At 43.5% G+C, this 134044-nt stretch overlaps 7 protein-coding genes and 2 long non-coding RNA genes across 15 annotated transcripts; 2 read left to right on the top strand and 7 right to left on the bottom strand.

Annotated features, from left to right (window-relative positions):
• Nucleotides 1-15912: 15912 nt before the first annotated feature.
• Nucleotides 15913-51050, bottom strand: GLP2R (glucagon like peptide 2 receptor). 4 transcript variants are annotated; one of them, XR_003573016.1, is made up of 14 exons: nucleotides 50888-51050; nucleotides 43800-43908; nucleotides 40220-40324; nucleotides 38664-38785; nucleotides 36848-36954; nucleotides 36079-36235; nucleotides 34808-34967; nucleotides 30493-30553; nucleotides 29258-29327; nucleotides 27763-27851; nucleotides 24768-24907; nucleotides 22476-22633; nucleotides 19350-19391; nucleotides 16733-16808 (listed from the first exon to the last, which is right to left on the bottom strand). XR_003573016.1 is itself a non-coding variant. In XM_027899713.1 (13 exons), exons 1-13 carry the CDS (start codon nucleotides 50990-50992, stop codon nucleotides 16470-16472), a joined length of 1605 nt encoding a protein of 534 aa, XP_027755514.1. In that variant the 5' UTR covers nucleotides 50993-51050; the 3' UTR covers nucleotides 15913-16469. The 4 variants fall into 4 exon arrangements, 2 of the variants coding, with proteins under 2 accessions (XP_027755514.1, XP_027755515.1); XR_003573017.1 differs by having other exon boundaries at nucleotides 16747-16808; nucleotides 22353-22633; XM_027899713.1 differs by lacking the exon at nucleotides 22476-22633 and having other exon boundaries at nucleotides 15913-16808; nucleotides 24769-24907.
• A 1919-nt stretch (nucleotides 51051-52969) lies between these two features.
• Nucleotides 52970-66855, top strand: GSG1L2 (GSG1 like 2). Its single transcript, XM_027899697.1, has 6 exons — nucleotides 52970-52974; nucleotides 54561-54907; nucleotides 56493-56540; nucleotides 59505-59657; nucleotides 61720-61831; nucleotides 66600-66855. The coding sequence occupies exons 1-6, from the start codon at nucleotides 52970-52972 to the stop codon at nucleotides 66853-66855; spliced, it is 921 nt and encodes a 306-aa protein (XP_027755498.1).
• Nucleotides 66856-76248: 9393 nt separating this feature from the next.
• DHRS7C (dehydrogenase/reductase 7C) lies at nucleotides 76249-87593 on the bottom strand. 2 transcript variants are annotated; one of them, XM_027899711.1, is made up of 7 exons: nucleotides 87473-87593; nucleotides 85057-85212; nucleotides 80645-80757; nucleotides 79563-79773; nucleotides 79374-79466; nucleotides 77372-77527; nucleotides 76249-76868 (listed from the first exon to the last, which is right to left on the bottom strand). In XM_027899711.1, exons 1-7 carry the CDS (start codon nucleotides 87495-87497, stop codon nucleotides 76660-76662), a joined length of 963 nt encoding a protein of 320 aa, XP_027755512.1. In that variant the 5' UTR covers nucleotides 87498-87593; the 3' UTR covers nucleotides 76249-76659. The 2 variants fall into 2 exon arrangements, with proteins under 2 accessions (XP_027755512.1, XP_027755513.1); XM_027899712.1 differs by lacking the exon at nucleotides 87473-87593 and adding an exon at nucleotides 85634-85846.
• A 2078-nt stretch (nucleotides 87594-89671) lies between these two features.
• LOC114065650 lies at nucleotides 89672-90966 on the bottom strand. The gene is made up of 2 exons (XR_003573014.1): nucleotides 90750-90966; nucleotides 89672-89789 (listed from the first exon to the last, which is right to left on the bottom strand). It is a non-coding gene; the product is annotated as an uncharacterized LOC114065650 (long non-coding RNA).
• Nucleotides 90967-94545: 3579 nt separating this feature from the next.
• On the top strand, nucleotides 94546-95817 carry BLOC1S3 (biogenesis of lysosomal organelles complex 1 subunit 3). The gene is made up of 2 exons (XM_027899709.1): nucleotides 94546-94663; nucleotides 94876-95817. The coding sequence occupies exon 2, from the start codon at nucleotides 94879-94881 to the stop codon at nucleotides 95368-95370; it is 492 nt and encodes a 163-aa protein (XP_027755510.1). The 5' UTR covers nucleotides 94546-94663; nucleotides 94876-94878; the 3' UTR covers nucleotides 95371-95817.
• Nucleotides 95818-96254: 437 nt separating this feature from the next.
• On the bottom strand, nucleotides 96255-99423 carry CCDC61 (coiled-coil domain containing 61). 2 transcript variants are annotated; one of them, XM_027899705.1, is made up of 14 exons: nucleotides 99371-99423; nucleotides 98543-98703; nucleotides 98382-98464; nucleotides 98128-98285; nucleotides 97926-98054; nucleotides 97762-97837; nucleotides 97581-97663; nucleotides 97390-97502; nucleotides 97214-97292; nucleotides 97052-97116; nucleotides 96880-96958; nucleotides 96745-96808; nucleotides 96558-96624; nucleotides 96255-96464 (listed from the first exon to the last, which is right to left on the bottom strand). In XM_027899705.1, exons 1-14 carry the CDS (start codon nucleotides 99415-99417, stop codon nucleotides 96367-96369), a joined length of 1302 nt encoding a protein of 433 aa, XP_027755506.1. In that variant the 5' UTR covers nucleotides 99418-99423; the 3' UTR covers nucleotides 96255-96366. The 2 variants fall into 2 exon arrangements, with proteins under 2 accessions (XP_027755506.1, XP_027755507.1); XM_027899706.1 differs by lacking the exon at nucleotides 99371-99423 and adding an exon at nucleotides 99098-99356.
• Nucleotides 99424-101852: 2429 nt separating this feature from the next.
• LOC114065648 (protein ADP-ribosylarginine hydrolase-like) lies at nucleotides 101853-105427 on the bottom strand. Of its 2 annotated transcripts, none has more exons than XM_027899707.1 (7): nucleotides 105311-105427; nucleotides 105020-105243; nucleotides 104103-104201; nucleotides 103927-104032; nucleotides 103360-103439; nucleotides 103105-103288; nucleotides 101853-102549 (listed from the first exon to the last, which is right to left on the bottom strand). In XM_027899707.1, exons 1-7 carry the CDS (start codon nucleotides 105319-105321, stop codon nucleotides 102180-102182), a joined length of 1074 nt encoding a protein of 357 aa, XP_027755508.1. In that variant the 5' UTR covers nucleotides 105322-105427; the 3' UTR covers nucleotides 101853-102179. The 2 variants fall into 2 exon arrangements, with proteins under 2 accessions (XP_027755508.1, XP_027755509.1); XM_027899708.1 differs by having other exon boundaries at nucleotides 103105-103267.
• A 3669-nt stretch (nucleotides 105428-109096) lies between these two features.
• On the bottom strand, nucleotides 109097-119746 carry LOC114065652. The gene is made up of 3 exons (XR_003573015.1): nucleotides 119579-119746; nucleotides 109382-109393; nucleotides 109097-109107 (listed from the first exon to the last, which is right to left on the bottom strand). It is a non-coding gene; the product is annotated as an uncharacterized LOC114065652 (long non-coding RNA).
• Nucleotides 110640-118949, bottom strand: LOC114065651 (ubiquitin carboxyl-terminal hydrolase 42-like). The gene is made up of 11 exons (XM_027899710.1): nucleotides 118767-118949; nucleotides 118089-118289; nucleotides 114978-115088; nucleotides 114795-114897; nucleotides 114579-114646; nucleotides 114364-114434; nucleotides 113488-113570; nucleotides 113136-113247; nucleotides 112758-112898; nucleotides 112456-112556; nucleotides 110640-111697 (listed from the first exon to the last, which is right to left on the bottom strand). The coding sequence occupies exons 1-11, from the start codon at nucleotides 118930-118932 to the stop codon at nucleotides 111193-111195; spliced, it is 1662 nt and encodes a 553-aa protein (XP_027755511.1). The 5' UTR covers nucleotides 118933-118949; the 3' UTR covers nucleotides 110640-111192.
• Nucleotides 119747-134044: the final 14298 nt, after the last annotated feature.

The raw sequence follows: 134044 nt of genomic DNA, 5'->3' as shown, positions 1-134044 counted from the left end.
GTACCTTCAGCTGCCATACAGAATGAGAACTTTCTATTCATCATCCATACCAGCCTACCTGCATCTTCAAAGCCATCTTCTGGCACAGTTGGAATTCTTTCTCGATGGTATTTTTTCAGCTTATTTCCTACCAGAATTCATTCTGGTCCCAGTGCTGTTGTCTGATTCATGTAGGAGTTAATGAGCTGAAAGCAGTGAGTCCTTTACCATGTGGACCAAATGCACCCTTCTTCCTTCAGCAGCAAGATTCCAGCTGCTTTCATGGAGCAACATCCAAAAAGACCTAATGCTGAGATTTCCAGTGTGCTCCAGATTCAGTCATGTCTGTCACTCACATTTGCTCATCACTTCTGTGTTTTGAAATCTTTTGAACATCTTTTGAAAGACTTTGGTTGTTCCCTCATAGGATTATTATTTCCTTATTGGATGCTGGAATCTTCAGAGATAGCTTTAATTTTTTTTTTTTTTTAATGTTAAAGTACCATGACAGTGGTGAAAATCATATGGAAATTCCTGTTATGTTTTTAGACTCCCTTTCCCCCTCTGCAGGCTTGTCTGAGCTGCTGGGGGGCAACTGTGCTCCCTCTTGTGTTGCACAGGGACAATAAGCACTGGAAGCATTTTTTCTAGAGTGTCTTAACAGGCAGCATGCAAACTTGTGCTCTTCTTCTCTTTACCCTTTATGCAGCCTTTTTTTTTTTTTTTTCAATTGGGCTGGGTTGTTTTTTTTTCCTAACAGGAATTTTTTGTTCAGGAAACTTTCACATGCTCAGTAGCAGTCGTAGTTTCTCAAGCTTTGTCAGAACCACCTTAAATTTTTCCCTCTTTTTAACATCATTATTTAACTATTCACTGCAAGTTAGGCTTGTTATATAGAAACGTGCACTCTTCACCTCTTCTTTGGAACTGCTTAACAGTCAGAGATTTCTTGGAATATAACAGGGAGCTGTTAGGTGGTAAGAGTCTTTGAAAATCAGGCTAACAAACAGAAATGGACAAGCCTCTTTTTTCCTTAGTTGTACTCAATACATGGATAAAGTAAACATTAGGAAACGCGAACCTCAAGTACTTTATGGATGAGACATTGCTGCTCTCTCTGCAGCTCACAGCAGCTCTAGGAGTGTCCCTGTGTTGGGCTGTGGTCAGAGCACAGCCCACAGGTCACCCGCTGATGCAGCTGTAAAAACCCAAATCCAAAATTCAATGACAAAGTAGCTCTGCCCATCTATTTCTTCAGTCACACAGAGGGAGAGAAAAGGCATTGCTTACCCAGGTGGGTCCTTCACTACGAAGCACCTTAAGAAATCCAGACCAGCACCTTGAAGGTCCCCCTGGAATGAGTAATTACTTCTTGGTGTGATTATTTGAGTGTTTCCTTCTGAGCTGAAAACAGATTTGCTGTTTCATAGTATCTCATATGTTCTTGTGCACTGGTGTGGCTGGCTGTGTCGGTTCCTGGAGGTAGCAGGCACAGTATGGGGTCCTGGGGGCAATCCTGGTCACCCTGACATTTCTCATTTGGCAAGAACTATGCCTTCAAAAGACAATGTCAAAAAGGCAGTTTTCAAAATAATGAGCTTTTCTGATCACAGACCTTTTCAGAAAGCCTGAAAAGGCTTTTTGCTCCCCAGTGTTTGTTGAAGTAGGGGAGTGAGGTCCAAGAGATGGCTGAAGCATGGTTCTGAGGGGTTCTTGGTGTGTGAACATTCCTCCCGTCCTTGCACAAGGATGGGGAACAGCCAGTGGGCATCCTTTGTGCAGCATGTCATCAGAGCAGCCTACTGATCACATTTACCTTAACCAGGTGGGCAATAGCAACGGGATTAATTCAGATTAAAAACAGACACATAGGGCAGGAAGATATTTAGCTTTCCTGGTGGTATCTCTCTCAGACCTCGATGGGTCTAGTAAGAGGCTCATCGCTCTCCCAGTTTTGCTTAGCACATGAAAATCAGTGATGAAATATTCCCTTGTATCTGTAGCTTCATACAGAGCTTTCCAGCTTGCACCATGTTGTGCCAGTGGGAGACCAGTACTTACCAGTGCCCCCCTGGGAGCCGCATGGCGGGTGTGTCGTTCAGCAGTGATGTCCTGCGCCCTCACACTGCTCTGCCCACACACCAGGCTCAAGTGTGCCGAGCCTGCTGTGCTCCAGGAGCTTGGAGCACACAGCCTTGCTGTGGCACAACGGTGGGGAAGTCTTTCCTTGCAGTAAATCCTTGTCTTTTCCTCAGAAGCACTACTGTGTAAACAATATCCATTACTTTGTCTTACAGTAGCTTTTATTCATATGAGTGGTGCATCTTTCAACTCTTATTTTTCCCATTGTTACTGTAGCAAGCCCTTCATCACCTTTCAGAACCTTTTTTTTAATTTTGACTTTTCATAGAACATATCTGTTGTTTCATCATGCTGACCAAACTTCATGCTTTCAGGTATTTTCTGGGAGTTGTAAGTGCTTTTTGGAGAGGTTGTTTTGTCTTTTAATTTGGATTTTTCCTATCAGCCACCAGGTTTGGAAGCGTAATGACTCCTTTTTGTGCTAGCCACAGTTTCTTTTTTATCCCTGGACACTTTTTTCTGAAGGGACCAACACATAGCACAATTCGATTTAAATTTCTAATCCCAAGCATTCCTCAAGGCAGAAACCTTTTGTGCCTAATGATGCATCTGAATCTAAGAACTTTACGTGGATAAAATCTCTCATAGACCATTAAAAAAATAAGTCTTAGGTTAACCACATAACAATAATTACAGAAAAAAATATGTAGAAATTTGAAATATTCAAATTTAACTCCCTCAACTTACATTAAGTTGAATTATTTCAGGTGTGTCATAAGAAACAAACTCAGTGGATATTCAGAACAAAAGTTTTCCAGCTGCTGTATTCAGGTTCAGTGACTGGATAGGACTCTAGTTTTGAGTATACACAGTCTTTTAGGGCTACTGGTGTAACAAGTAGCTGACTAATGGCTTGTATCACAAATTAAAATTCTGCTAGTAGATCCCCTTGAAGTGCCTCTTTAAGTAGTATCTGCTACATGCATGTAAAATCCACAGATTCACACTACAAATTTCCAAATCTCAGGAGCAGCCAGTGTGTACAAATCTGTGCAGGATTCTCAGCCCCCCTTCCTTGCTCTGAGTTGTTCACTCTTTTAGGACATCCACATCTCCAGGACACCTGCTTTTGTCTCCCTGATAACGTACTGTCCAGCACAGGCATCCTGAATTCTCAATGCTGAAAATGGAATAGGAAAATTTAGACTTGAAAGTAACTGCACTGAAGCTAATCTTTAAACCCTTCCTTCAGTGTAGGGATCTCAGTAGAGTAAGCAGGGAATTCTGCATAAAAATAGGATGCAGTGATAATTCTGAATAAAAGAGTTACACTTTATTGTTTTAAATAAATAAATAAAAATAATAATAATAATTAAAAAAAAACCCACAATTTTTTTTTTTACAGTTGTTGCTGAGAAGAAATGTTCTGATCCTGGAACTCTAAAGCTGAATAGTGATTTCAGGGATCTCACATCTGCTGACTTGATAATCTTAGTCATGTGAATTTGGGAATGCTTGACCTGAAATCCCTTGTTCCTTTGGAGTTTTTTGATTGAATGGCTAAGATTATCACAATAGCCTAAGGAATTTGGATGTCCATTTATCACTCTGGCAGGTCAAAAACATTCTTCAGGGACAGCAGCCTCTATCTGTTATGAAAACGGCAGGTACTATTATTGGACAAATATTTTATCCTCCTTAGATGATTTCCATGTTTTCTGCAGCCCAAGGCAGTGAGAATTCCACTGAGCAGTTGTGCAGACACTGTAACAGCAGGGATTCACAGGCAGGCCAGATCGCCAGTCATACACTAAATCAGTTTTCTGCTAAAATAAAGTTGCTTATTTGGTCCTTTTTCTGTAAGTTTTCCTAAATACTTCTAAATTTCTAGAAAAGTTGTCTTTTGCCAGTACTAATGACTTATTTTTAAAGAAGCTTAACCAAAATTTTATAATTTCCCATAAATTTTGGCTGAATAGACCCCTTAGTTTATTTTATCATGCAGCCTCATACTAGTCTGAGTAACTAGTAAATCTTGGATCATTGTGGAAATTATAGGATGGCTTTTGTTCCCTAAGGATACATGAAGGAATCACTTACTGAATTTAAGTTGAATGAAGAAAAGATTTAAGGGGCAGATCTTCAGCTCGGGTAAACTGCCAGAGTTCAGTGGAAGCTATTTGATGTCAGCTGTGGATCTTGTCCTTCAGCGTTGAAGGCATTTCCTATATGTAATTTTTCTGTCTTACTGTAAAACAATTTCATATGGTTAAACTGTATTTTCCTATATTGTTCTGCAAGTTTGTATACATCATAGTGCTCATCTCATCTCCTGTAAAATAAACTGTACAGAGACACATTGAGCATGGAATTGTCTTTACCTAGTTGCTTTTTCTCCTACCACAGCACCACACCTCGTGAGTACAGTTTGATCAAAGACACTGTGGGGTGCCACGTGTACACGGACAGCTCTGTTGATACCAGTTTAGTGCAGCTTCACTTTGCAATGACATGACTACTTGTACTTATCCTTTCAGATCTTTGCATGATAGATGCATTTGGTCCCTGCTGTCCCTACAATTTCAGAAACTACCTTCAGTTAAATGGTTCTTAAATGAGCAAGGCAAGCTGACCATGAGCAGCCTGATAGCAGCTGGAATGGGCATGCTTTCATGCTTTAAGTGGTCTGCAAGTCTTCTTCAACCAGCCATTCCTTTACCTGTAAGTTTCACATGTAGCTTGAAGCTTAGTTGAAAACACTGATATAAAATGTTGTAACTAAAAATTGTTCTCCTTTGAATATTTGAATTAACATGAATGCTGACAGGTTTTCTGACACAGGCAAAATTGGCCCTGCCAAAATCCAATCTAATCCAACAACTGCCTGTGCAGTAACCAGCATGAGCAGCCTGCTGTGCTGCAGAAACAGAACTCAGAGCATGGAGGAGTTGCAGTTCTGCAGAACACAAGCCCACCTTCCAGCAAGGTGTGACTCGGGCACCTTGGAGGTAGCCCATCTACACAGCTCCTAAACCTCAGTGGAGATTCCTTCTAAGAATGTTTCCAGTTCTGAACTCATGTAAAAATTTTGTTTCTGCAACCCCCTGCAGAAGAGCATCCCACAGCACTCAGTGTGCTTGTGCACAGAGGTGGGATGAGCGGCAGAGGTATTGCACACTCTTCTTAGAAAGAGGAAGACACTGAAGGCAAGATGATGTAAAAGTTTCAGGTGGAAGCCCAGAGTAGCCTAGATCTGTTGAAAAAATCTCAGAATGCTGTTTCAGATTCTGGTGCATGGTATAGACCAGATTGGTCAGTACCCTCCACATGCTGTGGTACATTTAACTGCAACTTCCCAGCACTTTCTGTTGTAGAGGTCTTTGATATGACTTCGAAATGCAAGTTGGGGAGTTACTGAGCAAGCCATTTGCTGTGCTGGTGTAGTGCCAGTGCTCAGAAAAACATCATGGCAAGAGGACAGGATGCACCCTTCTCAGAAGGGAAAAAAGAGTTCTACCACAGGAGTTATCAGGGCTTTTTTATAGAGCTTTAAACTAACTTGGAAGGGGGAAAGGGGCAAAAGCAGGTTCGCCAGTGATGAGCGATGAGATCTTGTGTCAAAACTTGAGAAAACGAGCACTAATCAGTGTCTCATGAGGTGTTGGCTACAATGTACCACACCTGAAATGTGTCTACGCCAATGCAGGCAGCATGAGGAACAAACAAGAGGAGCTCCAAGCTGCGGCCCAGTCCCAGAGATTGGACATCACTGGCGTAAGTGAGCCCTGGTGGGATGAGTCCCATGACTGAAGTGCCCTGTTGGGTGGTTAAAGGCTCTTCAGGAAGGATAGGCAGGGCAGAAGAGGTGAAGGGGTGGCTCTGCGTATAACAAAGGGGTTAGAATGTCTGGAGCTCACAGCTGGCCGTAGCACAGTTGGGAGCCTCTTGTGAAAATCAAGAGGCAAACAAATAATGCAGATGTCACCGTGAGAGTTTGGTATAAACATCTCAGCCAGGATGATGATGCCGACGAATTATTCTTTGAGGAACTAAGGGACACTTCCAAGTCAATTGCCCTTGTCCTTATGAGGGACTTCAACTTGCCAGAAATTAACTGGGAGCATCACGCAGCTGGTACAACCTGAGCCAGAAGAGTCCTAAAAAACCTGGATGACAACTTTATGAAACAGGTCCTAAGGGAAGTGGCTCAGAAAGATGCTCCCCTTGATCTACTACTTGTCCACAGGTTGGAAAAAAGGGCAAGAAGGAGGACCCTGGAACATGCAGGCCTGTCAGTCTCTCTTCAGTGCCTGGTAAAGTTATGGGGAAGGTTATCCTTGGAGGTATTGAAAAACATATAAAAGACAATTCATCAATCACAGCCAGCATAGCTCCTTGAGAGGAAAGTCCTGCTTATCCCCTTGTATGACAAGGTAGCCCGCCTGGCTGAAGGGAAGCCAGTTGATGTGATCTTTTTGGATGTCAGTAAAGCTTTCAATACTCTCTCTCTCAGGATCCTTCTGGACAAACTGTCCAGCCCTTGGCTGGATAAACACATCATGTGGTAGGTGAGCAATTGGCTCATGGGTTGGGCACAGAGAGTGACAGGGACTGGGGGGACATCAGACTGGTGACCTGTCACTAGTGGGGATCCACAGAGCTCCATTTTGGGCCCTGTGCTCTACAACATCTTCATCAGTGACTTGGACTCAGCACTGGAAGGGGCACTGAGCAAGTCTGCAGATGACCCCAAACTGGGAGGAGCTGTTGAGTCCCTTGAGGGCAGGGAGGCCCTGCAGAGAGACCTCAACAGATCAGAGGATTGGGAATCACCAACCATAGGAAGTTCAACAAGGGGAAGTGCTGAATTCTACCCCTGGGATGAATGGACAGACTGGGGAATGAGATGCTGCAAAGCAGTGCCAGGAAAGGGCCCAGGGGGTCCTGATGGGTGCCAGTTGTCCCTGGCAGCCAGGAGGGGCATTCCTGTCCTGGGGGCATCAGGCCCAGCATCACTGGCCAGGCCAGGGAGGGGACTGTCCCACTCTGCTCTGCCCTGGGGCGGCCTCACCTGCAACACTGGGACAGTTCTGAGCACTGAATATAAGTAAGGTATGAAGCTCTTAGGGAGTGTTCAAAGGAGGGCAACAAAGATGGGGAAGGGCCTCGAGGAGCAGCTGAGGGCACTTGGAGGAGACTGAGGGGAGACCTCCCTGCAGTTCCAACTGCCTGGGCAGGGGCAGAGGAGGGGCAGGACTGAGCTCTGCTCTGGGGGGAGCAGGGACAGCCCGTGGGGAATGGCTGGAGCTGTGTCAGGGCAGGCTCAGGGTGGATCTCAGCAAAAGGTTCTTCCCCCACAGGCTGGTTGGGCACTGAACAGGCTCCCCAGGGCAGTGGGCACAGCCCCAAGGCTGCCAGAGCTGCAGGAGGCTTTGGATGATCCTCTGGTGTCAGGGGTGGACTAGAAGAGGCCTACAGAGATTGGAGAGAGATGCAAAAGAGCTGCAAGGAAGGCTCAGAAGAAAGGATCTATTTAGAAGACTTCTAGCAACTGCAGCTGCACAGAACTGCTTGGGACCCAGCTACAAGGCCGCAGCCTTGCAGCCTCAGCAGATTCCCCTGTCTGTGCACCCAGGACACTCCTTCCATTATCCCCTAGCTCTTCCTGCCCCTTGAGTGACCAGACATGTTCCCTGCAGCCTATCTCCCCAAGTCCCCTTATCACTGAACCTCAGGATTTGATGTTTCCTAGCAGAAACCCTCTATTCCCGAAACTTCTGTATTCCCCTGTATATAAACTGTCTTCTTGTTTTAATAAATGCCATTTTGTGGGTCACACTCGTGTGTCCTATCTCCCATGCAAAATGTGCCACTGGGTCTTGTCGCGGGACTGACCCCCACCCGCGATTCTCTGGGGCACAAGGTGGGACTCTTGGGGATGGGCCTGTGCAGGGCTGAGGGTTGAACTGGATGATCCTTGTGGGTCCCTTCCAACTCAGCCGATTCTGTCATTCTGTGATTCTGTGTTGTTATGTCACGCATAGCTTATTAATGAATTCTTTTTTAAGTAACTTGCTCCCTGAGAAGAAACACTGGGATTATGTGTCCACTGTCCTTTCACTCCCCTACACTTCAAAGCCTCACAGTGCAGTTTTTGGAGTGCAAGTGACAAACTTCCACAGCAGATGTCAGTGTGCCTCCCTCTTTGCCTTAAGAGGGCTCCAGATTAGGATGTTGTTAGAGAACTGCAGCTGTGGCAGTTGAAAATAGAGAGGTGTACTACCAGGACTGGTGATGGAGCCAACAGCAGAGAGATCATCCCCTCCGCCACAAAAGTGAAAGCTGTCTGCTTTTTCAAATCTGGCTTTGTTGCCACAATTGACTCAATCATTGTCAGTCTACAGTGCCTTAATGTGGCCCCATTCAGACAGGGCCAGGAAAGAGGAGGTGACAGGCCATGTCCTATGATGTGCCATGTGACATATTTCTAACTGCATCATTTTCTTTGGATATGACCTGGATGTATGGTCATCAGAGGGCAATACCACACTTGCAGCCACATTACTTACCTTACTTCAATCATTACTTATTAACCTTAATCTGAAACTTTTGATGGGATTTCAGGGAAAAGCCTTGCACTTACAGCATTTTTCTAGGGCAAAGCAGAAGTTAGACAGCACATGAGACCTTGCTTAAAGAGCAGGGAATAACCTGAATTTAGAAAGAAGTAATGCTGAAGTTTTTTGCTATGAGAGACTGCAGTTTTGGAAGCACCAAGTCAACCAGCATGTCTGCCAGATGGATGACAGGATGACAAGTTTGGAAAGGGGCTACCTAATCCTATGCTAGACAATTCTCTAATGGAACCCAGTGAAGTTCCTTCTCACATCTTCTGTTCCATTTGTATAACTATTGCAGATTTTCATGTTTCCTGATGAAAAATGTTCTCAGCAATGGTGTCAGGAAGCAGCAAGAGTTAGGGTTGCTCTGTGAAGCTGGAACAAACTAGGAGCTCAGTGACACAGCACAGGCAGAGCCCTACTGATCAGACACACAAGTCTGAAAAGTGTGGAAGAAACAGGGTGCTGTTAGCTGGGTTCATCAGCACCCCAAGACAAGGGATTCATCCATGGAATTTTTTCAGGGGGAGCCAAACACAGGACTGAGAAACGAGACTACAAGCGAGGCTGAGGTCCATTCAAGAGGAAAAGCTGCAGATAACTGCACCTACGACATACCTGAGACACCTACAACATGGCTCAGGTTGAAGTTAAGCAGTGCTCCTGGAATTGTTGGCAGAGAGTATGGGTGGCAGCCGTAGGGCAGGTAAGTCCTGTTGTGCACTTTGGGGCCTAACAATGATCTGTTGGGTCTGTCTTCACCTGTGTTGGCCACTGTGCAAACACAAGAAGAGACAACTGCCTTGCAGGGCTTAGGACGGACAGAGAACCAGGCTATAGAAGGTCACAGATGCTTATGATGATTTGCAGTTCTCATGGAAAGAATCACACAAGGTCATGGAATAGGAGGAGTCATAGCTACTGCTGTGAGTCAGTTGAAGAAGTTAAATTTCTTCTACAAGCTGAATGGGCTGAAAGTGGCTTTGAACCCTCAGAGATCAATGTGACCTGCATGAGACCCTTAAAAAGTAAAGCTGTGTGCAAAGTTAAAGCAATTGGTTTAACTCAACTCTTGTAACCTTTCCTGGTTTGTTACACAGGTTCCAACCACAATTTCTGTCATATGGTTTCATTAAGTATGGCAATTTCTGAACTGATAGTTGAGAGAAAATGGCCCAAGGAATGCTGTTTGCACATCTTATATTGAACTAACCTCACACACAAGAGAGGTTTCAGCAGTCAGAATCTTCTAGCTTGACTCAAACCACAGAAATGCTCATGTCACATTTCTTACTCAATCTCACTTCTGGGAATTTCTGTCTCTGTCCTTATACAAATGAAAAAAAATTACAAACATACTCTAGTGAAGTATTTATTGTAGGCACAAACAGTCCAGCCTCACTGGTCTGTGCTCCACACTGTTTGCACTGGTTTGTTCGCAAGTCCCTGAAAGCAGAGGATGAAAACATCCAGCTCTGATTTGATTTTGACTTCCTGTTTTCTAAAGTAGAAAACCAAATACCCAAGTGCCTGTGAGCTACAGCAGAAGTTACAGTCTTTTTATTTACAGAGATAAGAGATATATACTTTTTTCTTTTTTTTTTTGGTAGACTTAGCAAATTCTTTAAGACTGTATCATTTGTCTCTGCTTGTTTGTTCAGAGAGTCTGGGGCTCTTTTTTGTATCAGCCTTTGGATGTCTTTCTTTAAGCTGAGTTCTACAGTAACAATCATGGCTCTGCTCACAAGTACAGGCTTCAGGGGCTCTTCCCACTGACCTTTCAATTTCTCCAAGTCTCTGTAAAAGGAAGCAAGGCAGCTGGATGACACTGGAATGAAATGTGAAAATGTGGGAGTTTAGTCAGGATGCTGTCTTAGCACTGCTCACAGTTCTCAGGGATCCTTCCTGTTGGCTCACATTATCATGAAAATACCTGCAAATGTGTGCAGCTGTGTGCTTAAGGGCATAGTGAGCAGTTTGGTTGCTGTGGCGCTTACATATATTACAGGCAGATGTGTGCTCAATGCCTTTTTGCTCTTTGTTGCTTTATGCTTTTCCTCAGTCTTCTCTATTGTTGAAGCAAACTCATTTCTTACCTCCCAAGTCTGTGAAAAGTAAAACTCTGGGTTGGAACAAAGGTCCATATAGTCCAGTGTCCTGGCATGCCAGTGACCAGTACACACCAGTTTCTTAGAGAAGAGTGGGAGAAGAAAGCTTTGTAATGAACACATGAAATATATTGTGATTCATCCCTAGATTACAGCTGGACCCTCTGCTTGGGTACTCCCTTCGCCAGCAGTGCCAGTGTTGTAGTTAAACAGCACTTGACAGATTATTTTGTCTCTCATGAGTTTTTGGAACTCATATAATCTTCCTATAGCATTAACTCTATGACATGATACAGGAGAGAAGGCCTAGAGAAGCAGCTTGGGCACAGGCATAGTTTACAAATGAGGTGGTTACAACAGTGAAAATACTAAGTCCTGTCTACAATCCATGTATGGAACTATCAGTAATCACCCAAGCATTGACTCTAGGCAATGGCTCCAGCACAATGGTGGTCTTGTCAGTTTAAATGGTTTTCTTGCATAAATACTGCCTTTGCTGCTTTTGACCTATGCTTTTTTTAACCATCACACGTACCTGTTGCTCACCCAGCAAAGACAGTATCTCCCCCTTCCCCTTGGCCACAGGCACTTCCTGCAGATCCCTCAGTTCCTGCCTTGACCATACACACTCCTCTATCTCATTGCCTCATTTCTAAGTCAAACCCTTAACTTCCCACTGTGCCTCCAGTAAATGATTCTCCTTTTGACCTCCCCATTGTTTCCTGCTTTCTCTCATCACAAATTACATCATCCAAGGACATCTTCTCATCCAGGCACTTCTCCAGCCAGCTCTTCTCCCACCCAGTTTGCTGATGCAGTCCATGATGGTTATTCCCTGAGTTCCTACAGTTGCTGTCTCCCTCTCCACACTGCACCCTTTCCATCTAAATTATATGTCTGCTTTGTTATCCTGCAACACCCATTCTTGTTCCTGGGAGTGTTCAGTTTCATAAGTCCTGTCCACTCTCTTCATTTCCACCAGACTTAATCACCCTTATCTACCACTGCTGCTGTTTCTGCGCTGACTTTCACTACCCCTCATAGGACTGTCCCTCTGTGTGCAGAGCTGCAGCAGCACCCAGGTAGAACACTGGTCTTTCCTGGACACCTCAGGGGTTTCCACATTTAATGTGCTGTAGGCAGCATAATGTTCTGACTATACTCGAGTTACCAGATAAACAGAAAGATAGATAGATAGATAGATAGATAGACAGACAGACAGACAGACAGACCGTTCAGTCAGTGATTGATCAATTGATCTTCTATGATACTTTTTTCAAATAAAGTTCAATAAATCCGCCTGTTTCCTTCTCTGAGAGACAAAGGAGAAAGGAAAAAGCTAAAGAATTCCCATAGTGATTTTTGTTGTTGTTGTTGCTTTCCTTAGGTTTTTCCAGGTGGTGTTTTACCCTCTCTTTGCTAAGCCTTGCTGTCTGCCTGAGGAGGGGACTGCAGCAGGGCACACTGCAACGCCAGAGCAGGACACAGAGCCAGACCTAAGCACCACCACTTACAGGAGGAGAGGAAGGCAGGAACATTCAGTCATCACTGCTGTGGATGTGGCCTATGTGGTGTCTGTGGTTTGGGGTATATCATCACATGGAGTCAGGTTTCCACATGGCAGCAAGCCATACTCCCTCCAAATCCAACCATTTTCTGGAAATCATATCGTCCTCCAGGCAGGGAAACTAGGACCCTAAGAGGAAAGGGCCCATGTGGAACAGGGTAAAATCATCAGGAATGGCATCTGGGACAAGGATGGCATGCTGGGTGGACAGGACTATCAGTGAGGGACTTGGATGCACACAGGGAAGAGGCCAGGCTCTAGGAGTGGGTGAGCAGCCCAGGGCTCTGCTGGGCACTGTCTGCAGGGGGAATGCTGGGCTTAAAATCACATCTGACTCCAGAGAAGGCAAAGAATCAAGCTGAACAGCAAACAAGGGAAGTATTTAGCTGTGATGGGAGAAAATAATTATTACAATGTGATGAACATGATACACGAGGGCCTTCGAGACTTTGAGGACTGGTTATGTGGCAGCTGAACTTTAATTTCCTGGAGCTAATTGCAATGACATAATTCACAAGCAGCTGCTTCTCACTGTAGTTCTGTGAGGCTCCAGGAATGACTGCAGAGTTACCTAAACACAAGATGACATTTTAGCACAGCAAAGAGTTTGTGAGATTTTGAAGGGCAGATTGAAAAGCAATAGTTAAAAATCTAGAACTGGGTTGCTATGGAAGCTAAAAAAAATTATGTCAGTAAAATATACTTGATATAAGAAAAAAAAAAAGTTACTAATATCAGGAAAAATTTTACAGATCACAGGATTTTCTTTACTGAGAGCTGAGACTCATGGGAAAAAGTGAGAAAATTCCAGAACCAAATGAAAAGAAGCAGCTGTGTCCTGAAAGGAAGTACCAGTATTATCGATTCTGAGGCATAACTGACAGAGCTCTCCAGACTGGAATGTTTGTGCTTTACTTTTGAACCTTTGAAGCACAGACTCTGTCATGTAGAAGCAATATATTTAACAAAGAATGTAAGTACACATGAATAATTTGGCTGTAGAAGGAGCCATTGTGTAGTAATACATAAAGTTTATAGCATGTCTCATAGCAGATTACTTGAGACTGAAAAAATCTTATTTGTGCATATTGGATCATTATCACACTACATCTAATGGGAAAGCTCTGCTGAACCTCATAAGCTATTGTGGACTTGAAATTCAATTTTTTTTTTTTTTTTGGTCATAGAATCAGCTGGGTTGGAAAGGACCTCTGAGATCATCAAGTCCAACCCTTGATCCACTACCACTGCAGTTACTAGACATGGCACAAAGTCATAGTCACACAAGTTTTGATGGAAAGCAAAATCCTTGGCAAAGACAACTCCAAAGCTGTGGGAATCAGGTTTTGGCATGGGTTGTCTCTGATGACCTAAGCATTAAAATGTCACCTTGTCTTAATCAGTGGACTGACTCTGCAGAACCCAAAGTTGACAGGACTGTGGGAGGATGGGCTCTGTCACCAAGAGGGAAGAACACAGATTCTCACCAGGCTTTCTCATAGGACAGTGAAAATCTGAGGAGCAATAAATTGATAAAGAGAAAAGACCCTTTACTGGGTCTACACAAGCATGAACCCCTGGGGGAATGTTAAAGTTTCTGTTGTCTGATAATTACTCTATGTGCAAATTGGATAAGTAATTTACATAAAATGTTACTTGCACACAAATACCACTTTAGGTCAGTCTGTCTCCTCCACCTCTTTTTTGGTCCAAGCAAGATCATATTTCTTGTTCTTTCTTCCAACTGTTTTTGTCTGTCCAGTTTGTGTGCTTGTAGGATTGCTGGAGAGTCATCTGGCTTCTGTCACAGCCCAGGGACCTAGTGCAGCTGGTTTTATCAGCTCCTTGGGCTGCACTATCCCTCCTGGGGCTCCACAAAGAATGGAAGGAAGATCCCAGGAGGATACCTGGCTACAGACCTTCAGCTCCCCAGGAGGACAGGTCAGCATTCCTACACACTTTTCACAGATGTTCCATTGACTATACTAAACATATTTGAATTGTGGAGTTCGCTGCTGCCTTCCAGAAATAGTTTATTTAGAACTGAGGAGCTTGTAATAATTCTCTAAAAAGACTCGTGTGTGGCCATCCAGATTTAACAACTTCTGTACTTTAATGATATAATAAATAATGCCATAATCTTATGATGAAACTTGCTGATTTATCTACTTAAAAACATGCTTTCTGAAGGAATCCATGTGATGATTATTTTTTATCAGACCTCAGGCCTCCAGAGCCTGCTTATATAATAACAGTTGATTTCAATAAACTGAAAGAGGTAAAAAGACCAAACACATAATAGAGAGGAAAAATCCAGCTATAGGGACTGCTTTTAAGAGTACAGAAAAGTGGTTTCTTGATCATCTGAAACACTTTACAATGCAATTAAAAAGCAAACTATTTCACTGAGGTAAAGTAAATCTTACATTTTTCACACATTTTTAAAACCCAGGTAAAACCCATTCTAAACCAGTTCAAGCTCTTTAATATCTTAAACAACAATTCTAGAGGAAATTAGTCTATTTTAAGTTGGAAAAGACACTGGTGTTTCCAGTGGGTGCTGAAGAAATCCATTGCAGTAAAATGCTATATAAACAGAATGCACATTTAAATAAAAAGCATTTTAAAACTGCAGATATATTTTTAAGTTAATCAAATATTTACATTTTATTAATACATTACTGAAATATACAACTTTGTATTTATTAAACAGATTGTTAAAGACAGATAAAACAGTAAAAGAAATACTTTTTGAAGTGCCAGAAATGTGATGGCTCAAATCTGTTCTTGACCTAGTGCTAGTCAATTAATTGATCTGTTCTTTGCAACACAACAGTAACTGCTAAAGTTTACATGGCTAAATCTCTGTAGTCTGATAAGTAATTTTAAAAGCATTGTTAAGTTATATAAGCTGCATACAATCATACTGCTCAAACAACACATTGAAGATATAAGCCACCTGTCCTAAAAAAGTGTCCTTTGGGGTTGCAAAGCTGGCAGCAGGGGCAGAGGACAAAGCCACCCCGTGGAGAGGTGCAGGAGCAGGGAAAGCTGGAAGGACAGGCACAACATGGGCACCTGGTGGGGACCAGCTGTGTGAATAGAGCCCACAAGCAGCCCTTGAAACCAGTTATTTGACATATGGTGTTCTCACTTAAACATGCTCTGGTTGAGGTGCGAAGGATCCTCTAGAGGTCACGTGGTCAAACCTGGAGCCAGTTGCCAAGGTTATGGGTTTTTTATGTTTGCAGACATCTGTGTTAAAATAGAATGCTTACCAGTGAAGTACAGGGAAAATGAATAACTGTGCTGTGTAACTGGTTGCAGGCTAGAGAATGAACACGTGTGAGCTAGGGCAGGCATTTATACTGTAGATAAATAGTACCTGCTAACCTTTCTGCTGCCTTTTTCTCTTTTTCCTTTCAGTATGCCAGTTGGCTCATGTTCACCACTTTGGAAACTGGAACTTAACAAACTTGATTGAATTTCATAGGATGAGTTGTAAGTGAGAATTAAAATGCAAGCAGCAGTTTGGTTCTACCCAAGCTTGGTTTTGGGGATTTAATGTATATAAGTATATATATACATATATATATCCTGTTATTTTGCTTAAACAAAATGCGTCTGGTTTGGTCTGAAACTGGGGTGGTTTTTTGAGATGGGGGATGATTTCAGTCTGTGAAGAAGGGAGTCTTCCACACAGATATCTTTATTCATGAAACACTCATATGAAAAAGAAAAATTAACGACTTCTTTATTATGTGAGTCAAACAGCAGTCATGTATGGATGAAGCTGCTGGGACACAGTGTGCATTCAGAGTCTACTTGTTTCTAGAGTACATTCTGCTTTCCTGTGCACATCACTCTCAGCATCAGTTTCCTTCCAGACTAGTCAGCTCAAAGTATTTTTTGATTCAGACCTCTTCTACCCAGTCACACAGGTAGCAACATCCAGATATGATTTTTCTCACATTACGAAAACTGGAACATCTGGGATATTAACTCCCTCCTCCTTGCATTATTGCACATCCCAGAACTCTGAACAGTCTGGAGGTGAGAGAAGGTCTTTCACAACACTGGGCTGTCGGAGGTGCTGTCCCAGTGGACAGCTTTCTAAATCTCACTTTCCTCGAAGACTTCCTCAGTTGTTTCTCCAGTGGTGAACTCTCCCTCGCTGCTGTCTGACATGCTTGTCCGTGGGTGGGATGGGAGAACGGAGCCTGGCTCCAGGCTGAAGTCTGTTCTCTGCCTAACCAGCACCTGCTGCAGCTGCATGCCCCAGGGTGTGCTCACCTCTAGGCACGAGCGGTGTTTGCTCCTGAGGTGCTGTTTTTTTCGTTTCTGTGAACATTTTCGGAGGTATTTTATGTTTTCCCCAAGAAAGCAGAGTTTGCAGCCAAAGGGATCTGCCAGCAGGAAACGGGACCACTGCTTCTGGAGCTCTGCTTTCACCTGGGGGGAGGAGAAAACAGTCTGATCATAGTGATGGCTTGTGACCATCCCCTAGTTCATGAACTCAAAGACTAGATGTAAAATGAGAGGAACTGTGAAGTGCTGAGCTTCCTGTCTCTTTGGGCAAGTTCACCTTGCACCTGGTGGGGTTCTTGTAAGGTAGGAATAGACTTGTTGGTTAAGTCAACCTGAACAGTCCAACCTCTTCACTCTAAGGGAAGTTTTTCCTCTGCAAATCTGATGCACGTGTGTGGGAGAGCTCATGTGTTTACAGCCTGGTGGAATGAAGAGGAGAGAAGCCCAGGTGCTGCGGAAATGAAGACCATGCAGTTTTGCTGGAGTGTATGTTTGTGTAGCTGATTTTTTTTGTTAAAGCTGTTTATCTGGCAGCCTGACTGAGATCCTCGGCACTGGGTGTCCCACTGCCTGCACCCCTTGAGCCCGTGCTGCAGCTGGAGGGCAGGCTCCAGCCCCATGTGGAGGACTGGGACTTCCCCTGGCTCTAACTAGCGGGACTTTGGCCTGAGAACTCAGCTGGACCTAATGATAGAAGGCCAAAAGAGCAACTTTCAACTGCTGATGAGAGCTGATAGCGGTTCTGTGCCCTTCACAAGAGTCAGACAAGCACTCCTCTATTGCAGACAAGTGCCAGCTCTCTTCTTCATTTAAGTAGTTTCAAAATCACTGCATATTTCCTTGATAGATATTAGGAACATCTGGTCTACCTTCTGTATAAAGTCCATCCATTTGTTTCACTGGTGTCTTTAGGAAGGTGTCCAAATTCCTGTAGCCCTGTTTGTGTAGTGTGTCCCATGCCAATGTTCTGATGCTGGCTATGTGTCTGTTTATTCCAAGTAGTGGTGGTCTGTACCCAGGCCAAATACAAGGGAAGTACAGACAGCAAGATTCAACTTAGAAAACATTTAATATTAAGTGAGATTAATTCCACAGCCTACGCAGCATCATTTTCCAAGGTAGCTTGTGGCAAGTTAGGCTGAGAAAGCTGGGCTGTTCAGCCTGGAGAAGAGAAGGCTCTGGGGAGACATCAGAGCCCCTTCCAGTGCCTAAATAGGACATAGAAAAAGAGGGAGAACCACTTTTCACACGTGCAGATAATGATAGGACAAGGGAGGAACAGTTTTAAACTACAAGAGGAGACATTTAGATTAGATGTGGGTGGAATGAGATGAGCTTTAAAGTCCATTCCAACCCAAACCAGTCTGTGATTCTGTAATTCCATGCAGTTAGAGTGAAAAGGCAGAGGCAGTGTGCAGCTGTCACTGGACTGTGTGGACAGGAGCAGAGCCAGTAATTCAAGAGAAGCAGTTGTTCTCCCTTACTCAGATCACCTTTGAATACTGTGACTAACTTTGGACCCCCAGTACAGGAACTGTGTTGATAACCTTGAACTTATTAGCAGAGATCAGCACTGGGGCACTTGCCCTATGAGGAGATATATTTATACTTCAAAGCCCAGATATTGTCTATAAGGAGATCATGGAGGAGATGGAGTCAGGCACTCTGCAGAGGTGTTTGATAAGGAGAGATACTGATCGTAAATTGAAATAAATAGAAGGGTCTGGAGCAGCAGGAGGGGCTGAGGGAGCTGGGGGGGCTCAGCCTGGAGAAAAGGAGGCTCAGGGGGGACCTTCTGGCTCTGCAATCCCTGACAGGACGGGGGAGCCGGGGGGGGGTTCAGGCTCTGCTCCCAGGGAACAAGGGAAAGAAGGAGAGAAAATGGCCTCGAGTTGCACCAGGAGAGGTTTATATTAGACATTAGCAAAATATTCTATATCAAACAGGCTGCCCAAGGGAGTGATTGAGTCACCATCCCTGGAGAGATTTATGTAGATGTGACACTTGAGGACATGGTCTAGTGGCAGACTTGCAGTGCTGGGTTAAGAGGTGAACTCAATCTTTTTAAGGTGTTTTCCAACTTAAAACAATTCCATGATTCTGTGACAATATATGGAAAAGAAATTCCCTCCTGAGTAGAGAGAAGCACTGGAACAGAGGACCAGAGAGGTGACGGAACCTCTGTCCTTGGGCTGGGAGGTTTAAAGTTTAGCTGGACAAACCCCTTGTAATAGTTAATAAAAACAAAGGTGAATAATTTGCTAATCAAATTAAATTTGTAATGTTAGTGATTAGCTTGAATTACAGGTGTCAAGCCACAATGTTGTATTACTATGGCAAGCTATATCTTCTTGTGTTGAACAAGTTCTGAATGTAAGTTTGGGTGCGCCTGTAAAATGTGGGTGGGGGAAAGTCGTCCAGAGGAACGGGGGGAGAGAAGCCTGCCTCCTTCCCGCCCTCATCCGGGACCTGCCGCTGCCATCTGACCGCCACCTACAGGGGAGGGGATAATGGCACACATAAAACACCAAGGCTCGTTTTTTGGCGGGCAGACCGTCGGTGGAACAGGAGTTTCCCCGGATCTCCTAGCGCGCTGTTATATCTGGTCATTTGACTATAACACCCTGAATGTCATTACTACACTTTACTACAAACTAAAAACTTTTCTCATAAACAGTGTCTTACCTCTCCATTAGCAAAGCAATACAGAACTGCTACCAAAAAACCCTGTAAGAGAAACAAAGTGAGAGGAAAAAGTCAGTGTGCAGGAAATACCTGAAGCTTTAGTTTAAGGATGACATTATTGTTAAAACCATAAATATAAAAAATGCTGCTTAACTTTCAAAAAGGAAACTAGTTGCCTGCATTTAGTTATTATTGAAGTGACCAGTCACTTGTTCTTGTGCAGTGTCTTGGCAAGTGCAGGGCACATTTTGTGCAGATAACTGATAAGAAGAGACTATACAACCCAGTTTGATCTTAATTTTCCTAGCACATCACAATACTTTTTTTCCCCAAACCACTGCTGTTATAACTGCTGCTATTTCTAAGTACGGTAAGACAAAAAAATGCAGCTTGATTTGTCTTATTAGCTATGTTTGGTGTGGTTTGCATATGAGACTACTGAGACAGATCTCATTTGGGTGCTTTTCACAAATTAGTTCTATATTAAGTGATTAGTGTTAGTTCAAAGTACAGCTGTATTGAGTGTTACAGCTATTTTGAATTACTATTGTTCCTTCAAACTTGATATAAATAAACACCTTAAAAAATCCTAGAGATAGAACTTGTTTTAAACCAATGCCAAAACTATTCTTTCCATTTGCCTCCCTTTGTCTGTGTTTGATCTCAGATCAAAGCAGCTTACAGGCTGCATCTCCGCACCACAGGGTGGTACAGACATGCAGATTTATTCCCAGTTCTTCCGGAAATGCAATTATTTTGGTGTGTCTCAAGGTATCTGTGACACAAGTTCTGATTGAGAGAAAAATAATCTCATTCTCAAGGCAATGTTTATATCACAACTACAAAGGTGCTGTAACTATACACAATGTAGCGGACAGCATTCAATTGGTTTCACACTCTTACTTTTCCAGAAAGCTTAAAAAGAAATTCACATACCCAGAATATTCAGTATTTTTCATTATACCTAGCATTAAACGGTATCATTTTGAGGGTAATGTTAATTGTCTAGCAATCCTGAAAGGTTTGGAGTCATTAATTCCTTAAGCATATATGCAGTAAGTATGAAAACAGTTTATCTGCCACACCAGTGGAAACAGGGACAGGAGAAATAGCAGTCAGAATTGCTTTTTCCATGTATTTTATTTATATAATTGTCATGGTTTTGCTCTGGGTTAATTTACTTTCACACCCCCCACACAATTACTATTAGCTGAGAGAAGGTTTATGCAGACAAAAGAGGCACGATTTGGGGAAAATAGTAAACATTCATTACTAGCAAAATAAAAACTACTAAAGAACTATATCTACAATAATTCTACTTAGGTAAAAGTGCTATGTATTTACAGAAATACTTCCTCCCCCTTTATACCAATCCAAGGAGGAGAAGCAGTTTCATTCTTCATTCTCGGGAGTTCCATCTCTCTTTCCAGTAACTGCAGTATTCTCGTCGCAGCTGGAACTTTTCATCTCTCTCTCTTGCTCTGTGTTGGCTTCCAGGGCTGGGCTTACCCCCCTCCTGGGCTAAGACTGAAGGCTGGGTGTTACCCAGGTCCTGAAGGGTCTTCCTTCCATAGGCTTGCAAGGGGACACTTGCTTACTATGGATCTTCTTCCACAGGGTTACAGGGGATAATGGTTTAAGAGTTCACCCCTGTTTCCCTATGGAGGTCCCTCCCCATGGGAGAACAGTCCTTGATAGACTTCTCGGCATGGGTCTAGCACGAATCCACACACACACAGATCCCAACATCTCACCTGGGCTGTCTCACTCCAGCATAAGTCTTCTCAGGGTCACAAATTTTCAGCAGCAGTATGGATCCACACATACACGGATCCCAAGCTTACCCAAGCCATCCAGCTCCAGTGTAAGCCTCATTTCCCTCAGGGTCATATTCAGAGTTACAAATCTTCGACAGGTCTCTGCCTTATCTCAGTCTTTCTCATGAAGTCTCGATTCTCTTCGGTACATCCACAAGCTCTTCTGTGAGCTGCATGGGGGGTCTCCTCATCCCAACAAACTTTTACAGGTGGCAGGGATTACTTTTCAGTCTTTTCCCTGCTAAACAGAGAGAGCGAGAAGAAGGGGGAAGAAGCAAGCCGCCCCCTTCGCACTTTACTTCTCTTGCTGCAGCTTCAGCTGCCAGCTTGACCTTGGAGGCTTCGTTATCTCTCGGCTGGAATTCTTCCACAGCGGTTTCTCATCCAAGTAGTCAGTCTTTTAAACTTTTTTTCTTCACTCTCTTACCAGAGAGAAAGGGGGGCTTCAGTGCTACACCTGCCCCCCCGGCCCAAGCCGGGGCAGCAGGGGCCCTTGGCCCTCTTGGGCCCACTGCTCTTCTACATGGCTACCTCTCCTAATTTTAACTGTGCAACAAGTCTTCCGTTTTCTTAAAAATGTAATTAGCAAAGGCATCACTGAAGTTTCGATTGGCTTTTTTGTCCGGAAATCACCTGGACAAAACCATCCTCAGCCCTAGGGGCTGACCGACTGGGCAAAACCACGACAATAATTTTTCATGCTTCACCTGGGATATGGTAGCAAGATATAGTTAATTTTGGCATGTCATTTATGAACGTTACTTTTAAATAATCTTTTGTGTCTGAATTATTTCATGGAAATATGCAAAAAAAATCAAAAAATACTGTGGTCGAGCTATTAATAGATTATATTAAATACAAATTGTAATTCATTATAATAATTATATCTTATAACTATTAAAATTACAATATATTATCATATATGATATTAAATACAGACTTAATAGCTTAAAAAGCAGCTTTTTTTATGCAGAACTGCTCCTGCACCTGGAGATAGTTCTCTTTTTTTTAGGTAGAAACTTCATGAAGATGTCTCTACTGGGTGGGTGGTTTGGGTTTTCTTATTTTATTTATGAGCTCTAAATTTAGCCTCACAGGCACTGCCAGCATTTTAATTACATGGTGCTGTTGAGTCCTGTGACTGCTAAGCCTGGTGATAGCCCCTGCCAGAAATGCAGAGACTCACCAGATTAGGAGCTGCCTGTGTGAACACGAGTGACATCTCTGTGCTGATTTCAGTTTGTGAATCTAGTTTGCTGCTGCAGGACCAGAGCATGCAGTGACAAGCGGAAGCACTGTGAAATCATACCAGAAGGTGGAAAATTCTCCTGATTATTCATGTTTGATGTTTATTTTATATCCTGATTTCTTTAATGCTTACTCATTTTTTTCCCAATAAATTGAATTTCACACTTAGAAATCTTTCCAATATGCTGTGACTTTTCAAACACACAATTTCAGAATTATGCAAGTGTGAGTGAAAAAGAAGAATCAGATATTCAGAAGAAATGTTTATTAGCGTAACACCAGTAGAAAAGGATAGATGCACACGTAAGCCTCACAACTGTTTTTCAGTTCCATTGACAATGACAACATGATAAATTACTCTTTAAATATGTGGTCTCTCCACTAGAAACTAGTAGTTTTTCCTGTGGCTAGCAGTTTGCATGCACAAGGGAGCCAAGATATTTTGATTGCTCCACAGCAAAGTAGCATCATACCTACAGCAGAACTCCTATTTAGAATTTAATTTTGTGCTCCTTGAAAACGTTTGAGTCAAACCTCCGGATAAGATCCCAGGGGTAATGTTTTCTTTAACAAAACAGTTTAACTGTCTTTTAAACTATTGAGAAGATTTAAAGACTAAACAAATGTAACTGTGTACAGTTGATGTACTTTTTGGCTAATTCCTCCACAAATAATGCCATAGCTAAAAGACAGAATCTGAAATAAACATTAGCTAAGATCTTTGGGTATTTTGTAAAGATGTTTTGATTCTAAAGCATGACATGCAGCCAAGCACATGAATGTTTCTCTAAAAGGAATGAAGTTTGTGTTCTCTAGTAAGGATGAATAAGCTGGTTTATATATCAGATTTCTCTGTACAATCCAGTAAATGAAATTTCCACTTAAAATTATTCTATGTTTTTAAAATAACATCTAGTCACTGCAACGTCCCCAAGTAAGGATATGTCTAATGAGGAATGCATTCTCCAAAACTAAGGTCTCTTCCAACCCAAACCATTCTGTGATTCAGTGAACACCATGTCAGAGGGCTCCTGAGGGTTGTGACTCTGCAGGAACTCTCTGATGCTGACTGGGACATTTTTCCCCTGAAGCTGTAGTGGAAATTTTTAATTGGAGCCTCAAAAACAATGTCAAAACACTGATGCATACATACACCTTAGTGTGGGTGCATACATAAAGTTTAAAACCAAGGATTGTCATAAATCGTGGAAAAGTGCAGCAATGCTGTGATGACTTCATGCCTCTGCATGTGTCAGAGCAGTGAGTTAGTGAGGAGCAAGGACTTGTAGCCAGAAAGAATGCTGGGTTCCTCAGTAAAGAGAGGAGACCTGGAAATTGCTGTCCTGTTGCCCTAAGAAGGTCAAGGCAGGAAGATAAAGGGAAAGGACAACTTTTCTTAGCAGGTTCATTAGTACTACCTGGAAAAGTCATTACTCAGCAGCTCTGCAGAACTCTGAAGCAGATAGCAGTGTTTTGTGCCAGTGTCGAGTTCTTTGGCTTTGCAAACTGGAAAGCAAATAGTTAGAGGGAAGCCCACCGATACCTGTGCATAGTGGCCATCTGAGAGTTCCAGTGACAGCTCACTCTATGATTAGGACTACTTAGGATTGGCTATTTAACGGGAGTATGAGTCCTTCACCCCCTCAGGCTTGCCACAGGGCTGCTACAATCAAACTCTCTTCCTCTCCTACCTCAAGTTTCTTCCTACTTTCACAAGACTAAGGCGCGGTGATTAAAGAGGTGTGTCAACATCTGTAAAACACTGCTGACTGCATAGGTAAGAAACTTCTGTTCCATCTGCAGACACTGGTCCATCTATCTGTTCCATCAATGTAAGGGCTCTGACAATTTTTCTCCTAGCTCTAAAAATTTATGAGTGCAGTACTTTTGTGAGTGTACGTCTAAGTGCCCATAGTGTCACTTTGCATATGTGATGTGCAGGTGGTGATGCAGATGTGCAGGTGAATGAACAGATCCTTTAGGAAAATGGAGCCTAAACCTTGAATGAGAACAGACATTCTCATAGTTATGATTTTGGCAGGGATTATTTTAAATAGACCACTTGAATCCTGTTTTCAGGGATCTGTGATGAACTGTCACCTATTATAAAAGAACACAGGACACACTGTTTCTGAAGATGTCTGAACTGCTTTTTTGGTGTTTGGGACTACAATATTTTGAATATGCAGTTTGTGAATGTTTTGTCTTGTCACTGCAATAGTGTATTAAGAGACATTTTAGGTTGGAGAATAATATTAAATAAGAATTCTCTATATCTGTGGTATGTATAGGTGAGCAGCATATGCTCATAGATCTGTGACCCCTAAAAACAGTACTTACAAAACAGTACTTACATGAAATGAGCTCATTGTCAGCTGAATGAAAAGTCGTATATGCCTTGGAAGTCCTTCCACCTGTTCATCAGTGATGAAGGTAAATACAAATTCGTGGATCCCCAGCAATGGAATCAACACAAGCGTAGATCTTGCCAATCTTAGAAAGAAAATGTTTGATTATTGTATTTTTAAGTATCCTTGGTACAAGTGTAAAAAAAAAATTAATCTACAAAGAAATTATTCCAGAAAAATTCCCTCAATATTCTGACTCTGGAATGGTATTAGCAGTTTTGTGATTTTGGGAATAAATCCTCAAATATGAGTTTTGAAACACCCTATCAGAAAGGTATGTACAGGAAGGAATCTTGGCTTTGAGTTTAAAGTGAAAAGTTAGGGACAAGAAATAGAACAGGAAGGCCACTATCATCAAACTTATGCTGTTAGGTAACAGAAAAATATTTACATAGCTAAATATGAGTGGTTTAGTAACAGATCCTTAGACCTTCCTATCACTGCTGAAAGCTCACTGAGAACGTCGTGCGGTACTGTCGGCAGGCATCTATTTCCCAAAAAATGCAACTAGAATAATTTGCTGGAAGAGAATCTTCTTTAACGAGTCTGGGGAGATATTTATATGGATGAAAGAAGAGCTCTCAAAAGAAAGTGAGTTCTGAGGATGATTTGCATTATGAAGAATAGCTTGAATCTTTAAAAGTTTAGCAAAATTATAAGGAGTAGAAAGTGGAATATAATACAAAACATTAGGCAATGTTAAATACAGGCATTCCTGTCTGTACATCACAACCACCTTCTTGTATCAATCTGCAGAATATAGCTGAGATCCCCTGGACATTGACCGCTGAAGGAAAACGGAAATATTCTTTTGTTAGGGATATAATACTGGATTAAAGAGGAAGTTAATAGCAAAATTTCCATCCCCCCCTCCCCTGGCCTCGTCCTTTTTGACAATAAAGTAATTCATGTTAGTAAGGCAGGACTGTTGTAGCAACCAGGGGTTCACAAATGCCATGGTTTTGCTCTGGGTCCATTTGCTCTCACCCCCTACACAATTACTATTAGTTGAGAGAAGGTTTATGGACACAAAAGAAACTTGATTGGGGAAAAAATAATATTAACGTTTATTCCTAGCAAGATAAAAACTATTAAAGAACTATATCTACAACAACTCTAATAAAGTAAAAAGTACAATGTATTTACAGAAGTACCTCTCCCCCCTTTTTATCAGTCCAAGGAGGAGAAGCAGTCTCTTTTTCCATTCTCGGAGCTCCAGGTCTTTTCAATAACTCTGCAGTACTTTAAAGCTCTTCTCCTGTTATCTCAGGACAAGAACTCCTTTTCGTTGCAGCTGGAACTCTATCTCTCTTTCTTCTGTGTCAGCCTCAGGCGGGGCTGGGCCTACCCCCCTCCTGGGCTAAGACTGGAGGTTGGGGGGTTACTCAGGCCCTGAAGGTCTTCCATCGGTTTGCAAGGGGACACTTGCATAGATCTTCACCACAGGCTCACAGGGGATAATGGCTTTTGAGTCCACTCCTGTTCCCTGTGAGGTCCCTCCCCACGGGAGAACAGTCCTTGATAGACCTCTCCGGCATGGGTCTAGCATGGATCCCTTACTTGGATCCCAACATCGCTACCTGAGCCATTCTTGCTCCAGAGTAGGTTCTCTCAGGGTCACAAATCTCCAGCACCAGCAGCATGGATCTCTGACTGAGATCCCAAGCTTACCCGAGCCGTTCTCACTCCGGCGTAAGCCTCGTCCCCCTCAGGGTCATAAATCTTCAACAGGACTCTGCCTCATTTCAGTCCCTCTCATGAAGTCTCAGCTTCTTTGTATACCCACAAGCTCCTCTGTGAGCCACATGGGAGTCTCCTCACCCCAACAATCTCCCAAAGGTAGCAGGGATTTATTTTTCAGTCTTTTCCCTGCTGAAGAGAGAGAGTGAAAGGGGGGAGGAACAGCCCCCCTCTTCGAAGTTCTCCTCTCTCTGCTCCAGCTGCCAGCTTCGACATTGGACACTTCGTTATCTCTCTGCTGGAATTTCTTCTGCAGCAGTTTTTCGTCCAATCAGTCAGTCCTTTAAAGTTTTTTTTCCTTTACCCTCTTACATGAGAGAAAGTGAGCTTCAGTGCCACACCTGCCCCTCGCCCAGGGCCGGGGGAGGAGGGGTCCTGGCCCCCACCTGGGGCCTGCTGCCGCTCCTACATGGCTCCCAATTTCAACTGTGCCATAACCTTCTCTTCTGTTTTCTAAATATGTAATTAGCAAAGGCATTACTGAGAGTTTTGATTGGCTTTTTGTCCGGAAATCCACCTGGATGAAACCATCCTCAGCCCCAGGGCTGGCTGGTGTGCAAAACCATGACAACAATGATACTAAAAGACACTAAGAACAGGAAAGGACTGGGATATGGAAAGCAGTTAAATCCTCTTGTTTCTGTTGTTTCCAGCTTTTCACTGCAGCCTTAGCTCCTTGCAGAGCAGTCTGCCGTTGTAGTTCCCACAAAGTGACATGTTTGTGACACTGTCAACTCCAAGACTTTAACATGATTGTACCATTGAGCCTCCTCCAAAAAAGCCCACACTAAGGCCTACAAGAGAGCAGGCTAAGGTAGATCAGAAACACTAAGAGACACTTCAATGTCTCACAAATCTTCTACACCCTTTTCTTTTGGGGACCTTTTGCTACATTCAAGGGAAAAATACATCACAGCAGCAGAGGCCACAGGTGTGAGTGAAGATACCTGAGAGCAGAGATCTCCTCGCATTGCAAAACCTTGGTGAAAATGCCCACCCAATTCAGCACTCTGCCTCTACCTCTCAGATAGGAAAGTGCCTGTGGAGCCTGTTTTCCCAGGTGGCTCTCCTATATCATACTTTGAGTATGTGTTACACCTGGTGGTGGCAGGTAAATCTTAAAGGGCAAACAGGCAACCTTCTGATGTTGTGAGAAAATAAAAAGAAAGGGCCTAGATTTCTGTGTTGTTTATTACATACCTGTATTTGTAGTCATGAAAGCTCATTTGCTGAGCTTTTAGTTTGGAAATCAGCATCCTGAGAATTTTTAAGAAGATGCCAAAGTTAACCTTGAAGGAAAATACATATGGGTTACTTAAAATAGATGTTATGACACTAATCATATAATTATAAATAAATGTAAAACTGATATTAAACACTTGCAAAACCTGTCACCAAATAACTGGAATGCAGTTGTGATGAGGCTGGAATACAAGCAGGTTATTGGCACATCTGCAGCACAAAGCAGGGAGTAGCAGTGTGTGATGGTTTGGACCTGGCTCCCTGCCAAATGCCCAAACCCCCAGTTGCAGTTCTTCCCCCCCCCCCCCCCCACTTCCCCCGGGGTAAAGAACTATGCAAATTGAAGAACCCGAAGTCAAGCTAGTTATATAACAATATATATTTTATGTTATGTTAAGTTATATACAGTTAAGATGCTATGTGCACAGCAAAAGGGAATCCAAACATCCCCCGAAGGAAAAGGGAAAGGGGAAAAGGAACAAAAGGAGACAAAAAAGGGACACTGAGCAGATATACACAATCAAACCCGAGAATTAGTAAAATAACTAGTAAAACAAATCTCACCACGTCCCTTAGAAAAGCAGGATTGGCAGACACTGCCAGCACTCTCCAAACCTCCACATGGCAAGTCAGTGGATGCTGCAGGCCTCAGCCTTAGATAAGCGAGACCAACGCAAGGACCCACTGTTCCTGAACCTCACCGGAAGAGAAGAAGAACAAAGGCCTCTCCTCCCTTCTTATTTATACCACAATTTACCTAAAAATCATATGGAATACTGGGAACACTGCCCCTTCCTTGGTTACAAACTGATCACCAAGGAAGGCCTAGATTAAAACCACCACACAGTGACAGACTCTGCTGGTATCAGCTCTCTCCAAACAAAGCAGTTAACAGTTTATTTACCTTTAGGTCATGCAATTCTTTACTAAACCATGACAGGTAAGCAGGATGTGGTAAAAATCCACAATGCACTTCTTCAGATAAAGAGGCTCTAGGCAGCCCAAAAAGCCCTGAGTGTTCTTTTTACAACTGATTCCCTCCTCTGCTAATTAAATTTGCCTGACTTGACCCAGAAAAATTTGCAAATAATTCTTTCTAATGAGACCTGCAAATGCCTATGAGTCATGACCTATTTATCAAACCAAAAGCCCTATGCAAAAAAGTTACTAAAGTTGCAACATTGAGGAATTTTGCATTGCCTTATTCAGCCTGACTGGTATATAATTTATGATATGTGATCTTCCAGTACAAAATTATATTTTAATTTTTTAACACAGAACTCTGCTTCCTCATAATTTGAACAAAAGTTTATCCCTTCTGTCACTTTATATCTCTCTTGATATTTCTGTAGTACGAAGCTGTATCTTATTTGTTCCAAAATATTGAAGGACAAAACAGGCGCTAATTAAAAAGACCAAGGAGGAGAAAAAATACAGGTTATATAATTCTTACTGTAATGGAAAATAGCATTGGTCCTCGGATGATCCACCAGATTCCCATGTGTTCATTTGTTCCCCAGCATCTGGAGAACAATTTGAAGTATAATTACTCTATTTTCATAGAAAAAAAAATTAGAAAGCTTACCTAACCTGTGTATATATTTCAAAAGGAAGTTGACACAGTACAAATTTTTCAGGTGTCCCTCAGAAAAAACAAAGTAAAACTAAGAAGAGTCTCAGCAACAACTCTAATTGTATTTATTCTGAAGATCTTTCCACATAAATGTTGAGAGATATTTCCCTTCAGAACTATCTGGCAAACTCAGTCTTTGAATCCACAAAATAACTGTATATGACATCAAACTTTCATGATGAAATTCATCCTACTTAAATTATCTATTGGAAACTATAAATGAGTAAACTAAGAACTGTGTACTAAACAGGAATTGCTTCCTGTCCTGCTAAAAAATATGCATACTGTTTCCTTGAATTTGTGTCCTTTTATCCTGCTCTAGCCTTTATTTTGTCCTCTGCACATGTTTCCTCTTGCTAATTAGCCTGAGGTTCTCTACTATCTTGGCTTGTCACTTATGATTTATGTAACATCTAACTCTATGAGACTGTAATTATTGTTTGGTTGCTGCTTATTATCTATATTGGCATTCCAAATGAAATTCTCTAGAAGCCATGAATAATAAAAGACCAGAAGACTGGAAAACTGATGCTTCCTAGTGCACATTACTGTCACTAATTCCTCCACCAAATACAAACACATTCATTACTGTCAGCTTTCAGTGACTATCAGGTTTTGCCATTAGCCTCTGTAATAATTTTTTTTTTACAAAATGGCAAGGAATAGTTAGTAATTGAACTCAAAATGTAGATGGTCTCCAAGGAAAGCACTGATTCCTTTTTCTTACTGACAGGATGCTCTCCATAAAGATATTGGTGCTGACAACTTGCTTCATATAAGTAGATGAACATTGAATGTGATAACTTTCATCTCAGGAACGGGTGAAGGTTCATTCTACTTCTTAAGTGATGCATAAGTAAATGTGAGAATTCCTAGAAGTAGTTTAATGTAGAAGTACTAAAGGGAACCTTGAAAATGTAACAAGTATCAATCGGTGCTTTATGTATTTTATAATCTAGTAATCAGTACTTGTGCCAAGTACTGTCAAGGGCTTTCAGAAAAGTCAAGTAAATAGAAAGACAGTATGCTAAGGTTCATTTTATTTAGTAACCTACCCAGTGTTCTCCAGTTTGGATCTGCTTATTCCCCAAGGACCCACAAACAGGATTGGAACAACTGAAAGGAAAAGATATCAATTACAGCCAAGCTTGCAGAAGTGGGTGGTGCAGACATATCTGCTTTTCAGTCTTCTATATAGAAGTGTACAAAAATCAACCTGATCCTGGCTTTCCCCATTTGTAGTTCAAATGCAAAATGAAACTTCATTGTGTAATTGAATCTTGCATTTTCAGACTGATATATACATACACACACACACACACAAACACACGCTGCTAACCTTTTGACATTTTCTAAATTTCTGGCCCTGAGAATTTGAAGTAATTGGCACATAAGGCCTCAAAGACTACCTTAGGCAACAGTTGTTGAACCTTAAAAGACTTATCAGTGAAGGCCTGAAACTCTGTCTAGTTAATCAAAAGAGCTGATAAAGGATTGTTGTCCTGGACCTCTTCAAGAGAATCTGGGGTCCCCAGTCCCCCATTGCTGCCCTAACCCCTTCCTGGAAATCATAGACTGCAGCTGGACAAAAAAAACCTAAATCCTGAAATAAAGGATTAGTGCACTATTGCAGTGGTCTACATATGTGCAGGCACAAGTCTCAACCAGAAGCAGAAGGCATGTGAGCTACAACAATAAGTGTGAAAGTGAAGGAAAGTATTTTATGTCTGATGAGGAAGAAGTAAAAGAGGAAAAGAAGAGATGCCAAAAATGGGGTAGCACATTCAAAACTACAAGCCTGAAAAATAGTTGTCACAGCAGCATAGTGGATGAATACAGGGAAGGACAGAGAAAAAAAATGCTGTAGGAAATTCCACTGTGCTTAATAGTGAGATGCATAAAAGATTAAGGTAACATCCCACTTCACTGAAACATTAAAAGGATTCAGTCTACAAAGGTCTTCTTACTTTGGTTCTAAAGAGAATCTCAGTATTAGAGACCTGAATTTAACCTTGTTACATAAAATTAAATCCCTCCTCCACAGGTAGACTAAACTAAAGATTTAAGCTCTACCTGATTCTAAAAACAACAGGAACTCTGATCTGAAAACACCCCTCAGAGCACTCAAGGAGCACAGCAGAAATCATACGGGGGGAGCAGGGGAGAGACAGAGCATTAGAGATGGAACAAGGATGAAAAAATTAAAAATTCTGTTTTAATCATATGAAACTTGATTTCATAGTCAGATAATCAGAAAATATGAGGGTTTTTTTAATAATAACTACTTGATTTGCCTGTAGACATAAAAAAGTTGGTCTAGAACACGACTCATTACTGACTGCGCAGAAAAGGATACAGGAATGCATTTTATCTTCTTCTTTGTCAAGTGCCTTTATTCTGAAAAACTATAGTTGTTTTGGGGCAAGACCAATTTTCTGAGGTAATTTTAACCATCAAATTTCTGTCCATGTGCCAAAATGCAATATTTGAATATTCCAGTTTGTGTTTAGTATTTGTCCTGACAAAACATTATTCTCCAGAGAGATATCTCAATATATACTTAGATTTAATCCCCAAATCTGTTGTAAAATAGTGCCATAGATTTAGGTGTCCTTCTCAGTTTAAATACGAGTGTATTTGATGAAAAAAAATTTCATATATCAAATTTATGCCTTGGAACCTGGAAGAACTTTAGTATTAACTTTGAGGAACTGTGTTCCAAATGATTAATGATTGCTTTGCTTAGGCTTTCCTTATCTCTTCATCATAGGCATTAAATAACAATTTTCATCAAATTGTTTACTATGTCAACTTAAGTTCAGCTTAACGTGAAGAACAGTCCCCATGTTTCAAATGTGAAAAGAAAATCACTTTTTTTTCCACTTATGCAGTAAACCTGCCTTTCCCCACTGTACATGCTTCCTCAGTAAAAAGTGATGATTTTTTTTCCAGGAGCTCCTTTCTCATCTGATGTCAAAATGTCAGCTTATGATATACAGTGAAATATTTAATCAAGAGATCAACTTTAAAAAAAAACAAACAAACTTTCCCAAGGTTGCAGCACTTCCTCTGTATGCATGGATTGACATTTCTGAAAAAGTGTGTGCTCTCATTGCAAACACCTCTGTCTTATCCTCTTTCTGTCCTCTCAGCTTTTCTGCTTTATTCAGTTGTTGAAATGGTGCTCAGTAGTGAGGACTCTGCATTTGTCATCTGAACCTCAGAACTCCGTTGCTTCTCATGGGCTCGCTAAAACAACCAGAATTTGTTAACTTCCGGAGATAAGCTAGTTTTTAGTCGGTCTTTGAAGAGCTAAGAAGTATGAGGTGCTGAACAGTCTGTTAGAGCTCTTCTATTGTTACAAGTAGCTAAATAAAATCTTATTTTGGATTTAAAACTGCAAAGCAAGGAGAAAAGAGCAGAAGTGTTCTAATTGTTAACAAAAGGAAAAATTGACACAATGCCAATTGAGTTTTATACTCACTTGTAACTAACTGATTTAATGCTCCTAATTAAATGTGCCAACATTGCTGGGTCCCAATTTTTTTATTGGTCTCCAATAACAAGATTACACAATGCACAGAAGTAAACATCAGTTCTACTGACATTTTCAGAACAATACATACAATACTATCTCATGTGTGTTCAGAACCTGGTTCAAACACTCTAAGAGACCTGAGTCAGGTACCTTTTAATCTGATCAGTAGTAGTAAACACATGCCATTTCTGTAAGAGACATTTAAGTTTTCTGAGTTTTCTTTAACAGATTGTTATTATTTCGGGCAAGATAATTTAGAACAAAAGCATCTAGTATACTTCAAAAGGCCTTTATATCACAGTTCTACAACTGTTTTGCTGAGGTTTGTGTAGTTATTTGGATGCTGAAGTTCTGTTTTGAATCTTGCCTTAAGCACTGACAGTTTTCTACAATGGTTCTTTATTATTAAAGGAATAGTCCTATTAGAAGAGCATAAAAATGGTCTTATCTCAAATTTGTTTAATTCTAGGAATTTCTGCAGTAGCTTGATTTGGATGCTATGCAATTTCCGTTTTACATTTCAAAGGATAAGGTAGATGTCAAAGAGTAGAAAAATTACCTGTCTTCATTCCTTGTGATTATTACAAAGCAAGTTTAGTACAGCTTTTAGGCAACTGAAACTGAGTGAAATGAATGATTGCCAAAGTTACAGGGAGACTGTCACAGCCTTGATAACAATAACCAAAAATTTCCTTTAAAATTTTGTAAGTGTTGTAGCATTCCAACTTAATGATTAAAATTTCAATAATTTCAAATTCATCAATTTACACTTGAGTTGGAACACCTCTTTAAAATCAAACCTCAATTTATTAGATAATTTTAGCAAGAAGTACACCACAGTAAATATGGAATAGTTCATTTTCAACTGAAAAATTATCCACTATCCTTTTAAAATCACTTTTCCTTTTTTTTTAAGTGGGTTGTACACTACAGTCCCACAGTCTTGGACAAACAATTTTACTTTTTTCAGCACAGTTCAATAGACACAGATGCGGTGACAGTGAACCATCTTGTAAAACCATATATTGATAAAAGTTTTATAGTCGGAACTTCTTATGGCTAACCTTTCTATCCTACTTCTTAGCTCAGGCCGCTGGATTTGAATCAATAGCTCTTGCAACAAACTCAGAAACTGTTTAAGAGGACATTTTTTAATTATAATTTTAAAGTTTCAAAGGCCAGCAAGTTGTACAGGTAGCTTTTAGATGATTTTTTGTAATTGGCAAACCTTTATTTTTTCCTTTGTCCAACCAAGATGCAGAATTACACTCACTAAGTAAGGGAAAAAAAATAAATTGTCAGACTATGGGACATAGTAAATACAAAATTGTTTAAATGCTTGTAACTAACATTACGTTGTCTTTATTTCACAGAAGAATGCCTAAAATGTAAGACTTCACTCATGCAGTGTTTCGGGTTGTCCTCTACCTTAAAGTACACTGTAGAACTTTCAGGTGAGGTGAGAAGGGAAACATTTACAAGCAAATTGCTTATGTTTTGACATTTTTTGTTACGTACATGCTCTAATACAAAAGAAGGAAATGAAGTTGCTGCTAGTACCATAATATTCAGTGATGACAGAATATACTGTCAAATATAGTAAAATTTCTTCTTGTTCTGCCCACCAGGCTCCTGTTTTCTTTTGAACAAATTTCACTAATTCCTGTACATGCAGGTCAAGCTGAGCTGCCATAAATGTACCACTACTGGCATACTCTCATTTACAATTGCTGGCTTCAAAACTAACAGAGTTCAGATTTTATTCTCTTCATTATAAAATATCCTCTGCTGACTCAACAAAGCACCACATAAGTACTTAGTCATGGACTTACCCCATCCTATCACAATGTATGTCTGCAGCAGTCGTTTTTCAGAGAGTACCACAGTTATCAATAATGTGTGCAGATAAATTCCTTCTACTAATAGCCAAAAGTAATTTGCCCCAACAAAGTAATGCATGAAAAACTGGGCAGTCCTGCAAATTATTACAATCTGTAGGAATGAGAGATCAGGAATCGTCGTAAATATAGGTGTCATAATCTGCATATCAGAATTTTTACTGATGAGCTATTAAAATAATAGTCACCATTAACACCTTGAAGGTAATTTTGTTTGTTGACATGAGCAAGCTCTACTCCTACATCATAAAAGTGTAATTTATTCACAGTGGTTACAAATGAGGTATTGTTATTCCATTTTCTAAACAAATGTCAGAAAATTAATACATTTTCCTAGTACAGAAATACTGGTTTTCTCTCTCTTAGTGCTGTTTCACAGAAAATCACAGAATCACAGAATGGTTTGGGTTGGAAGTGACATTAAAGATCATCCAGTTCCACCCCCTGACCTTGGACAGGGATACCTTCCACTAGACCAGGTTGCTCCAAGCCCCGTCCAGCCTGACCTTGGTCACAATCCCACCCCAGCCCTGCACAGGGCAGGCGCATCTTCCCGGTTTGCTGACTGAGTGGTTCCACATTGGTGTGAATCATTTGCCTACCTTGCACCCTCTGTCATTGGTATTATTGATGTTACCGTTCATTTTCTTATCTCATTGCTTCTTCCTCAACCCATGATCTTTTCTCAACTCACCATCTCTTCCTTTTCTGTCCCTAATTCTCCTCTCCACCCCACCACAGGGGAAAGGAGGGAGCGGCACGTGGTGTTTCAGTGAACACCAAGTTGGGGAATACCATTCCTAAACCACTACAGATACTGTTGTCAGAAAAGCAAGATTTGTGTGCACTGCTTTATGCTATGCATAAGAGGAGTGAATAAATGCAGTGTTAAATAAGTGCCAAATAAATACTGAGATTTCTTCCTGAAAGTTGCAGGTGCGAGTTGTTTTACTTAAGTGTCTGTTTCTAAATATAGCACTCCATTAATATATTCTTTCTATAAGAGCCTTCCTATAAAACAAATCTACTACAATTTGTCAAATCAGAATTTTATCTTGATTACCCAAATTTTATCAGCAAAATTTCAACATCCAAAGTTCGATCAACAAACACCTTAAAACTTGATGATGGCAAATTTCCAAAACTGAAACTGTTATGACCACTAGCAGCACACATTTACTATTAGCTATGAAACAATGCGTTACCTCTGGACTGAGGTATAATATCCATCCAGTTTCATCATTTGGTCTCTTTGAGTAAATATTGTAGTATACAGTGTCTTTTATAAGAACTGCTGTGGCACGCAAGATAAAAGATGCAAATAAATTCATATGGATGTAGTTTCTTGTGCAGTGTAGTTTTCTGTGGAGAAAAAATAATATATGAATCCTCTAGAATATATTTAATTTGCAGAAATAAAATTTTTAAAAATTGACCAAAAAAAGTAGCAAAACAGCTGCTGTATTCATACTGTTGCCATGAATGGATTTTGCTTAGGAATTGCTTTTGTATTGCTTATTAGGAAAGTACAAGTTATTTACATAAAATCACAGAATAGTTTGGTTTGGAAGGGATCATAAACCACATCTCATTCCACCCCCTGCCATGGTCAGGCACACCTTCCATAGCCCAAGGCCTGTCCAACCTGGCCTTGAACACATCCAGGGACGGGGAAGCCACAGTTTCCTGGATGACCTGTCATGGTCATCACAGGGAAGAATTTCTTCCTAATATCTAATCTAAATATTCCCTCTTCATCTAATCTAAATATTCCCTCTTCATCTTAAAGCCTTCTCCTGTCACTCCATGCCCTTATCCAAAGTCTCTTCCCAGCTCTTTTTGTAGCCCCTTTAGGTACTGGAAGGCTGGAATGTACCAGAGCATTACAATCTAAGTCATAAATTCAATTACATAAAAAGAAGAATGTGTGTACAGGTGTCTGTACTTCTAAAATGCATGTAAATTTGTACTAACCTGAGCAAAGAAAGTATAAGCAGAGCTAATACAAGTGAGATCAGAGAAAAGTAATATCCTATGGTGTATAACAGCTGTAATGTAGTAAGTAGTCTATGTTCTTCTTCCTAGAAACAAAGAAGAGAAATATGTTTTGTAGGCAGGTGGGCAGATCACAAACACAGCTCAGAAACTTTCATGTTCAAGTTGCAAGAAGCCAGGGTAGAGTTCTGGTGCCTGCACTCTGCACTGCCTTGTGAAACCAGTGTATGACAGACATTTGCAGCCAGGCTTAGTTTCTTTTTAAATTCAAAGGCACTCTCAGACTCATTTCAAATTTCTCCTGCACAAACACCATTCGTAGTGTGAATCACAGTTAATTGTTGCCATGATTCCATGCACCAAATAGACCCTGGCAGGTTAACAGTTGCAGAGATCAACCCACCCAACCTCCACACAGAAATACACTTACTCTGTGTATGGCCTGGAGACACAGTTATAGATCAGTTGTGCAATACAAGTTTGAGAGCTAGCTCTGTCTAGAGGTATTGAAATAGACTGACTTCAGCCTTGAGTTCAAAGAAAAAAAATAAAAATTATTAAATTGGACCTTTATAGAATGTCTTTGAATGACAAATAAAATGTCACAGGAGGAAGGAAAGCACTTACATTTTTACAGATTATCATAGAATATCATGAGCTGAAAGGTACCCACAAGGAGTCCAAGTCCAATTCCTGGCCCTGCACAAATTTCCTTCCAATTTGCTTCATTTAACTTTTTTTTTTTTTGTTAGGTTTTTCCATTTTAGCTGCTTATGTCTACCTCTCAACTATTCATACTCCTTTTCTAGCTCAATGAAAGCTTCTTTGCACAGGGTGTGAGATATAGGATATGTGACTTTCATAATCCATATCTGGCCTGCAGACATTTTCTTGGAACCTGTGTCTTTTTCTCAGTGAGTGTGCTGTTGTTTTACTTCTCAGCACCAGGGATTTTAGCACTGTCTTTCTGCTAGTAGTGTCCTTAATAATTTTATGCTTGTCAGCTGTACCTCTCGAAGAGGGTGAAAATGTCCAGGGAGAGCAGTGTGGCTGCAGGAGATTCTCAGCCATTAGTCACTCTAAATAAACAGAAAGTTTAGTAATTCATGTACTCACTATATAAGGAGTGTATTAAAAACTTAGTAATCCTGGAGATACGGAATTAATAGTGTTTCATAACTAATCAATAAAGCAATGTCACTTGATAAAGTAATAAACAGCACTCATGCAATAAATTTTGACATCAGCTAAACTGAACACCATAGCAAAAGAAGTTTCCCCTCTGTGGACAAAGTCCAGTTCTTGGGCTGATGCAATATGGGAAACACAGGATGGAAGGCATTAGCATTAGAGAGAATCCTCCAGTCTCTGACCAGCTAAACTTGAAATGACGAATTGATGGCTCGTTAAATGCTAAAATGCTCATTAAATGTTGAAGAGCTTGGGAGGGAAATTGTCTGACCTTGATAGACTACTCTGATTTGTGGACATGCTGGGATGCTTTTCATTTAAGTTATTTACTTGACAAGTTGCAGTCTTTTTCTATTTTACTAGGGAAAATCAGCATAAGTGAACAATGTACTCCGAACAGAAAATAATTTGTGGCATCTAAAGCAGAATCCCCTTCCTTAATATTTCCTCTTCTGCTTCTTCTAAATAAATAACAGCTTTCCATTTTGTAATTTAAATGAAATTTGAACATTCTTTGCAGGTATTCAGTGGAAATGTTTTGTCAGTTACTCAAGAAGGGATTAAGAAGATTAAAGTATTCAACCATAATATAAAAAATACTTACTTTTTTTTTGAAATGATTTTTCTCAGAACATTCTGAACTATCCCGCCAAATGTCTGTGGAATTTTCCTTTGTTTGCCAAATCCCTTCATCCAAGCAGACTCTGTATACATATCCTACGCTTCCTGAAAGTAAACAGAGGTTTAGTCAGAAAGATCAAAATAAAGATTTCATTTTTCATATGTTTGAAAGATTTCTTCCTTGTTCCACCACTCTACACCACCTCAACTCAAAAAAGCAATAAACCCCACTTTTCTTTTGTGTTTGACAATATATTTTCCATATTTACATAGGACAAGGTAGGAATGTAATTTAGCAGAAATAAATTCCCTGATTTTTACAAAAACCCCCACATAGTTACTACATCCAAAAATAAAAAGCCTACATGTCATTTTATTCTTTTTCCTCATTAAGCTCCTAAGCTCCATCACATATGGGTAATTCATTGTCCAGGTTGTGCAGTCAAAACTGTAGGAGAATTTGATTAGGGAATGATCTTTCCCTGTAACACCTGGTGTTGCAAGTGTTGCAGGCTGTTGTTTCATTTCTGTGCTATCGGGCCCCTTGGGCACCTGGAGTGAACTGGTGAATCTTTCTTGGTTTTCACTGCATTGTCCTAGTTTTTGTGGAAATTCAGACAGAAAAAGAGAAGAAAGAGTCTCTGTTACATGGAGGGAAGATGTTTTCATATTTATTATGAAGAGTTGGATCTGTTTTAAATTGTTGGCAGAAGCAGTTTTTTGAGAGAGTAGATAGAAGCTTGGTCTCTTTCTGCTTATCAGCATAAAAAAGAACAAATGATATTAAAGAGCAGACTATGTGTGGTGTAAGCTGGAAAAAGCTGGGATAAGCACCCTATAGTTGTCTCCCACACCTTAAAAAACTCAGGCAGGTTTGGTCCCTCCAAGTGTTATTAGAAATGCAGGTAAGAAAGGCTGTGTAGCAGGATTCACAAATGCTGGGTCTGTGGTGATAGGAATGCCCTTTCATTTCTTTAGGAGAAAGGGCAGGTTGTTTACTCTTCAACAATTTTGCTTCTGAAGATGTTTTTAATTTTCCCTTCCTAAGAGCTTCCCTGCACGACTCCCTCCAGGAAAATACTGCTTGGAAGGCTTGTTTGTTCACCACACCACTTGCTGTTGGTCTGCTATAACCTGCTGGAGGGCTGACTGCTTGGACTGCTGCTTGATTTGGCTCTTACAGTTTTCCGAGAGAGAATTTCATGTCTGGGCATTGGCGGGGACCCCAGAAGTTGAACTTCAGAAGCTGAGCCCCAAATATGTTACTATCAATAAAGTCCTGGCAATATGTTTACATGACCTTGCAAATGTTGCTTTATAGCAGACAATATAGAGATATGGCAAGCACAAATGGAAAAAAAGAGCAAATAAACATCGACAACGATTTTGTGCCTCAGTTCAGAAAAGGAGTAGAAAGAAGTGAGCCAAGAGAACACTCAGACATTTCAGAAGACACTGGGACAAGGTAGACAAGCACCCCCTGTCCTTTATCTGGATTCCCAGCACAAGCTCCAAGACAAGTTATCACTTTAACATTACCATTTTCCAACCATGGCAAATATGAAGGACAAGGAACAGAGACATTTCCTGGGGGTGAGTAAGGCCAGCAAACAAACTGATCAAATGTCCCGTTGCAATGTATTCCTGGAGAGAGAAGCAAATAAAAGTTTTACAAAAAGTTGTCAAGACAATGGACAAACATGGAAACCATTGTGTACTGTTCCAGCTAACCTGCAAGCTACTCCAGAGTAACAAGATGTAGCAGAAAAACATCGTGCATTCACTATGCAGTTCTCTGTGCACAGGGCAGAAACATCTGCTGTCTTTCTTCCCTGGATCCACACAACAACTGCAGGTTTTACACACTTTACTAGGAGATAAAGGTATTGCTCTTCACAAAGAGACTGAGGTCAGACCTCCCTGTGGTCTGCAGCTTCTTCAAAAGGGGCAGAGGAGGGGCAGGCACTGATCTCTGCTCTGGGGGGAGCAGAGACAGCCCCCAGGGAATGGCTGGAGCTGTGTCAGGGCAGGCTCAGGGTAGATCTCAGCAAAAGGTTCTTCCCCCACAGGCTGGTTGGGCACTGAACAGGCTCCCCAGGGCAGTGGGCACAGCCCCAAGGCTGCCAGAGCTGCAGGAGGCTTTGGACAACACTCTCAGGGAGATGGTGGGATTGTTGGGGTGTCATGGGCATGGCCAGGGTTTGGACTGGATGATCCTTGTGGGTCCCTTCCAACTCAGAAAGTCCTATATGTCTGTGATTTTACAAAACTATGATCCTGAGGCCTCTGTGGTCCAAATATAACAGATTCCAGGCATGTTATCAGTCGTCATTTTTTGTACATGCTGCAGACTGGTAAATGGAAGATATTTCACCTTTCCAGAACCCTCTGACAACTGTTCTTAGCTCAGTTAAGCTCTGCCAGCTTCTCACAGTGACTTCTCTTAGTCTTTGGGCAATATCTCATTACCAGAGTAATTATCAGTATCACTGATATATCTCTGATGTATCACTGGTAATATCTCAGACTAACTCAGTTTAAGATTCATAAGTATCATATCACTCACAGGACTTAAGGTTAAGATAAAACTTTGATAATGCAGAACTGAAATGGTGCAAGCAGATGACAGTAACAAAAAATAAAATGCATTAATGGTTGCCCTAGTGTCTTTCTTTTTGGGATACACTGAAGTTCTTCCCTCTTAACTTTAATGGGTTTGCCCGTCCTAAGCTGGAAGAGTTTATCCTGCTTTGTTTTCCATAATGCTTAGCAATACCTTGAGAAACTTATGTGGGAAGAAGAATACAGGGAGCAACAAAGATAGCTGTGTGCTATCTCACCAACATCTTTTTGGGGTGCTTCTGCTCAAAGAGAGAGCACAGTATGTGCTTTCTTACTAATTCTTACCTTTGAGGCTAAACATCAGTGACATCATCTGTGTTATGATCTGTGTAGCTGTTAACATTTATACCTGCATTTTCATTTTTCCTTTCCCCAATTTCTGATCAACTGTAGATTGGGTAGGCTGCCAGAAGAATACTTTTTTTTTTTTTTTTTTTTTTTTTTTTTTTTTTTTTTTTTTTTTTTTTTTTTTTTTTTTTTTTTTTTTTTTTTTTTTGATTTCATGAAAACTGGAGTTCTGAGTCCCTGTAGTTCTCTTCATCACCTACTACAAGCTACTTCCCTTTAATATCTTGCCAGGGCCATCTGGCTTAGTTCTAATTGCCACCAAAGCCACCGTTCTCTGCCTTCCCAGCAGAACACACTCTTCTTTTGCATCATGCTGAGGGTTTCTGCACACTAATATCCTCAGGAAAGACACTGAGGTGCTGGAGCAGGTCCAGAGAAGAGCAACAAGGCTGGTGAAGGGACTTGAGCACAAGGGCTGTGAGGAGAGGCTGAGGGAGCTGGGGTTGTTTAGTGTGGAGAAGAGAAGGCTCAGGGGTGACCTCATCACTCTCTACAACTACCTGACAGGAGGTTATAGCCAGGTGGGGGTTGGTCTCTTCTCCCAGGCAGCCAGCAATAGGACAAGAGGGCACGGGTTTAAGCTCTGCCAGGGGAGGTTTAGGTTGGATATTAGAAAGAAGTTCTTTACAGAGAGAGTGATCAGGCACTGGAATGGCCTGGCCAGAGAGGTGGGGGATTCATCGTCCCTGGAGGTTTTTAAGACAAGGCTGGATGTGGCCCTGAGTGCCATGATCTGGTAATCACAGTGGAGTTGGATCAAGGGTTGGACATGATGATCTCAGAGGTCTCTTCCAACCCAGTTAATTCTATGATTTTATGATTCTGTGATTCTAAGGTCACAACTGGTCATAGATCTCTAGCTGCTCACTACTGTTTCTCTTTCTTTCCTGTCAGCATTAGTTGTAAGCTGTACTGCACATGTACTGGATGAGCTGATCTGTGCTTTGCTTTCCTTGCTTTTCAGAAAAACACTTGTCCCCTCTGCAGTCCTCACCACTTTCTTGCTGCTTTGACTGTAGCCACATAGGGTGTGACTTATGGAAACTTCTTTCTCTGACCTTTCTGTGTTTTCTCCCCTATTTCACACAGATGGCTCTCACTTCTGATGCATCCACCTCACCTCCCAGTTGGGAGTCCCCAACAAATTTGGTGAGAGTGCTTTCAATATCTGCCAACAGCCAGATTTACTTTTAATCTTTCCTTGGTGGTCACCTCTCTCCCAGATACTTCTTAGATTTCTCCAACTACTCAAACCAAAGTCTTGCTATCTTTTCTTTAAGACAAAACACCTAGCTGAGCAGAGTTTATACACTACTGAGCAGAGTTTACACATGAGCAGAGTGAAATAATGACAGATTATAAAATCACCTTTTGCCAAACAGCAGAAAACTTTGAGAACCTAGCCAAAGGTGTGGAGGTGTGGACTCAGGACAAAACGCTGTCCTCTGAAGCTATACTGCTCTTTATTCAAGAATCCAGGAGGCACAGACACAAAGAGAATAAACAAGGGACATAAAGCTAATGTTTGTGTCAAGTGAATATGGGGAAACCTGGTTCTGTATCTGAACTTATTGTCCTAATAATGGCTGTGTCCCAAAATGCACAAGCAGTCCTGTGAGAAGGCAGCAGCTCCTCAGCTGCCTTGACCAGGCAGAAAACAGACTCTGTCCTCTGTCATGTCCCAAGTGTTTTGGGTCATTGTTTGCCATGGCTCAGGTTTCAAAGTATAGAAATGGGAGACATCTTCTTTTCCCTGGGTGCTTTGTTCTCCTGGTGTTAGCACAGTTCCAGGAACTGGGTTTGACTTCCTTCAGGCTGAAACAGGAAGTGAAAATTGGTCTTACCAGGTTCTTACAAAACATGGCTAGCAAGACACCTCTGGACCAGGCACTCAATTCCACACCACAGTGGCATCACCTTTCAGTGTTTCCTTTCTTTATACAATCTGGTTTTATGTATAGGAACCTAATATGTTTCAGGAATAAGAAAGCCATTAATTTCACGATTGTATGTTTGCATGATCATTACAGCTGATTCTTCTATACTTAGAACTTAGGAACAAACACTTCCACAAAGCAAGCAAAAGAATATTTGCATATTCATCAATGTTACTTAACACATTTCTTTATTGTGCTGTTTAATTCCTTACCAGTATCTATAGTTGATTCCTGTAGCATTTTTAAGCATTCCTGTTTATATTTATTCCATTCAGTAGTGGTTTTTTTCAGCAGAGATCCTTTGGCCTGGGAGTGAAAATACTGTACATGAGGAAAATCAGTTAGAATCTTGTGGTTGGTCTTTAATGGCAAGATTCTTTCCATTATAAGGAATTTCAGAGAAGAGGAGAGAAGAGGACAGAGAGGACAATGGAGGGTAGATAAAAAGGGATATAAAGACAGACATTCCTTCTCCGGGAATTATAGAATCACAGAGACACAGAAAGCTTTGGGTTAGAAGGCAGATTAAAGACTATGTAGTTCCAGCCCCCCATCATGGGCAGGGGAACCTTCCACTATCCCAGACTGCTCCAAGTCCCGTCCAACCTCCTGCCCCTTGAACCCTTCCAGGGATGGGGCAGCCACAGCTTGTCTGGGCAACCTGTGCCAGGACCTCCCCACCCTATTAATGAAATTTCTTCATTTGCTGTCTGTGCCCAAAAAAGTCATGTATTGCCACAGCGCTATATTACCACAATTTTGGTTTCAATTTCTGCAAAGTCCCTTTTAAAAGATCCACATAGACATTTAATTGCCAGGAACTGTGAGGGTGCACATTGGCATTTCATTCCTCTACTTTAGAAAATGTGTGCCGATCTTCACTAACTTTACAGGCTTTCCAGTCTTTTTATAGTCAACCAAGGTCAGCCATGGATTTATGTTTCTGATCGTTTAATTTAGGAATCTGATTGATGGTAATTTTGAGGGCTGTTTATTTTTATTTTTAAAGGTAATCAAGCACACCTGGTTGAGTAGTACAGAAAAAAAAAAAAAAAGAATATAACAGCAATGAATAAGCTTTATTATTTAACTACTAGCACCTTTCCTCTGGTGCATTCTGTACTCCTTTCCAGCATTTCAAAGACCACTTATTTCACCAGCTGCAGCAATTATGCCATAGATCCATTTCTTTTCCTCTTTTTTTTTTTTTTTTTTTTTTTTTTTTTTTTTTTTTTTTTTTTTTTTTTTTTTTTTTTTTTTTTTTTAAGAAACACTTTCGTAAATCTTAGTTTTTCTTGCCCATCTACACCAATTGTGCTGCCCTTTTTGCCTGGACAGGACAACAATTAGCTTTCTTCTTGTGTCCATATGTGAGAAGGGTCTTTGGTCTCAAGATTTCCCACGTAATAAAATGGAGAATTATTTTTTCCCCTGTCAAAATTTTCTCCATCTCACACAAATGGATTTTCTTGTGTTCCGAACTTTTATAAGTACATTTATTTTCCTTTTTTGTTTGTTTGGGGTTGCTTTTTTTTAGGAGATGTTTTTGCATGATTTGGGGCTTGGTTTTTTTTTGTTTTAAATATTTTCAATATCTAATATTATATATATCAGTATATATGAATTTGATATATATCAATATATAATCAAAATATATCAAATTATATATATCAATATATAATATCTAAGATCAATATCTAATATATATGTTTTAGATATCTTCAAAGCTGGTTTTGTCTACACCTTCCTGTCTGATCTTCCTCTTCCAGAGGAGATCAAGAATTCCTTTAAATTCTGAAAAGCTACATTTCTGAAGACAGTTTAATCTCAAACATGATACGTTCAGAGAGAAAAATCTTCCTTTTAGTAGTGAAGCCTTGAAGACAATCTTAACTTTGGATTTAGTCAGTCTAATGACAGCAGACTCTGTTGAGTCCCTTTTGGAAATCCACCATCCCATGATTACAAGAGCAGCCTTCTCTGCTTGGCTGCTCCTATGCTGGCAGGCTCCTGACTCCATGCTGTTATGGTTTAGGAATGGTATTCTCTAATTTAGTACTCCCACTAAAACCATAAAGAAATTACTCACATGTAAAACAACCCCTGAAAATGGACAATACCAGACGGGTGTCTCTTCCACATTTGCTTGACTGGAAGAGAGTCCCTCTGGAGGAGAGTCCCTTCCCCCTCCCTCAGCAGTGATGTGAGGTGGCATGGAATAATCTCTGGGTCCTGACCATGGCTGGAACCAGGACACTTGCTCTGGCTCTTTCTCTTTGCCTGCTCACCCTATGCAAGAACAATCCACCCTCAACTCACAAGGTCGTCCTGGGCCTATCACCCACTCTTTTCTTTTCTGGGTGAAGAGAGGCTGAGAACACAAGTAAAGCAAAAAAGGACATCGAAATCTGAATTGGCACCTGCTTTGACAGACCAATTCTGGCATGTTGTATGAGGAAGAGTTGCTGCATTTGTAAGATGTGGATGTCTCTGCGGCCACAGATGACAGGGCTTGAGGGGATTGTCAGTGCTGATTGATAAGGGACTGAAAGTAGAGGCTTAGGAGCCCTGCTTGAACATGCTGTCTTGAGTTACACCCTTAGCACTGAGAAGCCAGTAAGCAGAAAGGAAAGAGACCTAGACATTACCATGAAAAGGTGAAGGCAGGGATGTAGATCAACAGTTGCTAGCAGAGAGGAAAAAAAATTAAATTTATCTCAAATGATAAAATTAGTTCTAATATCAAATCTACTCTACTGTTAAAAAACTCTAAAAATTCCCAGCTATAGACAAATTTTAGTAATGATTTTATATACAGTGACTGAAGTGTTCAGATGCAGTCAACATCTGTGGCATACACCTTTAGCAATGTAAGGATTGCAGCTGTCCCAAGGGGACTCATACTTAAACATGCTCTCCCTAAATATATGGATATTCACATTTTCTGGCACATCTTTATCATACAACACTGACTGCAGAGGCCTTTAAAAGGACCATAGCTGATAATTACTGTTTAGAAAAGCAATGGCTTAAAATAGAAGAGTTAAATGCAAAATTGATAATTTTGGTATTTTGGACTGATGAAGAAATGCCCAATTAGAGCCAAGCAGGAGAGAAAGGATAATGCTAGATGCTGCTTACAGTCCAATATTAGCATAATGACCTGATCATTATTTATCCAGGGAAAAGAACACCAGCCTAAAAAGTCACTGTGCAATAAGCACTCTGGTAACCTTAAACCAGGGCTTTGAGAGGCCAGAGGCAGGCCAGCAGTCAAAAAACACTGTCACTGTAAGTCACCGAAAATGAAGACCTCATTACTGGTTGAAAATGTTACCAATTGTAAACAGCAAATTTTGGAGACCAAATCAAATATAAGTTTTCTAAAACAATCTTTCTACCAAAAGAATGCTTCTTTGTTCTCCAGGAAAAGTTAATTTCCTTTTGTCTGAATTAGACTCTTTTTTTGAAACTACCTTTTCCACATGCATGGTTGTCTTGAACTTGTCTGACCTTTGTGATGTTCTAAGGGCTGAGATTTATAACCAGAATAATGTATGGCTGTTAACTTCACCTGTATTTGTTCCTTTGAAACTATGGTGTGTTCTAAAAAAAAAAAAAAAAAAAAAAAAAAAAAGAAAAAAAAAGAAAAAAAAAAAGAAAGAAAAGGAAACCAAATTTGTTTACTTTCAAAACAAGAACAGTGGAGACTATGAGCAAGCTCTTCACTAGGATCACTATTTCATGTATGTTTTTACTGTGTAAAATGTTACCTGCTCAATCTCTGCCTTTAGTCTCAGCTAATTTCCAGACACTCTACCTTAACTTACAGGGAATAGAAACACTATAATTATTCTTCCTCTGATGGGGTTGTAAGATAAGGAGAGAATATTTACAACAGCCATGAGAAAGGAATGCATGTTTCCAAAATAAAAAGCATCTTGACATTTTCCTCATGCAGACCTCAAACTGCTGGGAACCATGGGAGATTTTTCAGACACTCATAGGTCAGTGAACCTCATTTGAAGAGGCAGAGACATGGAGATGACGCATTTGGAGACTGGACTTTAGGACAGCGTTTAAGGGAGAACACTCCAGTTTCTAATAAACAAATGCATTAAATAGACCAGGAAGTACAAAGAAAGCCTCACTGCTCCATGACTGCTTGTTTGGTTCCATTCCTGGAGACAAGGCTGACACATAGTCATGAAGAAGTTCACTCAACCAGAGTAAGGAGCAGTTGACTAACTGTTGTTCTAAAAGACTAGGAAACCCCTAGATTTATGTTATCAGAGAAATGATAAACAGATATTCAGCAGAAAACCATGAATGGCAGCAACTTGTTCATTTATCATCAGGTACTTACATAGGGACTACCAATAAAAGTAGCTAAAAAAAAGCAAGCTTGCTGTTCATACATGACTATTTAGTCTGCAGTGGCTTCCACTCTTTCCAGGGAAAGGACATACATGTAGAGAAAGGCCAAAAAATGCTAGAAGTACCTGGGTATTAGGAAAATCAGCTTTCTTTCCCTTCTTGGCTTGAAAATGTTTGATACCCAACCTAAACCTCCCCAACCCAGATTCATGTCATTCCCCTTGGGATCCAGGTCATAAGAATGGAAATCTTGCGTGATAACACTAAGCTGCCACTGGAAGGCAAACCATGTGGGCTGGGAATATGGCACTAGCCCTTAAATGGAAGGGAAAATGAATGAACTGAGACATCTTGATGTTCTATGTCTGTTTAAGTAAGTGAAAAGGAGTTGACAACAAGTCAAAGGGACAGGCTTGCCTCTGTATCTTACATCCATGTCTCTATGGTTCTTCAGAGATGGTCACACGTTGTCTCAGGAAGAGGATGGTCTACAGTCTGGGTCCATGTGAGAAGTATAACAATCACTGATGAAACTGTGGGGGCTTTTCCTGGTTTTGCCATGTGGGAGAAGGCCAAGTCATAGGATCATAGAATGGTTTGGGTTGGAAGGGCCCTTCAAGACCATCTTATTCCACCCCTCTGCCATGGGCAGGAACATCTTCCACTAGACCAGGTTGCTCCAAGCCCTGTTCAACTCTGCCACGAACACTTCCAGGGGTGGGGTGTATGTCCTGTGGCTGTGTTCTGAGAAGACTCATCAAATAGTTCTCTGCAGCTGATATAAATCATGATTACAAAGCCCAGCAAGGTTTTATTATGATCTAAGTTTTGGGTTACTCAGTGCTATCAAAACTTAGATACAGTGCATGCTCAACATAAGAAATATGAGCTTTGGGGTAAATTTCCTGTGATCTCAAGCAGTGGCAACGTACAGTTAAGCATGGCTTTTAATCTCAGCTTTATGTTTCAGTTGCCATTTAACCACTGCATTTAAACAGGACTTCTGACTCAGCAGAAATTAAAATCCAGCATCCAAGACAGAAACTCAGAAAGTCTTTTGCCCTACAGTGGACAACTCTTCAGGTTATCTGAACTTTTCTTGTTATCAAAGGAACTGCCTCAGTCCATCAACCTGGCACCCCACTTGCACCAAAGTTCACCCATACTGAAATGTAATGACCCTAGAAGGATTAGCAATTTATTTAGTTTGCACCAAGATGACACTACTGTTTAAAAATATGTTGGATGCCGCAGAAAGTGCTGCCTGAAGCTTTCATTTAGGAAATGGATTATTACATACGACTGCAGACTGGTTTAAATTTAAATTTTTCATAACTGACCACAGTATAATCAGGGTTTTACCCTTTTAATTTTTTATTCTAAGCTAGTGATAAAATGAAATGTTTCTGTTTATTCAGACTGTGCTATTATGGACAGAAAAAAATCCTTCCATTTATGTGTAAATTAGAAATAAAAAGTTAAATATTTTCTTATTCTTTCAGCCATGGTCCTGGTTAATTATTTTTCATATCTATAGAAGCTCTTTGGTAGAAAATATAGATATAGTGATGTATGACTGTTATTTCTTTAAATTTTTCTTTCCTATTAAATAAAATATAAAGAAATATAACACATATTTCTTTAAACAAGTTCCAAGAACTACTCTGACAAAATAATTCACTGTGATTTATAGTCTTGTGAAGTTTTGATCTCACAGAAGTACTTGGGAGATTTTCTGTTAGCATTGATGGAACCAGTGATTTGGCAGAGGTGTTTCACAAGCCTGAGAGTTGTTTTAGTTCTATAAACAGAGGCTCCAAATAGAGAAGCTCTTCAAATCAAGCAGATTTGAATTATAGAAAAGCATTAGGAATAATTTCTTTAAAAAATAAATTAATTGTGTTTCCTTGTAGCTTTTTCTCCATAAAAAAGCTAGAAACACAGTTATTGGCTCTCCAGCACATAGAGATGCAAACCCATTTCCTTAGAAAGTCAGAAGAATGGAGAATGAGTGGATAGAAATACCTTACTGCTTTCAGTTTAGAGTAAATCTGTCGGTTGTGGTAATGCCTATATACACTTATTTCATAGAAATGTACCCTAAATCTATATATGAATTTTATTCTGTTAAATTGAAATTTGCCACATATTATTAATTACTCTTAAAATTTATTCAAATAAAGGTTGATATTAATAAATAATGATTATTAGAAATCTACATGAAAATTTCCTTGAAGTGAATTACACTATGTTTTATCATTAAATATTTAAAATTCTTCCAAATTATAAGACAATGTAGAAGAAAGAAGAAAGTGTTCAGATTTTTTTATAAATTTGGCAAACAAAAAAAGAAATTGATAGTTTAGTGGACCTTTACAAGAAATAAAGGTAAAACTCGCATACAGATTTACTAGCCTTCTGTAGGAAGGGTTGGTGCTGAATGAAACCAGTAACACCACATTTCACAAATGGGAGATTCAATGCCTACCTCTCATATAAGAGAAAAGCTAAAAGGTAGTGCCAGAAACAAAGCAGAGCTGTTTTTAGAATAGAGGAAATACAGTAGAAAATAACCATGATTCACAATAGTATTGATATCTGGTAGGAAAACTGAAAAACAAATATAATTCAATATTGATCAATATTGGTAGGAAAAGAGATTGTATAAATGGTTGTAAACACAATCTATTCACTGTGTGAATGAGGATTAATAGAAGAAAATTGTAATAAATTACCTAGTAGAATAGAATTCTAATATAAAACTCTACAGTTTTGCAGCCAACATTTCTCATGACTAATTTGTAATAAAAATAAGTTGTTACATCAGAAAGATTTTTGAAACAAGCATGCTGTTTGTGAAGGTTTACATGTTATGAGGTAGAAATCTGCATTCATACTATTATTAATTATTGAATTAGCTTACCTGTTTCACAAGAAACAATATTATGACAGAGCTGGCAGATGTGGGAGATATTCTGGTCCAGAGTCCCATGCTGGAATCAAGACCAGAAAGTGTCACTATGCCCATTCTAATAAATTTGCCCCAATATGCTGCTATTTCACTCTACTATAGGTCAATTATTTCACTCTGTCCTATACAAAAAAACAAACAAACAAACAAACAAAACCAACCAAACCAACAAAAAAAAACTCAAACCAACAAAAATGTCTTCTTTTATAAGTGCCACTGTTCCATTGATCTTCTCTACAAATAAGTGAGGAAGTGTCCTAAACTGTCTAGACTTGCCAGACTCCAACTGTGTTTTGCTTTTTTTCCTGATTAAAGGCAGAGAGAGCTTACTTTAAACTTTACAGCAACTTTGCTTACTGTAGCTCGTCCATTAGCCAATAAGAAGTCAGAAAACTATTAAAACACTAAGGGGCTGATCCTGTTCTCTTGAAGCTCCATGGGAATTTTGCCAGTTATTTTGCCAGAATGAAATCCAGCTCCATAAATACACACATATACACACCTCACAAAAACATTAAAGATGTCTTAGAACACAGAAAAACTCTGTGTAGGAAGCTTGCTGACTCTAGCTGGCTGTTAGAAAGCAGCTAAATAATAGCTAGTTTTATGCTTTCTGAACATGTTTTGTCATCCAGCCAGTGCAGGATCAGGATGAACCTAAATGTGCAAAAAAATTTGTGACCATCAGTTAAGTTTTTGCTACAGTTATTGTGACATGTAGTATTTTCTTCACAGCTTCAGTTGCCAGGTTGGAGAAACTGACAATGAGTTTCAGCTTAAATTTTCAAAAAAATTTTCCAGTTGTAGAGAAAAGCCTGAAGACATTAATAAATCTATACATTATGAAGATTTAGAGAATAAAATAATTTAAAATACAATAATTTTAGTGTCTAGTTTGTCATGTTTTGAGTTGGAAATGTGGAGAGTCAAGAGGATGTTCCCTCATTTGTTTCCAAGAGAAATGAAACTTGTGGCTACTCGTATTGAAGGATAGCTCGTGTCCTTTCAAGAATCAGAGAATCGTAGAAGTGTTGTCCAAATGCTTCTGGAGCTCTGGCAGGGTTGGAGCTGTGATCACTTCCTGTTCCAGTGCTTAACAACCCTCTGGGGGAAGAACCTTTTCCTAATATCCAACCTAAACTTCCCCTGATGCAGCTGCAGCCGTTTCCTCCGGTCCTGTCCCTGGCACAGAGAGCAGAGGTGGAGCTGCCTCTCTGCTGCTCCTCAGGAGGAAGCTGCAGACCCCAGTGAAGTTTGACCTCAGTCTCCTTCAGGATGAACAACCCAAGCTCCCTCAGCAGCTCCTGATATGACCCCTCTGGGCCAGGACCCCGAGGTGTGAGCAACATAGCTGGAGAACAGACAGAGGAGTCATCCTGGGACTATGGAGGCCAGCAGCAGCTCACTTTTCGAAGATAGACCTAGGCTAAACCTCAGTGTTGTGGCAGATACACCCTGCAGCACACCCCACTAGCCTGACCATCAGTGTGACCCATCTCTCTACACGTGACAAAACTCCCTTCTGGAGGAATCCAAGAGTGGGGAAGGGCATGATGTACACCCATGTCTCATCTTTACATAAAGTCTGGATGTGGATGAGGAAGTGCTCTTCACAGTGCAAAATGCATCCAGTCCACTCCAGCAGTGTGGCACTTATGGGTCCCTTCCAACTCAGGGCATCCTATGATTCTGTGAGTCAGTGAGGGCATTGGCTGCACTGCATCACTAGCATAGAGGCATGCAATGCCCCTCGGTTTCTCCATTGATAGCTATCACTCAGCAGCTGGGTCTGTTCTTTAGTTATTGACATCTACAGGTTTTAAGTTTTTATGTGCTCACTTCTTAAAATCATCTGAAGTTTAAACCTGAAGGAACTCTATGGTCCCTGTCTAGAATTAGGGCTCCTCAGGACTAGATCAGAGCAGGAGACCCACAGTGTGTTGTAGTGACACTAATACCACCTAGAAGGTGGTAAAGACAGAAGGCAGAACTGAAGTTTGAATTTCTGAGCTACTGTTTAGAATTTTTACGAGAATGCTGTAAGCAAGGATACTGCTGAATGCTCACCACAGCTGTTCACCCTTGTGCCCTCTCAACTTTGGCAAAAATTACTGCATATAACACTTTGAAGGAGGGTCCAGATAATGTATATGCTCCACTCTTATTTTCTTTATTTTTTCACAGTTTGACAGAACTAACCAATAAATGCTTGTGCAATATATTTCTCCTATTATATAGGGCATTCTTATATGAAGAATTAATTTGAAAGTTGTGGTAGCAGCATTGTTAGGGCATGAGCAGAAAACTGGCTCCATGAAACATCTTAGACTGCAGTTGTCAACCAGAAGGTATCAGTGTCTCCAAATATGTTTGAATACATCCATAGGCAGATTATTCATGGGAATAGAAAAATAAATAAATGTGTAATCCTTTTAGAAGGACTTCCCTCCTTCCTTCCCATCAACACTTGCTGCACAGTTGATAAAGCCATCCAGAAGCAGAGTCAATGCTCAGAGCATTCATGTGTAGTTCACAAATGTTACATCCTTGTGAAAATACAGTAGGACAAATAAAATAATAACTTCTGGCTCAATCTACATCTGACTTTAGGGTTGTGAGATTTGCTCTGCCTTTTTAGTCCAGACCTGCTTGTCTTTCACTCTGCTGCTGGCCAGCTCTATAAGCTGAGCTCTTCACAATAACCTAGAGCAGGAATTCCTGTTCCTTTGAGTTTCGTGAGGGGGCTCATCTAGCCACATGCTTCTCCAACTCTGACATCTTTGGGTAGAGTTGTAAAAATTCAAAGGATTTTCATTAAATGATATACACGTAATTTCACTGTCCTGTGGTATCATTCTCCCCTGTGAGTTTACAATTGTAAAATGAAATAGTCACTTACTAACACTTCTGCACAGACGAAATGAGAATAATTCAGCATTTTCTCTACTGTTTCACCTAACTTGGGCAAAACTTGTATTATGTGTTCATGGAGGCAGACTGGACAGTGCCCAGGAACCTGTCAATAGCAAAGTCAGGTAACTTACAACTTTCATTTGTCACTTTGGACATTATGCATTTGCCTTTCCAGTGTTCCTGAGCAGTGCTGCAATGGCCGTGAAATGCTTAGCAACTAGTTTTAGCTCCTTAATAATTTCTTTATAGCAAGAATCACACTTGTATTCAATTTAAACACTGTTCAGTGTAACAGGAGTATTTATTTGTTATATTTATTTCTTAGCTATGAAATATAAAGGTTCCATCAGTCTGACTCCATCTTCCAATCAAGGTAAATAGGCACAATTTTTTGTATAAATAAAACTTTTCTGATTGCATCCTGGGGTACTTCAAATGCTTCTGTGTTCTGTGTATTTTTACTCCTGTGATTCATGGGGCAAACTATAATTTATTGCCCCACTTCCTCATATTTCTTTCACAACAAATTACTGCCAAATAACACTGTCCTACATCCTTAATCTTCCCTGCCACATGATTTCTGGTCATGCCCATATCTCTGCTCTCTGTCTTTACTCTTAAGCTGGTGCAATTTTCTGAGAGGAATGAAGAATATGATGGTAAAGACGGGCAGGTGCTTCACCAGGCAGATAGATGCATAAATTTCTAAGAGATTGTTTCTAGACAAATTGCTAGTGCAGTCCTGGAGGATGCCAGCCTCACTCCCAGAGGCAGACAGACGGCACAGAGCTTCAGCAGCATTTTCTCTCAGTTTTCTCTCTTTAGTCTTCTCTATTACAGCATTCAGTAGCAGTTACTGGTGTGAAGGGACAAGAAAAGTTGCCAAACCTTTCTGTACCGGAGAGAGCAAGGGGGATCTTTGCATCCGCTTCAACAGCCCTGATGCCAACAGCAGCCAAGCTGTGCAGTATATCTGGGAGACAGGAGATGACAAGTTTGTTGAGCGAAAGTTTCATGCTGGGATTTGGTATTCCTGTGAAGAAATGATAAATGAAGAAGGTGAGTAAAACCATGTAAATTTACTCAAAAAAGCAATCCATTATTCCTGCTTTTTTGGTGTCCTCTTCTGATCTGCTGCATTATCATGGATGTATTTTATTGTGCTCCTTAAAAAGTTGCTCTTCTCTGGAAAAGGGGACCTTAGAGGGTACTATCTAGTCAAGATTTCATAATAAATTCTGCAAGGAACATTAGAGTGACAGGTTGTGTTTCTCGTTTAGTGATAGGTTGTGGTACAGATCAAGATTTGTTTATTGTTTATTATTCTAACCGTAACAGTAAGTTAAGTTACTATAACAGGGAAGTGTTTCATTTTCCCTTAGTCAAAAATGAACACACTTGCCTTGAAGAATTGCCTCAGATCCTCTATGGCAACATAAAAAGCACAAACTGACTTTTTTTGTTTTAAAAATCATTTGCACTATTGAATCTGTGGGATTTAAGTTAGTTCCTGGATTTCCTCTTGACCACAACTATTTATGCTTTCTTACTGTGATCTCACCTTTCATAAATCAAAGCAGAAGAAGATAATTTTCACCCTGATAAAGCCTGATTTGATACCTGTAAAAAATGGTAGCATGCAATTGAGTTTCACTCTGCATATGTAAATACCTGTAGAATGAAATGAGCTTGCAATTACACAAACTTTCCAGTTAATTTTGGATCTTTGTATAAGAGAATTGTTGATTCAAGAATTCAAGCATTTATTCTAAATCCAGATCAACACTAAGTTTTTCCCTTGTTGTCCTGATCAGTGTACAAATGACAACTAGAACAGAACTTCAGAGAAATCAAATCAGCTATCACCTGTGCTATAAAATGCAAATATTTTCACAGTCACCTGTCCTGAAGATCCAGTTCTACCAGAAGGTCTTGTAAGTTATGCAGTTTTAAGGGGGTAAATGTCAAAGATCAGAGCAAACTGCATGTCCAAAAGATACCTTTCAAGTGGTGATTGCTATGAATATCAGGGTTGCGTAATTTGTGCATCTGCTATGGCCAGTTCATGTTTTCCAACTTGGTGCAGTTAGAAGCTCAAAAAAAAAAAAAAAAACAAAACCACTCAGCATTTTCAGAGCAGAGTGGAATTAATTCAAAGAGCTTTGTTCACAGCATCTGTGTAGGGGTCAAGGGGTCACATGGGTTTGAAAATCAAAGCTTACAGAAAGCAATTGGAATGAAGCTTAGAAGTAATTTGAGTTAGCAGCAGCCTTGTTGCTGTAAGGAGAGCAGCTCTCCTCTTACAGGGAAGATTACACCCAGGTTGAAAGTCTTCCAAAGGAGTTGACAATTTTCCTATTCTGGCTTTCACAGCTACCACCTTTTGGAACTCAGTTTCATAGCCTTTCTCTGTCTTCCAGGCTCTGATTCCACCTTTAAGAAGTCTTTAAGGATTCTCTAACTAAGCCTCAGGAGTAGGTTGATACACCAGGCACTCTGTGTACAAATATACATCAAAAATAGTTTCTCCTGATCATCCCACTTTCTGCTTTTCTGATAGATTTTGCATTTTCCTCTTTTTATTAATCTATTTCTTTAGATCATTACAGAATACAAAGTAATCCTGATTTTTTTTTTTTTTTAGGTGAGAAATGTAGAAGCTTTATCAGTCTGACTCCAGCTTCTGATCGAGGTAGGTACGCATATTTTTTTGTGTAATCAAAACTTTCTTGATCACATTTACCAATATAAGTATTCTGCATTTTAATTTCAAAAATACTACCTTTAATCCTACACATATTTTTGTTTCCTTTATTTAGTTTTTCAACTTCAAAATGAGGTCCATATCAAATATCAATCTATGTCTTTTTGAAGACACATCATTTGAATATGAATGGCTTTTGAAATTACTTTGAATAGGGGTACTGGAAGTCAAAATTCCTAAATTTTGCCTGCTTTTTCATCATTACTCTATGTTCCCAGTCAGGAATTCTGTGGCCTTGTGATGGTTCGGTCTTGGCTCCCTGCCAAATGCCCAACCCCCCCAGTAGCAGCCCCTCTCTTCTCCCCCTTTTTACTTCCCCCAGGGCAAAGGAAAAAAACTATGCAAATTGAAGAACCTGAAAATCAAGCTAGTTATATAAAAAATATATTTTATGTATATTACAGTTAAGATGCTTTGTACACAGCAAACGGGAATCCAAACACCCCCCGAAGGGATAGGGAAAGGGGAAAAAGGGACAAAAGGAAACAAAAAGGGACACCCAATAGATATGCGCAATCAAACCTGAGAATTAGTAAAATAACTAGTAAAACAAATCTCACCACATCCCTTAGAAAGCAGGATTGGCAGACACGGCCAGCACTCTCCAAGGTTCCACGTGGCAGGCCAATGGATGCTGCAGCCTCAGCCTTAGATAAGCGAGACCAACACAGGGACCCACTGTACCCGAACTCCGGCGGAAGAGAAGAAGAAGAAAGGCTTCCCCTCCCTTCTTATTTATACCACGATTTACGTAAAAATTGTATGGAATACTGGGAACACTGCCCCTTCCTTGGTTACCAACTGGTAGCCAGGGAAGGCCTAGATTAAAACCACCACAGGCCTGCACCACACAACCGAGAGGGCAAAGGGACAGTAGTGCATGAACATTCACCCATGTGTGCTGAGGGGACTTGAGGGAGTTGTGCTGTCTGATGGCAGTCAGAATCTCCTCCCTGTGCCTTGCAAAGAGCTGTGAGGAGACATTTCCATTCTCTTCTTCCAAAGAAGGACTCATATTCCTGTAAAACATTCCTGCAGATCCTGTGAAGTGCCTCCTCCCTTGCCCAATACCCAGTGTAAAACCATCAGTCCATTACTTATCTGATTAGACCAATCACTTTGCAAGTGGCTGATCCAGGAAAAAGAAAAAAGAAAAGAAAAAAAAAAAAAAAAAAAAAAAAGGTTTTCTCTTCAGAATACTGGGAATGGAGTATTTTCCTGGATATGCAACATCAGCCTCTTGGACAAGAAGAAATAGTCAGTCTCTGAAGGCTGGTCTTCCTTCCACCTATTGCAGGATGTCACTGAGTACTAACAATTCAAGAGTTTCATAGCATGAGAAAAAATATAAATGAGATATGGGTGTAGTCACATAGACATGGTCCTCAGAAATTATGGATATATTCTGGGCTATGCTTTGAGAGACCCTCACAAGGAAAACTACTGTTGGACATAGTGCTGAAACTAACTCCGTGAAGAGCATCAGCAAGCATCACAGGCACTAGCGGGTTAGATCAAGACAGGCAAAGGTATCTAAACACCAAACTTAAAAGCTCTCTCTGGGCAGTGAAATCCTGTGTGGAAATAGACTCCTGCTCTGCACAGGAGAAGAGAGAGGTTGTGTTCTGCACATACCTATGGTTACTGTGTGCACAAAACTTAGCAGGCTCACTCTTCCTGAAGTTATCACCTGTGGGTCTCATAATCAGGGGTGATCACCATTGGTCAGTGCATATGGAATGATGGCTCACTGACTAAAAATGTTAAAATGCAAGTTCTCACAGCTGGAGCAGCTGAAACTATTGGGAAATGTAATATCTGGAGTTTCTAAAGAAAATCACAATTTTTTAATGAGACTAAGACTTTCTGGAGAAATAAACCTTGCCCAAGAATGCCCTCACATAGCTGGGCCAAAGAATTTGATGTATAAATGGCCCGTGAATGAAAGAAGTCTCACAGACATTATCAAAGCCAGCAGTAGGGGTTATTTACCACACAAACATTGTCTACTGTCCTAAGTGGTGTCTTGGTGTCTAGTAGTAAAGGACATATCTTAGCAATGTTTTGATTTTTAAGTTTTGATAGTTTGTATATATCTTCATGTGAAATCACTATTTGAATGTACAACCAGTTGTCTCAGGACACATTTATTTGTTTTTAAAAAGGTTTTGGGAAGGTCATTTGCCAGTTCTTGCTACTGTGAATCTGAACACAAGAAGGCCTTCTGCTCCTGGCTGTGGGACATCAGCATGTCAAAGGTCAAACAGCAGGTTGAGAGACTTTAATGAGAGGATTAACTTCTTGCATAAGTTGTAATTACCAGATATCCAAAAAGAGATCCAAAAAGATATCCAAAAAGAGAATTAGGAGATAACCAGATAAATGAATTTCAGTGAAACCTGGAGACTGCCTGGGCTCATGAAGGCTTCTCTGTCAAAAAAAAATCAAGATCCTGTTTCGTAGAAAGTTAAGCCCATGGGACAGATTTTATTTAATGACTAGACCCACAGGCAGTGTCGCTGTGTGCATGGCCTCACAGTTTGTTAGCTGGGTGACATGGTCGGCTGTTCCTGTACACTGGCTGTTCCTTTGGACTCAGAACCATGACAGCTAGATAATTGGATAGCAATTCTTCTTTTTATATTAACTTTGGTTCATTGTGTACTGCATTTTGTACTGCAAGCTCCTAAGTGTATAACAGGAATATGCAACTGCTCTTCCACTAAATGGTCAAGTCAGTAGAAGAAATTATAATTTAGATTTTATTGCGGCATCCTCAGAGCCTTTGAGCTTCTGTTTAATGTTGTATAAACTATATAAATGAAAAAGAAGGAAGTAGTGAAAATACTGAATGACTGCTTATAATATTAGTGCTATTGGTTTGGTTTCCAGGGGTTTTGTGGCTGTCTATTGTAGCAGAGCTTCTCTACGTCATTTTGCTTCTGACAGGAAACATTCTTATGTCAGTAGAAATGTGTTACTACAGTTCTGTCATTGATGGGCTAAAGATCAACGCCTTCTCTGCAGTAGTCACCGTATTAGCAGGTACAGTTAAGTATCTCAATTAACTACATCCAGAATAGTCTTCCATTTGAAAATTATTAACAGTGTCCAAGCTTCAAACTCTTACAATGTCTATGGAGACACTAACAATACAAGATGAAGCAAAATATTATGGGAAAATATTATTTTCAATTAATTACTTCTTAATATTATTTATTTTGTATTTCATGCGTATAGGTTTTGCCATTTTTAATTCCATTATTTAAATTTTATAATTTGTATTTCATTCCAGACTATGCAAATTAAACTTCTGCTACTAGAAAGAGTAGCTATACTGAAAACATACAATTTAAAAATCCTGTATTTACCTACAAAACTACATTAAAGCTACTGTTTGATTTCTCAATTCCCTCAATCTTTAGCTCAGACTAAATTAAATTCTAAAATGTATGTTCTAACTGGTGCAGAATATGGTGATTTAAAAGAAGAATCTCACTGTGACATTTTCTGACCATAGGTATGTAGATTTATGATGTCCCAAATGCATCTCTTGACTTTACAGAAATTACTATCCTAATTTGTGTTTTCTCTTAAATACATAAGCACCGCTAGTTAACTACTCTGCTATGAAATACAGATGATTGATAACACTGTCCTTTATCCCTCAGTGGCCTTTGATGAAAATGGAGCTTTACAGGCTCTATGACTATGCAAGCACATAACTATCCTTGCCCGTTATATCTATATTAGTAACATTTTCACCATTTCTCTGGCACCAAACTGCCCTGAAGTCACCGCTGAGATGTTAGCTTGACTCTGGATTTAATCCTTGTACAAGAGCTAACAGGAGAGCTCCAGCACAGGAGCTCATGTTCACACTCCAGTTATATGCATTTCTAGGCAGCCAGACTGAAGAAATCAGGACAGAAATTTGTGTAATTCAGCAATAGCTATGACACACCACTTCTCTAGTGGGAGATGGGCAACTTTTCTCCATTCCCTGATAGTCACATCAACAGTCAAACCACTTTTCCTGAGCAGTTCAGTAAGGAATCTGCCACATGGTGCCCAATAACTACCAAATGCAAGGATTGAAAACATGAAGCCTCTTGGCTCAGTGTTACACCAAGGGCTCTCCTACCTGCCTGTGTGGGTGGTGTTTCAGTCAACACCAGCATTTCAGGAAAGGCCATTTCCCAGCAATTACTGAAGCCAGGCCAGTGTCAGCACAGACTTGTTATGCTTGGGAGCCTGAGGCATATTGTGTGCCAGAGCGTGAGCTGTGCCAGAGTTCATGAAAGAGACCTACTTTAAGAACACCTCACAAATTGGGTCTTGCGAGCTTGGTATGGGACTGTCTGCTTGGAGAAGCTCATACATTTTGGATAGTGGGATAGTTGATAATTCAAGGGTATTCATCAATTTGTAAAGGAAACTGGAAACAAAAAAAATCAATGTTTACAGGAAAGTTCACTACTGGAAGACAAAATGCTTAGGGAAAACAGATACTTCTAGAATTACCCAGTATCCTAGTAGTAATTTTAAAAATTAAATTATTCTATATAAGCCTCTTTCACAACCTAGACTTTTAGAACTTATTAGTAACTATTGTCCATTTTTTTATTCACCTTCATAACTGATAAATCTGGCTGCATTTACAGTGGGAATAGCACACAACTTTGAAAAATCTTTCCACTGAATGACAGGAAACTGTGAGACATGTATCCAGCACAACACAACTGAGCAATACTTTTCTGTAATAGCTGATCCTTGCTCAGTATTACATAATTAAGAAGTTTTCAGAGGATGAGAGCCAACAAGCCTGCTGCTTTTTAAAATCTATGAGTTGCATGTCCCACTATGCTTCCAGATTCCTCTACCATGGAGTGTATGTGTTAAGGGAGTGTATGAATGAATGTAGTGGCAAATACATGGCACATTAAATACACCTAAATTATACTGTTAGTGTCCAGTATTTGTGAGTGGAATTCAGATATTTCATAAAATATTCTGCAGGAGTTCATCAGATAACTGGAAACAGTTGTCATCGAAGAACATCCTCAATATAAATTTTCTAATGTTATTATAATGTTATACTTTTCAGGTCTTCTGGGCATGGTTGCTCACATGATGTACACAACTGTATTTCAAATGACAGTAAATCTTGGTCCTGAAGACTGGAGACCTCACACATGGGATTATGGCTGGTCTTACTGGTACTTACTGGTTTATATTTGGTTCTTCCACTACATTTTGGTCATTTTACCCCACATTTAAGGAATGTATACCCAATTTATAAGCAATGAGTTTACCTTATTTCACTCCTGAGGATGCAATTCAGTAACCAGTTGTTGTTCTCAAAATTCAGTTGTCTTAGGTTATTGCACAGAACATTTAAGCTTGTGAGTTCTGCATTTGACTTCCTACAGGCAGTACAGAGATGTCCAACTGCCTTGCACAAAGCAGAGGTTCTTCTCCATACACATCAGACCCAGATTTAGTATCCTCATCTCCCAGGCAACAGTCTTACATAAATTGCTTAAAACTCTTTCAGCTTTAGCCATTTAGGCTGGCATTTTCCTATCACATATGTGCTTCAGATTGTTGTATCTGGAACATTACAGACAAGATGATTCGAAGTTGAAAATAGGCTTAGGTAAAATCCACATATTTTGGCCTCATTTCTGAGGAGATGTAGTATTCAAAAAGAGGGCTGTTCAGATTAATTTTACTAGAGAAGTGTGTCTTTGCAAATCCATAAAATCTGATCGATAGCAAGCATTTGAATATTCAGGTGCTGGAAACTGCTGCTATTTCCCCAGCTGTGACTGAGAAAAAGAATAAGAACAACCGTACTGGGTTCAACCAAAAGTCAATCAGGATCAATATTTTAGGTCAGAAGACCAGAGCTCCGGCTGATTGTCTTGTTCATACACACTCTGACAGGTGAGATTACAGCTCACATTTTCAGTTGTTGTTGTTCTTTCTACTTTTATTATATCTTTATCAAACAGGCGCATGTAGCTCACATGGTCCCTATCATACAGACTCACTAGGGATTTTTGCAGTGAAACTGGAGTTTCTTTTGTCTTTTGTTCTGCTAATTTTCACCTTCTTAACTCAAGTCTCATTTGAAGGTCAGTGTACATTGTTCTGCCTCTTTCCAGGAGTCTATTTCCTGAGCAGTTTGTTTGAAGTTATTGCTACATGTGTATAGATAGAGATGTTTCTCTGGTGCTTTCACAGCACAGAAGGATGAACCTGGTCAGTCCTCCCAAGATGGAAATCAGCCAGTGTAAAATACAAGAGTGTATTTTATCATGTTTGTCCAGCAGACAAGATGGCACAGCACCTGTATGTCACCCACTTGCTCAAAGTAGAAAGTGTGATCATGCTTCTGTCAGGAAGAACATGTCTGAGAAGGTCCAACACCAAGCATTCAGACAACACCTAGGACAATGTCCAGGGGCTCCTTGGATAACCTCAACAGGTATTACAGAAGCTGTGCAGGATCCTTCTTCCGTCCTTTCAGGCTTACATTTTGCTTCTTTGATTCTCCCTTCTTCCCTTCATTCATATGTTTGTTCTTGAAATAATAATTTGGTTTTCCTTTTTTGGGGATCTCTTTTCTGAAAAGTCTCCCCATTTCTTCCATGAATTGGATTGGGTCTGTTTTTACCCTAAAACTAGTAAGAAGAATGGTCAGTGGAAAAAGGGGGAGTGTTCCTTCATCATCTCCTCCTTCCTACGGGAGTGGAAACAGAAAACTGCAGATTGGTGCTGAGGAGCCTGTTCCTTCCTTTCCATCCCATTGGGAGAAGAAGAAAAACACCCAAATCACTGTCACTAGTACTGTAACTGACACAACTCCATCAATGCCACTATCACCATCATCATCATGTTAATCACTGATGTCAGCACTGCTGCCACTACAGGCAATATTCTCCTGAGTTCTTGAAATAATGGCTTTTACCATGTAGCACACACATGGAATTGAGGATTTCATGGCTGCCCTCTAATGATTCAGGGCAGCTTGGGCCACTGAGTGCCCAAAGAAATCCTTCTACTAACACAAGATTTTCCAAGCCATCAGTACCTCCATACAGGAAGGCATTGAGGAGGATGATCTATGTGGTGCATTTTGTCTAATTAAATTTATGCTCCATTTTTCTACCAGGATTTGTTTTCTTCTTTCCTTTTCCTAGGCCTAAACTGCCACTGCACCACCTTGTTTGACAGTAATCTAAAAGCAAAGCAAGCCATACATACAGGTTCCTTACACACTCCTCCCAGCTGTCTCCCTTGGTTTCTTTCTTCTTGTCCTGTTTCATATGTAATGTTGTCTCTCTTCTTATAACCTACATTTGCACCTCCTTTCCTGCTCTCTGAACCTTCATCTTCAGCCTCCCTTAGCTGCTCTCCCATTTCTGCATGTGGAAACCTCATCTGATGGTAAGAGAGGAAGAATGCTGATGTATTTGCCTTTTACAAGAGGAAAGAGAATAGATACAAAAAAAAGAGGTATCATTGATTACAATTGACACTCTTTTCTAATTAGCACCCACCTGTGGCCACCAAAACCATGAGAAGGGCATGGGCAGGCAGAGGCACAGGCAAAGACTGCTGTTTTTCCATTGGTACTTAGAATCATCTTCTTAATAGCAAAAAATCCCCAAGGAATTGGACCCATGGCAGCTGCTTTTCTTCCCAATCACCAGACCTAGTAGTGAAGCTATTCCTGCTAGAACTACTGAGCCACTGTCATGAATCTTCTCCCTGCCACCGTTTCCCCTCTGTCCTCACATCCAGCTGTGTGGCCAGGGTTTTTCTTCCATTTGGCCCAAGAAACATGAAGACCTTTCTTTTTCCTTTACTGTGCTGGAATTGCTAACAATGGATAGACTAACTCTGTGATATCTCTGAACTTCCCTTCAAAAATTCCTTCTGAATTTCTTTTTTCTCTTCTTCAGCAGTTTTCCTGCAGGTTGAAAAATGTTTCTGTTATTGGTGAATCTCTCATGCTCATTATGTTTCTCATATTGAGATATCCTCACATTAAAAGACAATATTTTGTCTCTGAAGAACTGCCCTCTGTACTAAATTTCCATAACTCACCTCATATGGAATGCTCCACACAGGAAAAGGGAAAATCCATAATCCAGTTGAGCTTCTTATGGCATGTCTCTTATGCAGATGAAGGATTGGTTGCTTTAGTTTTTTTCCCTATCCAGTCAACCTCCTTGATTTCCCCTTGCCTCCTTTGTCTCTGGGCAGAACCGAAGTTGAATGCTCTCCTTACTAAAGCTGAATTTCCTCTGCAGCCAAAGTGCCCTTTATTCTCTGGTTCCCTTAATAATAATACTCACTTCCTCACAAGTCAACTTGGGAACTCCCCATTATTTCCAGGTTGTTTATGGAAAAGCAAAATTTCTGGCAAAAACTTTGACAAATCACACCAATATCCATATGTTGTCAAAAGAAACCATTTATTTCTGTCCTTTGCGTTTTTTCTCTTTTAACACAATATTGGTCTACAAGAGAATCTGTTCATAAGAGATTATTTTCTTTTAGTCTTTATAGAGACTCTCTTGAAATCAGTTTCTTACCCACATGTCATTAGGTCCTTCAAAGAGCTTCAATGGATGAATTAGGAAAAGCACCTTTGAAAAAATCTGTACTTCATCATATCAGTTCTATCAGTTTGTTTACTAATGTGACTGTGCTTCAGTTATTCAACCAAAAATGCCACCTACATGACTCAGAACTACTGAGTCCCTTTTATGTCATTCCAGAGACTGAATTTTCAGTTCTTATCTCCCATGATTGGCTGAACCCTCAGGTTACACAGCATCTGCTGTCTCATTCTTGTTTTGGTGTGGGGAGAAAATCTAGTGATTTCCCACCCTTCTCTTTTGTTATAAGAGTTCTTATTCAGTGTGTACTTTGACGTTAGGAGCAAACACTGCTTAAGCTGCTCCCCTTCTTGCTTCTGGGATCCTTCTGTGCCATACTCCACTATCCTCAAATTCTGTCAAAACATCTGATTTCTGATCACCCTAGAGATGAATCCTGGCCAAAAATAATGAGAGGGGGAAAGGGGGGAAAAAGGTGGGCAGGGAGAAGGATTTATTTAAAAACACAAATTAATCTGTTGAACCACACCAAGGATGTTGAAACAAACAGCTCTGAGGGAGAGATGAGATAAACAGGAGTGCCTTAAATTGATTTCTCCACCAAAGCACATTTCCTTTGATAATCAGGACCTTCCTTGTTAAGAAAGCCACTGATGAGAAAGTTCCTGCACTGTGAACTCCAATCCATGCCACTGTGAACATGTTTTTACAGGCTGCTTTTACACCTCCAGCATGTATTATCCACTTGGTAGCCTGGAAATTCAGATATTTTTAGCAAATTGTACCTCAATGTAATTTTTTTTTTTTTTAGTTCTGCCTTCTTAGGGTTTTACTTTTACCATTTCAGAGTTTATGTCCTTTTTTCTCTGTTTTGTCAGGACTTGTATTTTCCCAGGAATGTGTTTCAGTGCTCTGAACAGGCTTTAGTCAACTATTTAACTGTGCCTTCTCTGTTCCAACACTTTTGGATAATTCACACACTTTTTTCTCAGTGTCCCCTGTGAGATTTGAACTCTAATCACATCTTTTATTTTTTTAATGCATATGCATTTTTTGCAATTTCTTTTTCAGACATTAAGCTCTAAGCAGAGTAAACAGAGAAACTGGAGGTAGGGTTTCATTAATCAGGAATGTCAAATGTGAATATTGTAACAAATATGTATAGGTCAACTATGTCAATCAGGTCTGTAGATGGCCATTAACGAAGAATCTTTCTTTGTCACCGAGCATGCTCATCTTTCCCTAATACACACCAATACAAGCAAATGTGTGCAGTGTTTTCAAAAATAAAATTGAATTACTTGGATATGAAAATGTCCTGCTAATTTCTGATAAACCTTTTTGTTTATAGCCTCGCATGGGCTTCCTTCGCTTGCTGTATGGCTGCAGCTGTCACCACTATTAACAAATACACAAAAACTATGTTGGAATTCAAGCACAAAAGAAAAAAGCTGGAAAGGAGTTTAAAGATTAAATACAAACTTCCTGACCATACAGCTCCAGAGAAAGCTTGCAATGTGTATGTGAACTCTTTTCAAAACACCGCAGAGGACCCCACGCACGCAATAAGAGGCTTGCGTCACCTGGCCACTATTTCAGTTCTGTAAAGCTGAATTGTATCTCAAGGCATCCTGTAAATTATAACGCTAGATCCAAATGAAACGGTATTAATGAATAAAACATATCAATGTGTAGTATTATTTATTTTTCTTAATGAATAAATGTTATTTCCATGGATGTTTCAAGGAAATCTTGATATTGGAAAAGGAGATTCAGGTGTCTCTTTTCAGAAAACAGCAGTGATGCAGGTCCCCCACTGCTCTGGTTTTTAAGCAGTGTCTAATGGTAATACAGATCATGTGTGTTTGTTAGAATTTCAGAGCACTAAGGATTCCACCCTAATTCTTTATTGAAATGACTGTAAAAAAATCTCATCCCAAAACCAATACTCACAAAGAGCAGGGCAGCAAATATGGTGACATATGGTGCACAGCTTGATGAATTTTTTTGTTATTAAAGGTGTAGTCTCAGTGGAGGAAGGAAAAGGAATATCTGTGGACTGCAGCTTATGATTCAAGTGTTTCACCATATGCATAGTAGATTTGCTGTGAAAGGAAGGCTAATAGAGGGAAGAGGCTTTCAATGTAAACACTGCTTATTCAAAACAGTTAGGAAGGCAAAGCAAAATCTGAAAGATACATTGTTGTAGACAGCACATAACTCACCTCGGAAATTCTCTACGAATCATTCTGGCAACAGTGTCAGAAAGAATCAAAGTTTGATTTGTGATTATTACAGATGAAGAATCTATAATCACATTAAAAATGGGAAAGTAGAAATTATTACAACCCTCATAGATGAGGAACACAGGCTGTTCCACTGTGAGGATCAATGTGGAACTTCCCTATGGAACTGAGACGTGTGCCTACTTTGCTGGATACCAGCTTTTCTTCATTTTTAGGTAAATACTCCTCTTAATGAGCCCATTAGGAAAACACACTCATGAACTCTTGCTCGCAGAGGTCCTAGTATACCAAGCAGCTCTGGGCTTTGGAAAAATCACTTTACATTTTTATTCAGGCAATAAATATAGTTTGAGCTTGTTACGCCAGCAGGATCCATAGCAGGTCAATTTATGGCCAGTGATAAGGTGGATACAGATAACAGAGAAGCACAATTAGCTCAAAAGGAAACTATTAGAGAGGTAAGAGAAGAAAATTGTTAGATAACAGCAGTCTCTGAAAGTGAGATCACAGAGCAACACATGAGCCTATCTCTTCAGAAGGGACATGGTGGGAAGCCCATAAAGGAGTGGCAGGCACTTGTGCCCAGCCTCCATCCACTATGTACTTGGCCCTGACTGTCCCTTGGCAGTGCAGTGACCTCAGGACTGGAAGTGTGGGGACAGGATGCCGGGAGGGGCCTCAGACACTGCTTGGATTGTTGCTTTCTGATGGTGCTTGCAATTTGTGCAAGTCCTGGCCTCTGCTTCAGTTCTTTTAGAAGCAAGTTCAAGGCTCCTCAGATTCAGGTTGCAGGAAGGAAAAACTCCCCATTAGGGAGTTTCATGCATTCATGCCACTAGTACTAGGGAGAGAACTATTTTTTGAATTGCAAAGTTAGGGCCCAGAGTGTCGCTCTGCCAAGGACAGGAACTTTGTTGAAGGCAGGCTCGGCATTGGAGGTGACACCTCAGTGGATCTTGTCCCCACCATCCACTGGAGCAACAGGCACTGCAGAGGTCCTAGCACAGACTCAGCTCCTGAGAAAGAATGCAAACCTCTGGGTCTAGGGTTGCCAGGAGTGTCTGGGGCCACTTGGAAACTCCTGAGGCCAGGAATGCTCGATCTTGTGGCTTCTGGCAAGAGGGGCATGACTGTTTCTCTAATGGTAAAATACTTTCCGTCTCTGGCAGCAGGCAAGAGGCTGTGAGCTGTGCCTGGGGAGCACTTGGAGCCAGCTGAGCCTGACACATGCAGCAGAATCAAGGAGCATGGCAAGTGCCAGCAGTAGGAAACTGTCTTTCAGGTCTTGGTACCTTGACTTGATATCCAGGGATGTTTGCTGTTTGTCTGGGGCTTAGATCTGAGGTATTGCAGGTGGACTGCTGAAGCCAGTCCAGCCCTTAGACTGCAATTCCATGCTGATTATCCATGTGAACAACAATGGTAATGTCCAGGAGACACTGACCAAGGGAAGAGTACCTCTGTGATTCTGAGGGTGAAGGTGTAGGACATTAGGACCAAGGTGGTGTTCTCATTGATCCTGAGAGAACAAGGCTTGGAAGTAGGGCATGGAACATGTGGGTCAACACTCGATTTTTTTGGTGACAGGACTTTGACAACTGTAGATCTCTCTGAGAGGATGAGGAACAGCTGGGGAGAAAGAGGGTCCACTTGGCAAAGCGGGCCAAAATGTTGAAAAATACTTTAAGAATGCTTTAGGAATAACAGAGAAGTGAGATTTTGTCATGAAGTTTACAGTGGTGGAAAGCAAAAGGTGCAAGGTGACACAAAAAAAATGAGATCTCAGGTATGATAAAATAAGGCAAAGACAGCCCTACCCCCTAAGCATATGTACACAAATACAGCCAGCCTGGGAAACAAGTGAGAACTAATCTCCACTGAGCCAATGAGCTGCAGTACCCTTAGAACAAGAGATGTGGTTGCACAGTTGGGCTGCTGCAGATCAATTCAGTGGAGATGGACTTGAGGATTTTATTGAACAGTGATCACAACAAGCTGTAAATACAACTGGAAGAAAGAAAACCAACAGCATCTTGGGCTGTATTAACAGCAACACACCTAGTAGATTCAGAGAAGTGATTTGTTAAATGACATACAGAATCCAGTTTTGGGCTCCACAAAGGAAAAACAGGAACAAAGTGCATGAAGTTCAGCAGATGATCACAAAGATGACGGAGAGCTCTGGAGCATATGCGCTATGAGAAGAGGCAAAGGCTTTTTTTCTGCCTGCAGAGACTTCAGAGAGACCTGAAGCTGTACAGTGTCAGGCAGGTTTCCAGTTTCTACAAGAAAGTTGTTTATTACATGGAGCCAGGCTTTTCACACTGGTGCCCTGTAGGAGAATGAGAGACACTGGGCATGGATTGAGCTGAGAGAGACTTGAACTGGATACAAGGACAAGCTTTCCCATTGTGGGGACTTGTCAGGCAGTGAAACAGGCTACCCAGAAGAGGCTGTGCAGCTTTCCTACTTGGAGGTTTTCAAGACCAGACTAAGTAAAGCTCTGAGCAATCTGGTCTTACCTCACAGATGACAGGGGGGTGAACAAAAGCTTCCTGAAGTACTATTCTACTTGTGTTATCCCACAATCCTGCCCCCGCTGCCTCCCAAAACTCAAATCCCTAGGGGCATTGAAGTGATTTGACCCTGGCCAGATGCCGAGCACCCACTAAAGTCGCTCTTTCACTCTCCCTCTGCAACTGGACAGAGGGAGAAAACAAACAAACAAACAAAAAAAACAGCCAAGGATTCCTGTATGTAGAGATTAGAGCTGGGAGAGGTCACTTACAGATTAACCTTCACAGGGAAAACAGACTCAGTGTAGGGATAGAGCTTAAATTTATTACTAACAGGATAAGAGCCAAGAGTAAGAAATAAAACAGTCTTAAAAACATTTTCCCCCCACCCTTCCTTCCTTCCATGTTCTCCCTCCTCCCCCCTAGCAGTGCAGGGGGATGGGGAAGGGGGGTTGCAGTCAGTTGTTTTCCATGGGGTGCAGTCAGATCTCTGCACCCTGATGGTCCTTCATGGGCTGTGGGGGGGACAAACCTGCTTCACCATGGTCTGCACCACGGGCTACAGGGGGGTCACAGCTCTGAGTCCTTTCCCTGTTCCTGTGGGGTCCCTCCCACGGGAGACAGTCCTGGATGGATCTCTCCAGTGAGTCCATCTCTTGGGCAGCAGTTCTTCCCACCCTGCTGTCCCGTGGGTCCCTCCTCCACGGGGTCAGTCCTTCAGGGATGAGCTGACCCGGCATGGGTCCCCCACAGGGGCCACGAGTCCTGCTGGGAAAAACCTGCTCCAGCCTGGGCTTCCCTCTGCACGGGCTGCAGGTCCCTGCCAGGACCTGCTCCATGCTGGGCCTGCCCCGGGGTCACAGCCTCCTTCCTGCATCCCCCTGCTCTAGCGTGGGAGCCTCCAGGGGCTGCAGGGACCTCAGCTCTGAGTCTTTCTCCTGCTCCCAGGGGAGGGGGAGCTCCTTCCCCTTCTTCTGCACTGACCTTGGTGTCTGTCTTGTTATCCCATGTTCTCACATGTTCTCTTCCCAGGCTGGAATTTCTTCTGTCCAACACTCCTCTGTTCTTAAATATGTTATCATAGGGCTGTTACATTTACTTCTAATTCGCCCAGCCTTGGCCAGCGGCAGGGAGTCTGTCCTGGAGCAGCTGGCATTGGCTCCACGGGGCAGGGGAAGCTTCTGGCAGTTTCCAACAGAAGCCACCCCTATAGCCCAACCGCTACCAAAACCCACCCACAGAAACCCATGAGAGGGATGTATTGGGACACACACATAGGCCTGAAGGTTTTCATCCTTTCTGATGGGGAATAACTGCCTCAGCTACACTGGTGTGAGAGGTAGCTGCCATGTCTTAGAAGGGGCCATAAACCATCAAGGACACCCAAGGTGCCCCCAGACTCATTTCTGAGGCTTTCCACCAGAGGACTGCAGGCACTGCACAGTGTTATATCAGACAGTGCAAAACTCCCTCCAGGGGAGTACCTGTCCATTCTCACCTGAACCTAAACATTAACCCATTGAACCTTTGGTTTCATGGGACCCCAGCCCTGATGGATCAAGACTGTGACCATCACCTTCACCAACAGGCATTGAAATTTGTCCACGGGTGGTGATATCTTTCCTCTCTACTATCTAATCTTATCCTTTCTTTCTATTTTCTTAAGTGGTATTTTTATACTTTTATATTGCTACATTTCTATAGGTAATAACAAAAATAGCTACATAACTCCTTTCCATTGCAATTAAATTGTTCCAAAATAAACCTACTGTATATATATATATATATATATATATATATATATATATATATATATATATATATGATTTATGCCTAATTTGACTGCAGTTTCATTATTTTCAGTGGTTTCAGCATTTGGTATTTATCCAAGTTTTCCCATCCAGTGGGAAAACTGACAGAATCACACTCTCTGGCTGAGCAAGTATCAAAACTATTTTGGCTGGAAACCCACTACAAGACTCACCTATACCTATAGACTCACAATAAAAGAATAATTTAAATTGTAAGTTTGTTGTGAGAAGTATGTCATGAGGTTTGTGTCTGGTCCAACCTTCCCTCTGAAAGCCAGGCCAATAATGTTGTTCAGAGACTTAGTTGAATTTTGAATATATTGAGGAAATGAGATTTCCTGACCCTGTTGGCAACCTGTCCCAGTGCTTCAGAGCTGCAACTGTAGAAAAAGCATTCCTAACATCAAATCAGAGTGCCATGTCCTTCAATTTGTGTCCATTACCTTTTTTTCTTCTACTGTGCACATTTGAGAAGTATCTGGCTCCATCTTCTCTATACCAACCCACCAGGCAGCAGCAGACAGCAATAATATTTCCCTTTTCATCTTTAGAAAAGTTTGTCTTTATTCATTACAGTGTTCTGAAACTGCCACCTTCCGTTCGTCTCCAGCAGTTGCTAGAGAGTTTGGTATTTACTTTGGTAGAAGCAGTTTCAATCCCTTGACCAGAACACAAGACCTTGATTCCTTCCCCTACTTTCACATATTTCTTTGTGATGGAGATGTTTCTAACATCTTCACTGATATAGGAATTATTCCTGATTCCATCTGACTTTCTGCTTCTTGCACTTGTAATATATCCCTTTTCACAATACATTTTTACTCACCTCATGTTGTTTCTGGGAGTCACTGAGGAACTTCCACCTCATCCAGGAACATACTTAGTTAGTGCCTACAAGTCCTTTAAAGGATCTAATTTAAGTAAGCACCTCATTTTTTTCTTACCCTGCAGTTTACTAACACAGATGGCCAGCCTCTGTCATATGCTGTTTCTTCAGGATTTTTCTTACAGTGTGTTGCACTCTTATAAAGTGCTCAGTGTGGACAAGGGCTTTTAAATAATTGTCCAATAGGACCCCATCCAGATCAATTCTTAAATCTCAGACTGTCTGTTTTTCTCACATACTACCCATTCAAGAAGACATGTCTTCTGCTGAATGTCTGGTAAATGAAGTCATATGATGAAATGCAAGACTTCTTATCCCTATTTGTAATCCAGTGTTTTGTATTTTGGCCCTTATTTTAACTTTTGACTCCCAGTAAGTCCTGGAACCATATGATTTGAAGGCAGGTTAAAAACTGTGGCACATTTATTCCGATTCTTTAGACCCAATCAGTCTTGATGAATGTGGCATCTCAGTAAACTTCAGATACCTGTGGCACAGGTACATAGAGCTACACTTGTATTGGCACTTCTGCGATGCAATTCCTATTATCCTGAGCAGTAAGTTAGACAAATCAGACTGTAGACACCTGTTTCTTTCCACCACTTAAGAAGGGGGTCTGGGAGATCATCCTTAAGTGGGCTATATCTAGGACAGATGTCTAAAATTAAACAAGAATCTCCTCAGTTTTAAATTCTTCCTTACCTCAAGGGTCCTTATGTCTAGAAATGCCTCACAATGTCAATTTTCTTGAACAACAAAAGTAACAGTTGATTTTAGCACAAACCCCTGTAAATTTAAAATAGTGCAACTTCAGATCACACTGAAAGAAAACAATGTGCCCTTTGGGCATGTGAGCTTAAAAAATTAATTAAAGGAGCTATAGCTGATTATCTTTCTCCTATGACCTACAACTAAATCTGTGGGTCTAGTTCTGTCCTCATTTATAAAAGTTAGTAATATTAAGGAATCTACATAGATTAAAATACAGTTGAGTGAGGCTCATAGAAAATACCTCTTACTGAACTTATAATATTTCTATTTGTTATCATAATATTTTTATATACAACAGAGATCCACAGGTGAGACAGCAAAACTGAGATAGACAAACGGAATAGAAAAGTTCAAATTAAATAATTTATTTATCTAGAGGGGAAAAAATACTGCTTCTGAAATACCAGTGGAGAAACACTGTTCTCAAGATGAGAAAAAAAACATCTAATAAGAGAAAAGTGTGACCTGTTTAAAAGGTCATCTAATCCTTCTTTTCCTCTAGGCAGGATAAACTAAAGCTACATTGGTTTTTTACAGATGTTTCATTAATCTCTTCTTTAAAGCTTCCAAAGACAGGCATTTGAAAATTTCTGTGTCAATTTATCCTTTGTACTTAACTATTCTTAGTTGAAAATTCTGTCCCTGTAAATCTCCTTTGCAGTAATTTTAGCACATTGTCCTCCTCCAGCAAAATGTTTAATTCTATCTTCTTGGCAGTACATTTTAGGAATTCGAAAACCATTAAGATATATCTTCCTTCTACTTTCTAGATTAAAACACAACTGTTCCATGCAAATTTCGTGATGGGTCACCTTTGTCACTCTCATTGCTTTTTACTGTGGCTCCTTGAACTGTTCAAATTTTTTAAGTAAGTGAAATTACATGAAGAATTTCTGCTGATATCTAGAACATGCAAAATGGAGCAGAAGGATTATTCAGCTTATTTTAACATGTAATCCACTTGTTTCTACAACAAAGCAAGAAAATAATAGAAATCAAGGAAATCAGAGAATGGTTTGGGTTGCAAGGGACCTTAAAGACCATCTTGTTCCAACCCCTTCCATGGGCAGGGACACCCCAACCTAGCCTTGAACACTTCCAGGGATGAGGCAGCCACAAAAAGCGTTGATTCATGTTTAGCTGTGATGTCCTATGATTCATGATCCTTTTCTGATTAAATTACCCAGTTATTCTATATTTGGGTTTTGTGGAATTGTGAAGGGCTTGGCTTTTGCTGAGGTACAGACACAGGTAAAACTGAGACCACAGCAAATGCCCATTTGTTTGAAGGAGTAGAGTTCTGGTGAGGAGCTAGAAAATTTTTTAAAAAGTCATTGTTTGACTTCCTAGTTGGGGTATAGTCATTCACATAACAATAAAACCCCAGTGCTATAACAGAAAAGAGACGAAACTCGAACTGATACTGCAGGAACTGTCTCCTCCCCACTGGTCAACCACCTCACTGAGTCTGGTTTCTCCAAGTCAGAGCAAATGAGTTAGAGATACAGCAAAAAAAGTTAATATCCCCACAAAATGATAGCCATATATTTCCTTGCCCTCAGAATTCCTTTCATGTTTGGAGACTCTGCTGATGAATGAGGTATAAAAGTGATCTGCTGTTGAAAGTTACATGAGCAATGGGACTTGTAGCAGCAAGAGCACTTTGGTTCCATGGTTCCAGAGTAGCTATTTCCTTTGTAGGTATTCTGCAAACAAGGCACTTTGACAGGACAAAATGTAAGTGGTCATGACCTCTTTGAGTACTGATGGCACAAGAAAGGGAATGTAGCAGTTATTAATATAATAAATAAATAAGTCCCCTAGGGACCATGGTGAACACCAGTGTGGTGAGTAATGAATGTTCCTTTATTCAAATAGTCACAGCTTTAAATAGTAGTTTCAAATGATTCCCACGTCACACAGGTAACTTCCTAAGCCAATCCCATACAAGCATTCCAGTGAGCATGTGCAACAGAGTCTTAGAACTACAATTCCCAGAATGCCTCAGCAGCACCTGGTATAGCCACACTCCACAAGGGAGACGGAAGGTTTGGGATACAGAATTTAAGCCCTTAGATGTAAAAACTGAAGATCAGGACACCCTCGCATTAGCTTTATTTATATTCTTATTCAGCCCCCCAGGATGAGACAAGAGGCAGAGCAAGGCCTCAGCATGAACTGGGAAAATGTGATGCGAAGAGGAGCCTAGAATGAGTAGGAGTGAAAGAATTTTGGAAATATATGGAATTTAGGCAATCGACATGAACAATGGCCATGTTTTTGCTGGACATGATGATTAATGGCAGAGTCAACAAGGAAACTCAATGATCAGGAGCAGTCAGAGAAGTCAGAAAAATGTCTCAAAAGAGGGAATTTGCATAAGACATGCAAAAGAAGAAAAGAAGTGAAAAACCCAGGAAGTATCTGTATGCTTGTCTGTGAATCCAAATTGTTTATTTATTTTGAATGCTGCATGCAGCTCTGGGCTGCTCATCTTAAAAAAACTAAAACAGAAACAAAAACGAAAACCAAATTGTAAGCCAAAAATTATAAAGAAGGATAATTTAGACTTCTCTCAAAGAGAGAGTGAATAGTTTACAGGGTTCTCCAATTTGGAAAACAGGCAACTGCATGGAGTGTATGATCAGCATGAATGATTGGGCTTGAATGACTTGAGTACCATTATTTTGTGTCTCTCACACTAAAAGAAGTAGGAGATATCAGAGAATATTACCTGACATCAGGCTTAAAATAAATGAAAATAAAATTCCAGAAAGCTTATCTGAGGAACACTCTGAGCCAGGCTTTAACTGCGTTTTCCATTGGTTTTTACTCCTCTCTCTCGCACATATCCCTGCTTCCCCATCTCTTTGTTCCTGTAAGTTCCCATCATTTCTAGCACTAACAGATTTTTCTGGTGATTTATTGCATGTCCCCAAACTTTGACTTAGATTGGGAATCACTGTATTATACAGTGACAGAGTTCCTAGTAGGGCTTTTCCCATACTGTTCTACTGTAAAAAATGACATCTCATATTCCCTAAATCCAGAAGAGTAGAAGTTCCATGAATGAATGTCAGTGGTAGTAGCTTTATTCTACCCACAGCAAGCAGCAGAAATCACTGAAATTTGAAACAAACTTTTTTTTCAAGTCAAACCCAGTGAAAATAACTGAACAAAATCATTTTTCCTCCTCTGTCTTTAACTTTTCCCTAATACCTGAGGCAACAATGGCAAAAAACAGCTCAGGGAAGAAGGTTCGAATGTACACTGCTGCTCTGGGGATAGGGTTGGCCATAAGCACCTCCTGCTTCTTCCTGCTCACTGTGCGCAAGACTTCCTCTGCTACCTCCACTGGGTGTACACCATATGCCACCTTCCTGAAAAAGACTGTAAATCTTTTTTAGAGAGGAGTGACAGCTACAGACAGGCAGACAAACAGACAGACAGGTACTCTGAGGGAATGGTGGTGAAGACACACAACTAGCGCATCAGTCAAATCAGTTGAATTCCTACATACTTTTAAGCCCTTATCCATTCCATTCTCTTTATCGATACATCCCTATGATTTTTTTACAATTTTGATGTAAAATCTTGACAGTCCCTAAGAGAAGGAACAACCTGAGTGCAGTGGAACCTCTGGACCTTTCATGCTCTCCTCCATCTCCATTCTTGATGCCCTAGCATATTTATTTTCTCACATAATGTTGTTTCTTTCCACGTTCCTTCTCTTTTCACCAGGCTCATATTCCCTTTCTAATATCTCTTTTCTTTTGCTACCCATACCATTCGTCCTTTCTGTTATTTCCATTATTTTTCCTATGCTCGTGTCTTCACCCTGAAAAAGCTTCCATTGTGCTACATGGGCCCCATCTTCATCCATCAAAACTTACATTTCCAAATAGACGCCTCCCAGTTGCCAGGTGCTGGTTGGCGATGGTATGAACAGATGAAGGTTGGATTCACAGTGCTGACAGAAATATCAAATTCTTCCATTTCAGCTCTAAGACAATCAAAAAAACCTACAGCAGCATGCTTGGAGGCAGCATCTAAAAGAAAAAAGCCCATATATACATGTTTAGAGATATGATGGCATGGATGTAGATGTATGATAGTGCTCCGTAAGACACCAAGGTTTGAGAAAATGACCATGGAATGATTAGTCAAAAGGCAAAAGAACAATGGATTATTTCACCCAGTGAAATTATAATAGGAGACATATTCAAAACAAGCAATAAGAAATTATTTATATAGGACAATTGTGCATGAGGTATACAGGCAGTCTCCTGGACATGTCCAGCATTTCCCGGTCAGAAATAGTCCTGGATTTGGAAAAATCCTGTGTTAGAGAATAATACTTATAGCATCTTTAAAGTTCAAAAATGTGTTTGGTGAATGGAGCTGTCCCTGAGATGAGTCCCTACACACTCTGTTTCTGCAGTTTTTAACACATCCATAAAATGCAGTTAAATACATGTGCATTGCTGGAATGCAGGAGTACTAACTAATTGTTTTGTACACTAACTGGGACTTTGCCCTGCAGCAGCAATCCAAGCTACTTTTAACATTAAAGTGAAAGTAACTGAATGTCAAGACTTTTAAAATCTGCTTTTAGTGCCTTTTTATTGAGGATGGTATTAAAGCAAGATGACAGTATATGAACCTTGACCAACAAACGGAACTCTGTGTTCAGTGCAGCAGAGCTGCATTCACCTGTTTTTTGACTCAATTTACAATGAAAATCCACCTGTGCATAATATAATCTAAGCAATGGCAGAGGGGCTCTGGGAATGGAGAGATGCTTCTCCATTAATTTATTTCGACATTCTTTCTTCTGGCAGCTTCATTTCATGCAAGATAATATTAGTAGGGGCATTGTAAAAACTCTCTCTGATGGTTCTTCTGCTTCTCATGGTTTTATATACAAATAGCGTATCTTGACACAGTTATCTGTATCCTAGATGGAAACCATTCCAGATGTCACATCAATGTGTTGTTTCTTTTTTGAGTCTTTTTTGTACTCTTTATACTTTTTCTGAGATGGGACACCAAAACTGCACACAATGTTCAAGATATGGGCATTGCACAGATTTATGCATAAATGTACAAAGCCATAAAGATGGGTTTTACTTTATTTTGTCTACTGCTTTCCTTACAGTTTCTATCACTGTAATTTGCTTTCATGGAACAAAAGGTCACAATCTTGAGGTCTTGCAGACCTTTTAATTCAGAGTTCATCATTCACTCTGACCTCTTGTCAAGTTAAAAATTTCTATTTACATCCATCCCAAGTTTAAAATGTCTATTTATATCTACCCTATATTTTCTGCCCACTAACTTTTTATTTTATTCATGCAAAGACCTTTCATCATAATTCAGGACAGCCTATTTTCCTTAGAGCTTTGGATGAAAGACCACCTTGAAAAATTTCTAGAAATTCAAGCAGAATACAATTACTACGTCTCCTTTTAAACTCCCACGCATAAATACATTAAAAGCATGAGGCTTCCTTTGCAGAGCAGCAGCTTGTATCTACCCATATTTTATATTTATACACTGCACTTCATGATGGCTTCTACCAATATGACCAAATATAGATGTAGATATATATTCTATCTATGCAATATATATTTATATATATATTATATTTAAAAAAAATTTCTGTCACATTTGATATCCTTTTATCCTCAAGTACTTTAGGCAGTAGCTACATTTCAAAGGTATTATTTTAACTATTTGTTGCTGACTTTCACTTCTTCAAAAAAATTTCAGCCAAATATTGTATTAGTAGGCTACTGAATTAGGGTGCAAATTAGCACTTTTGATAACCTGTTATCAGTATCATGGACTACTCACAACCTATGCATTACAATGTTTTTGCTATGCATAACTTACAGGCTGCACGAAATGGGATTCCTATTTTCCCTTGAATGCTATTAATGAGAACAATTTGGCCAGTTCTTCTTGAGATCATGTTGGGAAGAATGGCTGCAAAAAGAGAAATACAAGAAAAACTGCATAAGTAAAACAGTTTAGTGTATTTAGTGAAAGGAGTGACAGCTGAATTGTAGATATCACAACTACCTTTGGTTAATGTTATAGGTCCAAAATAGTTGGCATCCATTATCTTTTTATCAAGTTCCAGTGAAATGCTCTGCACTGCTCCTTTCACCTTCATACTTGCATTGTTGATTAGTATATCCACACAGCCATAGCAATTCAGGATTTCCTTGGCTACATCTCGAATGCAGTTTATGTCTGAGATATCCAGAAGTATGAGCTTTGGCGCATATGTCTAATAAAGAAAAGACTCATAGCAATGATAATTGTTATCTAAAAAATTTATTTCTATTTACTTGTCTTGTAAATTTAATTTATCTTGACATTTGAATAAAGTGTTTTTATTATTCTCACATAAACTTAGGGGTTTTTTCTAACCCCCTCTAGAAAGAAGGTAGTTCAGCAATGAGAGCTGGCATTGCTCAGCCTGGAGAAAGCTCTGGCAAGACCTTCAAGCCCCTTCCAGTGCCTAATGGAGCTCCAAGAGAGATCTGGAGAGGGACTTTGGACAAGAGCCTGCAGTGACAGGACAGGCGAAAATGGCTTCCCACTGCCAGAGGGCAGGATTAGGTGGGATACTGGGAAGAAATTCCTCCCTGTGAGAGTGTCGTGGCCCTGGCACAGGTTGCCCAGAGAAGCTGTGGCTGTCCCATTCCTGGAAGTGTTCTAGCTGTGATTTCTTCCAAAGAGGGGGAGAAACTAAAAATTATTTTGATCTTTAGACCTGTCTCCCAGTCCTTGAGCACATGAATTACAGGAAAATTTAATGACATTTCCTATACAAATGAAGCACTTGGATCCCTTTCACTCAAATTATCAGGCTAATTTCTCTGCTGAAGATTTCTGTCTGGGTGGTTTATTCAGAATGCAGGAGTGCTCAGATGATTTACAGGAATTGCTTTGGATTAGCTCAAGGATTTTGACATTGTGCTCTGAAGACCTTGAGGTGTTTCTTTCTCTGTCTCTCTGGGCTCTGTTTGGTGTATTACCTGGGTGACCAAAGTCACCATTAACAGTGAATCATGCTTCTTGTACCTTGTTTTGTATGGTCTAAAAGCACACTGTGTACCTGAACAAGGTCTTTACCTCAGGCTATGAATACATACCATGCTTGGGTCTGTCACGCTAATTAAGGCATCATACAAGGCTTCTAACTTTTCCCATGTCCTGCCACACAACACAAGCCTTGCTCCTCCTGAGTGAAACACACGAGAACATTCTAGGAGAGAAATACATTCAAAAGAAATAATTACAATAATGACAATTTGATTTTGTTTATTTTGCTTGAAATGGGATGCTGTTTTTGCTAATGATGTTGAATCCATGCTTTAAAATTAATTAATTTTGAGAGAATATATTTGTATAAAAAAGAAGAAAGCACTGAAATTTAATATGTGAATAATAAATTCTAATTCAGTGTAGTCTTATAATGCACAATTAATGGTACAGCACAATGGCACTGTTTAGTAATGGGATTTAATAACAAAGTAATCGAGAAAAGAACAATATGTCAGTTAATGAATAATGCATTTGAGTTGGAAAAAATTTTCTGAATATATTTCACAGACTTTTGCTATAAATAAAACTGCATACAAAACCACCCAAGGTTGTTACAATGCAAACTGCATCTTTCGCAAACCTTCATGTGTGATGCACTATAAAGAAGCGAACAAACCTCAATAAACAGTAACGCTAGCTCTGTATTACCCTCACAAAACTCTTGGCAACATGGAGCTCATCTACAAGTTTGATAAAGAGCAGTACAGATTAACTCACCACCCATTGGTGCACAGGTGGAACACCCCTTTCTCCTACAGACCCTTCCCTCCAGATATAACCTACCCCAAGAGCTTTATCTCCTGAGTACTAAACCTTCTCAGTAATCAGCAGAGGCATCAGGCATCAGCTTTCTCAAGCTGCATTCCCCACATCCTTCCTAAAAAGGGAACTGGAAAGTTTCTGGGAACGCTGTGGCTGGCACTGCATTTTCTTCATTCAGACACATTCTGAGCTAGGGATTTACCCCAAGCTAGGTCTCTGGGGAAGATTCTTATCCCTTTTTCATACAAGTGAACTACGACTGTGGTGTTGTGAAAGTGGGGACTCTCATAACAAATGGAACTGGCAGTCAGTGTTACCCATCATCCTCTCTCAGCACAAGACTGCAGCCAACTCATTAGTGCAGGTCTTCATGGGGGTGTATGACCAGTTCAAGTCAAATTATGAAATACAAGGCTGGAGCACTTTAACAACTTCTGTCTGGTCTATTTTCTTCTCTTGGTGGTCTTGAGGGAGAATACATTCCTCACCATCCTGTCAGTTTGACCAAAACCAGGCATTTAAAAATGTGGAGCATAGATACCTCATGGGAAACTTTGAGGAATTCATTGTTAGTTGTATCCCTCGGGCAGCTGTAGGCTGCTACAGTGACACAGCTGCACGGAAACAGTCCAGGAATCCATCAAGGCTGTCCTCCTCGCCAAGAAAAGTACACATTTGCCTGCCTTTTATTTCTCAGAATACATAACGTTCCACAAATAGGCCTGGGGATACAGCTGATGATGTGTCCAAGGTGCCCCAAAGCAGAGGTCTGCTTTGCATGCAGCCAGAGAGTTAGCTGACAATGGATTATGTGTATTTTATGATTGAAAATCAAGAGTTATTTTTCCTGATTAGGTCTTCCAAAAAGCTCTCAGCCTTGGAGCTCTCATGTTTGGTCTCCAAATCTGTAAGATAGCTACGTAGCATTGGAAGAAAATGAATATGGTCTTACGATGCCTTTCAGGCTATTTGTTTTGTCTCAGCTCATATGGCCTTTGTTGACAACAGAACAACCCCAGTGCTATGGTTTGCTGTCCTCCAAGAAGCATTTTCTTCATATTTCAATATTCACAGGAAGTCCAGTTATGCTTATCTACCAATTAAGATTTCTTAAACGCTCATGTTAGACTCTTAATATCTGTATGGAAGTGTTTATGGATCAATCTTGTATTTTTGCAAAGCTGTGCAGCTGGAGGCTTTTATTTAAGCAATCTTTTTCATTATTTACAACAGTAATTTTACAAATGTCTTTTATTTTCTTTCTTTTCTAGTGCAGAAAAAGTTTTGATTTAAAGCCCAAAAGATTATTTGTCAGTACAACTATACCATTATTTTGCCTATAAACAGTAGTTGGGTCAATATTGTGAAAAAATGCAAAAAAGAGTACTGTGTGAACAGCAATAAAGGTGAAAAAGGGAAACTAATGATGTCCTCCTCTAGAAGCTTCCTGGACTTTTCTGAGTTACAGCAATCAGAAGAAACAGGAATTAAGTTTCAATAATAGCCATAAACCATTCAAAACATCTTTGATCATCATAGTTTGGGTTTGTTTTTTAACTTTGATGAATGTTGTCTTTATTTCAGAAATTCTGGCATGTAGGAAAAAGAATGTGGATGTTTCTTAAGAGCTCACATACAGAGCTACTGGCCACACAGCCAGTAAAGCCCTGGACAAATGGCCATCACATATGCATGATGGACTGCACAGTAAATTTTGCATTATTCATTCAAGCCTGTAAAAAAAAAAAAAAGCAAGACAGCTGGAGAAATGTGCAAAAAAGGTTCTTTATTCTTGGAAGGTTCCAAGATTTGTCTTGAAGCCACACCCAAACAGATCTAGCACCGGTGATATTTCTGCTCCAAGTGAGATTTTTATCTAGAAACCTAGACATCCTATAATTCTACAACACACCCAATCTCAACGGAAGTTCTCTGAATCATGCCTCTCCAGCAAGAATATTGAAATATAAATGTCCTGGTTCCTGCCAGAGTGGTGGTAACTTTTGCAGCAGCCAGGAGATGCACAGCAGGACCCTGGGGTTGTTTGATCCCACCCCAGCCCTGCACAGGGCAGGCGCATCTTTCCGGTTTGCTGACTGAGCAGTCAGGTGGCATCGGTTCTACATGGTGAGTCATTGGTGTGAATCATTTGCCTACCTTGTACCCTCTGTCATTGGTATTGTTGATGTTCATTTTCATATCTCATTGGTGTTTGCAGTAAATTGTTCTTATTTCAACCCATGATCTCTGCCTTTTGTGTCTCCTCTTCATTCCCCTCCGCAGGGGGATGGAGGGAGTGAGCAAGCAGCATGTGGTGTTTCAGTGAACACCAAATTGGGAAATACCATTCCTAAACCACAGCAATAATCAACCTGAGAAAATGCACATTAATATTATCTTCAACTGAACCTGAAATGTATCAGGTAAAGGGAATGACCAGGTAGGACGAGGAGGCCAGAATTATTTCATACCTTGTCCTAACAGCCTCCGTTGCAGATCTCTGCTCTGTTCTGCTAAGGACTAATTCTGCAGGAGCATTCCTTTTCCCCATCTATTCTCTGCTTGGGAGTGCAAAGGTTTTAACAGACAGTAAGTCTTCATTAAAAACACCAAAATATGTTTGCCTTATCAGGCACTTGAATCTGCTGCCCCTCAAGTGGAGCCTAGAGCAGGACTGCACATAAGCAATATATGACTTGGTACTTTTAATCAACAGCATCATGTAGGCAGGAAACAGAAGCCAAGAAGTATATCATAGACTCATATGGGTTGGAAAGGATCTTAAAGACCAAACAGTTTCAATCCCCTGCCATGGGCAGGGACACCTTCCACTAGCCCAGGTTGCTCCAAGCCCTGTCCAAGCTGGCTTTGGCACTTCCAGGGATGGGGCAGCCACAGCTTCTCTGGGCAATCTGGGCCAGGGCCTCACCAACCCTCACAGGGAAGGATTTCTTCCCAATATCCCATCTAATCCTGCTCTCTGTCAGTGGAAAGCCATTTTCACCTGTCCTGTCACTGCAGGCTCTTGTCCAAAGTCCCTCTCCAGATCTCTTGGGAGTCCCATTAGACACCAGAAGGGACTCAAAGGTCTTGCCAGAGCCACCCAGGCATTGAGCCATTTAAACAGAAAAACTATCTCATTCCCTTTCCTTCTGTTCTCTGAATTCACAATTACACATAACCAGGCTGCCCAGTTGGAAGTACTGGACGATGTCAAGGAAAGAGGAGTAACATGGGTGATAGAGGGGGCAGAGATACAAACAGCAACAGAGGGGTAAGCACTGCTGTTTACAGGGAGCAAGAAATTTTGAAGTCTTTAGGGCTGAAAAGAAACATGTGAAGAGTAAAATGACACCTGTTTATATGATTTGCCACTACTCTGCTGTGACAACCTATGTAATAAGATCTCATAGCAGCAACATGCTAAAAATAGCACTCAGTGTGCTTATAAAACCTCTCATTCTATTGAATTAAATAAATACAAAGCTCTGCAGTTCCTAGAAGTTTATCAACAGTTCCTGTGGCTGAGCCTAAAAATATAAATTTAAAAATCATAGTGTTTTTTCATAAATATATTTCCTAATTTCTCCTTCATTCAGTCAGTTATGAATATATACAAGGTAATGTGTGCATGTTATATCACCCAGGGTGTTTTTCTGGCTACTTCTGCTCTCTGAAAAGAAATGAGACAACTCACCCTTGCCTAGTCCAGAAATGGCATCCGTAATCACCACCACCTTGTTTTGCACCGCTGACTTGGACAAAAGCCACCTGACTGACTGGTAAATATAAATAATTCCACTGATCCCTAAGAGAAGCAATGGTAGAGCAAATACAGCAAGAATACCCATCTCTGTGGGAAACAAAAGACCATATGAGAGTACAGTAATCATAATACACATTCATTATTTTTCAAATATTCTTATCTAAAACCCCAATGTTTTCATATATAGAAAATACAGTGATCAGAACACCAAAGGCTTGAAGCAGTAGGTTGTTTTCCAATCAATGAATAGTATTATTATTTAATAGACAGGGTAATATTGTTTCTTTTTCTGTTTTTGTCATCTTTGTATGTACATATATGTGAACATTATATTATGCCTTAAGGCAAAACATAGGTTAAAAAATAACACTGAACTTTTAATTACAAACTTTTCATTATGTTGCTATTATTAGAAGACAGAGAAAAAGCTTTTAATCCAAATTTCAGGATAAAACTCACAATAGAAGTCTTTGCTGTTCTAAAAGATATAGAAAATATAATCACTTACTATGGCTATGAAGACTCCAGATAACAGATAAAGTATTCTACTGTATTTTTGTAAACCTTTGTATTACAGGTTTAATTAAGATCCTTTAGCAATTTCATAGAGCATTGATTTGTTGAGGCTGCTTGCCCTGAATGAGAATGGCTATATACAGCCCTGTGAGAGAGGCACAGCCAGAGTAAATATAGCATCCAGTGTGATCCAAATGCCTGACCTATCTGGTCCAGCAGCTTAGGCAGTGATATTAAAACTCTTATTACAGTATCAATTCAACTGGATAAAGAACAACCTCTCCTTCTGCCTTGCTTTTTGTTGTTAATAATAATGTTTTAATTTCTTGTGATTGGCCTTCAATTAACTTTAGACATCAAACCTTTGTGTAAAATCCATAACAATAGGTCTTCAAAACCAAGGAAAAGGTACCATAAAGAAGTTGCCACTTGCAATAACCATAGTTCAGCAATATGAATAATGTATGAATGTGTCAGGAAAAGGTCTTTGAGCAAGCTGACTTGGGAGACAGTGCATCATACAGAGCTGTTGCAGGCAGATGAATGCTGGAAAGCAGATGAATGCTGGAAAAAAGACGAGGTTGGCATCCTGTGCTGCCAGGGGCTACAGGCTGCTTTCCACTCTGGTATCTGCTAGACAGATCCGCCTCTTTCCCAGCAGTTTCAGGACCATACCAACTCTAGGTAGGTGATTTAACTTTTGCATTTCTGCAGAGAGACATTATCTGTTCATAGAATCACAGAATGATTTATATGGGAAGGGAATTTAAAGCGCTTCTTGCTCCACTCCCCTGCCATGGGCAAGGACACCTTCCACTAGACCAGGTTGCTCCAAATTCCATTCAAGCCCATACACGTTCAAGTTTCCAAGCCTTGAACACTTCTAGGGATGGAGCAGCCACAACCTCTTTGGGCAACCTGTGCCAGTGCCTCACCACCCTCTGAGTAAAGAACTTGCTCCTCACACCTAGTCTAAATCTCTCCTCTTTTAGTTTAAAACTGAAGCCCCTTGTCCTATCATTATCTGCACATTTAAAAAGTTGTTCCCCCTCTGCCCCTTCACATACCAGAAGGCCGCAATAGGGTGTCCCCAGAGCCCTCTCTTCTGGAGGCTGAACACTCATCCTATTTTCAGAGCAGAGGTGTTCCAGTCCTCAGAACAACGGTGTGGCCTCCTCTGGACTTCAACAGGGCCACATCCTTCTTGTGCTGATGATCTCAGACCTGGACTCCAGGGACGGTTACAGAAGGGCAGAGTAGCTGTGATTGTTAACCTGACAATCACACTTATGGGTTTACCTTTGAGGTTCTAGGGAGAACCATAAATCATCCCTGTTTTGTTTTTTCAAAAAATTATTTCACTGTCTTAAAACTGCAGTTCTGACAACCAGATTCACACTTCTGTTTGTGCTGTGTACCTGGTCATCTAAACGCTAATTTTCATCTCCAGTGAGAGAATGCAATTCTATAAATGATGAGTCATTGATGTTGGAGTGTTCTAACAAAGAACAAAGACTTTGTGGTTAGGTCTGCGGGTACCAGGACAGTGCTTGTTTTTGATGAGTGGGAATGGGTAGAAGGTTATTTAAGAGGATGTAGGAGGGGACTTTGAGACATAATTTGTGAACCTAACTTGCTCTAGAAGCTAATGATTTCAGGAAGCAAGATGTGTATTCTTGTCTGTGAAAGCTGATGTTGCCTGCCAAAGAACTCATGATTTAATGTTTAAGATTTCCAAACCACAGAATTGTATAGTGTGCCAACGCTTGAAACATGGCATGCATTTTTTTCTAGAAAAACTCCATCATGAATGACAGATATGAATAAAAACCTGTTTTCCAATAAAAAATGGTCATGGTGTCCTGTAATGTACATCAGTTTCTACAAGAAAATGTAAAAACATTAACTCAAATGAGCTGAGAAGTTGTGCCAAGCCACCTGCAGCGACAGCAAGGACATCTAATTTTCCATCATTCTTAAAGCTCCAGCTATCTTCTCTTACTTTTAAAGCATCAGCTTTTAATAAACAAATGTGCAGTTCCCTATCAACAACTGAGCTAGTTTGTTCCTTTAAGGGAACACGATGTGTTGTTTGATTAATTCATTCAGGGTTCTGGAAATACTTTTTTCTGGGAAGGTAAAACATTTAAAAAAAAAAAAAAAAAAAAAAAGCACACACTAAAGATACTTATATGAGTTCCAATACAGTGACTGCAATAACCAAAACACCCAAATCTTCCCAAGGACAGGAATCTTACTCTGTTGAAGTACCAGAGAAATGTATTATGCACTGCCATCTTCAGAGCATGGTTGGGAACACCAGGGCAACAGGAATAACTAAAAACTCTTCTAGAGGGCAGTTCCCATTTAAAGGCTAAGTTACCTACAAGGAAACTTGAACAAAAGTGAGGCTTTCTCTCTCCCTCATCTGATTCTGAAAGTCTCTATATCCTGAGCTCCAAGAACTGTCCCAGATGATGCCAGAGATGAACAGTGTCCAAATCTGAAGATCTAGAGCTTGTTTCCCTGAAGTGCTCAACCCAGGTCACTGCCTGAAAGCATCAGCATGCACTTACAAAAACATCTGCATTTTCTGCATTACTATTTCACATTGTTCAGAAGTGCTGGACAAAGCATTCAGTGGATATTCTTCAGTGTTTTGTTTGTGCTTTTGTTATTTTTTTGGAGGAAGAGTTTAACTCACTATAGAGAAAGTAATGATTAGGGACACTGGCAGCTAGCATTCATCCAGGAATAAGAAACCAAGATTTCAAATCCATGTCTGTCCCAGAAAGATGATTCCATCTTTACAGTTATCATTTTTGGGGGCTGTGAACTCCCTAAACATGGGCATATTCTTGTCCACAGCAAGGTTTAATCAGTGCAACATCTACAATTTCTTTCTTTGAGTAGAAATGGAAAGACATATGGATTTTCATATACTTTGGGAGGGTATATGTCTCTAACACTGAAAGACAGAGACATTTTTAACACTAGTCAGGCCAAGTGTTTTAATTATGTGCTTATTCTGTTCCGGATAAGGGGACATGTAGGTTGTAGTGAGCCCTGTATTCCCCATTCATTTCATCTAAGTGACACTGTAGGTGAAATTTACCCTTTTTGTCCCCCCTCAACCCTTGTTTCATTATTCTTTCATTCTCATTGCATTGATTCTCCTTGTATTTTCTTTTAATAGCTTTGAGATCACTGAACATACTGACAGGACAGCTTCTACTTTAAGATACTTTTGGTATTTGCTAGAATTCCTGCCTTCATACCTATGTCAAAACCATTTTTGAATTATGCTCTCCTCAGAGACCTGTTGTTGACTTGCAAGATTAGCCCATCTTATAATACTACCATGCATATTTTCAAGCACTGAAAACCACAGAAATTCTTGCTTGAAAAAGCAGTCAGCACCATGTTTGGTCCTGGGAGCATCAGGAACATAATTTCCATTCTCAGCATAAAAAACTAATATTAAAATTTTTTTATTAAAAACCTGCTCTTTGAAAAGTACTGTGATCACAGTGCAAGAGCCAGACACTTTAAAATCAGAAATACAGTGTCAACAGCAGAACATCTAGTTCAAGTCAAACATGCTGCCTGCGCAAGTCAGTCCATGCACTGCAATTCCTCAGTCCATGCAATTATTTATTTGATGTTCTCTTCTCACACATGTACAGTAGTGTTGTGCCACAGTATGTAGGCATGGTTCCTCCTACATACTCCAAAAGATAAGCATCTTGACCAACTACAAGGAAGCTTGGTATTCTTCTCAGTAATAGAGACATACAAGCACATAGTCAAACACCCCTCTATTCTCCACCGGGAGACTCTATTGGGTTGACCAACAGGTTTCCCTCCAGCTTCCTGGTGGGCTTCGATGTGCTGTCAGCTTCCTTAAAATCCACAGGCATCTGCACCCCTACTGAGAGAAGATCTTATACTTTCTTTGTACCCAATTTCATTCACTGTTTTTTTCTACTTCTGAATAGCTTTTTGTAGCTATTTTATTGCTCTTTTTCTTCTCAAACTCCTTCCAAAGAAACAATCAACTCGGAATTGCTTTTTGCCCATTGGTCCCCGTTTGGCAACATCCATACTTAAATTATGTGGTTCCAATCTGGTCACCAGGCAATCCCAGCCTGATTAAGTGTTACTGACATGATTAGTCAGTGCCCTACCAAGACTCTCCATCTCCAAATTACCCAGCAGTTATCCCATTTATAACAATTGCATATCAGTTATCTTACATGCTCCTTGAAAACAGTCATTGCACTTTGGCCTTAATTCCTCTGCCTTGCTTACAGTTGAGCAGAAGTAGCTTCATATCGTACCTGCAGACAGTCTGCGCACTAGAGCAAGAGAATGTTTTTCACACTCTGATGAGAGCAGACAGCATCCTTGTCCAGGAACTGGTGCAGACACTGCCATGGTTCCATGTACACACTTTGGCCAGCTATAATATCTAGTGCCTTACAGTGCTCCTGAAGGATTTTTTGCCCACAGACACCCTCTTATGGATTTAAGGAAAGAGATCAGTTCTCACTGTGCATAGCTTATCATGGCCAGTCAGATTACATTTTTGGTCTACTATGATCAGTGAGAAACTTTAAAAATGTTTCATGGCTTTCAAATTCTGGTCTCCCTCATAACTTACAAATGCCTATGGAAAACCTGTAATTGGCCAGTACAATGTTGTTCCATTATATAGCCAAATCTCCATTCCTTCAAGGATTTCAGTGCTTGGTGCCTCTCCCTTTATTTTTTTCCCCTCACTCCCAAATTCTATGTAAAAAAGATTACCTTAGCCTTCTCTTCCTTTCTCTTCCATGCCTTTTCCAACCTTTTCTATCTTGGCTAGAAGACCAGGAGACAGTCTTCCTACTGTGCTCCAGACTGGACATACGTAACCTTGTGTTTTCAACACTATACCTAGGGACTGTTTAATTCAGTTCCACACTATAGCAAATACATGAGCAAATACAATACAAAAAAACCAGAATATGTGAGGCTTATATGCAATACATGAGCTTAGAAGTCAGTGCTGGTCTGGTTTTTTAACCACCGTATGGTTTATGGATGGCAAGAGGCAGACTGTTTACCTTCACAGATGGTCTCATGCTGCGTAAAAGTACCTGTTGGTCTCAGCATATCCTCCCTGAAAAATCTTCTGAAAAGTAAGTTCAGTTTTCAGAACAAGCCACCATTTTTAACTCTTGCTGCTGGAGACTTTTAAGAAAAACAGAAAGTACGGACATCAGTCAGGAGGTCTCTGATGGTGCTTTAGAGATTTCACTGCTCAAAAAACTTTTAACAATTTTATCTATTTATTTCAAAATGACACGATTGTTACCCAATGAAATAATTAATCAGGTATGAACCACAGTTGAATACAGTTTGTACTGAGAGTAATCAATTAAATCAGAGGGAAGATAAGTGTGGAGTTTGGAAAGAATACATTCAGTCAAAATGCGCTGGGATTTGGGGTCCCTGGGAGTCCAGGGCTGGGTGCCAGATAGGTGTCCCTGGTTGCAGGTGCAACATCAACCTGTGCAGCAGCAGCTGTGGGGACATGCACATCAACACCTGCCTGCACCAGGTTGAGCCAGTGCACAACACTCAGCAGTGTGGATGCTGGGCCCTGAGGAGCAGCACATCACTGGCAACCATGTCCTTCCAGCACAGGCAGCCCCTCAAGATGGTCCTGGTTCACAACCACTCTTCATCCGGATGGTTGTGATTCTGGCCCTGTTCCAAGTCCTGGTTCTGAACATTTTCACCACCTTGGTCCTGGTCCTAAACACAGTTCTGGTCTAGACCCTGCTGTTCCCAGCAGAGGTGTCCCTAGGAGAGGCACATGTTCCCAAGTGGGGGACATTCCCAGAGAGAGTGTCCCTGGGGTGGTGGGGGTGTCCCCCCTCTCTGTGGTGAGGGGTTGGGGCCGCAGTACCCCTGTAGTGACACCAGGGCTGCCCAGCTGGAGATTCAGCCACTGAGCCATAACTTCAACATCTGGGGAGACAACAACCACATCTGGGACTATGGCCACCAGCTGTCACCCACCACTGTGGAGCAGCTGGGGGTGACCAGGGATAGTGCCCTGGACTATATCCAAGGCTGAGCCACCCCCGGCACCTACCATCATCTTTGAGCACTAGGCACATGGATGAGGGTGGGAATGGGAACAAGGACTCAGTGGCTCTGGGCACAGGGATGGGGACAGGGTCAGGGATGCCTCTGTGGAGTGGCCACCCAAGGCTTGTCCCCACTGGCCATGAGAAGTGCCATCATCGGCCTATGGGACACCATTAAACCAGCACCCAGAGCTCACCATGTCCCCAGGGCAGGGTGGGAACATGCAGAGCCTGGACATCAGAGACAGAGCTCCCCCTGACAGTGAGGTTTGGGAGACCTCTGGGGGAATGAGCACAGAGCTGGAGGGCAAATACTCCATAGGCCCTCAGGGCTAAGCAAAATAGAGCCCCTCCCCACCACCATGGGGGTTTGTGGCAGGGGGCCTACCCCAGTAAGGCCTAGAATCCAATCAAAGAATGCAAGCAATGCAAGCTGTTTATGATGAGTTACTGCTGGTGCCACAGTAACATTTTTTGGTGTTGAATTATGCCAAAACAAGCCTGGTTCACCAACTCCAAACACACATCCTGCTTTTTGAAGTTGGATGTTGCAGATAAGCTGGTAGCTGGCCTGTAAATTTGTGATTTACAGTCAATCAGTTTCTACTACAGAAGAAGTCCAGACCCCTTGCACGCAGTCAGGTTTTCTAACATAGCCCTTTTTTGGGTGTATGTGTAGAGACTCCTCCCTTGGGTGGAGACATCCTCCAAGGATATTCCTCAAAGTTGAGTGAAAGAGATCTCCCCACGAGGGTTGATATGGGTGAGTTACATCAAATCTCTAATTAACTTCTTTTTGCTAGCTTTAATATATTTGCTTTTATATTTAATTAATTTAATAATGCTTCAATATAGTGCACTATCCTATCTTATACCATACTACTAGTAGTTTTAGCATTTATATTGTGTTGTAAATAATTCTGGTTAAGATCTTTTGTCTGATCATTTGTAATGATAAATTATTCATTTTATATAAATATTCTCATTTTGCCAGTCATTAAAACCTGAGGACAAAAGTTGTTCAAACACACCTCTATAATTCCTTAAACTACTGACATAATCTGAGGCTAAGATTGGATTCAGACGCACCCAAACTTCTCTCTGAGTTTAGAAAGCAAGGGAGCCCTTTCTGCACCTCATGACTCAGCAGCAGGGATTCTTCTAATAAATTTTGTCTAAGCCTTCTACTCCCACCTGTGATAGTGTCATGGGGGGCAAAAGCCAAAGACCCCCCAGTGGCAGGTTGGGGGAGGGGCCAGGTGGGCCCCTCACTGCTGCAGTCACCGGGATGTGCACCATGTTCACATCCTCACTGTGGATGTCACCAGCCGTGGCACTAACACCTGTCAGCAGCACCACTGTCCTCAGGGTGTCACCAGTGCCATGGAGAGGTGGTCACCACCACCACCATCACCACAGTGTCCTGCTGAAGGTGCAGTTGTGGTGACTCTCCTGGTTCTGGTCATGGTCATCACCTTAGTCATGATTCTGGTCCCAATTCTGGACCAGGCACTGGGCCCCCACCTCACTTAAAAAGCCCTTGACACTCACTGGTCCACACACTAGTGGAGCTGAGCCTAAAAACAGGAGAGGGGAACGGCAGTTTGGCACCACAGAGGCTTCTAGGGAGCAGCTCCAGGCACCCACCTGGGCCCCTCAGAGTCCCACTCTTTGTGTCCTCCCCTGCGCCGCCAAAGTCCAGCTGACCTCACCTTTCCCATCAGCAGTGACATCCACTTGGGAATGGCCACACCCCCTGTGCCTAATAGATAATAATAGATATTAATAGATATTAACAGATATTAATAGATATTAATAGACATGAGGGGCCTCTACACCCCCCTCAAAGCCCCATACCCCCATAGATCACTGCAACTTCTGTGCCCTACAGCCACCATAGATCCCCCCAGCCCCAATGGGTTCCTATAGCTCCTCCCAGCTCCCCAGTCTGGAGATGAGGATGCCATGAGGGACCATGCCCAAGACCTTACAGCACACCCATCCAATCCAGTCCAGGGTGATGCTGGTCAGCCTTCCTCATCACGGAAGGCCACCAGACTGGTCACGCACCCCTTGCCCTCAGTGAAGCCGTGCTGGACTGCCATGAGTCCCGTTGCATCTGCACCTTGGTTTTCCTGATCCCATCCCTACCTATCCAAACAATATCCCTATGCTTTCTCAGGCTACCTCCTGCCTGCCCTGCTCGATTGCTTACACTTGGGGATGGAGAGCTCTCGCACTCAAAAAACGCAGCCTCAAAGAGCTGCCAGCTGCCAGCCTGTCTCCTTAAGGACAGTTTCTCATGGGATCCTTTAATTCTTTAAACAGCTGCAAGTTCACTCTTCCACAGTTCAGGGAGAACGCGGTCACAGCACACCCCAACCCAAGGTCACCGCTGCCCTCTGGGGGCCGAGGGGCGGGCCCAGCCCAGGGAGGAGGGGCCGGCCCCCCAGCGCGGACAATCGGCACGCTGGGCCCGCCCCGCCATAGCGGGCAGCCAATGGGCGCGGGTAGTACTATGGTAAAACGGGCGGCGGGCGGGGCGAAGGGCGGGGCCCGGTGGGAGGGGCTTTGGGGGTTTTGGGTCCGGTACCGCCCCGGTGCCAGCCCAGCTCCTGCTCTTGGCTGTCCCCGGACAGGGTGCCCCCCGGGTGTCCCATTAAGCCTCCTGCCCGCGCTCACCGTTCCCGCGGAGCAGGATCGGGACACCGGGGCCTGCAGCGCCTCCACTGCTCACTTACTGACGCCATGGCGCACGCGCCGGCAGAATCCGGCCTGCCGTGGCGAAGGACGGCACTTCCGGATTACTGCTGCCCGGGTCACGTGATGCAGGGACCACGTGGTCATCCCATCATGTGACCTGCGGCGGTCGCGGGCAGCAGGTGGGAGATTCCCGTGGGATCGGAAGGGAAGGACTCGGGGCGGGGGGGAGGCGCGGAGGTGTCCTGGATGTGGAGATTTGGGATCACTAAGTGGGCCGTGGGAGTCTACAGGGGTCTGAGCACTCGGGGAGGAGTGGGGGAGGGACTCCCCAGGCCAAGCCCGGAGCGCCCCCCCCTTCGGAGGTACGCCCTGATCCCCCCGTGCACCTCAGGCCATGGCCGCCCCCCGCCCCTCCACGGTGGTGCCGGGCGAAGCCTCCGAGAGTGACTCGGAGCAGGAGCTGCTGGTGGGGGCGGCGGGGGGAGCCCCCGGGGCCGGGCTGAAGGTGCCGGGCGAAGCCTCCGAGACGGAAGAAGAGGAGGAGGAGGAGGAGGAGGAGCAGGGACCGAAGACGTCCCCAGTGATGGCGGAGGAGCCGGCGGTGGTTTGGGGGGGCGGCCAGGGGAGCCCCTCGCTGCTGCAGCAGCGGCTGCGGGAGGGGACGGGGCGGCTGCGGGGGGCGGTGGGCAGCGCCCTGCGGCAGAGCTACGGCAGCGCCGCCCGAAGCCTGGGGGGGCTGGAGGGGGCCCTGGGCCGGGCGCAGGTGGCCGCCGCCGCCGCTGCTCACTGCCTGCGCCTGGCCCGCCGCGACCTGCGCGCTGTGGCCGACACTATCGACATCGTCACGGCCTGTCGCCTCCTGCCCGACATCCGCGTGCAGCTCTGACTGGCACCGGCACGAGACACCACGTTCGCCGTCCCTACTGTGGCTGTCACCCGCGGCGGCACCAACGCCTGCCAGACATCCACGAGCAGCTGCCGGCACCACTGCTGTCCTCAGGGCGTCACCAGTGCTTGGATCATGCTTGTCAGCGTCACCGCTCGTGTCCTACCGAGGGCGTGGTTGTGGTGGCATCGAGTCATCGCTGCAGCACCTCACACTGACCTTGAAGATCTCACCTCAGTGGCATCACCAGCATAGTCACAGTGACACCAAACAGTGGCTTTGGCACAGAGGCCACCACCCTGCCACCCCAGGATCTCTACACTCTGGTGACGTGATCACTACTGGCCTGGCCAGCTATTACCATCCCTGAACTGCAGCCTCACACTGGCTCCAGTCACTGCTGACCTCACCATTTGGTGTGACACGGAACTGAATAAAGCCATGGTGGTGTCAGAGCCACAGCAGGGAGCTTGGCCAGTGCCATGGGGACAGCACATTGCAGAAGGGGACACAGGGACACACAGGGGACAGAGGGCAGGTAGGGCGACATGGGTCCTGGTGTAATATTGCAGTAACCTTTGAATTCACTGGTAGCCCAGAGGACAGGACTGGTGACCTGGGGCATGTATCTGCCATGCCCCCTGTCACCCTCTGGTGATGTCCCAGTGCCCGCCCCCTGACATACACATTGTGTCCCTCTTGCCATGTCCCCAGCAGCAGGATATTGAGGGGACAGTGAGTGAGGACAAGAGGACTGCAAGAGGGGGGACAGAAGCCCCACCCTACCCCAAGAAGAACATGCCCTAGAGCCAGACAAGGGTTTATTTGGGGGAACGCTTGCTCCACACCACCGTCACCTCCACAACACAGGGAGTGGGGAAGCCTAGGGCCAGACAAGGGTTTATTTGGGGGAATGCTTGCCCCACACCACCGTCACCTCCATGACACAGGGAGGGGGGAGGGTTCCCAGAGGGGCTGGGGAGTCCCTGGGGGGAGTCACATGCAGGTGTCCAGGCTGCTCATGTACTCTTGCAGTGCCCACAGCCGGGCATCAATCTCAGCCAGCTCGGCCAAGGGTTCTTCAGAGTGGTTCTCTTGGGAGGCCAGTGCAGGGAAAATGGGTTAATGAGGGCCTGAATTGGGTTGGGGGGCACCCCGAATATCCAGGGACTTAGATGGGGCCTCACCTTTACCAGGGCACTTGCTGGTAGCACTGCGTGTGGGCAGCTTGTGGCTGGCAGCCAGGCGAGGTGCCTGTGGGACAGACTGGCGGTCACTGGTGTGTGTCCCCCCCACTCCTCGTGCTAACCCTGCTTTAGGACATAGAGGGGGGCCCCAAATGGGTAGGGGAACCCCAAAGGGGCAGCCACTCACCATACAGGGGCCGTTGAAGGACGAGGTGCTCAGAGGTCTCTCGGTATGGGTCACCCTCCTGTCACTGCCCAAGATAAGGGGGTTTAAGAGGTGCCAGGAGGGAGGACCAAGCATCCTTACCTACGCCAGTGTTACCTGTGGGGCATGGCCTTGGGGCGCTCACTGCCTTTGCTGCCAGAGCTCGCTGCTGAGCACCAGCTCCGGAAGCTTGTGGCTGCAGGGAGAAATGGAGGTAAGGGGTGAACTTGAGAAAGATGCTCCAGCACCGAGCGGGTGCTCCCCAGCCCTCTTCATGCTCCCCACTCACCCGATGAGCTGCGCCCATGGCTCCTCACCGGACTGGTGCTGCCAAAAGCTGCCCTGTGCCGCTGGCTGCACCCAACAGAGATGGTGATGGGAGGTAGGGATCCCCAAGTGCTGGGGAGGAATGGGACAGTGGAATGGTGACAATTTCACTGTCACCGCTTACTTTCTGAGCTCAGCCTCCTTCTGCCGTCGCTGCCGGGCCCTGACGAAGGCAGTGGGGTCGAAGCGTGGCAGGCGGGAACCTGGTGGGGGGTGAGGAGGAGGAGGGGGTCAGGGTGAGGAGGCACTGAGTCATATCCTGTCTCCACCCCTATATGTGTCCCCCTGAGTGTCCCACACCTGCAGGTGATGGGGATCGCAGAGAGGGGCGGCCCAGGCTGCTCCTGTGGCTCTCCAGGGATGCTGAGCGTTGCTTCTGGGGGCAGGGGGCCGTGCTGGCAGATGTCCGGCGGCTGCCAAGAGGACAAGTGCCATGAGGGGGGGACACCCCATGGTCATGAGACCCCCTGTACAACCCACCCCCGCCTTACCCCCTCCTGCAGGAGGCCAGTTCGGCTGTCAGGCTCTTCACCCGCATCTGCAGCCTCTGCTCTGATGCCTTTGCCTCAGCCAGCTGCAAGGTGGGGAAAAAGGTTCACTGTGCATCTGGCAGACCCCATTCCTGCTGCCAGCAGTCCCCAACTTGCAGGCCCCCATCCCCTCCCAGCCCACCTGGGCAGCCAGCTGACGGTGCTCACGCTGATGCCGGGCCTCTGCCACCTGCTTCTCCTCCACTGTGCGTCGCAGCCTGAGGAGGATGGCAGGGGGTGGTCTGGGCGCTCCTTCCTCGCACTGACCCCTCCCAAACCCTTCTGAGCGCTGCCAGCCCCACTCACGCGTCCCGCAGGTGCTGGATCTCCTCCAGGCGTCGTGCCCGAAGCTGTGCCAGCTCCTCCCGCAACTCCCGCACCAGTGTGGCAAGGTCCTGCCGCCCAGCGTAAGGCAGCGGCAGTGGGTAGTGGATCCTGGGGAGGAGCACGTGGAGGGGGTGAGGCTGGTGTCACTCCTCCATGCCCCCTACCCAGTGTTCCCTGTCACCTATCAAACTCCACAGAGTAGACGAGGATAAGGTAGCGCCTGGTACTGAGGGGGGAAGAGGAGGAAGGGGGAGGCCGGGCGATTGCCCCCACTTTCCGGCTACGCAGGGTCTCCAGGTCGGTGTAGGTGAGGAGCTCCAGGCTGACGGACTCACTGCTCTGCAGAGGGTTTGAAAAGTGAGGGAGGCTCGGTGGGACACATACCCCACCACATTTCCCCCCAGAATGCCATGTAGAGGAGCGGCGCTGTCACACCTGCATCAGTGCTGACTCCAGCATGCTGCAGAAAATGCCGAACTGCTTGAAATTCCCGGTTTTGCGGGTCATGTTCTCGATGACTGCAAGGAGTACTTCGGTGAGTGGCAGTCGTGGGGGTATTCACGCAGTCCTCCCCCAGGTCCCCCCCCGGCACTCACAAGTGGCATCGAACTCGCCCCTCCACAGATCAGCGGTGCCGTGAGCCTCCACCTCCACCCGCAGCACAGTGCGAGCCAGGGTCACCCGCACCGTGTGTGTCCCGGGCCGAAAACTGCAATCGGCCTGCAGGTACCGCGGCTCTGCCATGGCGCAGGGGGGTCTGTGGGGAGAAGGCACCATGGGGAGACAGGGGCACCCCAGGAGTAGGGGGGGCACTCCTAGAAGGCGGGTAGGGCACCCTCGGGAAAGGGGATCCAGACTGGAGGGCTTGGGACAGGTGAGTTGGGGTGGATTCTGGGGTGGTGGGTTCAGGGAGGGATCGGGAGTGGGACTGATGGCGGGGGAACAGATGGGGGAAGAAGGCGTCGAGGTCACAGCATCAAGGGAGGTGACCACAGAGAACCTCAGGGCATTTGGAGATTAGGGCTCTGCTGGGGGGGTTGTGGGAGGCAGTTTGAAGGGCTGGAGAGAGTACAGAGGGGCGCGGGGAGAGCCTAGGGCCTGGGGCTGCTGCCTGGGGAGCAGGGGGGAGCCAGGGCTTCGGGGGCCTGTACCGAGGAAAGGGGAACTGATGGTCTGTTCTGGGCGCAGCGGGGTGGGGGTGGCCCGGGTGTATGCTCAGGCGGTAGACAGCGGGAGCAGCCCCGTCGGTGTCAGCGCCGGCACTGCAGGAGGGTCCGGGCCCGGCGCGCAGACCCGCGGCCCGCCGGCCCAGCGCTCACCGCGATCCGCCGCGCCTCGGCCGCAGCCCCGCCCCCCTCACCCCGCGCCATTGGTCGGCCGCGCCCGCCTCCGCCTCGCCATTGGCTGCTCGCGCCGTCTGTCACCTTACTGCCGTTAGCCGCTTGGCTGCCCGCCAGCCTCTAGCTGCCATTGGCTATCAGGTGGAGCCTGCCTCCCGCCTCCGCGGCGCCGTTGGGTATTGCGGCTGTCAGTCATTCCTGGAGAAGAGGAGGAGCGACGCCTGCCTGTGGAGCCCTTCGACCGTGACGTCCGGCAGGCCCCGCCCCCTCCGCGATCACGGCCTGGCCCCGCCCCCTCCCCCTGAGACCGCCGGTTCCGCTCCTTTCCTGCCCTGCGAAAGGAGGGCCCGTGAGGCTGGGCCGGAGACACTGCGCTACCTATGGGGCACACGACACGTCGGGGGGCGCTGGAGGTGGGCACAGACGAGTTGGGGAGGCAGCTGAAGCTTGAACCAGTTTTTGTTAACCAGACTGGGAGCGGGGGGGGAGGCCTCAGGAGGCCCCAGGCATCCCAGTATTTGGGAGTATGCCCCCAAATTGCAAATTATCCTCCTGAAATGTTTGGAGGGGCAGCCCCCGGACTTCAGATCCCCCATGAACATTCCAGGGGGTTGGCCCTCACAAGAAATGGGGGAGGGGAGCGCAGCACACTCTTAAACTGCCTTTGGGAATCCCAGCAGCCCTTCTCAGGCAGGAATGTGTCTGGGGGTCTGTCCATGCACCCAGTGACACTGATGGCATTATGAGCACTTGTGATGGCACTCTGGAGAGGAGATGCCAAGTTCTCTTCTTCCTCTTCTCCCACTGAAAAAGCAGTGCTGGAGTCAGAGCAGAGGCAGTTTGAGGACATCCAGGGGTCTCCAGCAACTGGGATCAGCCCAGAGGTACAGTACCACATACTAGAGATGCCAGCATCCTTGCACAAGCCCTGTTTGGCCCTCAGTGGGGCCTTTTGGGATGGTTTCTTGCTCTCTGAGGAAGGCAAGAGGAACTGCAGACCCTGCTCCAGGGCCATGGGGACTCCCCACTTCTCTGGGCAGATGAGAATGCTGGCATTGTCCCCACCTCATGAAGGAAGAGCTGTTGTTGGATGGAGCCAGCCAACTGCAGCCCTTAAAACCTGCTGCTCCCTATCTCACATGTCCCAGCTGGAAGGTAGGACAGCGGCTGGACTGTTGGGCTTGACCTGCTTCCCAGTGTGACACAGGGGACACCTGCACCATTACAGAGAAGGAAAGATGAACACTCTGACCCTCACTAGAGAAGCTCAGGACCTACTTTACTTGTAAGTGCATGAGGAAATGCCTCTGTGGAGCCTTAAGAGGCGGCTTTGAGCCAGCTGAATTGCAGACTGAATTCTCTTCCTCTGAGAGGGAGGATCTGGAACATATCCAATTGGTTTGGGGCCAAATATGAGCCTTTGGACTCTACAAATAAGGCATTGAATCTTCCGATCAAATCTGAGGCCTTCAAACTGATGCTGTGGACTTTCTAAACGAGTCTTTGAACTTTAAAAGCATAAATCTTGTGATGTCTAAATGTGGTTTTGTAGTATGAAATTGTGGGTTTGTATCTTAAATTGACTATTTGGTCTCCCAAGTGTAGGCTTTAGTGATTTAAAAGTGATGCTATTTTCCTTACTTTGGAAGGAATATAAATAAGTTATATAACTTAATATGAGTTATATAAAACAGGGTTTGAACTTGAAAAATTTGGGGTCGAATCAGAAAAATAATCCTTTGGACCTTGAAATTGCAGTTTGGGATTTAAATTTTTTCCTGGGTTTTTTGTTTGGTTGGTTTGTTGGTTGTTTTTTTTTTTTTTTGGAGGGGGAAGGTTGTTTGGGCTTTTTGGTCACAGAGATTCATGTTCCAACCCTAAGAATGAGGAGTTTTTAACTAAAGCATTCCTATGCTATCAGCCCTGTTCTTAGCATAGATCTATCACCCTCAAGGTGGTAAACCCTGGGGCCTATCACACTTGGGGGGGATTAATCCTGGGGGCCATCACCTTTGTGGGGGGGGGCAACCAGCTGATTGTTTTTTACCCTTCGGGTCCATTTGTCCTTGATCCCATCATCCTTGGGATGATTAACCCTGGGCCCACCAGATGTGCTTTACCCTGTTGGCCCATCACATCTCAGGCCCAACCCCCTCAGGGTTGTTAACCCTGGGGAACCATCCCCCTGGAGGCTCATTCCTTTTGCTTTGAAGGACGCTGGGGCCCACTAAGGTGACCATGATGCAAAGGATAAAGCGTCATTCTCCTGGGTGGCACTTGGAGGCAGGTGGCAGCGGGGTTGTGTGCTCTTTCCTCTCCACTCAGTAGTGGTGAGCCCACCCTTTGAGCACTGGGTCCAAGCCTTGGGCTACCAGTACAGGAGAGACAGGTTGTCTGCGAGCCAGCCCAGGAACAGGCCTTGGAGATGCCCCATGGCGGGGAGCCTCTTGGAGGGGCTGCAGGAGCTGCTCAGCCGGGAGCAGGTTTGGCTGCAGAGGGTCCAACCCAGGTACAGTCTCAACACTGGCAGAGGCAGGACAAGAGATGCCAGGCACACACCCAGACCCAGAGTGACTTGGGAGGACATGGTTTTTACTGTGGGGATAACTGAGGCTTGTTGGGAGGGTCCTGGGGTCCCAAACTGGGGAGGGGTAAAAGGCCACCTGGACACAGCTATGGTGGTTTCCCTGGGGCTTGCTTGCCTGAGACCCCAGCACCCCTTGAAGGGCCCTGCTTCCCCCAGGGCTCTCCTAGGGGCCTTCCCAGGCCTGCTGACTCCCAGAGACCCTCCCAAGCTAAGGCTCCATGCTAGTCTTTGCTGTGCCCTGGCGACCCACCAGGGCTTTCTTTGGATGGGAACAGCAGGTGATACCAGGGACACAGGCCAGGCTCATCATCTCCCCCAGGCCAGCACATGGAGTTGGTGGGCAGCATTGAGCAGCCGCTCACGGTGCTCCAGGCGGCAGTGCAGCCCTGGGGGGATGGATGTCAGTCCCCCCTGCAGCCCCCAGCACCCAGCAGCGATGGTCCCCGTCGAATCGTTGTCCCCGCCATGCAACACTCCCCTGCCACAAAGGTCTTCCCAGCTCCCACCGGCTGCCAGCAGGGCTTCCAGGGCCACCATGGGTGCGTCATGGCCACTGCGCCCTGGCCACCCCTCCAGTGCCCAGCCTAGGTACGCTGTGTCCCGCTCGGCTGGGGACGGGAGGGATGGCACCTGGGCTGGGCCACGACCCTCCAGAAGCCCACGGGAGTCCAGATACCTGCAGGGACATGGGGATACTGAGGTCACTGGGGATATTGGTGGCAGCAGGGACGACACTGAAAACATGGGGAGTCATCAGGTACACTGTTGTCAGTGGGGACATTGGTGTCACCAGACAAGGGGGTAACCAGTGACACTAGGGGTCACTAGGCTATGGCTCTCCAGCAGCCCCTGTAACCTCAGGAACCTGTGAGGACACTGGGGACTATTGGTACACTTGGGAGGCACTGTGCCACTGGACACAGTGGGGACAGCAGTAATGCCAGGAAAGCCCATAACCCCAGGAACCCTAGGGACACACAGGTCAGTGTCCCTGAGGAGGGCACCACTGGCGGGACACAGGTGCAGCAGGCACAGGATGGGCAGTGCCAGCCCTGTGGACAGACTGGATACCAGGATCAGCAGTAACTCCAGTGTGATGCGCTGCCAGGACTGGGAGAGAGCCTAGAGGACACCAGTGACACCAGTGGCCCCCTGAGCCCCTCCCAGTATCCTCCCCAGTCCAACCTTGTGCTCCCAATGTCTCCCCAGGAAACTCCCAGTGCCTCCTCACCGGTGCCAGGCCTCCCCAAAGAAGGGCCAGGCAGCAGCATTGTCCTCCACAGCCACACCGGTGCCCTCCACGTAGTCCCATGCCAGGGGCAGGACCCTCAGCAGCTCAGCCCCCCAGCGCTCTGGGGGCTCCCCTCGAGCCCCCAGTGCCCCAAAGAGGGCCACTGCCAGAGCCCCGAGGTACCCTGTGGGGACAGGGGCTTCAGGGGTGTTCCTGTGTCCCCTCCTGCCCTGCCTCCCTCAGGCTGGCACTTACCAGTGGGGTGGTGGTGGGTCATGCGACCGCTCTCGATGCTCACCTGAATCAGTGTCGGCAGCTCCCAGGCATGTGGATACCTGTGCTGGCATCAGACAAGTCCCCACCTTCCCCGGTCCTGTATCCCCAGCACTGCTCCCATCCCACCACCCTTGTCCCCACTGTCATTGTCCCTGCTGTGCTCATTCTCCCTATTGCTATCCCCGTGTTCTCTGTTCCTGACCTCCCAGCTCCAGCACCACCATATCCCCAAACTCCAGACCTTGTCCTCCGCAGCCCCACCCGTCTCTGTATCCCCATTCTTCTCCCTCTGACATCCCCATGTTCCTGTTGCCCCACCCCCATCCCCTCATGTCCTCTTCCCTCCAGCTCTGACACACCCATTTCCCCAGCCCCAACATCTGTCACCCCCATTCCCCATGTCCCTGTTCCCCGACATCCCTCCAGCCCTGACACCCTTCCCTAGTCCACCCATTTTGACCCCCCCCCACATAATCTGTCCCCATCCCCCCAGCTCTGATACCTCCGTCCCCCATCCCCACGTGTCCCCCCATTTCCCAGCCCCACCTGAGGCCGATGGCCAGGCTGCGCATGGCGGCCCCGCATCCGGTGCCGCGGGGGTTGAAGGGGATGCGATAGCCCTCGGGCTCCCCAGGCCGCAGCTGTGAGGTGCCTGGGGGAGCATGGGGGCGTGAGGCCCCCTAATCCCCCTGCCTCTCCCCACATCCTTGAGCCCCGCTCACCCAGGATGCTGGTGGGTCCAGGCTTGCGTCCCTCCATGTCTCCCATGGCAGCCACGTAGCGGCGAGCCAGCTCCTGCAGGAGGGGTTCCCCTTCCAGACCTGGGGGGAGAGCATGAGGACCATCCTGGGTTACCCAGACTGGCAGGAAGGGAAGAGAGAAGCCCCATGCACCCTCCAAAACTGAAAGGGAAGACCCGTCACTGCACCTCCCCCCCCAAAACATGTAGGGAAAGCGTACATCGCCCCAAAACTGGAGGCGGGGGGGGGAGAACACCCTTCATGGACCACCAAAACTAGAGGGAAAAGGAGACACCACTCACGGACCCCCCAGAATTGGAGGGGAAGCAGGACAAGTTTCATGGAGAAATGGGGAATCCCCCTGAGTGCTCCAATTTGGGTGGGAAAGGGGTAAGCCCTGCCAGGTCTCTAAAGTGGGAGGGGGAATGTTCCCCCTTCCAACCCCCAATATGGAAGGGCACATAAATGGTGAAAAATACACAGATACAGACAGACACACACTCCCCACCTGCCACTCTCCCCGAAGAAATGAGGACACCCCCCTTAAGCCTCACTGGCTAAATCCTAAAAGGGGAGGTGAGGGGGAAAGTGGAATTAGGATGCCTCCAAGCCCCCTCCAGAGCTGGCCAGGGTCCCCCCAAAAGCCCCTGCCAGCAACCCTCCAGTTTGGGTCATGGATACAATGGGGGACTTCTGCCCCATACAGCCTAGGGCTACAACGGGGACCCCCCCAGACCCCACTATAACAACCCAACCAAAAGGTAACTCCCACCTCCTAGGGGGTATAATGAGGACATCCCCCTCACCCAGAACACTCTAGCTAGCCTGGGGTACGATGGGGACCCAACCCCAGGGATCCAACCCCTGTATCTGTGGGGTGCCATGGAGCCCCTCCCCACCTGTGGCCAGGCCCTCGGCGGTGGCGAGGTGCAGGACGGTGTCATCGCTGACGGGCCACTCGGGTGGCTCGAGCGTGATGGCCGCCAGCCCCCCCAGCTCAGCCAGCTCAGCGTGGATCTGGGGGCCTGAGGTGCAGTACTCCCAGCGGCCCCCTCGGTACCCCAGCGCATCCCCCACCCCGCTCAGCACCATGGCCGCCTCGTAGGCTTCCACCGAGGGCACCCTGGGGGGAACAGCGGGTTCAGGGGGTGCCGGCAGTGGGAGAACCTCGGAGCCCCTGGTGCACTCACGTCTCCTCCATGGCGGAGCAGCTGGGGATGCCTGTTAGCAGGCTCGGGCACGGAGCCAGCGCTGGCAAGGGGCCCTTAAGGGGCCTAGAACACCTCTGGGATGGGGGGAGAAGCGGGGGGGGATTCCAGGGGAATTACGGATGAGGGAGAACAAGAGAGGGAGAAGCTCCAGGGAGTCCCACAGGACACTGAGTGGGACTGAGGGGCTCAGAGAGGCAGCTAGAGAGGCACGGAGGAAGGTGGAGGGGTGCTGTATCCAAAGGGAGCTGGGACTACCCAAATGGGCATGGAGGAGCCTTGGAGGGGCACCCTAAGGGGGCCTGGGGACATCCAAAGGGAAATTAAGGATACCCCAAAGGGGCATGGAGGCATCCAAAAGGGCCTGAGTGAAACACAAAAAGGACACAGACAGGGGCCAGAGGGCTCTTAAGGATTTGGGGAACAGAGGGCTGGGATACAGCAGCCCCAGGGGAGAGAAGGAACATGGCCAGGGAAGAATGGTTCCACCATTCTTATTTTGCTATGACAGGGCAAAAATATGGCCCTGACCCATATCCCAGGGCAAAATCTCACAAAACTGCTCTGGCCTCGGTCCTGAATACAGGTTCAAAGCTCCACCTTAAATTTCTGAGTGAAGCAGCACAGCCTAGGCCAGGTCCAGGTCAGGGCGACTCCTGTGCTCCAGCACCAGAGTTTCATCTTGGGATTGGTCCAAATGATACCAGATGAGGCACAAATCTTTGGTCTGGTGGTAAAAGTCTGGAGAAGAGGGTGGTTAGTAATAAAAATGGTGAATAACAAGGTTTAAAATCCCTTGTCACGTTGGAAAAATTTTAAAAAGCCAACACTTGGGGGACAAATAAATGGTATTTTGGAGGCTTTTTATCTGGACACACAAAAATGGAGGAGTTATCCTACTACACTGTGAAGAGATGGTTCAGAATCCAACAGAGGAAGCCCTGGAGCCTGTGGGTCAGGGGCAGGGCACCCCAAAACCCTGCAGTTCAGAACACATCCAAATTGTACAGGTTGGGTCCAGGGCTTCCTTTGTTAGGGACCAAAGCCTTCTCTTTAGGATTCAGCCTGAGATTTGGTGGGCTCAAAGCTTATTTTAAGCCTCTAAAAACCCCTTTTTAGAGGCCAAGACCTAATTTGTGGTAATGAAGCATCCTTCGAGGGCACAAAACCTAACTTCATGGTTCAAACCTTCCTTTTCATTTCCAAAGCTCAGTTTTTAGGTATAGAATGATTTATTAGAACCACAATTTCAAGAATCTGAGGGAAAAGCAGAAGCCTTGGAAAAAAAAATTAGAACTGGCATTATTAAAAATCCCTAATCCTCCTGTCTGTTTATGGTCACCTAGGGAAAAAGAATGATTTCATGTACCTTTGTAATTGCAGGCCATGAAGAAAATATTTTAGGATACAATATCTTTAAAGGAAAAGTTTGGCAGTTGGTTAATGAGAATGTTTGATCATTCAGGCCTGCAAAAACTCCAAATTGTAAATTTTCTGGAGAGAATATGAAAATTACTGCATTAAAAATTGCTCCAGTCTTACCCATTTCTGTTGTGGATAATATCAAAGGTCCTTATTTCCCCTGCATCCAGAGAAAGGATAAATGAACTAATTAGGGATTTAGAGCACAGAGGTATTTAGGGCACACTCCCTATGCAATTCTCCTGTCTGCTCCTGGATTTTCTATAATAGCAAAACTGTTCTATGCATTATGAGGGAAAAAAGACCTGGGAGTGGCTTGATAGTCATGAACAGGCTTTGCACATGCTAACAGAGAACTTAAAAATATATCAATCACTTCAGCCAGTTTACCCCCGTGTTGTATTAAATACGAGGATGACCATGTAAATAAAACTGGGAACTTAGATGATGATGGCCTAAATTCAGCTTTATTCTCTTCATCCAGAATATTACATTGTCTTCACACAGCTGCACACACACACTGTCTCTTAGAATCTTACATACTAACATTATTCTTAGCTCTCTTATCTATATTTACCTTCACATATGATGGGATGTTCACCTCTTATTTACATTCTTTCTCCCATGGTCAGGACTGGCACCTTTTACCAAGATCTCTATGGACCCTGCTTTTCTTTCAGGGGAAAGGCCTTAGGGTGTCTAGATCAAAATCCTCTTCCTCTACATCCCTCAAAAGGGGCACGGCGGACCCACCGCCTACACCGACACCCCCGTGATCCTATAATAGTTGAATGGGGTTTTGCTGAACGTGGGACTTGCTACAATATATTCCAGGAAAGCCCTCATGGACCTGAACGACCATTAGGGTTCAGTTCCACAGCATCAAAAGATACTGAAAAAAGATACATGGACTGGGAAAAGGTATTATTATCTCTGACCCAACTCTTAAAGAAGTAGAAAAATATCACCATTATAATCTGTGCAAATCCAAGGCCCTTTTAACCTGTTAGCGGGTGTTAAGAAGGGCAGTGCTCCACCAGATGGGATTGCACAAAGGCCAGCAGTACACAGATGGTGTGCATATGTCTCAAGAGTCATGGATTGGATGGATATAACTGAAGGGCTGGGAGAACCTACCAAATTACAGGTAGCTGTGATCCCAGATATGCTGGCTTTGCAACAGCCATATAAGCCTACTCCTGTACTTGATGCTCTGCATTTACATCAGACTGAAGTAAAAGATGTGTTTTACTGATGCCTCAGCCAAACACAGAGATGGTAAATTGAAGTATAGAGCAGTTGCTCTTAACATTCAGACAGGAATTGAAGTAGCAGAAGAAGGAATGGGAAGGGCATAGGTGGGAGAGTTAAAAGCTGAATTGCTGGCAGTAAAAGAGAAAACAAATACAAAATATGTTGATTCTTATGCAGTCTCGGCTGGTGCCACACAGTGGCTGTGTCAGTGGAAAGCATTAGGTTGACAAGTAAATGGAAAGGAGGTTTGGCAGAAGGAAGACTGGAAGTGGTTATTGTTACAGGCTCAATCCCGACCAATCCACATAGGATGGGTCAAAGCTCATGCCAATGATCAAGCCTTACAGACTTATTGGAACAAGAAGGTGGATCAGATCACAAAAATTAAGAAGATAAAAATTGATCAGTTGGAAGATCCTCAACATTGCTATTGATTAGGCAACTGGTTACACCGTGAACTGGAGCATACTGGATGGGAGGGTTTGTTTCTTGCAGAACAAAGTAGAGGCTGGCCCTTGTCACATGAAAAGGAAAGATTTTCCTGAACCCTAATGTTTGTCAAAACCCTTGAAAGACTTACACCAACAATTCATGGAATAACACTCTTTATTAATAAAATTGCGACAGGTTAAGTTTCAAGGATTGCTGATGATACTATCTGACTGCAAAAATGTATTCAAAGCAATATACAGACAACCTCTAATCCCTGACATAAGATGGCTAGAGAAGATCATTCAGCACGTGCAGAGTGTGGTTCCTTTACCCAATGGGCCCCTACGGGGAGAGAGACAGTTTCAGCCTGTTGACTGATCCCACAAGTTCCGATGGAGTTTTCCCTAAATGCTCCCAGTTTTTAACTCACTTTTATGCTGGTTTTTTAAGCTGTGATTTTAGTCATGCGTCTTACTCAGTGAGGGGTGGTTGTACCTTGGGGACAGGTATCTCAGTGCAGTACCTGAGATAACCTTGAAATGGGGACACCCATCAGTCCAAGGAGAGGGATTTTGCCACAGCTGTGGATTCAACAGCAGGACATCTTCCTTTATGTCCCTTGGTTTTCAGCTGCTGTGCAGCTGATCAGTTGGAAAGTACCACTAAGTTCCCTCCCCTGCAAAGGTTTTGACAGATCCGTGGTGTCTTCACTCAACTCCACCCTCCATTTAGTCACCCTTAGATTGTATTGTGGGGGGAAGGTTGGGTATGCTGACTGTGTTCCATCCAGGGAGTAGCAACATATTTTCCCCTATAATTTCTGTACTATTGTCTTTTTACCCCCAGTCACTTTCCCACAGCCCTTAACCAGAAAATGTATAGAGACATCCTCGCACAATGTTACCGGTGACAGTTAAGACTTGTACAAAATCAGCCATACCAGACACAACCAGCCTTCTTTTCAAGCTCCAAAGCAGCATTTTTAGGACCCAGGCAGTCATTTTTAGGGTCCAAGTCACACCTTGAGTGTCCAAACCTCCATCGGGATAGTCCAAAGTCCTCTTTTAGGGACCAAAGCATCATCATTAGAGCCCTAAGCCTTGCTTCTAGCCTTGAAAGTCTCCTTTTTATGGTCCAAAGCCCTATTTCAGGGTACAAACTTCTCACTTAGGGCTCAAAGCTTCATGTCCACAGCCCCACTGTGGGCAGGCAACCAGCTGGCAGAGCTGTCCAAGTTTCTTTCTGACTTCTCTCTTAGGGCTTTCTTGTTAGAGGCAGCACTCAGAGGGATAGGATAGCCTGTTGGTTCCCTTTGTGCAACTTGGTCTCTGCTAGGGACAGTTTTGAAACTTCCTGCATTCCTCTTCTTCCTCTCTGGCATTGCAGAAGTCAGATGCTCTGCTCCTCCCTCATCCAGGTTGACAATCTGCCCTTTTCTCCACTGTGGCAGCATGAGACCCGTGGCCTAAGTACCACTCCTCCTTTGGTGTCATTTGCCAATTTGCTGAATATTCTCTCTGCCCCAGCATGCAGACCATTAGTTAAGAAAGACATTAAACAGGATCAGTCTCTGACCCCTGGGACACACTGCTTGTTCCTGGCTCCAGACGAGGCTTGGTGCTGCTGAGCAGAACCCTTGGGGTCCAACTATCAGCCCTTTTCAATCAGTGTTGACTCATCCAAGCCATGTCCCTTTGAGTGACTTGAAATCCATATTTAAAAATAGGAGATGGCCAGATGGACACATGCAAGGACACAGCTTTCAAAATCCCATCATGCACAACATCCCACAGTGGGTATTTCCACTAATTGCCCCAAAACCTAAAAAGAAAGATTATTCATGCAAGGTCATGTCATGACCTACATGGTCAGAGATGCGATGTTTGTTTTGAATTCTTGTCAGGCTGAACAAAGACACTGGGCTACATGCCAGGGAAGTCTTTATGTTTTATTGTACAGCCACCATAACTCCAGGAACCAGCCTAATATTTAGATTAAAAAGGTGTGGGCTAATAAGCCCTTAAATTATTATAACACACTTCTACAAGAGTGGAGTCAAACAAGCCCTTAGATTGGGTACAATACACTTTAAGTTCTCAACTCCCACAAGAAGCTCCTCAAAGGTGCCGGCTCACAAGCAACAAGACACTTCCACAAGCTCCCCACTCCCAAAACAAACTTCAACATGGAGCACAGGGTAAAATATCATAGCTGTGCTTTGCTCACGCAAAGCCAGAGAGGAGAGAAATAAAGATAGAAAAGGGAGAGAGAGAACAAAGAATATCACCAGTCTGTAGATCCCACGCTGGTCCTGCCAGGTGGGTCTGGAGCTGAGGTTGCGAGACAAAGAGAAAGAGAGGAAAAAGAGCTGGGGGGCTCAATCCACTTCCTTTCCTAGTTAACCTGGTGCAGCCTCTTACGTAAACTAGATTTATTTTGCTGTTGTGTTCCACATGCACAGCCAGCCCTTTTAGCACTCCTCCTGCAAGTTAGTTGGGGATGGAACAGCAAGAGTCTCAAGGTGGAGCAGGAAGTTGGCTCAGAACATGATGCCCCTGCTCTGCAGGACCCTCTCCACCAGTTACTTTTCCTGTTGTAACAGAATGTTTAAGGCAAAACATGCTTAGGCCTGGTCCTCCACAGGCCAATAACGGGGTTTAATTCTGGCTTTGGCTTTTCTGCCTCTTCATTCCAATCGAGTGTTGATTTTGTTCATGCTGTGCTGCTCCCTCATCCAGGCTGACAGTCTGGCCTCATCATACTGTGTTTGTCTGACATGCATCTCTGTGATGCTCAAACCTCCTCATTGATTGATGAGAGTTTGTAATCTCCACAACCTGGCTCCAGAGATCATAGCCCTGCCATGCGGATCTCCGTATTGGCAGGCTTTGCACCCAAGCAGCGCTGGGTGCAGGTGTCCACTGGCAAAGCCAGTTGGAGAGCCCTGGAGCTGTGTTATCCCTGGCAGTGTGGTTACAGCCTAAAGAACTAGTTCTCTTCCTCCTCCCTGTTGAGTTGTCGTAGTCAGTGCTGTTCATGAACCAGCTGCAGAGATCATTGCCGCACGGTGGGGATCTGCTCTGGGCCCTCTCCCTGGCACTGTTCCTCTGGCTGTGTGTCACCTTAATCCTACCAGGCAGAGCTTGTGGTCCTGCAGAACCTGCCTGCTTACTGCTGCCCCTCATCTGGCTGAGGATGGAATGGGCATATGACGGTGCTGGTGAGGAAGCTGCCATTTCTCCCATTTTCAAATTGGAGCACCTGGAGGAACAAAGAGTGATCTCTGTTTACTGCATTCCTTGTAGACTCTTCTGGGATTTAGTCATTTTCTTGGAGCAACAGAGAGAAGAATTCACCAAGGTCACCAATGGGACATTTAACTGGGATCTTCTCACCAGGTCTGCCCTTGTCTTTACACCCACTATGGCCTCCATTTCACAGAATCCTAGAATCTAGTTGGAAGGAATATTACGGATCAACTAGTTCCAACATGGGCAAGAGCACCTTCCACTGACACGGGCAGGGACACCTTCCACCAGCCCAGGTTGCTCCAAGCCCTGTCCAACGTGGCCTTGAACACTTCCAGGGATGGGGCAGCCACAGCTTCTCTGGGCAACCTGTGCCAGGGCCTCACCACCCTCACAGGGAAAAATTTCTTTCTAATATCTAATCTAAATCTTCCCTCTTTGCTTTAAAATCATTGTCCCTCATCCCATTACTACGCTCCTTGATAAAGAGTCCCTACTCATGTTTCCTGAAGGCCCCCTTTAAGTGTTCTTCTCTACATGAGCCAGCTTCAGAGAGTAGACAAGTGGCAGTATATACAGGGCAGCACCCTACAGCCTGGAGGTGAAGCAAGGGAAGAGAAGGAATGGTGTGGGATAGTTCAAAATTGACAGCACTGAAGAATGCAAGGAGGAGTTCTCTCCTATTACAGAAGCACCCAGGAGGATGAGAAGACAAACAGCAAAGCCAGGAAAAGGAAACGTATTCTGAACCCATGTGACACTGGTTATTACCTGGCATAGAACAGCAAGTATGCTTGCTGCCCCAGAACTGTATGGGTGTCACAACTATCCACAGACTCATCGTCCATCTTGTACCACAGTCCATTGCTGGCCTGCAAAGAAAGGCATCCAACTGGAGAGGAACTTCCACACCACCACAGGCAGAAAACCACAGAATCAAGAGTACACTAAAACAAATCCAATCCAGTCCCAAAGGAGACCTTCTCCCCCAAAACCCTGGCTGCCAGTAACACTGCTGGGAAAGTTTGTCTTCCCCAGCACACATTTTTCCTTGTCAGGAGGAATGTCTTTACCTTTGTGTAGCAGAAAAAGTGTCCTTCAAGACAGGTGTCACCACTGTGCACCACGATGGCATATAAAGAGCAGAGGAGGGGTTCTCCAGCTGTGTCAGACATGTATGGCCGAAGATCCAAGTACTCAGGATAGTCCACAAACTACAGAGAGACCAAGAGGGCTCAGAAATGATCCTAAGCTACCACATGAAATAGCCTTCGATATGTAATGGTTTGGGTGGCAGGAAACTGTTCTCTGTCAGAGCAAAGTCCAGGCTGGTCTTCCCACAGGAATTCTCCTCTCCCCGGAAGGGAACATAAAGAACTCAACAAGAACAGCTTGTGACAGAGTGTACTGCTTTGGGGAATCTTCTGCTGCAGGAAGAGAAAGTTGCACACCTTGCTGATCTTCTTGCCAGTCCATTGGTCAGCCCTTTCCAGACACAACGTGAGGACTCTGGGTGCTTGATGGATTGTGATCCTCTTGGAGGCAGCAACCTTCTTCTTACACCTTGAAACCAAGCACAGAGCCAAGTGCTGAAATGCATCTGATCTTCCCCCAAGAAGACCAGACAACCTTTCCTGTCTCAGTCATCCTTACGCTATTTTAAGGCTGTTCCGAGCCACATTAAAAAAGCTGTGTCTCATTGTTGTGCATTAAACCTCCATGAGAAGATGACTTCTGTTCGATGACATTCAGCCACCCCTCATGCAGGATCTGGTGATATTATGTTGTTAGGAATCATCTTACTTGCGACATTTGAAGCATTCTTTCAGATCCAGCTCCCTGGGTGTCACACAGTCCTCCAGAACTGTGGTGAGGGATGAGGCTGCCTGGAGGAGTGAGAAAGGAGCTGCTGAGCTGTGGGAAAAGCCCTCACCCAAACACTTCCCATGAGCTGACAAGAAGACTCAGGCAGCTGACACTGAGGATACCCATTGTGAACCTGCAGGCATTGTCTGGAAGGAGGCAAAAAAAGAGGGTGTGTGTGGGATCTGGTTACAGGATGGGTGCTAGCAAAGCGTCCTGGGAGTTGTAGTTTTTAAAGACTCTGTCACACAGGCGCAGTTAAATGCTTGTATAGGATTGGCTGATAAGGTCACGTGTTGTGACGTGTCAGCATTCGAAACCACACTCTAAACCTTTTTCTCTTTCACTACAGCATGCATTCCTTACGCACCATATTGGTGTCTGTCTCTGCTCCCAATGACCCACTGCTTATTACATTAATATAACTGCTACAGGTGTGATGCTGAATATTTCCCTCATGTTCCAGGGGCTCCCAGAGCCATCAAGAGTTCCCTCCCTGTGTCATCACTCAGTTCAGCTACTGATGTCATGCGGTACTGAAAACAATCCAACCCCATCAGTCTGCAAGCCAGAAGGGTGTTGAGGGGCGGGCAAAGGGAAGGAGGAGGAAAGTATGTCAAGGATGCAGAGGGGATAATGCTGCTTGTCCAGCCTAAAGCCAGAACCACAGGGACACCAGTGTCATGGCCTCTGCAGGACCCGCTCACCACCAAGCTCCCTTGTGCCTGCAGTGTAGGTTTTTAAGACAAATACTTTGGTTCTGGAAAGCTATAGGGGCCTAGAGGCATACTGAAGCACAATTGCAAGCCCTCTTACTCTGATATCCAAAGAGACATCCAGAAAGGCCTTGTAGGAATCACTAACTGCTTGGCAGTTCAAGCATGTGACTGGAAAGAAAATCAAAATGCTGGGTTAAGTGACCATGCCAGTATATGTTTAGGTTACCTACGACCTGGTCCCAGGACCAGCTATTTGTCACGGGCAGAAAGAAGGGCACAGACAATGTGAAAGGAATAGTTGTGGAAACATACCTCTGGATCTCATAAAGCCCCCAAATATCTGATGTACGATGGTAGTTTCTTGTGAAGAGATGTCCGTGCTGGAAATAAAAATAAATGGCAAGGAAGAGAGTTACCTCCTCTAAGAGTCCAAGTTGAAGGCCCTGGACATCAGTTTTCCTTGATGGGAGCACATCAAGGAGCCCAGCAGGTTCGGGAACAGTGAGAAAGTAATTTGCTTGTGCTTACTCGCTGCTGCCACTCAGACAAGCTCTCTGCATGGCACTGAGAGCACAGCGTAAGAATTCATAGGCGTTTTCCTGCCTGCCATACTCAAACTCTTCTCCTATGACTAAGAAAGAAGAAGTTAGTAGCTCTACCCTAAAGGGAAGAGAAAGAAGAAAATCTGTTGAAGCACCTAAAACAACTTACATTTGAGGTCCCTGAGAACAGCCCCAGGCAGGATGGCACTGGCTGAGGAATGCAGGACCTTCCTAATGTGTACTTCCATGATGCACATCATGCAGAAGCCTTGCTGTTGACCTGAAGAGGTAAAGAGAGGGGGAAGGAGGGAGGGAGGGAAGGAGAGAGGGAAGCTTCTCAGGTTAGCAAAACATCCCTAGTGATGGGAAATCTAATGGAGACCTTGAAGTTCTGAGAACAGTCCCACTTCTTGCAGCGTTTTGGGTTTCAGGGGGACTGCCAGAAGAGCATTCTGTGAAACGAAGTCTCCAGGACTCTGTTGCACATGTGCACTGAAGGGCCTTGTCGGGATTGGTTGTTAAGGTTGCAGGTGTGACGTGTCCCTGTTTGAACCCCGCACTCAAACCCTCGTGTCATTGAATCAACGGGTTCAGTCACGGGTTAATCTGGTTAAACTGGTTAAACTGGTGTCTGCATCTGTGCCTTGACTTATATTATATTATAATTTCCTACAAATGATGCCCGAACAGGAATCAAAGACTTGCCCTGTATCAGGGAGGAACGCGGTAGCGTTCAGACTTGGCTTGTTTTAAAGCTGAGGAATGTTCTCCGAAGAAAAACAATCAGAGTTGAGAGAGCAGCGGTGAGAGCAGCGGGGGCCGCGGCGCGGCAGGGGGAGCGCAGCGGAACGGCAGAGCCACGCAAGGGCCGAGCCGGGGCCGAGGCAGCTCCAGGACCTCGACAGGATTGGGTCCTGATGCCCGAAGCAGGGAGAGTCCTGTAACTCAACCGGACCTGCAGCGCTCAACAGTTACAGTGCTGCCAACACAGCTTTCTCAGCAACATGGTAAAGCTGCCGAAACTGCAGCTGCTAAACTAGCAAACCTTCATTGCCCCCCCCAAACTAACTTATTGTTGAAAGTTTTAAATTCATTTACATAGATTAAGTTGATATAATAATTTTGTTCCAGTACCGTGTTTAAAAGATTTTAGCATCTCCATAACTTGTTAATTAATGCATTCAAATATTCTGTTATCCCAAAAAGGTGTGTAAATGTCAGCAAATGCAAAAGTAGCTGCTTGTGAATCCTAACTACCTAAGAGATTGAGTTAAAACAGATTATGATTGTTCTAACCAATGTCATCTGAGAAACAGGACTGCAAACACTCCAAAAGGAATCTCATACACTTAACCATGAAACTGTCTACAATAGAGAAGATTGCACAACAAAAGATCACCCCTCAACCTTCAACTTTGAGGTAAAAAGACAATTTAGCATAAAATGACTTATTGCTGTTACCTCAATTTATTAACTGACTTGAACTATTCCTAGACATGACTAGAGAAAAACTGCATATTTGCCTAACCCTCACATTTATTTCTGCTCATTCTCCACTTAAGACTGTCTAAACTGTTATTACCACGTTTGCCAAGTTTGTTATTAAAGACAAAAGGCAGCAACCAAGAGTGGATGAACAAGAACTGAAAAGTAACTATATCCCAGACACCAGAAACAACGCAGATTGATCTCTTACCGAAGACACTGGATTTCAAGCTGTGTTAACAGACTGTAATAGTGACTCATCTATGTATCTTTGAGTTCATTGACTTTTGGTTTTCTAGACAAGGCTCAATCATGGAGCAACTACTGCCAAGAAAGCACACTGCACACCAAACATATTTCAAAACAAAAGGGGGGAGAAGAGAATATGCATGTGCATAAACGAGTGCTGGATCAGAATAGATCTCATTTAGGTTTGTTAAGCCTTATATTCCCTGTGTTAATTCCTCTTCAAAACAGGTACAGTTGTTGAACATGACTACCAGAAATGACAGACTGAGAAGCACACAGCCAATAATACTTAAAATCTAAAATGTGTGCTTAAAATGCCAAGATATAATAAAAATTCTAACTGTGAGTGAAGAGTGACTGAAGTGGCCACCTATCGAGTGAATGAAAAAATGCTGTGAGTGAGAAAAGCTATGTGGACATATATGTGTGTGGACTTAAAAATACTAATACTTCATATGCCTTGACATATCAGAGGACAGCAAAATACACACTTACCCCTAAAAATCCTTCTCCTTGAAATAAAGTTAAATTTCCTCCTGTTCTACTCAAACCCTCAGAGAAATAGATTAATACTCTACCTGGTTATACTGAGACTCTCAGAAAAATAAAAGTTGATGCTCTGTCTAGTTATATACAAGCCTTCAGAGTAATAAAGTTGTTGCTTCTACCAGCTATACACAAAGGCTTTAATAGAAAGTCTTGGACAAACCTGCTTGTTGCAAACCCAAGATTTACAAGGTAAAGCAGTTAGTAAAATTACTGTGTTAAGAAGAAATTGCTATGTAAAATAAAGTTTAAAATTCTTACCAAGTTACCCCCAAGACCTCTAGAGAAAAGTCTTAAGTAAATACTTGTTGCAAACTGCAAATCCATAAAGATAAAAACAGTTAATAAAGTTACTGTGTTAGATGAGAGATGTTATGTTAAAAATGGTTAACTAAAGGGGTTCAAAATTTCACTGTTCTGTATCTTTTTGTAATAAAAAGAGTGGAGATGTAGCGTTTCAGGGGGACTGCCAGAAGAGCATTCTGTGAAACGAAGTCTCCAGGGCTCTGTTGCACATGCGCACTGAAGGGCCTTGTCGGGATTGGTTGTTAAGGTTGCAGGTGTGACGTGTCCCTGTTTGAACCCCGCACTCAAACCCTCGTGTCATTGAATCAACGGGTTCAGTCACGGGTTAATCTGGTTAAACTGGTTAAACTGGTGTCTGCATCTGTGCCTTGACTTATATTATATTAATATTTCCTAGAACTTCTCCCAGGCTGCCAAAGTCCCGACAAGCCCAGAACATTTTAATGTTTTAGAGGGATTTAATGCTTCAGCAGAAGTTTTCTGTGCAATAAGTCAAGAGGGTTTAACTTGCAGGGACTAGAAAGAGGTGTTTTTCTGAGGATGAATGCACCTTAATAGGACAAACAGCTTCTTGGGGCTGACAAAGAAGTTTTCCTAAAGTTCTCTGCTGTTCTCCTAAATCTCATTCCAGGTTCTGTCAATCCTTGGGATTTGCCCAAGATATTTGGAAGAAGATGTTCCTAGAAGTACTCACATGACTGGCTGTGCTCATGAGAGAGCAGATAGTTGGCTAGAGGGGGTGTGTACGTCAGGCACTGCAGGATGACATTGATGTAGCAAGTATTTCCCAGGTTGAGGAGTCCCGCTCCAGGTCTCTGTCTTTGCTGCCAGTCCATGCATATCTTCTCTGGGGGAAAGAGGATCCTTTGTGGCAGAGCCATTCCCTTGGCAATGACTGTGGGGAAATGACATTTGAAAAGAGATGAGACAATATTGTTGCTCAAAAGCGTATTCAAATATTGCATTCTCTGCAAGAGCACTGAGGACGACAGCTCTAATTGCCAAGCCAGTAACATTGGGCAAAGCCTAACACCCTGTTGACATCTTCTGGGAGGGAAACAATTTTGGAAAGTAGTCTGTTTCTCTGTGTACTCTGCCAGAAGTCCAACAAACCCACTTTGATTTCTGGACCTCAGGCTACCTTCCTTTCCCTCTAGTGCCTTGGATTTTCAGGTCAAGACTCAGAGGAGCTGTTCTCTATTGCAGCCATCACCCCTCTCAGGAATAGAGGGGAAAGCTTTGGATGATGGAGTTCCAGAAAAATCTCCTCCAGAAAGATCAGATCAGCACCAATCCAATCACCTGAAGGGAAAGGAAATTATTGTAGCTCAACAAAATAATTTAGAAACCCCAAACGTGACCCATAAAGCACCTTCAGCTGTCAAAAGTGTTTTGGTGGTGCTTGTAGCTGTTGCCAAGGATGAAAAATGCTTGGAAAAAGGCAGGCACACAAGCATCAGTGGAAGGAGCTGAGATGTCCCGAAGGCCGGCTCAGGCCAACTAGCTTTTGCTGGTCCACTCCTCAGGATACTAAGCATTGGGCAGGTGAGGTCACAATCACTGGACTGATGCTGTATCTCTGCGCATTTGTGACACAAGGCCACATGGGTACATGTCCTTTTGAGGCCACAGAACCCCATGGCTGTCACAGAACAGGCATCTCTTGCAGCTAGAAGTCACTGGACCTCCCCAGGCGCTGCTGGTGAAGGTCTGTTCATCAGCCAGCAAAGTTCCTGCTTCTTCCAGGAGCTGCAGCAGCTGGATGAGTCAAAGACTGCTGAGGGCTGTGAGTCTGGTCACAGCTGGCACACTTGGAGTGATAGAGGTTTCATTTCCACTGCTTTTAAGCCCCCAAAGATCCCTTTTTAGGGGACAGAGCCTTAGTTTAGGACAACAAAGCATTCTCTGAGGGCAGAAAACCTAACTTCAAGGTTCAGGCCCTCATTTTCATTTCCAAAGGCCCATTTTTGGGGCCCACAGATCCAGTCTGAAGACCCAAAGCCCCTTTCAGAGGGTCCAAAGCCCTCTTTTACAGCTCAAAGCTTTCACTGGAGTGCCCAAAGCCCTCTCATCAGTACCAAAGCTTCATTTCTCCGTGCCAGTTCACTTTTCAGAGATCACAGTGTCGTTTGTGGCATTTCACCTGTTAACTTTTTTTCATGGCTAAAGGTTTTGTCTTTAAACACCTCCAGGGGCAGTGACTCCAGCACCTTCCTGGGCAGTCCGTTCCATTGTTTAATTACCCTTTATGTGAAGAAATTACTCCTAATGTCCAACTTAAATCTCCCCTGGCACATCTTGAGACTATGTCCTCTCATCCTGTCACTTGTTACCTGGGAGAAGAGGCAAATCCCCACCAGGCTGCAATGTCCTTTCAGATAGTTGTAGGGAGTGATAAGGTCATCCCTAACCCTCCTCTTCTCCAGGCTAAACAACCCCAGCTCCATCAGACATTGGTCTTACCCTCTAGACCCTTCCCTACTTCTATTCCGTTCTCTGGACATGCTCCAGAACTTCTATGTCCTTCTTGCAGTTAGGGGCCCAGAACTGGACACCGGGACATAGCACTCAACGTGCCTCACCTATGCCCAACATAGGGGGACAGTCACTCCCCTGGTCCTCCTGGCCACACCATTGCTGGCACCAGCAAGGTGCCATTGGACTCCCTACCCACCTGGGCACACCTGGGCTCATGTTCAGCTGCTGTCAAACCAGCACTCCCAGGCCTTTTCTGCTGGGCCACTTTCCAACCACTCTTTCCCCAGTCTGTAGCACTGCATGAGGTTGTTGTGACCTGCGGTGTTGAAATAGGAAAGGGAGGAGGCTCCAGGACTAGGGGATTTTGCCCACTGCCTGGAGGGGAAGGCGCTCCCTCCCTGCCCCCTGCCTGGTGGTCCCCAGGGAGTCCACAGAGACCACAGCAGGAGAGGACAAAGGGAGAGAGAGTTTATCGTGTTGTGTAGGGATATACATAGCTTTAGGAGGGATTGCAAAACGAGCAATCAAAAGTTCACGGGGTCTTACAAGCCCACCAATGACAGGCGAGGGTTAACAATCAACAGAAAGGAGTAAATGAAGTCCGATGAGAAAACTTCAGACTATTTCCTGGAAATTCCAAAGTAGAGATAAGGCTGCCAGTGGGATTTTGGGAAGGAGAAGGTGAGTTGGCAAAAAACTACAAAAGCCATCTTGGAAACATGGTCACTTAAACAACATTAAAAGCTCCTGTTTTTGCAACATTTGGGCTGGTTTCTTCATTTTTCCCCCCAGTCCATTTCTGACAGTACTTTTTCCATTCTATATATTGAAAGTCCATTGCCACAGTGACCTAAGGGCAGGACCCAGCACTTGGCCTTGAACCTCATGCCTTGACCTTGGCCTTGACTTTGACCTATCAATCCAGCCTGTCCAGGTCTCTCTGCATAGCCCTCCTACCCTCCAGCAGATCAACACTCCCACCCATCTTGGTGTCATCTGTGAACTTACTGAGAGTACACTCGATGCCCTCATTCAGATCATCAGTAAAGATATTAAACAGGACTGGGCCCAACACTGATCCCTGGGGATACCACTAGTGAACAGATGCCAACTGTATGCAGCAGCATTCCTGCCAACTCTCTGGGCCTGACCATCAACCAGCTCTTAACCCAGCACCTGTCCAAGTCATGGGCTACAACTTTTCCAGGAGTGCGCCACGGGAGACATAGGAAAAGTGGAAACCCCAATAGAATTTTTTAATAGAATCACAGAAACTGCACAAAAATATACTGATTTAGACCCCGAGAAAAAGGAGGATGCTACATAATTAGCACATATATTCATTGGACAATCAAATCCTGATATTAAATGGAAATTTCAAAAACCAGAGAAAGAAGAGTCCAGAACCCTAAGCAAACTGTTAGAAGTTACTTGGACTGTGTGCAGCAACAGTGAGGAAGTAGAAAGGGAAAAAGAAAAGGAAGAGAAAAGTAAATATGGTAAATTTTTGCATTGGCAATAACTCAAGTGATGGAAAAAGAGGGAAATTGGACTAGGGGACCAGGACAAAGACCGGGGCAAAATCCTCAAATGTGGCTAGATAAGAACAATGTGCAATTTGTAAACAAATGAGGCACTGGAAAAGAGAAAACCCAAGGAATAGAAACAGGAGTCAGGAAAGCTGTGAAATACCAAGGGAAGCTATGGAAATGATGAATGTGAGGACTGAAGGGGACTGGGGAAGGACTCAAAAGATTCCCCAACAGATCCCCTGGTTATAGGAAAGTTGGGAGGAAATAGAATGTCTTGTACTTATCGGAGCTGTACTATATTTTAAATACTTGTAAAGGAAAATCAAGTTAACAAATAATCTCAGTTTTTGGTGCTACAGGACAAAAGAAAAATGGACTTTCTTCCAACCATTAAAATTTGGAATTTGTAAATGGGTCATAGGCCCTTCAATTTCTTTATATGCCTGAATGTCCCATGCCACTACTAGGAACAGATGTACTGGGTAAATTAAATGCACAAATTACATTTGAAAAGGTAAAAAGCCAAGTTCGCATTCCTGAAGAAAAGGTCTTGGACACTCAAGTCTTTTTGTTACATATTCCTGAACCTGAACCAGAAACACCAGAGGAAGTTGACATTCAGTCACCCTGCTGATATGGGCCGTAAGAATTCCAGGATGATCATGGGGTGCAGAACCAGTAAAGATCCATTTGAAACCAAATGTCAGACTGGTAAGACGTAAAAAGTGCCCTTTGAAATTGGAAACTAGGAAGGGACTTGAATCCTTAACGGGTACTTTTCTCAAACACAAACTGGTTGTGGAATGCCAGTCTCATTTTAACACTCTGATTTTTCCAGTAAAGAAACCACACTCGAATATTGCTTGGTAAAAGATCTTAGGGCTACCAGTCAGATGGTCCAGGATGTGCACTTGTTGGTAGCTAACCCTTATACTTTATTGACAACCTTGAAGAATTCAGACCAGTGTTGGACTTAAAGGATACCTTCTTTTTCATCCCACTGGAAAGTGAAAGTCAAGAGCTACTTGCTTTTGAATAAGAAAGTCCAAAGACCGGGAGAAAGACTCAATGTGGACTGTTACTGCAAGGATTCAAAAATAGCCCAGTTATTTTTGGTACCAGCTTAGAAGGATGGCACAAAGAAAATGAGGGTGTAACATTACTGCAGTATGTGGATGACGTCTTAATAGCTTTCTCAACTCCATGCATTCCATGGAACTGATCCTTTGTCTGTTAAATTTCTTAGGATGATCTGGATACAAAATTTCTAGGAAAAAGGCTCAAATTGTAGAAAAAGAAGTACTGTATTTGGGTTTCACTGTTTCACAAGGACAAAGAAGTCTGGGTTAGTGAAGAAAAGAGGCTCTCTGTCAAGCTCCTGAGCCCCTTTCTAAAAAAGAACAGAGACCATTTCTGGGAATGGTTGGGTGATGTTGCCTGTGGATTATCAATCTATATGCAGCAGCTAATGGAAAGAATGAAGTCCTTGTCTGAACTCCTGAATGCAAGAAAACCTTTCAGGAACTGAAGCATGAGAACATGACTGCTCCTGCATTGTGACTACTGGACTTACTTAGAAAAATATTGTGAGCTGTTTGTGTGTGAAAGGTTCCAGTTAACACTGGGGGTGTTGACGTCAGGATTGGGATCTTGGAAGAGACCTGTTAAATACTTTTCTAAGTGCCTTGATGATGTCAGCAAACGATGGCCATCCTGCCTTAGGGCAGTAGTAGCAACAGTCCTACTAATCCAGCAAGCAAGAAAATTAACCCAGGGTCAGAAATTGTCTGGTTTTGTGCCCCAATGCCTACAATGGTGTTGGAACAAAGAGGAGGACACTGGTTATCACCAAGCAGTATGTTAAAATATTAGGCAGGATTTTTAGAACAAGATGATATGGAGTTAAAAGTAACTCACTGTGGTGGTTTTAATCTAGGCCTTCCCTGGTTACCAGTTTGTAACCAAGGAAGGGGCAGTATTCCCAGTATTCCATACGATTTTTACGTAAATTGTGGTATAAATAAGAAGGGAGGAAAGGCCTTCGCTCTTCTTCTCTTCCGCTGAAGTTCGAGAACAGTGGGTCCCTGCGTTGGTCTCACTTATCTAAGGCTGAGGCCTCCTGCAGCATCCACTGGCCTGCCATGTGGAAGCTTGGAGAGTGCAGGCTGTGTCTGCCAAGCCTGCTTTCTAAGGGACGTGGTGAGATTTGTTTTACTAGTTATTTTACTGGTTCTCGGGTTTGATTGTGCATATCTGTTTGGTGTCCCTTTTTATTTCCTTTTGTCCCTTTTTTCCCCTTTCCCTATCCCTTCGGGGGGTGTTTGGATTCCCTGTGCTGTGTACATAGCATCTTAACTGTAATATACATAAAATATACTTTTTATATAACTAGCTTGGTTTTCGAATTCTTCAATTTGCATAGTTTTTTTCCTTTGCCCTGAGGGAAATAGAAAAGGGGAAAAGGAGGGGAGGCTGCTACTGGAGGGTTGGGCATTTGGCAGGGAGCCAAGTCCAAACCTTCACACTCACCTTCTGAATCCAGCAATGTTCTTAACAGCTGAGCTGGAACAAGGGGAACTGGTCCATGATTGTTTGCAGACCATTGAACAGGTGTATTCTAGTTGAGATGACCTACAGGACACTCCCTTGGAAGAAGTGGATTGGGAACTCTTTGTGGAAGGAAGCAGCTTTGTAAGAAGTGAAATCAAAAAAGCTAGGTGTGCAGTGGTGACTCAGCATGAGGTGATAGAAACCAAATCTCTGACCCCCAACATATTGACTCAGAAAGCAGAATTGATGTCACTGATGAGAGTGATAGAGCTCTCACAGAAAAAGACTGGACTGACTCAAAATTTGCTTTTGGAGGTCCATGCCCATGGAGTCATTTGGAAAGACACAGGGCTGTTAACCTCTCAGGGATCTCCCATGAAACATGAATAAATAATACAGAGATTTAGAGGGGGTGCAGTTTCAAAAGGTGACAGTAGTGCATTGTGAAGTTTATCAGTTCAGAGACCCCAGTGAATACAGGAAATCACCTGGTTGATGAAGTGGCCAAGGAGGCTGCTGGTAGGTGCATTCTGTTAGTGTTACCCAAGAGATACCAGTGAAAACTGAACTGGATACTGCCCCCACCATGGGAGAAACTCTTAAAGCAATACAGCAGGTGAAAATTGGCAAGGCAACTGGGGTTGACAGAATCTCACCTGAAATCTGGAAGCATAGTGGCCAAGCACTCCATGCTAAGTTTCACGAATTTGTGCTGCACTGCTGGGAACGAGGTGAACTGCCTTCAGACCTTCATGATGCTGTCATTGTCACCTTGTACAAGAGGAAAGGAGATAAATCAGACTGCTCAAATTACCGAGGTATTACTCTGCTCTCCATTGCTGGTAAAATCCTTGCAAGAATTCTTTTGAACAGACTAATACCCACCATAGCAGAAGATATTCTACCTAAAAGCCAGTGTGGTTTCCGAGCCAACAGAGGTACCACAGACATGATATTTGTTCTCAGACAACTGCAAGAGAAGTGTCGGGAACAGAACAAAGGACTCTATGTTACCTTTGTTGATCTTACCAAGGCTTTTGATACTGTGAGCAGAAAAGGTCCGTGGCAGATTTTGGAACGTTTAGAATGTCCCCCAAGTTCCACAGAATGATCATCTCGCTTCGTGAGGACCAGCGCGGTCAAGTCAGATATGGGGACGCACTTTCTGAGCCGTTTCCAATAGCCAATGGTGTGAAGCAAGGCTGCGTTCTCACTCCAACCTTATTCACAATCTTCTTCAGCATGATGCTCCAAAGGGCCACGGCAGACCTCGATGATGAAAACGGTGTCTACATTCGATATCGTACCGATGGGGGCCTGTTCAACCTAAGGCGACTGAAGGCCCACAGTAAGACCTAAATCATCTTATCCGTGAGCTGCTTTATGCTGATGATGCTGCCCTTGTCGCCCACACAGAGGTGTTTAACATCCTGCTTTGCAGAGGCTGCTGAGCTTTTTGGACTGGAAGTCAGCTTGAAGAAGACAGAAGTTTTATATCAGCCTGCACCTCAGAAAGTCTCCCATGGTGAAACAGCGCTTGTGACGGTTTGGACCTGGCTCCCTGCCAAATGCCCGAAAGTTATGACAGCAGCCCCCTTCCCCCCTCCTTTCTTCCCTTAGGTTAAAGGAAAAGAAAGAATAAAAATTAAAGAACCCAAAGTCAAGCTGCTTACATAAAAATATATCTATATTTACGTAAATTACAGTTATGTACAGTTAAGATGCTATATACACAGTAAAAGGGGATCCACCCCCCGAAGGGATAGGGAAAGGGAAAAAAAGGGGATGAAAGGGAACAAAAGGGACACCGAACAGGTATACTAGATCAAACTCAAGAACTGTACTAATAACTAACAAAACAGATCTCACCACGTCCCTTAGAACACCAGGATTGGCCAGTCATGGCCAGCACTCTCCAAACCTCCACGTGGCAGGACGGTGGACTCTGCAGGCCTCAGCCTTAGATAAGCGAGACCAACGCAGGGACCCACTGTTCCTGAACCTCGCCGGAAGAGAAGAGAGAGAGGTCTCTAATCTCCGACTTATTTATACTCTGGTTTACGTAAAAATCATATGGAATACTGGGTACTTGGCTACTTCCTTGGTTACAAACTGGTCACCAGGAAGGCCTAGACTAAAACCATCACATTCTCCACACCTTATTCCATACTATTTTTACGCAACACCTATATTTCGCGTTCACTTATATTCCGTGCATATATACACATATACATATTTGTATATAGTCCTTGTTCATTCTTTAGAGCATTCATCTTGTTGTAGAAGAATCAGCATCAGCATTAGGATTAGCTTGGTTCCCATTCTTGGCCCTTAGGTCACAATCACAGTTCTGGTTTTCAGGGCTTATCCTCTGGTCTTGGCTGGTTTATTACTGGATACCGGCATCAATTGTTCAGGCCTTTCTCATCACCCACCAGGTATTTCCGGGCCCTTGAGCGAAAACAATCCCACGAATGGGTTTGTCTTGGCCTGAGGAAGGAGTAATCCAAACAGCCTTCCCTAACATACCTCTTAGATGGATTACTGGAACTTTGTCTCCATCTACAGTGTGGAGGGATTCTGCTTGGGCAGGACCAGCTCGATTGACAGAACCTCTAGTGTTAACAAGCCAGGTGGCCTTGGCTAAGTGCTTGTCCCAATTCTTGAAAGTTCCCTCACCTAGTGCCTTCAGAGTTGTTTTTAACAGTCCATTCCACCTTTCAACTTTTCCAGCACCGGGTGCATGATATGGAATGTGATATACCCATTCAATACCATGCTCCCCTGCCCAAGTGGCCACCAGATTATTCTTGAAATGTTCCATTGTCTGACTCAATTCAATCTGGAGTGCCATGTCTCCACAGGACCTGCTTTTCAAGACCTAGAATGGTATTTCGGGCTGTTGCATGTGGTACCGAATATGTCTCTAACCATCCAGTAGTCGCTTCCACCATGGTAAGCACCATAGTGTTTACCTTGGTGGGTTTGTGGCAATCTGATGTAATTGACTTGCCATGCTTCTCCGTATCTATACTTGTCCCAGCATCCACTATTTCATAACCTTTGGCCTGTTTAATGGCAGCACAGGTTTCACAGTCATGAATAACCTGGGAAATAGTGTCCATGGTTATATCCACCCCTCGGTCTCGTGCCCATCTATAGGTGGCATCTCGGCCCTTGAGCTAGGAACAACTCTCCCTTTTGCTGCCAGTCTAGGTCTACTTGTGACACCTCGACTTGTGCAGCGCGGTCTGCCTGTCTGTTATGAGCATGTTCTTCATTAGCTCGATCCTTGGGCACATGGGCATCTACATGGCGGACTCTCACATTCAGTTTTTTCACTCTGACAGCGATGTCTTGCCACAAATCGGCAGCCCAGATGGGTTTTCCTCTACGTCTCCAATTCATTTTCTTCCACCTGTCTAACCATCCCCATAGGGCATTGGCTATCATCCACGAATCGGTGTATAGGTAGAGCTTTGGCCATCCTTCTCTTTCTGCAATGTCCAGGGCCAATTGGACAGCTTTGAGTTCTGCAAACTGACTCGATTCACCTTTACCTTCAGTGGCTTCTGCCACCCATTGGGTGGGACTCCACACAGCTGCTTTCCACTTCTGGCTCCTTCTTACAATGCGGCAAGAACCGTCAGTGAAAAGGGCATAGCGTGTCTCTTCATCTGGCAGCTGACTATATGGAGGAACTTCTTCAGCTCGACTCACTGGCTCTTCTTCTTCTTCATCTGCTAGACTGAAGTTCCCACCTTCAGGCCAGTTGGTTATAATTTCCAAAATTCCAGGGCGATTCGAGTTTTCCATGGACACGTTGCGTAATCAAAGTCATCCATTTGTTCCACATGGCATCGGTGGCATGATGAGTAGAGGGCACTTTATCCTTGAACATTCAGCTCAGCACTGGTAATCGGGGTGCCAGGAAGAGCTGTGTTTCGGTACCAATCACTTCTGAGGCTGCTTGTATGCCTTTATATGCAGCTAAGATTTCTTTTTCCATAGGGGTATGGAACTCCTTAGAACTTCTGTAGCTTTGGCTCCAGAAACCAAGTGGTCGCCCTCGCGTCTCGCCAGGCACTTATTGCCAGAGGTTCCAGGAGGGACCTTTATCTCCAACTGTAGAGTAAAGTACATTCTTTACATCTGGTCCCATTCTGACTGGCCCAAGAGCTACGGCATGTGCAACCTCTTGCTTGATTTGCCTGAAAACCTGTTGTTGTTCAGGACCTCATTGGAAGTTGTTCTTTTTACGGGTCACAAAGTAAAGAGGGCTCACAATTTGGCTGTACTTGGGGATGTGCATCCTCCAGAAGCCTATGGCTCCCAGAAAAGCTTGGGTTTCTTTCTTGTTTGTTGGTGGAGCCATTGCTACGATCTTATTGATGACGTCTGTTGGAATCTGACGACGTCCATCTTGCCATTTCACCCCTAGGAACTGAATCTCTCTGGCAGGTCCTTTGACTTTATTTCTCTTGATGGCAAAATTAGCCTCAAGGAGAATCTGGATGATCTTTTGTCCTTTTTCAAAAACTTCTTCTGCTGTGTCCCCCCATACGATGATGTCATTGATGTACTGCAGGTGTTCTGGGGCCTTACTCTTCTCTAGGGTGGCCTGGATCAGTCCATGGCAAATGGTTGGACTGTGCTTCCACCCCTGGGGCAGTCAATTCCAGGTGTACTGCATACCCCTCCAAGTGAAAGCAAACTGTGGCCTGTACTCTGCTGCCAAGGGAATGGAGAAAAATGCATTAGCAATATCAATAGTGGCGTACCACTTTGCTGTCTTGGACTCCAGCTCGTACTGGAGCTCCAACATGTCTGGTACAGCAGCACTCAATGGTGGCGTGACTTCATTCAAGTCATGATAGTCCACTGTCAGTCTCCATTCTCCATCAGATTTACGTACAGGCCAGATAGGGCTGTTGAAGGGTGAGTGTGTTCTGCTGACCACCCCTTGGCTCTCTAACTTCCTGATCATCTTGTGAATGGGGATCACAGCATCTCGGTTTGTCCTATACTGTCGCCTGTGTACAGTTGCAGTGGCTATAGGCACTTGCTGATCCTTGACTCGGAGTAGTCCCACAACGGAAGGGTCTTCTGAGAGGCCAGATAGGGCAGACAATTGCTTGGACTTCTCTTCAATCACCGTGGCTACACCGAAAGCCCATTGGTACCCCTTCGGGTCTTTGAAGTATCCTCTTTTTAGGTAGTCCATACTAAGAATGCAAGGGGCTTCTGGCCCCGTCAGAATGGAATGCTTTTGCCATTGGTTTCCTGTCAAGCTTATATCGGCCTCTACTACTGACAATTCTTGAGACTCTCTGGTCACTCCAGAAATAGAAACAGCTTCCACATTCTTATGCTCTGATGGCATTAAAGTACACTGGGCACCAGTATCCACCAACGCCCGGTATCTCTGAGGGTCCGACGTGCCAGGCCATCGAATCCACACAGCCCAGTAAACCCTATTATCTTCCTGGTCCCTATCCTTCTCCTGGCAGAAGGCAGGGCCCCTCTATTGGTCCTGATTAGAGTATTCATCATCCGACTTTGACTTTGCCTCCTTAGAAGCTTTCTTGTTATTGTCAAAGCGGACTTCCATCTTTTTGTGTTTCAGGGGTTGAAGAGCATCTGCATCAACCACATAGACAACTTTTTTGTTGTTTTCTTTTTGTTGTAATTTTCTTACTTGGCTTTAAGTTTGGAAGTGGGTTCACTATCCCACTTCATGTTTTCTCCCTTACTGCGCAGATAGGACCAAGTTGATTGTGTGATTTCCGTCTGGGGTATTCTCTCCTTCTGCATGCTAGGAAAGGAGACCGTGAACGAGACTGGGACCAAGATCGAGGTCGAAATCGTGGTCGAAACCATTTTATTGGTCTGCCTCTATAGTCTCTATAGTCTATGTAGACTCTATCATCTCTATCCCTATAGTCGTCTTCATATTTGAAATATTCATAGGGCCTCTCCATTGCTTCCTTAGGATGGGTAGGTCGGTGTCGGGCATCAGAGGACCTTTTCAAATTTTCGGCTATGGTCCGTATCCATGAACACATGGTGTCCACAGTCGGTTCATCCGTTTTTGGGTTTTATTTATCCATTTTATTGATATTAAGCAGTTGAGGTATGATGCAGGGGCACTTCTAATTATTTGCCTCTACATTGGCTCTGTACATGAAATCTTCTTTGGTTCTAAATAGTCATAGTAATATGAGTTGTAGTAAATGAGTTCTAGTATAGCTAATTCTCTTAAGTATTGGGCGCCTTCTTTTGCACTCGTCCACTTTTTTGGAGAATTCGTTAAGTATTCTTTAAATGGATATTTTTCCCTCACAGCATGGAGGATTCAGAGTCAGAGACTGAGATTGTATGTCTCTTTTGCGATTTCTTGTTCTATTTCACGGTCCTGAGCGAGGGATTCTAGTTGCTGTGTTTCATGACTCTCTAATACGTGGCTTCTGGTTCCATTATTCCAACATCATACCAGCCAGGTGAGAATTTGTTCACCAGGCTGGCGGCTGTAATCCCATCGTAGATCCCGGAGCTCTGCTGGGGTCATTGTTCACAGTACTTCACTCGTTCACACAACTTCTGTTCCAGAATAAGGGTTTTTCTTACGTGGAACTATTTCCACTTCCCTTCTGATGCTTCTACGTGGAACCGCTTTCTCTCTCTCTCTGCCTCTTTCACATGGAGGCAGAGACTGAGCATGTAGCGGGGATAGGCTTCTGCTCCGTTGTCTAAGCCCTCGAGGTGGAGGTAGCGAGTAGTCCTTCAGACTTTGGGATGAAGGTCTCAACCATTCTTCTGTATCCTCCGCTGGAAAGTCAGGAAGAGAATATTTGGGTGTCAGCCTTGTCTTTGGTGGTTTATTGGCCATCTGTGCTGCTGCCCCTTCTTCCATTAGGTGTGCTCTCTTTTCCTTTGGGCGCACTCCTAATTCTTTTGGGCACGCTCCTTCTCTCGCTGCTGCTTCTTCCTCTTTTGCAGCTGTCCATTCGTCCACTACTACATAGCTGGATGGGATAGGTTCCATGGGGCTGGTAAGTCCCTTTGCTCCCTCTTCTTCTTTTTCTTCTTGTTCTTCTTCCTCTTCTTCTTCTCCTTTTATACGCCTTAATTGTGGAACTAGGCCTGTAGCTTCTGCACTATCCCTTATCCATATCTTCTTTTTAGTTAGGGGAGCAATAGTGATTCTCGGGTTGGTAGTTTGGGTCTTCATCTCCATTGTAGTCTTAACATTAGATGTTGTAGTTTGAGTTCCAATGTCTATGAGATCTATGGTCTGGACTCCAGTTTCAACAGATTTAGCAGAAGCTATGCTGACTTTAAGTTGGGTCTGTGTTCCATGCTCAGTTGAATTAACAGAGACAGCACTAACTTCAGGTTGAGTTTGTGTTCCACACTCAGTCAGCTTAACAGAGACAGCACTGACTTCGGGTTGAGTTTGTGTTCCATGTTCAGTCAGCTTAACAGAGACGGCACTGACTTCGGGTTGAGTTTGTGTTCCACACTCAGTCAGTTCAACAGAGATGGTGCTGATTTCGGGTTGAGTTTGTGTTCCACACTCAGTCAGTTTAACAGAGATGGTGCTGATTTCGGGTTGAGTCTGTATCCCGATGTCTGTGGACTCAATAGGGGCATCATTTGTTTCAGGCGACATAGTTTGACTTTCTGCCTCTGCCCTAGGCTTTTGATAGTGATCTATGGCAGCTCCATAAGCTGTCACTAGACCCCAGCATAAAGCAAGGAGCTGCGTATTCGGGTCATCGTATGAAAGACACCCTTCAACTAAACAACGTGCCATCTCGTCAGGATTAGACACTTGTTCTGGCGTGAAGTCCCAAACAATGGGAGGTGTCATACACCCTACCAGTTTGCCAAAATTTACCCATGCTCCTTGCCATCCAGAAACTGGCCTTTCCAAGACCCTTCCCAAAGTTCCAGTGAATCCTCTAGAGGTCTGGCCTTTCCTACAGCACAGAAAGCAACACAACACTATTTTTCCAGTTTTAAATAACTCTTTTATTGCCTTTACCAGTACTAGGATTGTTACTAAACAATTTAAGTAAAAATTAGAGCCAGTTGTAATGATGGGGATCTCCTTTAGCAGGTCTTTAATGTCAAAATTGAGGAAAGTGAAATACTTCTTTCATTCATTCTAATCAAGGAAAGTGAGATACTCTTTCCATTCATCCCAATCAAAGAAAGGGACATAGTCCTCCCATTCATCTCCAGTTGGGCGTTTCCCTACAGGATAGCCCAAAACAGGCACAAATATAGCTAATACAATGAAACAAGTAGTTAGAATAGCCATAGTTATATTACTCTTTCTCTCTGTTCTTAAACAATAGGTTTGTTTATATAAACAAGTCTCTCTTGGCAGTTTTCCCGGTAACTGTTCCAAAATAAACTGGGATAACCAAAACAATCTCCCCATACGGGCCACCAAAAATCAGTGACAGTTTGGACCTGGCTCCCTGCCAAATGCCTGAAAGTTATGACAGCAGCCCTCTTCCCCCCTCCTTTCTTCCCTTAGGTTAAAGGAAAAGAAACTATAAAAATTAAAGAACCCAAAGTCAAGCTGCTTACGTAAAAATATATCTATATTTACGTAAATTACAGGTATGTACAGTTAAGATGCTATATACACAGTAAAAGGGGATCCACCCCCCGAAGGGATAGGGAAAGGGAAAAAAAGGGGACGAAAGGGAACAAAAGGGACACCGAACAGGTATACTAGATCAAACTCAAGAACTATACTAATAACTAACAAAACAGATCTCACCACGTCCCTTAGAACACCAGGATTGGCAGTCATGGCCAGCACTCTCCAAACCTCCACGTGGCAGGACAGTGGACTCTGCAGGCCTCAGCCTTAGATAAGCGAGACCAACGCAGGGACCCACTGTTCCCGAACCTCGCCGGAAGAGAAGAGAGAGAGGTCTCTAATCTCCGACTTATTTATACTCTGGTTTACGTAAAAATCATATGGAATACTGGGTACTTGGCTACTTCCTTGGTTACAAACTGGTCACCAGGAAGGCCTAGACTAAAACCATCACAGCCAAAAAGAACCAGGAAGACCTGAGGGCCAAAAAGAATCAGACAGACGTGAGGTCCAAAGAAAACTGGGGAGAGGTGAGGGCCAAAAAGAATCAGATAGATGTGAGGGTCAAAAAGAATCAGACAGATCTGAAACCCTAAAAGAAACAGGTAGAGCTGAGGGCCAAAAAGAACCGGGAAGACCTTAGGGCCAAAAAGAACTGGGTTGACTTGAAGGCCAAAAAGAACTGGGTTGATCTGAGGACCCAAAAGAACCAGACAGACCTGAAAGCCAAAAAGAACGGGAAAGATGTGAGGGCTAAAAAGAACCAGGTAGACCTTAGGGTCAAAAAGAATCAGACAGACCGTAAAGCTTAAATGAACTGGGGAGAGGTGAAGGCCAAAGAGAACCGGACAGACGTGAGGGCCAAAAAGAACCAAACAAATCTTAGGGCCAGAAAGAACTAGACAGACTTGATGGCAAAAAAACCCCCAGGTAGACTTGAAGGCCAAAACGAACCTGGTAGATCTGAGGGCCAAAAAAACGTGGGTAGATCTTAGGACCAAAAAGAATCAAAAACACCAGAAGGCAAAAAAACCCCAGGGAGACCTAAAGGCCAAAAGAAACCTGGTAGACCTGAGGGCCAAAAAGAACTAGAGAGACTTGAGGGCAAAAAAGAACCTGACAGATGTGAGGATCAAAAAGAACCGAATAGATTTGAGGGCCAAAAAGAACCGGGGACATCTTAGAGCTAAAAAGAAGTGGGGAAACCTGAAGGCCAAAAAGAACCAAACAGACCTGAGGACCACAAAGAACTTGGTAGATCTGAGGGCCAAAAAGAACCGGGTGGACCTGAGGGCTAGAAAGAATCAGACAGACCTGAAGGCCAAAAAGAAACGGGGAGACCTGAAGGCCAAAAAGTACCGGCTAGATCTGAGAACCAAAAAAACCCAGGTATCTGAGGACCATCCTGAATGGCCCCTGGAAACCAAAGAACACAAGCCTCACTCCCCCAGAGTGCAGGCCCATATATTT

The sequence above is a fragment of the Empidonax traillii genome, unplaced genomic scaffold, assembly GCF_003031625.1.
Source record: "Empidonax traillii isolate 1590-97213 ecotype Southwest subspecies unplaced genomic scaffold, ASM303162v1 scaffold685:size505991, whole genome shotgun sequence".
NCBI lineage: Eukaryota > Metazoa > Chordata > Aves > Passeriformes > Tyrannidae > Empidonax > Empidonax traillii.
The sequence above is the reverse complement of the archived record's forward strand: the minus strand, read 5'-3'. Positions and strand labels throughout refer to the sequence as shown.

Bases quoted from the DNA above. Each gene is read 5' to 3' on its own strand.
- LOC114065651 (XM_027899710.1), bottom strand. From the start codon at position 118,932: ATGCTTAGTATCCTGAGGAGTGGACCAGCAAAAGCTAGTTGGCCTGAG. The intron at 114,647-114,794 runs GTAAGCACAAGC...TTTTATTTCCAG, and splicing joins TGTCTGAGTGGCAGCAGCGA to CACGGACATCTCTTCACAAG. The intron at 112,557-112,757 runs GTAAAGACATTC...CTTTCTTTGCAG, and splicing joins ACTTTTTCTGCTACACAAAG to GCCAGCAATGGACTGTGGTA.
- GLP2R (XM_027899713.1), bottom strand. From the start codon at position 50,992: ATGGGCATAGTGACACTTTCTGGTCTTGATTCCAGCATGGGACTCTGG. The intron at 29,328-30,492 runs GTAGGTTACTAA...ATTGTTCTCCAG, and splicing joins TCCAAACTGGAGAACACTGG to ATGCTGGGGAACAAATGAAC. The intron at 19,392-24,768 runs GTAAGTACTGTT...TTTCTCTTACAG, and splicing joins TGACAATGAGCTCATTTCAT to GGTTTTTTGGTAGCAGTTCT.
- LOC114065648 (XM_027899707.1), bottom strand. The intron at 104,033-104,102 runs GTGAGCGGGGCT...ATGCTCCCCCAG, and splicing joins TGGACCCACCAGCATCCTGG to GCACCTCACAGCTGCGGCCT. The intron at 103,440-103,926 runs GTGGGGCTGGGA...ATGCCAGCACAG, and splicing joins AGCCTGGCCATCGGCCTCAG to GTATCCACATGCCTGGGAGC.
- BLOC1S3 (XM_027899709.1), top strand. From the start codon at position 94,879: ATGGCCGCCCCCCGCCCCTCCACGGTGGTGCCGGGCGAAGCCTCCGAG.
- DHRS7C (XM_027899711.1), bottom strand. From the start codon at position 87,497: ATGACCATTTTTTATTGGAAAACAG. The intron at 85,213-87,472 runs GTTTTTATTCAT...TGTTTCCCACAG, and splicing joins CATTTTTTATTGGAAAACAG to AGATGGGTATTCTTGCTGTA. The intron at 80,758-85,056 runs GTGAGTTGTCTC...TTTCTCTCCTAG, and splicing joins CATTTCTGGACTAGGCAAGG to AATGTTCTCGTGTGTTTCAC.
- CCDC61 (XM_027899705.1), bottom strand. From the start codon at position 99,417: ATGGCAGCTAGAGGCTGGCGGGCAGCCAAGCGGCTAACGGCAGTAAG. The intron at 98,286-98,381 runs GTGTGACAGCGC...AACCCTCTGCAG, and splicing joins TGGAGTCAGCACTGATGCAG to AGCAGTGAGTCCGTCAGCCT. The intron at 97,503-97,580 runs GTAAGGCGGGGG...TCCTCTTGGCAG, and splicing joins CTGGCCTCCTGCAGGAGGGG to CCGCCGGACATCTGCCAGCA.
- GSG1L2 (XM_027899697.1), top strand. The intron at 59,658-61,719 runs GTACAGTTAAGT...TATACTTTTCAG, and splicing joins AGTAGTCACCGTATTAGCAG to GTCTTCTGGGCATGGTTGCT. The intron at 61,832-66,599 runs GTACTTACTGGT...TTTTGTTTATAG, and splicing joins GATTATGGCTGGTCTTACTG to CCTCGCATGGGCTTCCTTCG.